General features: G+C 44.2%; 3 protein-coding genes and 1 pseudogene across 8 annotated transcripts; 1 reads left to right on the forward strand and 3 right to left on the reverse strand.

Annotated features, from left to right (window-relative positions):
• Positions 1 to 1,603: 1,603 nt before the first annotated feature.
• LOC149371830 (very long chain fatty acid elongase AAEL008004 pseudogene) lies at positions 1,604 to 41,239 on the forward strand (annotated as a pseudogene). 5 transcript variants are annotated; one of them, XR_016292053.1, is made up of 4 exons: positions 1,604 to 1,662; positions 22,534 to 22,635; positions 35,868 to 36,019; positions 39,079 to 41,239. The product of XR_016292053.1 is annotated as a very long chain fatty acid elongase AAEL008004 pseudogene, transcript variant X1 (transcript). The 5 variants fall into 5 exon arrangements; XR_016292059.1 differs by lacking the exon at positions 1,604 to 1,662 and adding an exon at positions 2,182 to 2,206; XR_016292057.1 differs by lacking the exon at positions 1,604 to 1,662 and adding an exon at positions 2,267 to 2,390.
• An 18,479-nt stretch (positions 41,240 to 59,718) lies between these two features.
• Positions 59,719 to 83,472, reverse strand: LOC149371831 (sialin-like). Its single transcript, XM_089566115.1, has 10 exons — positions 83,030 to 83,472; positions 79,634 to 79,836; positions 78,643 to 78,876; positions 76,658 to 76,841; positions 74,939 to 75,069; positions 74,420 to 74,569; positions 73,746 to 73,878; positions 71,428 to 71,583; positions 66,917 to 67,002; positions 59,719 to 65,108 (listed from the first exon to the last, which is right to left on the reverse strand). The coding sequence occupies exons 1-10, from the start codon at positions 83,106 to 83,108 to the stop codon at positions 64,845 to 64,847; spliced, it is 1,620 nt and encodes a 539-aa protein (XP_089422241.1). The 5' UTR covers positions 83,109 to 83,472; the 3' UTR covers positions 59,719 to 64,844.
• A 1,149-nt stretch (positions 83,473 to 84,621) lies between these two features.
• LOC149371832 (uncharacterized) lies at positions 84,622 to 105,046 on the reverse strand. The gene is made up of 3 exons (XM_089566116.1): positions 102,966 to 105,046; positions 97,344 to 97,476; positions 84,622 to 91,916 (listed from the first exon to the last, which is right to left on the reverse strand). The coding sequence occupies exons 1-3, from the start codon at positions 103,162 to 103,164 to the stop codon at positions 91,568 to 91,570; spliced, it is 681 nt and encodes a 226-aa protein (XP_089422242.1). The 5' UTR covers positions 103,165 to 105,046; the 3' UTR covers positions 84,622 to 91,567.
• Positions 105,047 to 105,200: 154 nt separating this feature from the next.
• Positions 105,201 to 114,656, reverse strand: LOC149371833 (zinc finger and BTB domain-containing protein 8A-like). The gene has a single exon (XM_089566117.1). The coding sequence runs from the start codon at positions 112,069 to 112,071 to the stop codon at positions 111,739 to 111,741; it is 333 nt and encodes a 110-aa protein (XP_089422243.1). The 5' UTR covers positions 112,072 to 114,656; the 3' UTR covers positions 105,201 to 111,738.
• Positions 114,657 to 117,768: the final 3,112 nt, after the last annotated feature.

A 117,768-nucleotide genomic window follows, 5' to 3' on the forward strand; every position in this document is an offset into this window, starting at 1 on the left:
CAGTACATGCCCATGAGATGAGACAAAAGGAAGAAGCTGCTGGCCTCAGATGCATTAAAACTCAACAAACTCTTTAGTTCAATTTTCACAGTAGTTGAAAGTTAATCAAGGCACATGGCAGTACAAAGAGAAATGAAAATTTAAGCATTAGCACTAGGACTTCTAACGCTAGGCACTAGGACGGCGAAATTTAAGCATTACTCTCCAAAAGAACATCTCTCATACAATTGCCGCGGCCGGCAACACTCTTTTGCTTCACTTTTTATTTTTTAAATAAACCACTACCACCACCACCTCTTCATGGGCCGATGCATTGTACCTCTACGCGACAGCTGTCCAAAACTCCGAGGTTATCCCACTGTCGCGCCACTCGTGTCATTCCCGTGAACTGTCCATGGCTGCGCAAATATTTTTGAGCTAGTTTATTTATGCCTCGACATTAAGATGAGCGATATCTTCAGCGAATTTTACCGTCCATGGTTTAAAAAAAAGAGGAGGCACCATAGTGAAGAGGCTGCGACCTTCACGAGTTATAAAGGACGCCACTGGAAATCCAGTATGGCTACCTGACAGATGACCCGGCACCCTCACTAGCCTTGTGTTGTGCTGCGCTGCCTGAGCTTCGTGCCAATGTGCTGTCTTGGGCGAAAACGCTCTCAATGCAAGCCACGTTGGGTGCTGTGGTGTTGAGATATAAGCAAGACTTAGTCTGTCACCGTAAAAGCCTTTTGTGTGGAGCGGTATAGGTACCACACTACGCAGGTGTGGCTGTGCTGGTATGCGAAGCATTTGGCTGCTGACGGCGCGGAGCGGCAGGTGCTACGCGCACCTAGGCAGCTCTATTCGCGCCAAAAAGGCGGCAGGAAAACGTTCCACACGTGCGCGCAGAGCAAACACAGATACCAAGTAAATGTTATTCGATTCACTGGCACATGCGGGCACCAGCATTTTTAGATGTCGTTAAAAACCGAATGGTGCCGAGAGAGATAAGCCGAACTCAGTCAGCAGACACTTCACTTTACCCGAAAGGAACGACAAGCTATCTACCTCTCCTGGGGTGAAGGAGTGACAACAAAAATTAATGAACCGAGACGGCACGGACCGTGTGGCAAACGTGCCACATCGTCATATCCGGGTCATATGGCCCAGGCTTAATTGCAGCAAGTAATCACAGATTCCGCGTCGTCAAAGAACGGGCCGCAGACTAGTGTCGGATTTGTTTGTCAGAGGTGAAGCCACTGAGGTTGGTGTTCCGGCAGCCAGATTAGGACAGTGAAATTTAAGCATTACTCTCCAAAAGAACATCTCTCCTACAGTTGTCGCTCTTTGATCATAACAGTCACGAAGCTCTTCATGGGCCGATGCATTGTACCTATACGCGACAGCTGTCCAAAGCTCAGAGGTTATCCCACTGTCGCGCCACTCGTGTCATTCCCGTGAACTGTCCATGGCTGCGCAAATATTTTTGAGCTAGTTTATTTATGCCTCGACATTAAGATGAGCGATATCTTCAGCGAATTTTACCGTCCATGGTTAAAAAAAAAGAGGAGGCACCATAGTGAAGAGGCTGCGACCTTCACGAGTTATAAAGGGCGCCACTGGAAATCCAGTATGGCTGCCTGACAGGAAAACGTTCCACACGTGCGCGCAGAGCAAACACAGGTACCAAGTAAATGTTTTTAGATTCACTCGCACATGCGCGCGGCACCGGCGTTTCTAGATGTTGTAATAAGTTATTGGTGGATTGGGAATCACGTTAGAGACGATAGGGTGGATGTACAATGCACACGGATGGTGTCGGCCCTTAAGAGCGGCCGTATATAGCGCTGAGCGGAGTGCAGCACTCGGCCCAACGCTCCATGCATTTAATGAGGGGTGTCGTACGGAAGTACGTTGCGGGAGCATCAGGTAGCGCGACCACTGGATGGCGTATGGGCGGGATCAGTATGTTTGTCAGGGTAGACGCCACATATATACCTCACAGAGAGTGGCCAGGGTGCTTACCTTAAACAAACATCACAAGACGCGCATATTGTGCCAAGGTTAAATCAGTGTCAGCCGAATCCCAGAGGAGCGAACAAAGACCTCGGATCGCTCTTGTCGCACACGAAACTTTCTGTTTTTCCCTTGTCCTTCCCTCGGTGTCGGCGCTCGGACAAGTGTGCTCGCGCCCAGATGCAGGAACCGCTGCCCGTCGCCGAACGAGGTCAGCGCGCCGTCGTCGCTCGCAGCTGCGCTTCTGTTGACCGTGTTTGCAGCGTGCGCGCTCTACACCGCAAACATGCGTTTGCCTCCTGCGGTCTCGGAAGCTCGCCTTCGAAGACGGCGGCCCACCTGCCGCCGACCATCAGGCCACGCGGGAGCAGCACATGCAGCATACGGTCTTGCCCGTAAGCTTCGCAGTCGACTTATACGTCGGTTTTGGAGAACCCCAGATTCAACACAGAATGTCAGACTATATATACCGTACGCGTCAGTTTAGGCCCCAGCTGCGCTTCCTCGATGCGCTCCGAAAATCACATTTTCGAACGCGAACCTGGCACTGACAGGTCTAAGTATCTGTAAACTCAGCGTGCGTCGTGCCTACAACAACGACTGGAGGCAGAGTGCTGTGACATCTTAAGCTTGAAAATACCGCGCAGCTCATAACACAGCTAGGAGACAGGATGTGTACACAGGAACACGACGAGACGCTAGCTTCTTTGTGCGATAACAAATGCAATCGTTCAACGATGGACAATGATTACTTCTTTACAGGTGTGTGAGATATTTGTCTATCTCTATCGCTAGACTTCTCGCCTAATTAAGTGCCGTCCTGTGCCCTCTGTGTTGAGAGTCTCGCGAAGTTTTCAGGCTTCACATATAATGCCGTTAGACCATGATCTTATCCAGAAATGCTAGCCATTGCAGCATGTGTTCCTTTTCAGCAGCCTCTATACACTGCGTCACCATGATCTTATCCAGAAACGCTATAGCCATTGCAGCATGTGTTCCTTTTCAGCAGTCTCGATACACTGCGTCAATGAAAGCAGGTTTACCTCTAACGTCCTTTGTTTCCAGACCCCATTTTGTAGCTCCCGCAGCAACCCCTCGCTCTCCACCCATGCCTGCAGTCTGTCCTTTATAATCTGCATCACCCTCCTGTTCGCCACTGACGTATGGGAAAGTAATTGCTTATGTCAGCTTTGTCACCCTTTCCCTTACATATAATGCTCATCCTGCTTAGTCGCCATCCATCGGGGGCTTTCCCATCCAATATCATTTTGCTCACCACTTGTCTTAATGTTTGATTAGGTTTTGGTCTCAATTTTTTCATGAACACAATTGGAATACCATCCGTTACTGTCGGCGTGCTACTAGGAATCTCTGCCCTTTCCCACTCCCTTTGTCCGAGCCAAACAATTGCAGTAACCGGTCTATCCTCCTTCGATGAATTATGCGCAGCATTTATTTGCATTTTAAATGTTTCTGTCCTCATTGTTCCTATATGTTTCATTGCCTCATCCTCTTCTAGCCGTATAGCTTGATCTGCAACTATAAACATCTGCTATAGCCTAGGGGCCCCACCCAAACGCCGCAGAAGCCGCCGTGATGGCTGAGTGGTTATGCTGCTCGGCTGCCGACCCGAAATACGGGGGTTCGATCCCGACCGCGCCTTTAGAATTTCGATGGAGGCGAAATTCTACAGGCCCGTGTACTGTGCGATGTCAGTGCACGGTAAAGAACCCCAGGTGGTCGAAATTTCTGGAGCCCTTATTCACTAAGGCGTCCCCCTAGCCTGAGTCACTTTGGGGCCCCTAAAAACCACAAACCAAACCGAATGAGCTAAATTATGTAGTTGCCGAAAAAACAGTCCTAATAAGAAGGCTTCGCAGTAAATGCTTTTCATTCAATCAATCGCCACCACTCAACGTACCCAAGTGCCACGGCGTAGCCACTGTGGTTGACCTCGGTGTATGTTTTGTAATGGCAAAGCGCATTGCTCTTTTTTTTAGCTTCTTTCTAGCTTTTTTTTTTAGCTAACAGTTCCCACTTCGAGTTATTGATCAATTCGCTCTCGCCCTACCATAAGCTTGCCGTCCTGGTTAGCTCAATTGGTAGAGCGACTGCTCCGGTGAAGCGGTGGTCCTGGGTTCGAACCCCGGACCAGGACGAATTTTTCTTTAACTACGAAGTTTCTGAGAAAGCTGTATAGCTTTCCTATGTAGCAGTATGGCTGCGCTCGGGTGGATGCCAATGAGTAATTACTCCCTTATTAAAAAAATTTAGTGCACGATGGGATTCGAACCACCATTGCTGCGTTCCGCAGCTCAGCATGCTAATGGATACGCTACTTCCTTCCAATACCTATGTAGTTCTCCGTGTCTAGGACGCTAGAGAGTGTTTGCAGAAAGGCGTCGAATCAGACGGATGGCTCCCAAACGCCCTCCAGTGTCTCCAGCATTTGAGATTCAAAAACAATTCTGTGCTTAATTAACATTAATTAACATTAATTAATTAACATTAATTAACGGGGTGCTTTTTTCCGTTACCGCAACCTATCATCAATCGCCCATTCTGATTTTCGGTGACTTTAACTTTCCTTCCATCAACTGGTCAAACCCCGCCTCAACCCTATCCAAAAACAATGCTGAAAGCGACTTCGTAAACACATGCCTTAACTTTGGACTAACACAAGTAGTTTCGCAGCCGACACGGTCTGGCATAAATTCATCCAATACGTTAGACCTGATACTTACAACTCAATCTGACAAGCTTTCCCCAATCACATACTTGCCTGGTCTTAGCGATCATTCTGTTGTTCATGGTTCCTTATACTGTAACTTACTGCATCCATCGAAAATAACAAAAACAATAAAACTTTATGAGAAAGGCAATTATTTTGCAATTAACACAGCACTCGAAGAATTTTCCATCTGGCTCCTTCGTGACTTTTCGATACGCTCCGTAGAAACTAACTGGTTGTTGTTCAAGAATAAAATACGTGACCTGGTACTAACATACATACCCACTATCACTGTAACAGAAAAACAGTCATCACCATGGTTCAATCATGCGCCCAAACGCCTCAATAATAAAAAGAAAAGACTTTTTCGCTCTGCTAAACGAACTAACACGCAGTGCACCTGGCAAAAGTATTACGCTGCAGAAAAGGAATTCGAATCACAAGCTAACAAAACAAAGCGCCATTTTTATTCTGAAATTCTTCCGAACATGATAAAAACTAATCCTAAAAAATTCTGGAATACGATTAACCCAAAGCGCTCTCAGCCATTAAAACTGTACGACAGCCAGAATTGTCCGGTTCCAGACAGTCAAGCAGCCGAAGAACTTAACATCGCATTTTGCTCTGTTTTCACAAGAGAACCCGATCATCATTTACCAGATTTTCCCCAGTGCCACCATTCATTCATGTCCGACATCACTTTTAATGCCTCCGGTATAGCCAAAATAATTGAATCACTAAAGCTAACATCCTCATCCGGAGTTGATGGTATCAACACTAAAGTACTAAAAAGCACAAAAACTGTTGTAAGTGTGATCCTATGCAATATTTTTCAGCAGTCATTGTCATCAGGAGTGGTGCCGGAAGACTGGAAAGTGGGCAAAATAGTTCCAGTCCCGAAAAAAGGTCCTTCACATTTATGTTCCAGTTATCGTCCCATTTCACTAACAAGTGGTTGTTCCAAGGTAATGGAACACGTCCTCTACTCTCACATAGTAAAATTTTTAACATCTGTTAATTTTTTCAATCCTAGACAACATGGCTTTCGCAAGGGCCTCTCATGTGATACACAGTTAGCTTCATTCATAAATGACATAAGCTCTAACCTAGACCTGAACATACCTGTAGACGCGCTGTTCTTAGATTTCGAAAAGGCCTTCGATAAAGTTCCCCATCAGAGACTACTACTTAAACTCTCAAGATTGTGCATTAACCCCCTTGTATTAGATTGGATTTCTAATTTCCTTACGAACCGAAAGCAATTTGTGTACGCTAACAACCGCTCCTCGTCTTTTTCTCCAGTCCTCTCCGGAGTCCCCCAAGGTACAGTACTCGGACCATTGCTGTTTCTAATTTATATTAATGACCTGCCTAGTAACATATCCTCTAACATCCGCCTTTTCGCAGACGACTGCGTACTTTACCGCCCCATCCACACCACCTATGACTCTAGAATTTTACAGGATGACCTTAAACGAATTGAAACTTGGTGCGACAAATGGTTAATGTGCCTAAACACTAAGAAAACGTCTTTGCTTTCCTTCCACCGTCGGAAAAACTATCAGGCATCAAGTTACACCATTTATGGCTCGGTAATCTCATCTGTCCACTCTTACAAATACCTTGGCGTCACCCTTTCAGATACACTAACCTGGTCAGAGCATATAATGAACATTACTAACGAAGCCAATCGCACTCTTGGTTGCCTCCGTCGAAACTTGCGCCTAGCCTCTGGATCCGTGAAAACACTTACTTATCTTACATTTATCAGACCTAAAATAGAATACGCATGCGCAGTCTGGGATCCCCATCAAGCTAATCTTTCTAACACCCTCGAAGCTCTACAAAATCGCGCTGCAAGGTTTATTTTCTCAGACTACTCCTATCATTCCAGTGTCACTGCACTCAAATCACGGGCTAATCTTACTAATCTTGAAAAGCGACGCTGCATCTTCAGGCTGTGCCTTTTTCACAAGTTCTATAATACGCCACTCAATGTTTCAGCAATCTTACCACTTCATCGACAGTCAAGCCGCACCAGCCATCCTAAAGCCGTCTATCCGCCCCCAGCACAGACCACAGCCCATCTTCGTTCGTTTTTTGTTCAGACCGCTCGGGACTGGAACAAACTGCCTGTCGACGCTGTGCACCACTCCGACCCACATTCCTTCAAGACTGCCATCGAACCACTCTTCACTTGAACATTATGCCCATCCCTCATGTAATACCCCACACCAAGGGGCATTTGAGGTACTAATAATAAATAAATAAATAAATAAATAAATAAATAAATAAATAAATAAATAAATAAATAAATAAATAAATAAATAAATAAATAATAAACATCTTAAGCACACATCAGTCACACAAGCAGCAGCACCACGCTAAAGGCTTTCGCCTCACCGCACTTTAGGACAACAAAGTGCCCCCCTGAATTTGTTTCAAAGCGTTCACAAGTGCCAACCTCGTTCATAGCGGCGGACATAGGTCATGTGCTACAGAAAGTGCCCCATTTAAAGTGAAACTTACCTTAGAGTCATAAATTAATTGCCCCATTAATTTCCCGTTTACCAACACCACAAACCAAAAAAAAAAAAAGACAGAAACGTTCCCACATGCTTTCTTTAGTGTCGGTGACTGTTGTTTTCCTTCATACGTATATCATAATCACACCTTTATTCTCTGCTCAATGCATGCGCTTCGGCTCTGACAGTCTTTTCCAAAGGTAGCATAAGAGGGTTCTCAGACAGCTTCCGCATGAACCGCGCTTGGCACGCAGCGAGAGCCAGCAGCGGAGGAGAGCGCGCTTTGTCAGCGTTCTGCAGTTATGTGCCTCTAGGCGCCCTTGAATGCCACGCGCTAAACGCCCGACACCGCGTTCCGCATCGACGCCCCCCCCCCCCCCCCCCCCCCCCCCCTCTACTTCGGCGACCGCCGCTCCTCAGTCTGTTCCGCGCTCATAAGACGCCGTCCGGAAATCGCGGCGTCATCTGGCGCCATCCATTGTCTTCTTTATTTTATTTTTTTCTTTCGAGAAGCATCGTAAGTGTCGCTTTTCGAGCGTCGACGACCGACAAGGCTTTGCCGAGGAAAGTCTGTGCCAAGATGATACGCGCGCCGTTGCATACATATCGCAGTTGGTTCTTGCTATGGGAGTCGCATGTCACTTATGAGCTGTGAAAGCGCTAAAGTATTCACTCTTTTTATACTTCTGTAAATATTGTGAATAGTGTATCAAGTGCTCCCCTCTCCTTTTTCGCTAACGCTTCCCTCTGCACTTCTTGCTATCCTCTCCCTGTCCCTTCATTTCCGCCGGCCGCAGCTCGGGTGCTTAAGATACTTCAATCCCTACCCATCGACTTTACCTAGATTACTTAGTTCAAGCACACTATCCCCTACCATATTCATCAGCACCTACACATCCCCCTTTACCCAAGAGCATGCACTCTGTTCACCATCCGGAACAACGTCAAAAATGTCCGGAAGCCCTTCAAAAACGCCTTTCCAATGCCAAGGAGGTGCTCTATGTCGATGCGGCTGAATATCCCTCCGGCCTCCCCTATGCCCTTTCAGCCGCTGAGTCCAGCAGCCACCCTAAAACGGCTGCCACCGTACACATCTCCTCTTCGGAGGAGGCGGCCCTCGCTCTTGCTCTGACCACTCCCGATATTACCACCATTGTCAGTGATCCTGGATCAGCCATCCACAATTTCGGCGCGGGTCTGACTTTTCCTATTTTGCATGATTTTTCCTGATTCTGCATAGGCCTCTACCCTGCCTCAGTGCCCCGTCCCCTTTTAGGATAAATAAATTTGTCACTCACTCAGCTGAGGTATTCTTTCGCCCGCAGCGGTGGCTCAGTGGTTATGGCGCTGGGCTGCTGCCCCGAAAGACGCAGGTTCGATCTCGGCCGCGGCGGTCGAATTTCGATGGAGGCGAAATTCTAAAGGCCCGTGCACAGTGCGATGTCAGTGCACGTTGAAGAACCCCAGGTGGTCGAAATTTCTAGAGCCCTTCACTACGGCGTCCGGCGTCTCTCATAGCCTGAGTCGCTTTGGGACGTTAAACCCCAATAAACCAAGCCAACACATGAGGTATTAGATAGCCGCTGCTGGCAACATCTTTACCTTCATTTTTGTATTTTCTGCAGCAGTGGACCACTATACTGCTACAGGAAACAGGGAGAAACATGAGCTCTACGTGCCACAGATTAGAATAGCACTCCAAAAACAACAGATTGTTCGGCAAGTTGGAACCGGTCCTCGTCCCGCCTGGTAAGAAGGGCTAAAAAAAAGAAGAAAAAACAAAAAGGACGAGGCGAGGCTACTATTTATTTATTTATTTATTTTTATTTATCAATACTGCAATCCCCTCTGGGGATTTTAGCAGGGTGGGATACAATAAATACATAATGAAAACAATGACACAGACAAAGCATATAATACAAATTAGATTCATGGAGCGTATAAACAGTTAAAGACAACACGTTTCTAAACAATACCTAAAAAACAAATGCCGACAGTGATGATTTTGAAATTTGATCATTGGTTAGTAGATTCCATTCACATACTGTTCGGGGAAAGAAATAATACTTAAAACAGTTATTATGGGTGCTAAAGGCGGTTATTGTGCGACTGTGTCTCTGCCTTGTAGAATACCCAGATGAAAAACTAATTATTCCCGTGAGGTCGGTTTTATAATGACCGTTAATAAGTTGAAAGAGGAATTTTAGTCGTGATACACGGTTTCTTTGCGTTAATGGTGGCAGGTTTGCTTTCATTGGAACCACCTGCCCACCTTGGTTGCCGATATTTCTGACACCTGTTTATTTAAAAATGCCGCGGAAAACTATGTGTTTGACTAGGCTGTTTTGTTACCTAATCTGATATGTATTTTGTTCAAGCTTACGTTTTTTCTTGCTTTGCTGTATTACATTACATTTTGCATTTACTTTTTGTTTTCATTTTGCTGCATTGTCTATACTTTTTTTAACCACTCCCTTCTGTAACGCCCCACTGGGGCCCTGAAGGTATTGTAATAAATAAATAAATAAATAAATAAATAAATTAGTAGTTCGGTTACTGATGTACGTCCAAAGCTATTATATATGAAGCGAACTGCTTTTCTTTGCACCATTTCCATCTTGGTGATGCTAGTCTTGGTGAAAGGGTCCCAAATTACACATGCATAGTCTAGTATCGGCAGAATTAAACTTTTGTATGCGAGCAGACGGACAGAAGGGGTGGAAAGTCTCAAAGCCCTCCTCAAGAAGAATAATTTGCGGTTAGCATTAGCTACTACATATTCAAGGTGCTTAGTCCAAGTGAGATCATTAGTGATCCAGAGTCCTAGATACTTGTAGTGTGTTACTTCGGAGAGAAATATGTCGTTAGTAGCATATGGATATTTAAGCTTGTGCTTCTTGCGTGTAATGGTCATAAAAACAGTTTTTTGAAAATTAATTGACATTTGCCAAGCTTTGCACCAGGCAACAACTTGTCCTAAGGCATTGTTCAGCAGTTCCTGATCAGCGGCGTTCTCTATTTCCGAGTACAATACACAGTCGTCAGCATAAAGTTTAACCTTAATGGGAATACCATGCAGTACATCATTAATAAACAAAAGAAACAAAAGAGGCCCAAGCACCGAGCCCTGCGGGACGCCAGAGCCAACTGAAAGTCGTTCTGAATGGTGGTCATTAAAAACAACAAATTGTTCTCTGTTCTCAAGATAAGCCGCAAGCCAGTTAATTAGTTGAGAATTTTTCAGTATTGCGCCTAATTTGTGAAGTAACTTTTTATGAGACACCTTGTCGAAAGCCTTTGAAAAATCCATAAAAACAGCGTCTATTTGTTTCTCATTGTTAATTGCTTTAGCAAAGTCATGCACTGTTAGAACCAATTGGGTATTTGTAGAGTAGCCTTTTCGGAAACTATGTTGATGCTTCGTAAGTATATTATATTTCTCCAAGAATTCTGAGATATGATTATGAATTATGTGTTCCAAAAGTTTACATACCGTAGATGTTAAAGAAATTGGGCGGTAATTTTGAATGCACTGCTTTTTTCCTGCCTTATGTAGTGGCTTCACTCTGGCACTAAGCATGTTTCCCGCGTTCTCAGTTTCTGACTTTCAGCATTACTCACGAAAGTTAGGAGGGTAGACGGGGAGCGAGTGAAAGGGGGACTATCGTCCTCTGGATATGAAATCATCAGCAAATTAAACCATGCGCCACGGCGCAAAGCAGACGAGGCCCACACACGGGAAAGGGCCTGACACTTTCTGTCTACATCTCGGCTACTTTGCGCTATGACACGTGACACAACGAATCCTTTCACAGCAACCCTCCCACGTCTCATCTATGCAATGACTGCGCTTAACAATTATGTAAAGCCCCTCAAACTTCGTAAAGTAGCGACATCTTCCCTCCCCTCCTCCGCTTCCTCCTCTCGTTTTGATGCAGAAACGTCTAATCATGCATAAAAAAATGGCGCCCAACGCGTGACTGGGGAGGCGCAGTATGCGGCCGCGCCCAGCGTGGGGGACAATAAAAGACGAAAGGAAGACTGGGGGGGGGGGGGGGGGGGGCATTCAGGTAGGAGGAGTTTAGATTTGAATTTTCGACAAAAATGCCATTGTCGATGTGAAAAGGGCTAAAGGTGACACATGTCACCAGACTAGGCCATAAACACCCTGCATTCATATAGCCATAGTTAGGACATATTACAAATTCAATACGAAGAAATGATTCGAAGTATTACAGGAAGACAGCAAAATTTCACATGCAGCAAAGATAGGTATATAAAATACACATTTGCTACAATCAATCTAACTAAAAAATGAGAATAGCCAAAAATATTTTCGCTTGACAAAGCGAAAAGAAAGTACCCATATGAGGTGGATCTCATATGGATACAGCAAATATACGGACACTGCATTGCCTAAAAACACGAGTTGGTTTAAACTTGTTTCGAGAAGAAAACCTTAGCCTGTTTTCGGAAAGCAGGCAAAGAGGAACAGGCTTCCATGACATCAATCAGATTGGGATAGAGTTTCAACAGGTTAGGATTTTGCCAGCTGAATAACTGCGTTTCATAGTTCGTCTACATTTATTTTGAATAAAACTGGTTTTCTAAGTTCGTAATGTGGCTCATGCTTCGTATATTTCGAAACGAATAGTTGGTGATCACTTTTACAACCTGAAAAAGCAATTTCTGATAAACGTAGTTTACACAATGTCCAAGATTCGATTCTGCCTAAAATGTAATGTCCTTAAGTCCCGTCCTAATAAGTTTTCAATAAGGCGCACACTTTTTTTTCTGTAATGAATATAGGCTCTCCATATTTGACCTAGTAGTGGTGCCCTATACAAGCAAGCAGTAATGTAGCCCCGGGTACAGGTGTGAAACCTAGAACTCCTGTTATTTTGTGTGTGCAGCCTGCGAAGTTCGCATGGCCAGTGTAGCATTCAAGCAAGAAGGGGGAGGTGTTTGCTCGTCGTTTTGAAACTGCCGAGGTTGGGAGCAACAGCCTTGTGCCCACACGTGGTTCCTCCCAACCGCTTCATCGCTTTGCTCATCTTTTTCAGCATATGGCTTTTACGTCGCCTAAACAGCTTTCCGTCACGTCACGTAAATAGTGTTCCGTCTAAGCTTTCGGCCGAAATCACCGCTGAAATCTGCTCCAAAGTGTCTGCTAGCCAAACTAGGGCGTGTGCAGAAAAAAAAAAGCCTTTCTTTTTCCCCCGATTGCTGAGATTTTAGGTGTTGCTTGAAGAGATGCTGGCTGAAATGAAACATGAACACAGCTTCGAATATCGGGCCCCATCTAGTCCTCGCCCCAAACGATGTGCCTATCCCCCACAGGCGGAGTCAGAGCCCCTGCTTGTATCTATGATTAAAAAAAGTTTAACGACGCTCGGCGCTGTAGCCGGCAAAGACACGAAGACAGCGACGACGTTGTCATGCGAATATTAATCGTTTTTTCCTGCTCTCCGTTGTCGATCCACAAATCACTGAACCGTGGCGTCTCCGTTCTGCTCACCTCGGCAGGCGAGGCGACAGATCAGCGGGGAAGGACAGGGAAACTGCTCTGACGGCGCTTTCCGAAGACGCGGACCTTCACGGGTCGACAACATCCTTGTTGTCGAACTGAAGAGGGGTATCCTCCGCACCATCTTATCACCCCACAAAAGCCCGCTCCAACGACAGCTGCTAGAGCTCCTCGAAACCAGTAACGAACTGCTAGAGTGGAGGAATAGAATTTTAAAAAGAGACTGTCCTTCGTTCTGCCAGAAATGCTTGAGCTTGTATACAAGCAAAGACGAGGAAATTCCCGATTTGAAAATGCATTGTGGGCCGGATCTGAAACTTTTCATTCTCATTGCGTTCTCTATCTATAGTTTACGATCAGGTTATAAATTCGCTGATCAGTTAATACTGTTATGTGAAACGCTGCCATTTTGCAGTGTTGACACGTATATCCTGTCGCAGGGCTGCTATTATTAGCGCCCTGTTATTGCTCTGAACATTTCTAAGGCTCTGCTCTCTGTGAGTTTGGCTGTGCTTTCGTGTAATGATGGTAAGTTTACACAAGTGGTAATCGCTGCTAGAATCGCTGCCGCTGTGGTACGCATCTAATGTACTTGGAGGGTCATTCGATGCCAAACTCACCAGTGTTTGCGCGCGACCCTCTCTTATTTCTTCCAAAAAATTTGTGGCTTTTTATACTGAAGTATCCAAAGCAGTTTCTCTTAATATCGCTCTGGAAAAAAAATTCCGCTCATGCGACAGCCCTTTGAATTTTCCAGTCTAGTGCAAAACTATAGGCCTGTATAAATGTTTTTGTTTTGTTTCTTTTTTGCGCTTTAAATTTTTATGAGCAATGCATATCAGTTGTACTTTGTTATCATGCTTCGAAAAATTGCCAGTACAGTGTTTTTCGCGTTTTTTTTTTATTTCGACTTTTAAGCTCAAGACTAGGTTTTTGCGAATATTCGATAATTTCGATATATCGGCATTCGATTCGATCCGAATGTTTGGTATTCTAAATCTCAAAGTATTCGTCACGAGTGAATGCTGTTTCTGTGCATAGAGAGTGAATACTGTTTTTGTGCATGTGCATAGAGAGATGTAGCATAGCGTGATTCGCTTCCACGCACCGCCAGTGTGCACACGCTGATTGGTCCCGAGGGGGTGGTCGGCGCCCGGCGCCCGGCGCCTTGCGCATGCGCAGTTGCTCCCCGCAGATGCGGACGGCGACAGCGGATCGTGCTGTGTTAAATCTCTCTACCGGAGGGCGCACGGCTCCTTTGACTTCCGCGGAACGAGTCTGAGCTGACTGCAAGTGCCGCAGCCGCTCTTCGTGAAGAGCAAAACCGCAAAACAGGACGGTACTAAGTGCCGCCCTGTGTTGTCACCTGCCTCTGTACCGTCCTGTTTGGCGGTTCTCACGATGTCCTACCGACTTGTCTACAACCACAAATATAGGTCTCACTCTCCACAATTGCAAGTCGACTCCCCATTTCCGATGGCCATCTTTGCAGGATGTCGACACAGCTTCATTGAGTGCGACAAAACTTCAGTTCATTCTCTTTTCTTTTTTTCATGAAACGGCCTCGAGTGTTCGAAAGATATGTGAGTTTGAAAATCCCTACAGTGGCGTTCAACCTTTTTTTTTGTGTTTTGATGTGCCAAAAGCATCCGAAATATTAGATTTTAAATTATTCGAAGAAAATTATACTCGCTTGGACTTCGCTGGGAACCAAAAAATCTCTATTCGCTCATGCCTACTCAAGACACATCATTTTTAACTAAAAAAAAGGCTATAGGCGACATTCATGAACAATATAAGACTTTTAACCGGCGTGCCATAAAACGTACTACTTGGAAAAAATGTTTAACTAAAGTTGAACAGGATAATGTTTCGAAAATAAATTGCCAAATTTAAAAGATTGTTGTGCAGCGTATTCGCGCGATAATTTAATACTCTGGTGCACGTTGCAAAAATGCAAACAATTCAGTTGATAGCCCTTTCCATTGTGATTTCGCGCAGCAAATTTATTCGACGTCTTTTTGTTATAGTCGAGAATTTATTTTTTTTTTTTGAAGTTCAGCGCTGCAGCACCGGTCGTAGCTGGCCGTACTGTAAATTCACTGCGGAACACAGCCTCAGCGCGGCCCAAACTTCTCTCCTTCCGTGCACTCGCGTGTTCAGGCGTTGCTCATCCGCTTTGAGCGAAGCCGGCATCATCGTTTCTTGCTGTGTTTACAAGCGAAGTGATATGCGTGAATGGAATCATGTGACTCAAGGGGGCATCCACTACGTGCAGCGGGGAATACCATAGTGCGCGCCGTAGGTTTACACCTGTGTGCGGACGGCTCGCGCTTGATCGATCCCTGCCCACGGGGGTCGCTGAGGGCAGCACAAGCCCTTTTCCACATGTCAATAGCCAACTTCAGTGCAAAGTGGAAACTCCCACGGCGACGCGTCCCATCCTCGGAAGAAACCGGGCGGAGCTCTCGAGCCTTATTGCAAGCCTTATACCTGAACGCACCTAATGAGCAGCACCTTGGCACAGCTGCCGTTCTTCCTTAAGCCGCGACTGCACCGCGCGGTTTGATTCCGTCATTCCTCTACTGCGACTGCGTACAAGACACGGCAGGAATGTGCAGGAAAAACACGAAGCATTATTTCGGCTCCAGGAGGTTTCAGCGCTGCAGCCGTGATTTTTCACCTCCAAAACCGGCAGGGCCGCCTTGGTGAAGGAATTTTCGCTGCACACGAAAATCGGAACACAAATTTCGGAGCAATAGCGCAAACAGGACAAGGGACCAAGAACGAGTAGACGCACATAGCTCTGTGTGTGTCTACTCGTTCTTGGTCCCTTGTCCTGTTTGCGCTATTGCTCCGAAGTATGAACCAACAAGCCCGAATTTCAACATCGGAACACAAAGCAGCAGACGGTTTAGCATGGCTATGGCACGAAATATCGTAAATTAGCACTAATTACAGTGGGAAGTTCAGCTTCTTAGGGGCTAAGGCATTTTTCTTTAATGTCGTCTACCCACAGGCCTTTACCAGGAAGGCGTTTATCATGAAGGCCTTCGCATTAAACGCCTTTGACATGAATCCTCTACCATAAAGGCCTCTGATCTAAAGTCATTCGTCCTGAAGGCCTTCACATGCCTGGTGCACACACCTGGCAGATTGCCCACAATCCGGTGGGCCGCCTGGCACCGGAAACAGGCGTCAGGGGAGTATACGTATGCCCGAAATCGGTAAAATCGCCTGTAGTGATATTACAGCTCTAAAAATGGGAGGGGAAACCTAAGCTCCGCCTTAGGTGCATGACGCAATCGAGTTAATGGGTTAATGCCCAATAAGGCGGATTTCGTCATTCTCGACTTTACATTCATACACCCCTGGGAGTACTCGTACCACTCCTGGTGCATTGGTGCAGCGGTTTCCACAAGGTCACGTGACATAGGTGACACACACATACGTTGCCTGCCCCGCCGCGGTGGCTCAGTGGTAACGGCGTTCGGCTGCTGACCCGAAAGACGTGGAGGCGAAATTCCAGAGACCCGTTTGCTGTGCGATGTCAGTGCACGTTAAAGAACCCCAGGTGGTCGAAATTTTCGGAGCCCTTCACTACGGCGTCCCTCATAGCCTGAGTCGCTTCGGGACATTAAAAAACCAAACCTGCGTTGCCTCTCTATAGAGTTTTCGCTCGCAACGCAACGCCAACAAATTTTCTGCTGGACGGAAACCTTAGCGCTAGTGCGTTAAAATTAAAAGCAGCTTGGGCTTCATTTCGAGTACCGGAGCTCTGGAAACGACAACAGTAATGGTGCGACTTGAGAAACAAGCCAAATTTGCATCTCCGGAGGAGTCACGACGGTTTCCTCGTATTATAATGAGATGCGAGGATTTTTTTCTTGTGAACGTCGGATAAATTGGTCTGTTTTTGTATCTCCGGAGGAGTCACGACGGTTTCCTTGTATTATAATGAGATGCGAGGATTTTTTTCTTGTGAACGTCGGATAAATTGGTCTGTTTTTGTATCTCCGGAGGAGTCACGACGGTTTCCTTGTATTATAATGAGATGCGAGGATTTTTTTCTTGTGAACGTCGGATAAATTGGTCTGTTTTTGTATCTCCGGAGGAGTCACGACGGTTTCCTTGTATTATAATGAGATGCGAGGATTTTTTTCTTGTGAACGTCGGATAAATTGGTCTGTTTTTGTATCTCCGGAGGAGTCACGACGGTTTCCTTGTATTATAATGAGATGCGAGGATTTTTTTCTTGTGAGCGTCGGATAAATTGGTCTGTGCTCCATCACAGAAGTTCTTGCAGCGGAGTGAAAGCCATGCAACACAAGAGGTAAACACGAATAGGTACAAAGTGCTTAAATCGTCAGCTTGTGCCAGCTTGTAGAACTTTCGCTGTACAGTAAGAACATTCATTCATTCATTCATTCATTCATTCATTCATTCATTCATTCATTCATTCATTCATTCATTCAGTCTTTTTCCAAAAAAAATTGAATGTTCGCCTGGGCTAAGCACTGGATAAGCGGCTTGACGAGGCCCAGGAGACCGTTACTTGACAATGTTTGGAAGGGGAGCAAATAACTATGCAGATATATTATTACAACAATGTACACCATATACCCAAAGAATAAGTTGCAGTAACACAACCACAAGCAATATTTGAATGTAGGAAAAATAAAGAACCGGATACGCCATCTTCATCACAGTGTGATATGAAACGTACAGATCAGTGGACAAAGTAATAAAATGTCACATTTTTAGCGCTTGTGCGGCAAAAAAGGAAGGAAAATCTAAATAAAAACAGGAGCAATAAAATGCAGTATGCATGGTTCACAATGTTACAAAATACTAGGCGCAAATACTTTGTGTCTAAACCATCTGTGTTCGGGTACGAATGGTTAATGTTCGTAATATGTGCGGAAATTGTTGCATTTCTGGGAGACATGGACTTGTTGTGTCTACATTAGTACTGTGTGGTGTTACATATGCAAGATATGGCAGAGTTTTTTACCTCAGTAGAAGATAAGTAGAAAGCTTGCAATAATCGATATTTGTATCATTTCTCTCCCCTCATGGTATTAAGTAATGCAACTCATCCTTTGTAGTGGACCTTGGTTCGATATTTCCAATGTAGCGGATAATTTTTCTATAATAAAAAGGAATGTTCTTAAATTAGTCTTTGTTGTTGTGCATCCTACTAACTAGCCGTATACTTTAAAGTTGAATTGAACAAAGCATGGCGCACCTGAAAGTTAGTTTTTACTAGAAGCAATCCGCGATAACGCGATACTACACCTATGTTTTGGAATTCGAAATTGATAGCGTGGTTTGTATACCAACAGGTTTGTTTCGGGCATGGAATATCATTGCATTTGTTTTATTAGGATTTATCCCAATGACGCTTAGTTTGGCCAATATGGATTGCTCTTTCAGGACTTGGCTGCTAAATCGTCAGCAATATTTTTTTATGCGTGAAATGAGCTATTCATTTTTTTCTAGTGCATCTACATTTATTACAAATTGAAATGATGCAACTCAAGATGTGTGTCAGCACTTCTGCTTCGCTAATTTGTTTTTGTTCTTCATTTACTTGCCATTTTGGTTGCTTTTACACTGGTATGCTACCGGAATCAATGGCGTACGCGCTATTTTATGCGAAGAGAATTTAAACAAGCTAAACTGTCAGTGGCTGTGGGCATATTTGAAAGTTTCAAATATCGAATCGACCAATTCGCTATACTCGACTCTGGCTTCAGTAAGGCTATTCCGAAACTTTGAGTAAATTTCGAGAATCCTTGAAGTTTTGAAGTGGAAAGAATCAAACCTTATTTCGAAACGAAAGCAACGAAGCTCCCTAACTTAAAGCAAAACGCATCATAATCATCATCGTCAGCCTGCCTACGCCCACTGCAGGGCAAAGGCCTATGCCATGTCTCTCCAATCAACCCTGTAATTCGCTAGTTGCGGCCACCGTATTTCCGCAAATTTCTTAATCTCATCTGCCCACCTAACTTTCTGCCGCCCCCTGCTACGCTTGCCTACTCTTGGAATCCACACCGTTACCCTTAAGGACCAGCGGTTACATTGCCTTCGCATTACATGACCTGCCCAAGCCCAAGCTCATTCCTTCCTCTTCATTTCAACTCGGATGTCATTAACCAGCGTCTGTTCTCTCACCCACTCGGCCCGCTTCCGATCTCTTAATGTTGCACCTATCATTCTTCTTTCCATAGCTCGCTGCGTTGTCCTTAAGTTAAGCTGAACCCTCTTTGTTAGCCTCCACGTTTCTGCCCACAGATGAGTACCGGTAGATACAGCTGTTGTATACTTTTCTCTTGAGGGATATTGGTAAACTGCCATTCATGATCTGAGAGAACCTGCCATATGCGCTCCACCCCATTCTTACTTATTCTTCTATAGTTATTTCCCTCTCATGATCCGGATCAGCTGTCACTGCATGTCCTAAATAGATATATTCTCTTACTACTTCCAGCACCGCGTCATCAATTGCGAACTGCTTTTGTCTTGTTAGACTGTTGAATATTACTTTGGTTTTCTGCATGTTAATTTTTAGCCCCACCGTTCTGCTCTGTTTGTCGAATTCATTGATCATGCTTTGGAGTTCATGTCCTGAGTGGCTTAGCAAGGCAATGTCATCAGCGAATCGCAAATTACTTAGGTATTCTCCATTAACTCTTATCCCCAACTCTTCCTAATTCAGGCCCCGGAATACCTCCTGTAAGCAGGCGGTGAATAGCATAGGCGAGATCGTGTCTTCCTGCCTGACACCTTTCCTTATTGGAATTTTATTGCTGTCTTTATGGAGAACTATGGCAGCTGTGCAATCGTTACAAATGTCTTCCAATATTTCAATATTCCAAGCAAAACGCGCGCATCTGAAAACAAGAACGAAAACGTACGCTATGCCTGAACAGTGTGTGCGTTTTTCTCGTTTTCTCGCCTGTAAGCAGACGCTGACACACTGATTTTTCCCGTCTGGCGCATCCGCTGAGTTCGCCGTTCTTGGCCTCGAAAACAAGTAGAGTACTGTAAATATGAAAGTGAATCATGTACATCTCGCGCCCGTAACTATCGTTCTCAATGAGAAAGTTGATTATCGCTATTCCAAGAACCGCAATGTATTTGCCATATTTGCATTAAAGGTGTTTATTAAATGTCCCATTAGCACAAAAGCCTCCGTCTGCCGCCGTCCATGGCACGAAATTCGAATGATGTCAGAACGCCGGTGTATGATGTCACGACACAAGTAAGCGAACATGTATAGTCATGAATGATGAAACGTAACGTACTGTGACCTATGGAAGTCATGACTCGTAGTTATAGTCGTGATTCATAGTCATAATCATGACTCAGTCACTCTGCAACGTATCATGACAGCACTTTACAAGTGGCGCAGTGTACGATGTATAGAGTTTGCACAAAGTGTGCGTAGTCGTGACGAGTAGTCATAGTCGTGACTCATTATACATAATCATCCTGCAACGTAGCACGACTCAGCCCTTTACCTTTGCGACTTAGCATGACTCAGCACTTTATTGTTTTCTGCATTCTCACACGTAAACATTCTTAAGTGCCTCTGCCGAATTTTTTTCTTCCAAATAACTGGACGAGATGACAAAAGCCTGTCCAAGCGCCTTCAGCAGCACCTTGTGCAACGCATTCAACTGGCCATAACACGCCACATAAAAAAAAAAAATCGCAGAAACACTTGGACAAGACCGTAATTCCCATACGTATCAACTGGCCGAACAAGGAAATACTTTTATTTAGAGCCCTCCATTTTCGGGCAAAACCCGATTTTGTCCGGTTCTTGCACCCCGAGTGCACTTCTTCCCGGAAATTCCCCTTCTAGAGTACGTACGAGGGAGAGGGAATGAGGGCCTCGTTAATATATACGTTTACATGAAAGGACAAAGAGAACGTTCATTTGCCTGAATAAAGGTGAAGACACCGTACCAAACAGAACAGAGTGAACAGAGGAACAGAGTGATGTGCATAATTCCAACGATATCTGGATAACCACCTGCTTGAAAGTGCCATTTGATGCTTGACTGAATGATGTACCGTTTCATGCTGATGTATTCAATGCTTGTGAATAGTGCTGTTTTTCTATGAAATTTTTATACCCTCTCTGTAAGGACCCTCGCACGAGGGTTGACAGTATTGTTAAATAAATAAATAAAATTAGCAGATATTGTGCGCTTATTCCAGAGGAGTGTTCGTTCAACTGGTTATATTAAAGTTTGTTATTCATGCTAACATGTTATTCATATTATTCATATCTCAACGCTTGTTATTCATTGTGTGAGTTTTCGAGGACATGTATTTGAGGATATAATAAGGATAGTTGAGGACATGCTCGGAAAGTACATTTTAGAAGCGAGGTGCCAAAACACTCACCAGGCATTTATTCAGCATCATGTATCGAGGGCTTCCCATGCTCACGACACCCTGCTCTATGTCTGTTGGCCGCTTAGAATAGCCTATGTGATGTTCAATGACTGTTTTCGCTGTGCGCAAGGCAGTCAGGCCTTGTACACACGCGAAGTGCTGCGTAGGAGATTTGTAGTTTGCGTGACAAAATAATTGAGATAGTTAGTAATAACTTTATTTAGTGTCCGGCAGGGTTTAGGGCGACCGGGGCTAGGTCTCCCGCGTGGGGACGTCGAGACCTTGTCTCGCCGTCGCCTCGCGGGCCTGCTGGACGGCCCAGAGTTGGTCCCCGAGGCTGGGGCTGCGTAGAGCGGAGGACCATCTCGAGGAGAGGGTTTACCGGGTGTTTGAGCGAACACTTCCAAAAATTCTCAAAAATAGGCATTTGAGGGTAAAAATATGGCTTTTGAGGCATAGTATATTAGCAGTGTTGGCGGACACCAGAAAATCGGTGAATCGTATTAAGTAGTAAGCTGGTTAACAAATTTTGATAATTAACTATCTAACTTTTAGAGTTAGGTGCCTAGTTGCAATTAGATATTTGTAGCTGGTCGTTATTAATAGCCATATAATTTTTAGAATTTCGAAAACACTATTATCATTGGCGCTGTGGCTCGACAAAATTTGGCTGCATCGTGCGAAAAATACGTGCACTATCGAAAGCAGGCAGGCAAAGCAAACCCTCTAGTGCACGCAACTAGTCGAAAAATCCAAATTTTATCGAGCCACAGCGCCAAGGGTAATCGCGTTTTCGAAATTCTAATAACGGATATATGGCTATTGCCAACGACCGACTACAAGTATCTAATTGCAACTAGGCGCCTAACTTTACTAGTTAAAAAGCTAATTATTAAAAATTAGTTAACCAGCTTGCGACCCAAGGCGTGTAACCACTTTTCTGTGTCCGCTAGCACTGGTAATACCCTGCTGAAAACCAGTTTTGAAACACAGCGCGGGCGGACAAAGGACGAAAGCGCTGGGTTCCAAAAGAATGCTCTACCAACTCGCCCAGCATCATACCTTGCTTGTGTTGAAAGAGGCATATTTTTACCCCAAAGAGCCTATTGATGAAAATTTTTGAAAGTGTTCGCTGAAACACCCGGTATAGTTCGAGGTAGATCCTGTTGTACTGCACCGGGTATGGGTACATGTTTATTTGCAACTGCCTCCAGGCGACTGCCTGGACTCTGCATAGCGTGTTAGGTGGAGGGAAGTTCCGGCGGGCGAGGTAGAAGGCTTTGGTTAAGTCACTGAAGTTCGTCATCCTGTCTCTCCTCCCGTGTTGCTCTTTCCTGCAGGGTTTGCGAGACCTCGTGCGGTGGAGTGAGTGCGGTTGGTGATCTGCGGAGAGATGTCCCCCGTGTGTGTGGGGTACCAAACTGCCTCGGCCTTGTTGTCCGGTGAGCGTTTCAGGTTCTTGATTATTCGGCAGGCTTCGATCCACGGATATTCTCCCCTTGGCGTAATTCTTTATGGCGGTGCGCAAGTCGCTGACAACGACCCCGCAGTCGTGATCTGATATGGCGAGTGCGATGGCTTCGGCGTGTCGGCACATTACGCTGGCGAAATGGACGAGCGCTCCGGCAGTGTCGGCAGGTGTACGTACACCTGCTCCGGCAGGTGTACGTTTCGCGAGACTAGGGCGATTTGGATGCCGTTCCTGACGTTCGGCGGGATTATTTCCTTTCCGCCGTGTTGGCGGTGATAGTAGATGCCGAGCCGCTCGAGTATGTGTCGTCCATATTCGGTGGTCGTCAGTCTTTCTAACTGCGATATGTGCTGCGTCTCTGCAAGTTCGTCCAGCGTGTTATGGATTACCAGTTGTAGCAGGAGCTCTGTGCTGGTAGAGTCTGGCAGTTCAAGCGCCGCCTTGAAGGCCCTGCGTATAATCACGTCTATTTTGGCCTTCTCCGCCTTGTGCCAGTTGTGAAAGGCGGCCACGCAGATTATGTCACATATGACGAAGGAGCGCACGAGTCGTATCAGGCTCTCCTCCCTCATGCCACTTCTCCTGTTGGTGACTCTCTTTAGTAACCTCACTGCACTGGCAGTCTTGATGAGAAAAAAAATTAATCTGGTGGGCAGTTTTTTTCTTTTCGCAGCCTATCATTTCTATGTTTGCGATATATTAAAATATTAGTGCCCTCTACAATTAGCGCATATTTTCCAAACGAAAACCCTCGTTCACTGACGGCATTCTCGCCTTCTTGTTCGGAAAGGAACGGGAGAGATGCCCCTTTATCTCTATGAGAGAGAGAGAAAATTTGTTCAAAGGACTCAACAGAGAAGCCGAGAACGCTTTCCAGTGACCAGCATGCACATACCAGCACTGGCCATTAGCTTACCCACAATAAATACTCGCTATTTACCCTTTTGTGTTCAGAGCAGGGGTGCGAACGCGAGGAGCCGGTCGAGACAGGTACTCTTCAGGAGAACACGTCATTGTTTCCGTTTCGACAATTGCTCTTTACACTCAATCTCGAAAGCAGATGGTAGCAGTGTAACCATCAGGGCTCCAGGTTCTTAAAGGCCGAATCACACAAGGGACGAAATCACCGATTCCGACCACAGACAGAGCACAACATCATTCACCTGTATATATATATATATATATATATATATTGAAAGGGGGTTCGCGTACTAGTGACCTCAGCTATACAGTTCGCCAAACAGCTGAGCGGACGGCAGCAAAATCACAGTCAGTCTACACAGCCAGAGAGCTGGAGCCGCGCGCCGGCACACTTCGTCGTCAACTTCTTCGTCTGCCATCGAGGCAACCTGAGGCGCATTCATAATAGTTCAGGCGCGTTACTTGTAATTCACTACAATGGCCCCGGGATGGAAGAGGAGCCATCCTGGCGACCTATGGTGCTGGCAAGAGGAGCGGGTCGTAATAAGTCTTGAGGCGACTGACATGGACAAGCTCACGGCCGCGACGACGCAAGTCCGAAGAGGGTGTAAGCGGCTCTACAATATAATTAACAGGGGATGTTGATTCGACGACGCGGTAAGGGCCATGATGTTCTCTGCGAAATTTCGAAGACTGTCCTGGTGTAGTGGAGGGGACCCAAAGCCAAACTAATGAACCTGGAGAGAAAGCGTGCGCGGTTTGATGGGCATCGTGTTCATGCTTTCGGCGACCTTGGGAGTCCGAGGTGAAAGAACGGGCCAGTTGGCGACATTCCTCGGCGTGCTTGGCGAGTTCGGAAAGGGGCGTGCATTCGGAGGCGTCCGGAGTGTACGGCAAAACCGTGTCCATTGTGGAGGACGGCTCACGGCCATACAACAGGTAAAAAGGGGAAAATCCGGTGGTTGACTGGGTGGCGGTATTGTATGCGTACGTCACAAAAGGCAGCACAGAGTCCCAGTTAGACTGATCTGACGAGACGTACATGGTGAGCATATCGCCGAGAGTGCGATTAAAGCGCTCAGTCAGCCCGTTAGTTTGAGGGTGGTAGGCAGTGGTGGTCCGATGAATGATGCGACACTCTCTGAGGAGGGCTTCCACCACGTCCGAAAGAAAGACACGGCCTCGATCACTGAGCAACTCGCGCGCCGGCACACTTCGTCGTCAACTTCTTCGTCTGCCATCGAGGCAACCTGAGGCGCATTCATAATAGTTCAGGCGCGTTACTTGTAATTCACTACAATATATATATATTAATATATCAATATGTAAATAAATTTGTTATATAGCGTACCTCTCCCCCTATCCTTTCAACTGTCCCCTCACCTGTTTCATTTCATTTCTACGCCCTGCCTGCTACCATTGTATTTCCGCTGCCCCGGCTCAGGTGCTTACCGTAGCTATGGCAGAAGCCGGGGGTAGCAAATTTTTTTCTTCCTTTCATAATTATGTTTATTAAAACCACTACACTACTACGTCATTCTACGTCACTGGCTCCGCCTCGTGCGCGGGCGGCAGCGGCTCGCATGCACATGAGGGACGGCGACACCGGACGACGGCGCGGACGGAAGGGAAGACCAGTTGTAGCGTGTTGTGATAAGGCACTTTATAGGGTGCCGCGATGGCCATGCGCGCGGACATCAAAGCACTCTAAAGGCCGATTCACACGACGGTCCGTTCGACCGCGGCCCGCGCACTACGTGTTCATGCGTCACCACATTGAGAGGCGCGCTGTCGGCACGCGGACTGGTCAAGCGAGGAAGCTCAGATGCCTCTCCCCTCACGGGAACTAGCGGCGGCCCGCGAAGATGCGCGCACTAGCTCTGGCAACTGGGCTAGCAAGACGGCTCAGGCCATTGAGGAATTGGACAAAGGGCCGCACCCACTCTGCAGGACTTCCTCTGCAATTCAATCAGTTTTTCTTTCGTTCAATCGCACAGTCATGGGTCGGGAGGAAAAACCGGTGCGACCAGGCTTTCCAAATACTTAAAATAATCTGGCAACTGTGGTACACCCAGCGCGTCGTCTGCTTTTTTGGTCCGTCGCGTCCGCTTGACGCCATCGGATCGCAAGGGGCTGCCGACGGAACCTCGCCAGCCACACCGATTGAATTACAAAAAAGCGACCCCATCTTAGCAAAGGAGGAAATAAGCAAAAATTCCGGTAATTGAGGTTATTCTGGAAGCTCGCTCGGGGACGAGGGCGCACTCTCAAGAGTTGCCCTTCTGCAAACTCAGAAGACTGCAGCGCAGGTGGCAGTGTGCAACCCGCGCGCCCGTTTTTGGCTTGCGAAGCCGCTGACGTTGGGTTACGTGGTGCCGTGTTCGCGCCCGGACGGAACCGATTTGGTCCGTCGTGTGCAGTGAAGAGGAATCTGAACTCGTCTTTCTGCCGCGGGAACTCGATCTACACGTTCCGAGCATTCTTAGAAACTTCGACTTATTGCTCTGTGTGACCGATTTCCCCAATTAAATCGGATTACCGTCCGGCTCCCGCTTTTTTTTTTTTTTTTTGAATTCTCCTCTAACGTGGGGCGGAGTCGACCAACGCGTGGAGTGCCTTTCAGCCAGCTCCGAGGAGGCTTGCCGCTCTGTCATCGGCGGAGTAACACGTAGTAATATGCGAAAGCAAATAGTCCGCGGGTATTTTTATTTCTGCGGGCTTGTTTCGCGGCTATGTTATCTGCGAATGAAACTATTCATTCACGGAAACCTAAAAAACAAAATAAAGCGAAAGCAAAGCCTTCATGGAGCTGGCTGAAAGGCACTCCACGCGTTGATCGACTCCGCCCACCGTACGGGAAGGATTAAAAAAAGAAAGGGCGGGAGCCGGACGTTAATTCGATTTAATTAGGGAAATCGGCCACACAGGGCAATAAGTCGAAGGTTCTAAGAATGCTCGGAACGTGTAGATCGAGTTCCCGCGGCAAAAAGACGAGTTCAGATTCCTCTTCACAATTGAACACAATGGAAGGCGACTGACTCATCGCCCCTCGCGCTAACCCCTTCTGTCGGAGTACAGAGCAGGTAGTGAAAACTCATGGTCTGTAACCGAAGTGTTATGGGGCAAGCCAGCTTTCCTGAATATTTGCACGTTGTCCACTGTCTTTTGCTGCAAAAAAAATATCCCAAAAAATTCATATTATAAAAGTTTTATATGAATAATCCAATTTGTATCCGAATTTGAACTAAAAAATATCGCCTCATATTTACTTCTGAATTCTGGAAAAAAAAAATAAACCCCTGAATGAAGGGCCATACTCGCATTCTCTTCAGACCCAAGAAAAAGTTTGGTTTGTCAGCGTTAATAAAAATATATTTCTCAAGTGGGAGTGTTCGTAGGCAAAAAAAAGCAGCCGTAGATGCAATGTTTTTTTTTTTTTCACGACTTTTCTTCAAGCTCTGTGCAACGGGTCTCCAGGCGTCCAAGAACATGCAACAGTGTCTCAACGCGCATATTTAGATAAATATATAGGGAACAGAACACAAGTTTATGCCAGAATTACAAATACTTTCACGGTGAAGTACGAGAAGCTGGGAGTTATTTGGCCAATGAGAACAAGACGTTGATTTAGGCAAAAAATCCGAGCGCCCACATAGGCAGGTAAGCCGACAGCTGGGGCTAGATGGTTTAACATTTTTAGCAGTGGGTAGCGCTAACTTTGACGAACAACTTGGGGCTGGAATAGAGAGACGTTCTGTTCGTCGTCTCTGTCCCTGTCCCAAGTCGTTCGTCAAAGTTAGCACTACCCACCGTTAAAAATAGGCAGATAAGACTTCGGCCACATATTTCTGGCTTATCACTGCTGATGCCAGCCGAGGCGCAGGACCGTAGGTTATGGTGCTGAAGCTACCTCCCGAAAATTTTCTGCGCACTAGAAACAAAAGGAATATACTCACTTTTACTGCAAGTCTCCTTAAAAGTGGCAGCAAACAGGGTACTTACAACAAGAAACAAAACTGTCGGATGATTGATTGGTATACTTAATAGGCTCATTTCCAGGAATACATTTTTGGTTTATTAGGGTTTAACGTCCCGAAGCAACTCAGGCTATGAGGGAGGCCGTAGTGAAGGGCTCCGGAAATTTCGACCACCTGGGATTATTTAACGTGCACTGACATCGCACAGTACACGGGCCTGGTGAATTTCGCCTCCACAGAAATTCAACCGCCGCGGCCGGGCTCGAACTCGTTTCTTTCGGCTCAGCAGCCGAGCACCATAACCACTGAGCCACCATGGCGGGTGTATTAGTTAAATAGTTAATTATTAATAATTAGTTGTCGAGCTTACTACTTAAGACGATTCACCGGTTTTCTGGTTTCCGCCAACATGGGTAATACTTGCCACAAAAGGCATATTTTTACCCTAAAAAGGCTATTCTTGAAAATTTTTGACAGTGTTCGCTGAAACATCCGGCACGCACGCGCGCAGGCACGCACGCAGACAGGTGCATGATAGTCAATGCTCTGGGCAGGCTGCCCGTACTGGTGTCAAGCAGGCTTCTGACAAATGGCGAAATCGGTGAGTGGAGGCCTCAGCGCTAGCGCACTGGAACAAATCTGATGGCCTGGAACAAATCTGATGGTACTGGTTTCGTGTTAAGCGAAAAAAATGGATGCGTCTGGAATGATTTCTAAAGCCCCACCTCGATGGACCCTTCCGAGGCGTACACGCGAAGCGCCTACGCGCACGGGCGTACGCTGGAGCCTGTCTGCGCATGCGCAAGGCGCGAAGCGCGCAGGCGCGAGCGGGGCGCAGATATCTGTGCATGTCAGATATCGGCGCCTGGGCGCGTCGGAAGCGGGGTCCAGTTTACAACAATGGGAGGACCGCGGGGCTCTCGGGGAGTCTTTTCTTCACGGCTTGAGCCTCTTTCGGGTTCCCCGAACTTTTCTTCGCGGTTTAATTGGTCCTTTCAGCGCCCCCAACCCCTTTTCTTCACGGCTTGACATTTTTTCTGTCGGCTCTGGAGGGGGAGCGAGCCAGCACCAGGGATATGGAGGGACATGCCACTTTCCGACGTCCGTCGCGGCGCGTGCTGGGCGCGTAGGCGCTCTGCCCGTACGCCTCGGAAGTGTCCATCGAGGTGGGGCTTAAGTCGTGAATGCGCGAGGAAAAAAAGAAAAGAGCAGGTGATGTACGCGCACGGCGCTTCAGTCCTGCCCACCTGGCCGCCTACCACATTCCTGCGCGTCCTTTTTTTTTTTTTTTTGTCTAGCCACGCCCTGCCAATACATCAGTCGTTCGCGTGGCAAAAAGAACATTTTTGAATCGTTTATTGGACTGAAAACAGTAGAAACCAAACCAAATCGCTTGAGTCTCAACGATGCCGAGGCTTTAAAAAATAGCTACGGTAAATCTGCAGTGATGTCGAGCCCAAGTTAATCCCGTAGTTAAGTCAGTGCGTTTAATTCGCTATAAGCTTCTCTAGTCTTGCACACTGTTCCTCAACGGTTCGTTCTGACAATTAATGTTTGTTTTTTTTCTCTGCACAGCTAGGAGTTTCATGACATTTCTTTATCACTGCCTCTGTTCTATGCTTTGTGTTTTTACCATTTATTGTTATAATATCTTTTATAGTTACTAATGGTTTAAAATTAGTTGTCACATGCTGCACGCTTTGCCTTGTATTGGTTTCCTGGACTTCGTCAAGCTGCGTTAGCAGCTTTTATCCAGGAAGCCATCCAGAAATGTCTGGTGAATAAAGTGAATTGAATGGAAATAACAAACCAGCTCAATGGCTACGCAAAACACAAAGCATTTGCGATGGGCATTCACTGAAACATCGCTGTGCCAAAGCTCGTGCAGCCTTAGTGTTCCTCCGAGAAACAAGAGTCTCGTGCACGTAGAGACTAATGCATCCCTGCGTGTCTTCGCCTTATGGAAAGCGCTGGAAGACTCCCAAGACGGGGAAAGAGATACATTCGTCTGACGACTCTAACATATGCGCAAGTTCGGGCAGAACCCCGACTCTGTTGTCAAGAAAAAGATACAAAAATAAACAACCATGGAAAGGGGGGGGGGGGGGGGGAGATTGAGAGGCCGTGTATCTGGGTATCTCGCTTGATACAATCTTGTACTCTTTTTGTTCTTACTTCAGCTGGCAGCCAAGCTTTCACTGACAGATGTCCTGCCGACTCTCCCGAGCCGCGGTGGCGTGGAGAGCCACTTACTCTCACCAAAACTCCACACAAGCATGCCGTCCCTCTCGGAATCAATGCATCCTTGGCCGAGAAGTCGGAACTTCCACACCGACAACCGCGCGAAGTTTTTACACTCGGCTGCAACATCCTGCGTGCGACACCATCTTTCTGTAGCGAACTAGAATATGCCCCGCTTGCTTTGGCTCTCGCTGAAAGTTTTTTTTTTTTTTGCCACGCGAACGACTCATGTATTGGCAGGGCGCGGCTAGACAAAAAAAAAAAAAAAAAAGGAGCCGCAGGAATGTGGTAGGCGGCCAGGTGGGCAGAACTGAAGCGCCGTGCGCGTACATCACCTGCTCTTTTCTTTTTTTCCTCGCGCATTCACGACTTAGAAATCATTCCAGACGCATCCATTTTTTACGCATACCTTTACGCATGCCTTTTACGAATGCCTTTTGCGGCATAGTATTACCCATGTTGGCGGAAACCAGAAAACCGCTGAATTGTCTTAAGTAGTAAGCTCGCCAACTAAGACACGATGATGCTTCGCATTCTCCAGGCTTAACCAAGTTAAGCTTCAGCCATTTTATAACTAATACACCCGCCGTGGTGGCTCAGTGGTTATGGTGCTCGGCTGCTGACCCGAAAGACGCGGGTTCAATTCCGGCCGTGGCGGTTGAATTTCTGTGGACGCGAAATTGACCAGGTCCGTGTGCTGTGCGATGGCAGTGCGCGTTGAAGAGCCCCAGGTGGTCGAAATTTCCGGAGTTCTTCAGTACGGCGTCCCTCATAGCCTGAGTTGCTTTGGGACGTTAAACCCCAATAAACCAAACCAAACCTAACTAATAGAGTTAGGCGACTAGTCGCAATTAGAGATTTGTAGCCGGTCGTTAGTAATAGCCATATTAGTTTTTAGATCTTCAAAAATGCCATTACCATCGCCCCTGTAGCTCGCCAAAATCTGGCTTTTTCGGTCGAAAATACATGCGCTTTCGAAAGCATGCAGGCAAAGCAACCCCTCCAGTGCACGTAACTAGTCGAAAAAGCCAAATTTTGTCCAGCCAGAGCGCCACGGGTAATCGCGTTATCCAAATTATAAAAACTGGTATGACTATTACAAGCCACTGGCTACTACAAATCTTTAATTGCAACTAGGCGCCTAACTCTACTAGTTAGAAAGTTGATTATTAAAAATCAGTTAACCAGCTTACTACCTAAGACGATTCACCGGTTTTCTGGTGTCCGCCAAAACTGGTAATACTATGCTGCAAAAGCCATATTTTTACCCAAAAAAGCCTATGTTTGAATATTTTTGAAAGTGTTCGCTGAAACACTCGGTAATACCTGTTGTTGCCACTGCGCTTTACTCATTCTGGCATCAGCTTTGCGCTCCTTCATCTTTCCTTGAAATACTTTGTTGCCCCAACCTACAAAGCCACATACTGGGAACCGGGTTTTTTGTACTGAGCGCCTTTGGCCTTTTCTAGGATGATGCTCTTTCGGGCGAGCCAGGAGGCGTCCGGTGGTGGTAATTGGCTGGAATATTGTTCGCACCCCCAGCTTTCCGAGAATCAAATCCGAGAATACGAGCCAGAAACTGTAGTATCCGTTTCTTTGGAGGTCAGCGAAAAAAAAGGGGCCATATTCGCTTTTACAACACCGCGGAAAGCTGCGATCTGCACAAAACGCAGCGCCGGATCCATATCGGCAGCTTCTCCGGTCCTGAATGTGTCGTCACGACCTCTTGACCAATCAACGGCGACGGCGCGCCCCACGGTGTGCCCCGCGGCACAGACCGGATATTTCTGCTAAAAAAGGCAATTCGCGCATGTTTTTGCCTTATTCGGGTTCGATATTCGAATATACAGCATGAAAAACTATAACGCCGCTGTCAGCCCAATTTTCAAAAAAAGTGTTTCAGTCTCCCTTTAACTTAAGCTTAACCCTCTTCGCTAGCCTCCACGCTTCTGCCCCATAGGTGAGTACGGGTAAGGTACAGCTGCTGTGTATTTTTCTCTTGAGGGATATTGGTAAACTGCCATTCATTATCTGAGAGAACCTGTCATATGCGCTCCACCCATTCGTATCCTTCTAGTTACTTCCCTCTCATGATCCGGATCAGGGGTGACTACCTGCCCTAAGTAGACATATTCCTTTACTACTTTCAGCCCCTCGCTATACACTGCGAGCTGCTGTTTCCTTGTTAGACTCTTAAACATTACTTTGGTTTTCTGCATGTTAATTTTTAGACTCACCGTTTTGCTCTGCCTGTCTAACTCATTGATCATGCTTTGCAGTTCATGTCCCGAGTGATTTAACAACGGAATGTCATCAGCGAATCACAGATTACTTGGGTATTATTCATTAACTCTTATCCGTAACTGTTCCCAAATCAGGCCTCGGAACACCCCTTAAACAGACGTTGAATAGAACTGGCGAGATCGTGTCTCCCTGCCTGACAGCCTTACTTATTGTAATTTTATTGTTGACTTTATGAAGGACTATGGTACCTGTGCAGTCGTTATAGATATCTTCCAATATTTTCATATAACACTCTTCTACACCCAGATTCCGCAAGGACTGCATGACAGCTGAGGTTTCCACTGAGTCAAATGCTTTCTCGTAATCAATGAAGGCTATATATAGGGGTTGGTTATATTCTGCGAATTTCTCTATCGCGTGATTGATAGCGTGAATATGGTCTACTGCCGAGTATCCTTTACGAAAGCCTGCCTGATCATTTGGTTGACTGAAGTCGAAGGTTGTCCTGAGTAATTACCTTCGTAAATACCCTTAGGCAATGAACAGTAAGCTAATCGGTCTGTAATTTTTCAAGTCCTTGACGTCTCCTTTGTTATGAATTAAGATATTGCTACCGTTCTTCCAAGATTCCGGTAGGCTCGAGGTCACAAGGGAGGCTAGTTTCTCTAGCACAATCTCCCCTCCGCCGTTCAATAAATCTGCGTTTACCTGATCCTCACCAGCTGCTTTCCCCCTTTCCATTTCTCCTACGGCTTTCTTTACTTCCTCTTTCATTACTGGTTTGATGCCCCATTGCTGTGCGCTTTTGTCTTTTGTCTCTCTCATTAACGTTCTAATTGCAATGGCTACTGTATTTATTTGCGTAGAACTTTCTGCTATTCGAACTATCTTATTCATATTGCTAATTAATGACATTGCCCCCTTTGTCTCATAACGCATACATCTGGTTTTTGCCTATGCCTAATTTCCTCTTCATCGTTTCAAGGCTACCTCCGTTCTTAAGAGCATGCTCCATTGTCTCCCTATACAACTTCTTTATGTCGGCTACCTTGCGCTTGCTTATTAACTTTGATAGCTCTGCTAGTTCTATTCTGTCTGTAGAGTTAGACACCCTCATGCTTTGGCGTTTCTTTATCAGATCTTTAGACTGCCGAGATAGCTTGCTGGTATCCTGTCGAACCATCCTACCACCTACTTCTAGGGCGCACTCCGTAACGATGGCTGTGAGACTATTGTTCATTGTTTCAACAAAGCGGAATATCTGTTCTGCAGCGCAATCGTGAACCTTTACTTTCTCTCTTTCCGCTAACTCGTTAATTGTCTTCTGCTTCACTAGCTTCCTCCGTTCCCTCTTCAAATCTAAGCTAATACGAGACCTTACCATTCTGTGGTCGCTACAACGGACCTTTTCAAGCCCCTCCACATCCTCTACGATGCCAGCGTGTGCGCATAGTGTGAAGTCTATTTCATTTTAGTCTCACCATTGGGGCTCTTCCGCGTCCACTTCCTCTTTTCTCGTTTGCGGAAAATCATCTCGTTGCCATCAGTCATCTCGACTCAATCTTCGGCTGGCCGCCACGTAACAATATGCCACAGCACTCTATGATGACACGGCCAAATTTTTTGTGTTGCACTGAATTGCACAATTAGTCAAAATTGACGAACTTTGCAAGCAACGAAGATAGGTGAAAAATTCCAATTAGAAAGCTGTAGAACTGTCCGCAAAACTCCCGATGCTTCAAAATGATGCTTCAGCCGCTTTGCCGGGGCACGGTTTTCTGGTTCAAAGTTCACTGTTATCTCATCACATTTTTTTTTTTTAGGGGTGTACCACACGAAAAAAACAATGAGCACACCCTTTACCTGCGTGCAGTGTTAGAGAGACACCAACGAAGTCCATCAGCGTGTATGCGTTCTTCTCGGAGTCCATGTATGTGTTGCTTACTCGATTAAGGCCTGCCAGAGCATCACGGCAGTTTCAGGTGCAAGGTGTAACTTGTGATCAACGAGAATAGAGACGTACGGCATACTTTTTCCGCAAACATTGTATCAACGACGCCTGCCTTTTTTGGCTAAGAGGTCGCTATAGCATGGCTAGTGGATGGCGGCCGTACGAGAGCAAGCGAAAAGGAAAAACCAAGGTACACCCGTTCGCATGCACTTCAACAATTATAATGCGAAAATTTAGCATAGCCTACGTTGCGACTACCATCCGCCAATGGGCACACGCAGATGGCTCCTTAGAGCTATCTGCGCGTGCATGCTGGCGGACGCGGAAAGGAGGTGAGCATTCTGTGGCAGGACGCCTGCCACAGTCTAATGGGCACGCGGCGGCCAGCTGGTTGGCACACAGGGAATGGTCGACTCATTGGTATCCCGTCGGCACAAAACAAAAAGAAAAAAGTGATAGAAGTGCGATCGCGAAACTAACGCAGCGTGATGTACCAGCGTTGTTCCCAATGGGGCGAATATTTCATCATGTTTTCGGGGTAAATAATCAGATGATACCATTCCATAGCACTCTAATTCGAGCACATTGTACAATTTTCGAGCTCCAAAGCTATAAAAAAGATCCCTCGAATATAGCCTCGCCAGGCAGCTGATAACGTGGCCGGTGAGACTAGCTGTTACCACCAAAGTCTTTCGGGCGTTTTTTGATAACTTGGCCGAGAATTTAACGATATATTTTATAATGCTGTATGTACGATAAGCACATGTAATGCTGCACTGTCCTGTAATGCCGTGTATGCGTGTGTGTGCGAGTGGAAGCAGGGAAAGAAAGGGGGGGGGGGGGGGGGGAAGAGGGGAGCGACAGAAAGCAAGAACCGTGTATGGAGATAATTTTGTGTCCAGTCAGACTACAACAAATTAAAATTATCGTACGTCGACAAGACTTCTTGTTCCGGACAGATCTCTCACCAGCACGCAACTACGCATTCTTCGACGCATACTCTTGCCCGTTATTACCTCTACGGTTCCTGACACTTCCACACTTGCACGAAATTGCCCCGAACCCTATGCTAATTTGGAAGATTGCCTTTTCTATTGCCCCGTTGCCATTCAGTCCCCTCATTTTCCATACCCTTCCACAACGTGGTGGGCTTGGCCAAAGCCACCGCTTGGCTAGCCTCAGGCCACCTGCCGGAGGAGTTAGATTTGTTGAACCTGGACCAAGACATCCTCGAAAAAAAGTTCTCTCTCTCTCGCGCCCAATAGATGAAAGGTAACAAATTCCGTCGCGTTTCGACAGTGCAGCAACAGGCATGTGTTCCCTCGAACTCCACAAGACTCTTCATTGCTGTGGCCTGGCAGCTTGAATGCCCCGCTGACGTCCCGCTGCATACGCTGCTTCCATGGGAGGCTCAACGCTTTCTTCCAGGTGCGGAGTGCTTCTGGGGACGGCCTTTTGTCCTGCAGGTAGAGTTGGGGGAGAACGTCCAGGGCTCGGGTGGCAGGGCAAGGCGCCTGACGCAGGAGGCCGTGACACCTCAGGAAGGCGAAGAAAGCGCGAGGAAGGGACATTCCTTCTTCGCAGTCCGTCTCGGTCAACCTGTGACGTGCGCGCTTTTCGCGCAAAGCTCTTTTCGGGCGCGACGCCGTCTTTGGGCTCAGGAGATTTCCCCCGCAAAGTTGAATGCCTGGTCTCCTCTTTCTTTTTTTCTTTTTCACCAGCTGTGTGGTGCGTCCCAACAACAACAAACGAAAGTTCCTCAAACAAACTTGAGGCAGTGAAAAAAGAGAGTGCTAGAAGCGGGGGAAAGGGTGCGAGAAGGCTGCCGAACTTGTCTTTTCCTGTTTTCGCTTTTTTTTTTTTTAACAGCAGCGAACCAGTCTGCAGTCCACAGGGCGTCTCAGAAGGAGCCTGTCCGTCAAGAAGCCAACAGAAGTCGAGTGTCTGCCCACCTGAGGGTCCACTGGAGGCTACCAGCGCTCATCGCCGTATGCAACCAAGTCACGAGAGGGATTCCGCAGGTGGGTATGCACGCGTGCCTCACGAAGCCTTACATCCGTACTTTTCTTCGCCGGCCGTCATAAATGTAGTAGTATTCAAGCTGAAGTATTCGTTGGGCGACGTGTGTTTGGGTAAATTAGTGACCTCATTACACCGAAAAGCTGCTCACAGCTATTTGAGATCTATCTCATAGGAGATGAGCTGTAATTCTTGCATACGCTGGCTTCGGTTGCAGCTTCAGCGGAATAATTCAGTCATGAGCCCGATTATGTCGATGGAATCTATCCGTACATCATTCAGAGCCCATTACGGTATTTCAATAACGCAGTGCGGTGCCTCACTGCGATTTTTTGCAGTATTTTGAACTTTCTCTTTCTGTAGAGTAGTTTTTTATCCCCTTCGCCTGAGGCCAAGCTAGCTGCAGATGTGCAACAATGATAAGCCCCCCCCCTTTCCTCTTACTTTTCTTCAGCGTTGGGACCACTAGTGACGAAATACTGAAAGTTCATGACTTTTATCTGATGTTTCAATTGCTCAGGCATTACAGAGCTCTAGGTTATCGAAGACTACCGGGTGCAAAATCATCAAATTAAAGAAAACCTCGCCGTATCCCGCAGTACTCGTGGGAAGCCCACCTCAGACTTGTTTGATTCCCTCTCCCGCTCGCAGACCTTGAGCACCTTTGCGCGACTGTTTGCAGTGCGTTCCATTTCCTCCAACCGTCGTTTGTTTCCTCCTCTTCTTTCTCCGGCGCCTTAATCCACTGAAGCCACATACACGTGTTGAGAAGGAAGGTTCAAACAGGCCTCGGTGACTGCAAAACGCGCGTAGAAGGCGGACAGCTAGCAAGCAGCGCAGAAGCTTGCTTCCTATATGCTTCAGGAACGGTCGCGCGTTTGGCATCTGCGCTTCTTCTCTCGAGCCGAGTCAATAGACTAATAAGCTCGATCATCGCCGCGCGATGCCTGATGTGTGCGTACGCTGCCCGTGCGTTGCCTGCACCTGCGGGTCGCCCAATCTCGGGAGTGTCGCCGCCGGCGGTCTTCCGTCAGAAGCTCTTCTTCCCGCGGCCGTAGCCATCAGCGGAGTCGAGAGCCGTATAGCACGTGACTGCACCTTGAACTCGTTTCGCTCGTACCGCCGTCTCGCCTGCTCCGAGCGGCGGCGATTATTTACGGGCTGCCAGCGTAGCTAGCACGTAGCGATATTCATCTCAGGCAACGAAGACCCCAGCACCACTTTCGCCGTTCCGCGTCTGGCCCCCGCGCACTGACGAGGTGAGGCATGGGGTAACTTTTGCGGTCGAGGGCGTTGCTGTTTTGTTTCTTGCTTTTTTTCGTGACAGTTTTGTTTGTTGTTTTTTTCTGCAAGGCACGCGTGTTCCGCTAGCTAGGCCCTTGTGTCTCCCGCGCCCGATTAAGTCAGCCAGCATGTATGATAATCCGACCATGGCGCGCATTATGTAACGGACGTCTTACCCTCGCTGCGCTGAGTGTGAACCGTACACTTGAGTGTTCTTCTATTTTCCCTTTTTGAAGACGTAATCGCAATGGCTGCTAGCAGATGGTGAGCAGTAACGTGCAGGTCATCCCCACTGGCGCGCGTAATTTATGACGACGTCGTGGAGAGTCATAACGCGAAGGCGCAACAGCTCTAGCCGTGCCCTGTCCTCCCTCAAATCACCGCGCGCAAGGACTCGCCACGTTCGCCCCCAAGTCCTTGGCGTGTTTCTTGGAACTCGTTGTAGTGTGTACGTGCCGCGTGTTTTTCCAAAGCGAAGTTAGACTTACAAACACACGGATGCGTTATGCCGGGGATGAATCGCTCTCGACGACTTAACCCTTTTAGGCTTTTTTCGCCTGAATAGAATAGGCAGGCATCAAGGAAGCTACTTAGTGACTTTTCGAACGCGAAAACTATTGTCAAACTTCTACAAGAATGTACTAAATTTGCAACAAGCCGTCACTACGGTCGGATTTTTCAGTGCTCCTCTAACCAGGATTTGTCAAAAGAGCAGTTGAGGGACCGTGGATTACGCTTTCTTTTTCCTCTTTCCAAGATGGGCTTCACGCTGTAAATTAATTTACGAGTGATCAAACCTGTCCACGTGACTGCGGCAAAGGGCGCGCTAACAACCTCTGTGTTTCACGAAGTATTATTATTATTTACTGCGTTTGCTATTAACAGGAAAAAAAAAAAACATGCCAATAGTGATATGAAAAGTTGTAATGCGTCTCAAAACAAAGAACTTACAGCTATCTGTAGCAAGCTCGCGGAAACGCAACGTACGGAGTCGCAATTTATTGAGTTGTGTACAGCTCCTGGAAAGGTTAAGCATCTCCTATAACTCGGAGAGTTAGGGTGCAAACACAGGGTTATGCTTTTCGTCGGAACAGCGCAAACGCACATGCACCCAGTAACGCTTTGACTGGAGCATCCAGCTTGACGCTCCATCGTGTACTTGTTTGCCCAACAGCGCGTCGTTCTTCTGTTCTTTGCTCTTATCTCTCATTGTGCTCCAGTGAACATTCCTAGATATATCCTTTTCTTATGCAATATTTCTTAGTATGCTTAAGGTAAGATCGATCATCGAACACATTCAGAAACGTGAGCAGATCCGTTCGTGTTTGCAATTTCGTGAGTTCTGGAATACCTACTGAACGAAAACAGCGAGAAGCCGTATCTGAAAGACTTCTAATAATAAAAGATCTCAGGCTGGCAAGAAAACAAAAACAAAGCAGCTGACAACGACAGGATCTGGTGGCGTGGTCACTGCTTCCTTGCCAAGTATTCGCCTAACAGCGGCTGGAAGCGGTGTGATATCGTCCTCGAAGCAGCGTTATGCAGATTGTTATCCGCCACGAGCCACATCTTCCTGCGACCACTCGGAAGTAATCATTGCGCGGACGTTAGATAACTGCTATCCGCACTATGTATATGTAGCCGCATGCAGTGCAGTGTAACACAACTCCCTGGCCAGGCGACCCTCACGCGTCAGTGCTTTCGTTCAGAGCAACGCGCCAAGGTGTGCGTGATGTAAACATAACAGACCTTCGCCTCGTGTCTCTTCCACTTATAGGGGAACGCACGCGTGAAGAAGCGACGGAAACGACGGCACGGTTCAACCTTGCGGGGCATGAAACTTGGCGCCACTGACGTGAATGCATAACAAAGCGAACTACGTCCCAGCGTGCGACGATTGAAGCAGCGGCAGAAGAAGCCCTCCTTGTAACGACCACCGTGCAAGACAACTGCGCCGACATTGGATTCCGGCAACAGGACACGCGACGGCCGAAACGAGCGGAAGGATTCGAGGACGTAATCGTTCCCCTTCGATTGAAAGTGAGTGCTGCAAAGAACAGAACTGTGCTCGCCCGACCGCCTCTTTAGTGCCGCCCAATCGACGACTTGTAGGTCACACCCTCGCTTCCTGGCTTTGTGTGCGGCTGCATACAGGCAGCGTACGAACGTTGATCCTGCGAAGAGGAGAAGGAAAAAAAAACGGCGTTTCCAAGGGTGGAGCACAGCGTGACGACGTCCACGTTCACCCCCTTTGTGCCATCGAAGAATAAAGAGCCGGCCTTTTGGTTCCCCGCTGCTGTATTCGTCACCGTCAGCGCCTCCGAGGAGAAGGACAGGCGACCTTGCGTCGACACTCAGCGCCACCACTTCCGCCAGGGAGGGAAAAAGCGGCGTTTTAAAAACGACGACCACACGCGCTTCATTCGGCGGCTGGCAGTCGCGCAAACGCTCATTGCCTGCTGACTTCACGCAACTGCGACACACCCTAGCAACCCGTGGTGAACGTCGCCGCAAGAACGAACGGCGTTCGAACGGCGTTCCTGCCAGTTACGTGTGACTTCGAAGCACGCTACGTGGACCTGGAGGCAGCCATGGGCTACATGGGTCTGGAGCACACGCCACTTATCGGACTCGTCCGGTCCCTCGAGCAAGTCCGGGACCCACGGACCGTGGGCTGGCTCTACTCCGGTAACCCCATCCCCATCCACCTCATCCTCGCCCTCTACGTGTACATCGTCAAGTTCCGAGGGCCCGAGTGGATGAAGGACCGCAAGCCTTTTACCCTGGTCGGAGTAATGAGGCTGCACAACATCAGCATGGTGGTGCTCAACTTCGGCTTCATGTTATTCTTCTTCAAGAATACTTACCTCCGGGGCAACTATAGCTGGCTGTGTACGGGCATTGACTACAGGCCCACCGAGCAGTCCATGACGGTGCTGAACGCCTGCTGGTGGTACCTGCACGTGCGCATGGCCGAGTTTCTCGACACGGTGTTTTTCGTGCTGCGCAAGAAGAACTCTCAGGTGTCCAAGCTCCATGTCATCCACCACTGCATCGTCGTCTGGAATGGATGGGTGGGTCTGACGTTCGGCGCCGAAGGACAAATCATGATCTGCATCTGCATAAACTGCCTGGTGCATGTCATCATGTACTCTTATTACTTCCTCTCCTCCTTCGGTCCAGCTGTGCAGCCGTACCTCTGGTGGAAGCGGTACCTCACCCAGATCCAGATCGCCCAGCTGGCCTTCTTCGCGGTCTACGCCATCGTACCCATGGTGTACGACTGCAACTACCCCCGGGTCATGCTCTGGATCGGCTTTGTCCAGGCTGTACTGCTGCTCGCACTATTCTGCAACTTCTACTTCCACGCGTACCGCGGAGCGAAGAGGATGCACCAAGCCGCAGCCAAGCGACGAGTTGAGTGACCACTCCGGTTTGTTTGTAACTTGTCGCGAGCAGCGGTACGCTGGAAGAGAGTTTATATCAAGTCCGCCCATCTGCGCGCCGTGACGGTCGCGAGGGATTCACGTCGGTCCCCTTCTCGCCTGTTCTGTGAGAAACAACGGACCTCCTTCACCGGCTTGTGCAAGTACTTTGCCCTTGCCATGTCGCCGTCGTCGTCGTCGTCGAACTGTGGCTTTCCTTCACGGCGCGACCGGTTCGAGGCGCTACGCCCGTTCGCGCGGATGAAGGTGGCCTTTGTTTTGACGCGACTCTGTGGCTCTCAGTATTACGTGCGGACATGTGTGCGCGTTGCTTGTCTTCGGGACTACTACGCAAGGAATGTGCGGCACCGTCACCCACAGCGCGAGCGCACAGGGCCAGTGGAGTGCGACAGTTTTTCTACGACGCCTTCAGTGTGAAGGACGAATAAAGTAGGTTCGCCTTGTCGACTACTGTCAAATTCGCGCTGTTTCTCCACGCGATAGCGCCCATTGCCTTTGGTATTTACACAAGTACTTATAAAAAATGTGCCCCCCCCCCCCCCCCCCCCCCCATCCCCCCCGCAAGGAAAAAGCATACCGTGGCTTTCTCTCAGCATTGCATGCGCAGTAAAATGCATTGAAAACATCAGTGCCCACAAACGATTTCCTTATGTTCATTTTGTTGCCCACAGCTGATTTCGCTAGCAGCTTGCTTTACACTCTAAAAGCACAAATATTACGCCCCAGCTGCGCAGACAAGTTTTCCGGTGTCGCGCTAAAACAATTTGATCGCACGCAGAACAAAAAAAAAAGCAGCCTTACAAAGTAAATGAAGCCAAAAGACAAGTCTCCCGTATTTGATAACAGCCCTTACAAAAAAAAAAGGTATTTCGTCGCCAGAGCGTATCGTGTTTCCAAGCACTGATTCTTATTGCAATCACGGCAGCGATTATAGCGCCAGCCGAAAGCTACTGACATGCGCTCGAAGCTTTCGTATAGCGCGTGTCGTCTCAGGGTGGTGACAAGCGTTTTTCTAGTCGTGTACCTCTCAGTAGTTGGTTCAGGATTTGTTCGCTGTTTTCTTATTCAATCGAGAAAAAACTCGCCGCGAAGGGAGGCACGGAGACGACAAAACGGAGAACGACAAAAATAAACAGCGTTTCCATCACAGCGCTCGCTTTTAGAGCTGAATAGTTTCCTCTGGAGTGGCACACCAGTGATCTAGGCCAGAATATATAATGGCGGTGAACCTGGGTTGAACTTGGACTGTGCACTAGCGAACGAAATGTGCAGTCACCGCGCGTGCCGATCAACGGCAGATCAGATGACGAACGACGTCCTCATGCGTCCCGTAAAAAACCCTTATGTGAACAGCGTCGAAACTTGGCGGCAACACGCGTCCGTGCCGTGTACACCACAAACAACGGCAGCTCGGCTTCTCTTGCGCTAAAAGTGTAAAGTGATCCGCGCGTGAAACCTTGGCAGCGACGGTGACACGCCCGAGTGCATTGCTTTATCGGCCGCATCTTTGCCCACAGAAGAGGCACTCCTCTCCTTCCTCGACTTCACTTTCGCATTGTTCAACCCTCGCGTGGACAACCGGTCCTCGTATGGTATACATACGCCACCATGTATGCAGTGTTCGCTTTCAAAGAGATGGGGGCTCCTTACTTCTTCCAGGTAAGCTCCGCGGTGGCCAAAAACGCAGTACAAGCTCCGCAATGTATTCCTGCGTTTAAAAAATGTTTAATTAATCGCGAATTGGACGGAACTGTCAAAGCACAGTGATCTGGGCTAGCTTACAGAGCTATTACAAACTATTTTTTCAACAGAACGGCTCTCACATTTCAATCAACTAATTAATTAATCAACCGATAAATCAATGTTTTTTTCATCGAATAAAAATGGCAGAAGATGCCAGAAGAGAAAAGTCTGGTGAGCTTGACTTGCTTCTGGGCTCTATGTGAAAAGGCACAAAAGCAGCCGTGCGAATAATACAAAGAAGAAAAAAAATTACAGGCTGTGAGACAATTAAGAGACAGACTCGAATAAGCGCAGGGAGCTTATGGTAACCAACATTAATGGCCCTACGTTTAAGAATATCACAAAACAGTCGCAAAACCTAGAAAGCTTGGGCGGCGTTTAAATGAGCGTTACGGCACAGAAGTTCCGCACATGGCGTCAATGTTGTCACTTTAATGCAGGTTCTAAACTTTTCGTGGCATATTGGTAGTGACGAGCGGCTGCAATAAAGAGTAAAGACCCGGATTCGCGTCGGTTCTCGGTCCCTCCAGCATGGCTTAACTGCAGGCCATCTTCTACCTGCGAGCACTAAACAGTTCTTGCATGCTATACATACTGCCAATCAGCGCTCTTTCTTGACGTTATGCAGGGTGTCGATTCAATTTTAAAATAACGGGAAGTCCCATATTGTTAGGAGAAAAATGAAAATAAGCTCTCGTAGAACTTCTTCATTTAAAAAGGAAAACTTCATTAAAAAAAACACGACAGACGAACTGTCAGTCTTTCACTTTATCTTGCACTGAATTTGTCGGGTCACACGGCTACACAATAGTCCTTTGAATGAGCATTCCAAACAAAAGCAGCTCCGTGCGGGCTTTATTAGGCTCTGGCTGTCTGAACTCAGTGAAAAAGGAAAAAAAAAACAGTAAGTAGCATTTCATGAATTTCCACTTAGTGGCACAAACAGAAAATGCAACACTATAGCAGTGTTTTTGGGCGAAAAAAATAATGCAGAGCTCGTGAACTAGGCTTTTGGACAAATGCCTGTGTTTTTGAAACATGGCATGGTGTTTTTGCATGGTATCTGGCAAAGTAAGGGTGCGAAAAATTGCACTGCATATGGCGGAATTTTATTCAGTTGAAATTTTCGGTCTTCTCAGTTGTCGCTGCGTCCCCACGAAACCGTTATAGTTTTTCTCGAGCCGCTTTCGACGCAGTCTCTTCTCTCCCGTCACCTTGACACGAAAGACTTGGGTGGGGACGTAATGTGCTGGGAGGCGGCCTCTTTGCACGCCACGGTGCAGTTGATGGATTCCAGTGAAGACGGCGTGATTGCGAATGCTCACCGTGAATGTGGCACACGCAGAAGTACGCGCGCGAAACAGGCTAATAGTTCAGCAATACAAATGATGGTTTTCGCAGTGGCACACAGGTGGTTTGCACACAGGTGGCAGTTTGTACAGTGGCGCACACCGGGGTTATATGCAGGGTGCTTCACCTATAACTTTACATAATTTTAAAAAATAGGCTTTTTATTCAGGAGAGCGTTTTTTTCGGCATGGCATTCTCAGCGGTATAGCACGTCAGAATACACCCACGACGAGCAAACTGGCAGACTGATTGACTAATATTGAATAGTTAACTTTTTAACCATATTGTTTTGCTCCTTAATTATTGAGAGGCGTGTAGCCCCCGGTGTTTAATATACATATCAGGTTTTAGAATTTCAAAAATGAGATTACCAGCGACGCTGTGGCCTAACCAATTTCGGCTATTTCGACGAGTTGCGTGCACTGAAGAGGTTGCTTTGCCTGCTAGTTTCTCGAAAGCGCATGTATTTTGGCGCGATGTAGCAAAAATTTGTTGGGCCACAGCGCAGAGGATAACCGCTTTTTCGAAAGTCTAAAAACTGATATGGATATTAATTTCGGTGCTCTACACGCCTCCTAGTAATTAAGGGGCCTAACGGTAATAGTTAAAAAGTTAACTGTTAATCCTTTAGCTTTTATTATTAGTTAATCAGCCTGATAGTTAGCACGTCTTAGTCCCATTCTGATGTACTACGCCGCTGACAATGCGGTGCCGAAAAAACACTCTGTATATTGATAACTTTTGGATGTGGCTGTTGGCTGGGGTGGTCGACAAAACACAACGCATTTTCTGGTCCTCATTCACAGAAGAGAAGCGGTGGGAAGTCACTGGGGTTCCTTAGCAGAGAATTTCTCCCCAAGTGGCGGTTGCCTCCTTCACCCCATTTGAATACGCACATGACAAATGCTTGAAATACCAGCAACAGAAATGCCATTAATTTATGATTGTTGCAGCTCTTGTGTGAAAATACAAGAGGATACTTGGGACCTCTTGCTCTATTAGATTATATATGTATTTTTATAGTTTTGGGTATTTTATTGAAATACATTTCTAACTGCTGTAGGCGTCTGTAGTTTATAGGTTGTTTCTAGTTTATATAAATGACGTAATAGCTACTAAAACTATTTGCGAATGATTGCTTCATTTATGCACCTATCACATGTGCAGGAGATGAGATTAACATTAACCAACACCCGCAGGCTTTTGCACTGTGGTGTGAGGAATGGGAAATGATAATTAACTTCAATAAGACCACATTTACCCATATAACTAACAAACGAAATGTAATTTCTTTTCAGTACAATATCGCAGGTCACAATTTGGTAAATGTTGATTAGTACGTTCAAGTATCTGGGGGTGTCAATTTCTCACAACCTAAGTTGGCACACTCATGTCGAAAATGTGTGTGCGATGGCACATAGAATACTATGCTTTCTAAGAGGAAAGTTGGCGAGAGCAACGAAAGATGTCAAACTTTTAGCATACAAATCTCTCATACGGTCTTCTCTAGAATATGTATCTGTAGTATGGTCTCCTGACCAGAAGGTTCTTTCAACGGAAATAGAAAAGTTTCCAAGACGTGCGGCGAGATTTATTTGTTCAAAATATAGGAAAACAGATTCGGTAACGGAGATGTTAAACTCATGCAGTCTAGAGACATTAGAAAGAAGACGTAAAAAGCAGAAATTAAAAATACTGTACCAAATCCTTCACGGTGAAATTAATATCAAAGAAAAATATCTGCAGCCTCCAGGTAGACTGAGCTCCCGCCTTAATCACCACAAAGCGATTCGGCCATACTTGACCCGAACTAAGGTCTTTCGCTGCTCTTTCTTTCCGGATACTATTGAGCACTAGAATAAACTGCCCGCTCATGTTGCTGAGTCTGCAGGTGTAGCGGCCTTCCTGAATGCACTTGGAGATTCTGTCTAGGCATGGGATTCCTGTAGATGTGCGCGTAACTGACTGTCAAATATTCCTTTTCATACAGCAGGTGGCTCTACAGTGATGTGAATTGTGTTGCGTTTTTATGCTCTCTTGTATATTATGCTCGAAGAGGCTTGTTCATTCTTGTGTATATATGCATTTTTTCTTCATTCTCCCTCCCTGCAATGACCCCATAATGAGGGTTGACAGTATTCATATATAGATAAATAAATAAATAAATAAATAAATAAATAAATAAATAAATAAATAAATAAATAAATAAACTGTAAGCCCGAGTACAGTGTACATGACAACCGGGCCAAATGGTTCAGGCGTAGCGTGCTTACGCCGTGGGCTTCGAAAGATTCCGTATTTATAATTAAGGAGAACGGAAAACCGGTCTATTTGGCACGGATTCATATTTAGCAGCGCGAAAAAAATGAATACCACAACGTAGATGAAACGCAGCTCATGCGCAGGTCGCCCCTTTGCGCGCTGCGCGAAGGGCGTCCTGCTGCTGACGTGCTTGAAAGGTGTGGCACGACTAAACACCCAATCTGAGGGTAGCGATAACGAAAAAGGACAACGGAGACCTTAGTAACGTGCAATGATATAACGGGTCTCGAAATTGACGCTCCGTTATCGTTATTAGCGAGTTTTAGAATATGGGGGCCCTCTAGGTTAGAGGGATAGGGGGACAGCGGGCGTCGTTAGAGACTTTTAGAATATGAGTACGTGCGGAATATATGCATATATGCGGAATTGATCATTCTCAACTTTATATTCACATATCCCTGGGAGTCTTAAATCTACTCATACCCCTTCCTGGCGGAGTGGTGCAGTGGTTAAGCGATGCGCCACTGCCCTGCGATGGCAGGTGCCAATCATTAATCTAACTGCCACCTGCCACGGTGGGCAGTTTGCTCACTATCCGATGACCAGGTTGTGATTATGCAGCAAGGTAACGCGACCAAGGCGGCCCACCTGCCTCCTAGGTTGCTCTCTTGGGAACCACCTGCCAGAGCCATGCCCGTCATTTTTGTAGCGAAAGCTACATTGGCCACGAACTTGCGATTTCGCTGGGGCGTAGAGGCCAACCTTGAGCCGTTGCCTAGCAACCGCCGCAGCTGGCGGACGCCGCGCGCTCACCGCGCCATCTGGCATGACATCACACCGCGCGCCTCGCCGCGGAGCCGCTGCCACCGTTTGGTATGACGTCACACCGCTTGCCTCGTCGTTGCGATCGCTTTCGCTTCGTATATCCTGGCATAGCCTAGCTAAACCACTGGCAATTTTTCGCTCACAACGCAGACGTCGACAACGTAGACGCCGGATTTTCTGGGCAATGGAGCCTTCAACGTTACAGCGTTAGTATCCTGAGAGACACAGGCCACCACATGCATTTCAGCAAGATGTGGATAAAGTTACTAAATCGCGGTTGCAAACGCAGGATGGGTAAACTGTCACTGTTGAGCGCGGTGATTCACTGTTCAGAGACGCTTGCGTGCAGGCTCTGCGCCCACGTCTTTGGATGTATAGGATGAAAAACTAGAGGGGGAGACATGTTTAGTTTCTCTCTTTCTTCTTTCACTCCAACCTTCATCCCTTCTCTTACGGCGCGGTTCAGCTGTCCACCGAGATATGTGAGAAAGATACTGCGCCATTTCCTTTCCTCAAAAACCAATTTACCAATTTTTACATGTTCACGCCGTCCCACGCATGAGTGAGCGTTCTGCTACATCTCAATTACATTCGAGCTCAGCGCTGCCCGCTCCAAACAACACAAGTAGCGTTTACATGAATATTATAGGAGTCGACCCCAGTCCACTTTTTGAGGGAAACTGAAAATAAACGTCGAGCTAAAGAGTAGAGGACGAATCATGCCTTCCCTTCTGGAAACCTCTTTCCCTCAAAAAAATGGCAGTGGTTTAGCTCTGGTTAAACTTGGTTGTGTTGCGAAAACAACGGCTGCCTGGCTACGCTTAGGATTCGCTAGTGGTTAGGCATTTGGGCGTTTTGGCTAAGCTCTATTGTTTATACACGAAGAAGAGACATAGTAAAGCATTGGTTACAACTTTATTCACACCTATGAATACGCTTCGATAGTCGGTAAAGTACTGTGTCTTGGTTTCTACTGTACTGATGGCGTAGTTTGTTTCTGCAAATGCTCTCTGCATTACCAAGTCCAAACTGCTTCCCCAATGTGTAGTGGTGGTTGGTTGTAGCTTTAGCTCTAGTTAAAAACGGTCTTCGACAGCTTTGATGAAGGCAGTCTCTCTATCTAGATCCTTGTTGTAGTCACCTGCCATGACTACCAATTCTCGTTCAATGCGGCTAGGCACTCCGGTAGCACTCCTCCTCCGGTAGCCATAACGTCCAGCGCAGCTTCGATGCCGGCCTGGGGAGATATACATATATTCCGCTTACAACGACCCCTGTTTCACATAGTCTGGCGAAGCGAGCGCCGTCGGCGGCGGCGCCATGTGGCGAAGCGCGGCGGCGGCAGTTGCTGCGGTTGCTAGGCGACGGCTCAAGGTCATTCGTGGAGGAGGAGGAGGAGGAGGAGGAGGAGAAGGAAAACTTTTATTTCGATTTACAGTGAGAGGTCGATGGGACAAACACTAGGAGGGATCCCTAGCCCGGGATCCCTGTAGCTTCCGCAGCGGCCCGGGCTCTAGCTACCAATGCCTGTTGGGCTTGGAGTTCGGAGCAGGCGCGCAGGGCAGCTTCCCAGTCCTCTCGAGTGGGGTGGAGGTGGGGTGGGTAGGCAGGATTGGAAGGGCATGCCCACACCATGTGGTAGGTGTCCGAAAACTCCTCCTCACAGTGCGGGCACGCGCTCGAGAAAGAAGAATTGAAATGCTTAAGTACTGCCGGGCACAGTACAGTATTGGTATAGAGGCGGAGAAGCCAGCGCTCCTCCCCTCTGGTGAGGCCTTTACAGGGAGGGGGATAGAGGCCATGAAAGTTTTCATAAACAGAAGTAACCTCCCTAAAGGTCGTGGCCGGATTGAAATTGAATTCCGGATCTGGCTGCGGATGAGGCGATGCCCGGTGAGTAAGCGCGCGGGCGGGAGCGTCGGCTGCCTCGTTCCCCTCAAAACCCGCATGAGCCGGAGCCCACACGATGGTACGATGGGTCGGAAACCCTGTGTACTCGCATGCGTGGAGGATTTTGAAAGCACGGTCTGGAATATACATTATCACAGACTCCAGGGGCGCCTGCCGCAATATTCGTGGAGTCGCCGCCACGGCGAAAGTACGGCCAAGCTGAAGAGGCGAAACGGTGGCCGTAGTATTGCTTTCGCAACAAAAATTGAGCGGAGTCGACTAACGTCGAATTCATGTAACCGATGCTATGGACTTGGATGCATTTTATGGCTATGGCTTATCGGGGTTTCACGTCCCAAAGGGACGCCGTAGTGAAGGGCTGCGGAAATTTCGACCACCTGGAGTTCTTTAACATGCACTGACGTCGCACAGTACATGGGCCTCTAGAATTTCGCCTTCATCGAAATTTGACCACCGCGGCCGGGATCGAAATGAATTGGTAAATTGGCTTTTGAGGGACGGAAATGGCGCATTATCTGTCTCTCATATCTCGGTGGACACCTGAACCGCGCCGAACGGGAAGGGAGGAAGGTGGGAGTGAAAGAGGTGCCGTAGTGGAGCCCCCCCCCCCCCCCCCCCCCCCCCCCCGGAATAATTTAGAAAGGGACAGGAGGTATGTTTGGATCAGCCCGTAAGGGGCCGATCCTTTACAAGCGCTAGGTGGAGGCCAGATTGTCTGATTGGAAGTAGGCTTCCAAGGACAGGGAGATGCCCGGGGAGAGAGTGCGCGGGCGGCCTGATCGGCCTGTTCGTTTCCCTGGAGTCCCTGGTGGCGGTGGTAGTGGTGAAGACATTTATTTGGAAGGGATAGGAGATATGTTTGGATTAGCCCTTAAGGGACCGATCATTACAAGCATTAGGTGGAGGGCCCTAGTATGGGACCCCAGTGGCGGTGGCAGGCCTACACCATGTGATAGGTGTCAGAAGACACCGCACTACAGTGCGGGCAGCTGCCGTTAAAGGAGGGGTCAAAATGTTTTAGTGCTGCCGGGCACAGAAATGTATTGGTGAGAAGGCGGAGAAGGAGCCGCTTATCCGCCTTCTTGAGGCCTTTACATGGGCGAGGGTAAAGGCGATGACTATCTTGATAGTAGGTGACTGGTGGCCCAAATCAGGTTACCTGGAGTTGGAGCTTCGTATCGGCAGCTACATTGCAGTATGCGCCGGGCAAGTGGGGGAGCCCATCACACAGCTCATAGTTCCGACAGGCCCCTCGTGAGTCGGTGATGATGTGTTTCGACTTAGGATTAGTGAGAGCCAGAGCAATGGCAATCTCCTCCGCGTGTGCTACGCTGTAGGCTTTGAAAGTGAGCCCGTTAACTGTGTTTGTGTACGACTGTGACCATGTACACCCCCCCCCCCTCTCCCCGTGGTGTGGGCGGGCAACGCGTAATACACGTGTTGTTTGGTGACCACAGTATCGCGCCAACGCTTCCACGCGCGCCTGGTGACGACTGCTATGTTCCTCTCTGGACATATTGCGGGGAAGGGGTCGGACCCGGAGGCCACGTCTCCAGGGTTTTGGCACTCTGTCCCCTTCCTCAATGTGGTAATCGTGTTTGATGTGTAGCCGGTTCAAGAGGCGGCGACCGGACGTGGTCTGTGCAAGGCGCGTGTATTGGTTGACTAAATGGGCTTCTCGAAGCTCCCGGAAGGTGTTCACCACGCCCAAGGCAAAAAGTCTCTGGTTGGACGTGGCGACCAGAAACATCGGGTTTGTGCTGTAGTATTAAGTTCTCAAGGTGATCAGTTTTGCTGAGGATGCGCAAAATGTTGCTTCAAAGACTTACAAAAATAACTGTCTCCCGTTTATTCTGAGTGTCCGTTCACGTTATCTCCGAAGTTCGCTGTGCGAACTATGCGGAAGTTTAATTTGTCACTTGTAGTAACGACGTTGTGAGGACGGATACGCAGGGCATACGGATGCGATTGCAGTGCTGAGAACGTCAGTCAGGGCCAGCCATGAAGCTTCCAAACCCTGTGGCGGTGAGAGGAGGTTCGCGGGACTCTAAGCGATCGCGGCGGCTCCTAGCGAATGCCCGTTGCCTATAATCCACTCGCCTTAAACAAAGTACCTTGATTCCACACCACAACCCAGAAATCGAAGCACAGCTAGGCACAGCACCAAATGGCGAAACTGCTGTCACGGAACCAGATAGGACGGCCATCTTTGTTTATGTTGTGCCAGTGTTCAGAAACGAAAGTTTTTCCGGAGTTGCAATCCGCAGCGCATGTGTGGCCCGGTGTAGTGCGTTTATGAAGCACATAATAATGAACGGGACCTTGGGCAGCGAGTAACGACAGCCTTTTAATGCAGCAGTCAAACAATGTGCGCACGAGTACTTACACAAGGGAGCACGGCCAAGGGCAAGCTGCGATCGCGAACATCGCTGGCAAGGCTTGGCTGACAAGGATACAGGCAAAACAGAGTTCAGCTTCTGAGCAAAGCAATGCGATCGGACAGCTGGGTCCCGAAGAATATATATATATATATATATATATATATATATATATATATATATATATATATATATATATATATATATATATATATATATATATATTTCAAGCAAGGAAAGAAATGTTCCCGTTTTCATGTAGCCGGAGGATATCCGTTAACAGCGTGGAAAAACGCATCTGTCTCGAATACTTGCGCAAGCCCACTCTAAACAGGTAATAATTCTAGCAAATACACAACCATAGCCAATGTTTCCGACTATAAACAGGCACTGGCATTACAAAGCAGATAACTATAATTGAAGGAGGACGCTATGAAGCCAGGCATATGCAAACACACAGCGAATAAACGGGAAGGAAAAAAAAAAGTTAGAAACAGACCCGTCAGATAAGAAAAACGGGCCCTTGCAACACTATACGTTATACGACCACTAACAGGCGGGCGGGAACGGTAGATTAACACTTGCAAGTTCTCATTGCAGCACACAACTTTCGCGACATATTTACACAGCACAAACTGTACAGCGGTATAACATTTATCCATCTTCGCCGCTGTAAACAACTGCCCAATACGTGTACTTGTTGTTTATCTATAAGCATACACATAAGCAGTGTGCATATATATTAAGTGAGCATCGCGATGTGCGTATTTCCAGTGGTGGATTAATAAGACTCGTACGTTTGCCCTATGTCTATCCCCGCTTTACTTTCGTACCGGTAGGCGGAGCATGGAGCCGTCGATTCCGTCACATAAACGACGTGTCTGTGTGCACTTTGTAGATTGTGTAGTGTACGCTTACTTGGTGCTGCGACAAGCATTCCCTCTCCCATTTCTCACTGTGCCCTAAGGCACACTTCTTGAACAAAAAAAAAAAAGCAAAATGCTCAGCTTCAGTTCTCAGGAAGAATCAGTTTTTAGCTCGAAGAAGAAATGAACTGAATTCACTAAAGGACACTTGCTCTTAGTTGATTACCGATTAATTAGTGAAGTGTACAATCAGAATGTTGCCTGAGGTGAAAGAGAATCATTTGGGAAGATTAATTTACGTTAGGAAATCTGGGCGAGGCTGGCATAGGACAGGGCAGGACAGGGGCAGTCGGTAACCACGGTTGGTTAACGACGGCAGTCTGACCTCATTTAGTAATACTTGAGAAAAAGAGAAAGAAACCGCTTCGATGTGGAAACAGCTGTTCTTGTGAAAGCTGTATATACAACATTCACAAAAACAGCTGCTTCCACATCGAAACCATTTATGTAATTAAAAAATTAAAAACCATGCAAGTATTAGCGAGTAAAATATTCCTTGCCCTTCCTCAGCCAGTTCTGCGCCATCGCGTCAACTGCACTTTACGCGTCACTTCCCACGTCGTGTCGGCTCTGAGTCTGTGCAGAGTGGTGGCAAAAAATAAAAAATGCGTAGAGCTGCTAGTGCCTCGTTATATTTATGTGAGGGCTATTTTTTATAGTTCTTTTATGTATTTCCCACTTGTTCGTTATTTATAAAGTCATTTATAAAAATTTGGCTGCCCTGACTAGTCCGCGCTCGTGACCATAGCTGAGTCAAAGGAAATAGCTCGGTTCAGTGTCATGCGCGACGGAACCGGGTAATCCTTTCCACAGGCGCCGTGGAAAGGTCATTTCCGCAGTCACCATGCAGAAGAAGCACGTGCAGTTCAGAAAAGCCGACCAATTAAGTAGTTTAGTTAGAGCAGCAGTTGAATGTCATGTGCTGTAGCTGTGTCTACAATACTTTTGTCATAGTCAAGAAGATCCGTAATTGTGTTCGATATATCGAGAAATTCGATGTATTAAATGCAACTTGTCAACGGTGGAGCAAAAAGGATCGGGCGTAAATTAAAATTTTCAGTTCGATTAGAATAATTGCCGGCCTTTAACGCATTAACTATGTACCACTTGCATTGAACACTTGTTTTTACTATCAGGTCCGCGGTACTGCGGAATCGAAATCATAATAGACAACATAAGGCGAGCTGCGAAGGTGAACAGTTCTGTTCATATTTTCTTGCAGCAGAAAGTTCCAGTCACTCCAAGGCGACGTCTACGGCTACGCATTCCCAATTAACAACCTCCTCCTCTGTTTTTGTTGCAAGCTGAGCGGGCTTTCAGTTGTCATCGTTACTCTGACTGTGCCAAGCGCGCTGGAAATTAAAGAACGAGGACTAACATGCGCTCGTTTTATCCTGTTCCAATAGACAAATCTTGCATGAGCACACGAACTATCCTCTGATAAGTGCATGTCGAAGCTCGAATCATTTGACTCGCATGAATTCTGCCGATTAGTAGACAAAAGAAAAAAAAATGCAATCAAAAGCAGTGGTCGATTAAATCATAAAGTTAATCGAATACGAGCCGAACCTTACTCGAAATGTGTTCTTGTGCTGAAAAGGGATCAATGATAGTGTTAGTAGCGGAAAGGGATTATGATTTCGTGAATGACAATGTCACTATAGTAACTATTTCCTCGAACATTCATCAATGATAATACCTAGGATGGGATTATCAGCCTGTTTTAACAACAAAGCGCACACGTGTTTCCTCTACAGCTGACGGGCGATTAAAAAAAACAAAGAAACTTCCAGAACGCATCATTAGCCGTTCTATCCAGCGTACATCAAATTTTCAAATGATAGATTTTATGCGTCTTTATTGGTCAAAAATGTTTTGTATTAATGGGTAATCATAGGGCCATATCATAATAATGCTAAATTGTCCAAGAACAAAAAATAAGTGATTGGTTTGGTTTATTGGGTTTAACGTCCCAAAGAGACTCAGGCTATGAGAGACGCCGTAGTGGAGGGCTCCGGAAATTTCGACCACCAGGGGTTCTTTAACGTGCACTGACATCGCGCAGTACACGGGCTTCTAGAATTTCTCCTCCAAAGAAATTCAACCGCCGCGGCCGGGATCGAACCCGCGTCTTTCGGGTCAGCAGCCGAGCACCATAACCACTGAGCCACCGCGGCGGCAGATATAAAAAAAAAATAAGTGATTCGGAACAAACGAGATTTCGATTTACGCGTGCACGACATGCTGGACACCTAATCCGACGGAATTTTGACTGAAATATTCAAGCAAAGTTGTTTCATGAGAGCATGGGATTCGTGCAAAGAACGATTTCGAGGATGTTGACATGACTTTAATTTTTTTTTTCCCCTTTTGCAGTATAGAGACGGAATACAAACACAAAAAAAAAATCGCCCCTCATTTTGATGACCTGTCTGTTTTCTAAAGCGGCTTCTTTCACTGTTGTGGGGCAAACAGGTCCCACTTTTTCACATGCTTTTACAGGGCAATGAGACGAATATACGAGGTCTGTTAGAAAAGTATCCGACTTTATTTTTTTTTTGCGAACACCTGATGGATATGAGACAAGCGCGCTTGCATCAGGCGACCTTGAACCTTCATGCGCATGCATGAATTTTTTCCCGCCTGCCGATAGCGTCAGTCGCTGGGAAGCAGCGTTTGAGTGAGGCAGTGCTCTCGTCGGTTTTTTATTGCAAGGAAAATGGCGGAGTGAAAGGAGCAGCGCTACTGCAACAAATTTTGCCATAAACTTGGCGACAGCCGAGTGGAAACCATCCGAAATATTCAGACGGCTTTCGGTGAAGATGCTGAGAGCAGCACACAGGTTAAGCAGTGTTACAATTGTTTTAAAGATGGCCGCACATCGGTGGAGAACGAGCCACGCTCCAATCGACCATCAACATGCCAAAATGACCAGGTCATTGCCGAACTGAACGCTATGGTGATGCGGGACTGTCGCGTGACTATCCGAGAAATTGAGGAAGAGGTGGACATGAGCAATTTCTCCGCACATTCCATTATCACCGAAGATTTGGCCATGGAGAAAGTTGCGGCGAAATTCGTGCCGAAGCTGCTCACAGTGGAGCAAAAGCAGCTTCGTGTTGAAGTCTCACAGGACATGCTGGATTCCGCAAACAGTGACCCCGACTTCATCAACATCATAATCACTAGTGACGAGTCTTGGGTGTACAGGTACGACCCGGAAACCAGATCCCAGTCGTCAGAGTGGAAGCATTCCACGTCACCAAGACTTAAGAAGGCCAGCAATGTGAAAGTGATGCTGACTGCTTTCTTTGACACCCTCTGTGTGGCAGACCACGAGTACGCACTCTACAGGGTCAAACAATGACCAAAGAGTACTACAGGGATGTCCTCCGTTGCCTACGTGATGCTGTGCGGCGCAAGAACCCGGAGCTGAGGTCAACAGGAAATTGGCGCACCCATCGCGCCAATGCTCCTGCACATTCCTCGCACTCGAATCAGATTTTTTGGTGAAAAACCAGACTCCTGTAGTTCAACAGACTCCTTACTGTCCTGATATGGCCCCTGCGATTTCTGGCTGGTTCCCAAAATCAAAAGGCCATTGAACGGAGCGCGATTTCAGACAAGGAAGAACATTATGGCTGCAACGACAGCTGAGCTAAACTCCATTCCGAAAAGGGCCTTTTCGGAATACTTCCCACAATGGCAGCACCGCTGGGAGAAGTGTGTGGAGTCCCAAGTAGACTACTTTAAAGATGACTAGGTTTGCAACGCTCCAGTTATGCAAGTTTTTTTTCAACGGCCAAAGGTCGGATACTTTTCTAACAGACCTCGTATGTCCCACTTTTTTCTCGAAAACCGTTAATACTAGAGAGCTGAAATTTTGTATATTTCATTAGAAACTGACAGACCGAAACTGACAACGCTCATTGCTCCCAGCATTTTATCTTGCAAATTGGTTAAAAAAAAAAAGGTGACTTGAACGATGGAGATTCCACGAAAGTTGCCCATTCTGAACGGAGCATGCGAACGCCGATGACTGCGGCTTCTTATTTACGCGTCCCTCCGCGACAGCATTTTGAATTTCGTGCAATTTGTTCACATTGATGAAGAAAAACGTCCACGACCGAAACAATTTTACGTTGACAGTTTCTTTTTAGGCCCAAAAGCCACCCCCGCTAAATAAAAATACCTTCGCTCACTCGTGCTGTACCATTGCACGTTAACCTTTGCACGGAATAACAAACAGAAATCCTGACTGAGGTGGACCTTTAAACTACACCAGGCAATGTCACAAGCACTTCTCTTTCAGCTTCATTCTCACAGCACATAGCAAATTATTAAATCTTGGGGCCATACTTAGGTGGAACGTTTTTCATACTCCGCACATTTTTGGAATAATTTTGTGCGTTGGTTTCGCAAACATACGTGAGGGACGCCGTAGTGAAGGGCTCCGGAAATTTCAACCTCCCGGGGCTCTTTACCGTGCACTGACATCGCACTCATCACCGAGGAGGTGGGTGGTTTGGTATTGACCTGACTGCAGCTCATGACCAGAATATGCATATGTTGCAGATGTGGGAGTGTGCTGTGCCCCAAAGGTGCTCACGGAGGGTGCATTTAAATTAGCTGCAGGAACTGCGGCCGTACATTGCTGGCAGCATACCGTTTCAGCATGTTGCAAACTGCCCTTGCAGATGCTTGCAGATTTGCTTGCAGATGGAATAAACCTGCAGGCTTGCTTCAGCTACAGGGTGGTCTACAGCTCACTTGCACGAGTGCTCAAGTGCCGAGAATCGGGTACATTATTGCATATGCAATAAAGCCTCGATTATACGAGCTCGTTTAATTCCAATTCCTAGATAATTCGAATGATTTCTGCGGTCCCGTAATTTATAATTCAAAGCGGTGGCCTGCACCAGCCCGGTTAATTCGAAGAGTGCTATGCGGGAATGCCCAATCCCGATTTCGCCGCAAACCGGTAAAGCCACGCCCCCTCGGAGCCACGAAGCAGCGCCACGGAGCGATGCCAATGCTTGATGTGCAAAGCGCCCCAACCCCGTTACTCCCAGCACAGAAAGCGGTCCAACGTTTGGTCTAACGTACGGTGTGATGACCGCGGAAACGCGCGCCTGCGTTTGTCCCGCGACGGTTGACCGTGGCAACGCCGGCCAGCGCTAGCGCATGACGTGCCGTGGTTAGAGATTTAGGTTACCGTCATCTCTCCACTTGCGGGGTCTAGGGTAGTTATGGACGATCGGCAGATAGTACGCGCCCCGTGTCGGTGATCATTCCCGGCAGTACGCATGGAGCACCAGGAGTCATAAAAACTTAATTCGTATGCAATTCGGTTCCGCTCAAGAAAATTCAAATTGCGAGCCGTTTATCCGTCTCTTCCGCGCTGGCGATCACTTCTTCGGACGAGCGGTAGGTAGCGCGTGAGCAAACTTCCAATAATTTCCGAGGTTTGCGTCGCGCCGGAATCCGAAACTACAGGCCGTTTGCAGTTCGGTTTGCCGCTAGTCATTCAGGCCGAACGCGAGTGCGGAAGGCAGGGAGCAGCGCCCCCTTTTTTCGATTTTGATCTCAATTGGCTTAATTCAAATTGCTGTACTTGTGAGCGCATCGTTAAGCTTTTATTGATTTGAGTTGCGCGCGCGCGCCGCGGTGTCATCCCGCGGGAGGGAAACTACAAAACAAAGAGCGGGGCGGGATGAAGCGGGGTGTATGCGTCGACTTATATTTGGAGTCAACCTTGTTCTTTTGCTAAGAAGGGCTGCGAGTTGGGCGGTCGACTTTTACGCGGCAGTATACGGTAACCGCAAAGTTCGTCGAAATATTTTGTGTGGGTCCCATTCTTTTGCTCCGCTCAGTTAATCCGAAAACCCGGTTAATTATTTTTCGCGGTCCCATCGACTTCGAATTAACCAGATTTTACTGTGCATGCATATGGGAGCCTCCTCTTCACTGGAGAGCCACAGTAACGGTGGAGAGAAACAGTAACAGCACGAAAACACCTGCACAAACCTACACAACTCTAAGCACAACTTGTAAGATGCAACGCAATATACATACACATTAGGGCATGTGCATGATCAGACTACTTTTACATCCAGTCGCTAAAGCTAGTATACAGGGCCAAGAAGTCCCTTGCGGATATCCATCATGCATATGCCGGTAGACAGTGGCATGGTTGTGTGCGAAGTAAAATGCTGTGAAAACAGGTTCTATAACTCTGGGGTGCTTTCAGACATGTCTTTACACAAAGTAGACAGCATCAACTTTTTTTTTTTCATGCATACTGGTAGTATGAAGCAAGTCCATATCTTCACATGAAAAACGCATTTCTTACTATGTCGAATTACTAATCAGTTAAAAAGCCAGTGTAGCACAGGGCACAACTGTTCTAGTTCTAATATTTTATTTGCATGAGCTGTTCACATGCAATTAGTGAACAGCTCAATTATTGGTGCTCATGTAATATCTGCTGACTAGATAAAGCTGTGTAATGAATTTTCAGAGGCTTCTGCATCAAAGGGCACAAAACAGGGTGCCCATTGAACTGTAACCTGCAATGCAGTTTTTTTCACGTGTGATGCAAGTTTGGTCCACTAAGAACACTACCAGTTGCTTGACCATTAACAAGCTTAGCCAACAACATCAGTGTCTGAATGGCTGGCATCGTCAGGTCAGATATAACAATATATGTGGTTACAGCAATCAACACTTGGTGCAGCAATATATTGAGTTATAATCTGACTTTGTAGACTTTTATCATCATAACAAACTCTGCTAGCGTTGTCAAGGGCACAGACATTGCATGACAGCAAAACGACCACAAGAATGCACACCACTCAGAGCTGAGAGTTAAAATAAGCAGAGTTTTTTACATCTTGCTGCCATAAAATTTTGCATTTTTTTTCCCTTTAAGCATCAAAGTCTTGAAAGTGGCAGTTCTGTGCACAAAAGATAAATATTTGTCCACACAAAAATGCACTCTTTTGTTTCACCTCCATGCTATGGAAGACCTTCACTCAGAAGGTATATGGCCAACTGTCTGATGGCTTCATAATGACATTCATCTAGACATTATGTAAAATGGCATAGGCTACCCTTGATCATACTTTACCTCTTGTGTAGCGAATTTTTTTTTTTTTCTGCAACAAGCAGATTTGATTCCATCTTGCTCAGGCAAGTTTGAAGGTAAAAAAAAGTAACCATATTTACAATGCATACTGCCCATAGTGACATTAGAAACATTTATCTGTCAAAATTGTGCATGCACTCCATTAAATCTTGGAAATAAAAAGCCATACCTTTAACTAATAGAAATATCTCCCGCAACAATCTATAGAACAGCAATGCCAGAGCATACTGTGTTTCTAGTGCATATGTGGCCAGTCTTCATGCAATTCATGCATTACCAGACATCATGCAGAAAACAGTAGGATACACTCTGAGGTATACATGCAACCTTTGCAGCATACATCAGTGTGCTTTTCCAAATGCATTTCTTGCAAGACACCATCGTACCAAAGTCTGGTGTTACCAAATTAAATAAACAAGCACACAGAAGTAGTGTTTGTACAGCTTTATCACAGGAAACAAAACAAAGGCATAAAAATAACAAGAAATAAATGTAAGTAACTTATAAAAATGTCCAGTCAGGCAGTTCAAAACCATTGTGAGAAAATAAATGAAATGTGCATGCAGCAGCGTCACTCGAGGAACAAAGAATATAACCCAAGGTATGAGTATAAAGAAAATGGCACTGAGCAGACGCTAATTATGGTGCATTAAAAATGGAACTCTACTACTATGATTGCCATAGCAAGATTGGTCATTGTGTGGCTGTACTCTGTGTATAGGATTTCAACCAGCCGAAAACATGTACGAAAATATGCTCCAACTTTTGAAGGAAGCTGTAGATAACACACTGTCATTCCATACTAATATATTAGAGCCATACATGCACCTAATAAAATGCTACAGATGCAAAACAGCTAGTCTGTATGATACGTGGCAATGTAACACACACCAATGTGAATTTCCCAGCAAAGTAGTGTGCACGATATGAGCTAAATTCACCCACTTCAGCAGCAACAGAGTTTCACAAGGCTTCGTCAAATAGAGTCAGGGTCTGCAGCATCATAAAAATTAAGGAGCTACCTAACACAAACATACACAAACAAAGTAGAAGTAAAGGACAACACAGAATGCTATTCAGCCACTGTACGCAGCACAAATGGTGTTCAGTATAAGTCCACAGCATCACAACATGCATAGCACAGGTGTTACTGTGTGCCAATATAGAATAGTACTTTTGTCACAGTAAATGCCAGTTGAGTTAGCGTTCTGTTTTGTCCTTTAACTTTTCTTTGTCTACATATGTCTGCATTATAGTCAAATACTGCTCAAGAATGAAGCGGCAATAAATGACCTGCAAAGCGGGCCCTCCAACGAGTGACATTAGCTATTGTCACTTGCTCTGACCACTAGTAGGTGCATGCTAGCAGTTGCAAGACAGCTGACATGATGTCATAACAATAGGTCAACGCCTTTCAATGCAGGATCTCCTTTGACGGACATCTGCTATCTCATTCTTGAGTAGTACCCATCTACAGTACTATGCTGTCTCTTTGCGAAAACCAGCTAGTAACCAAGACCGTCATTCTTAGTTTCGACTGCAAGCGAAAATACATCAGCTTAACCTGCTCACAGAATTTAGGCAGGAATGTAGTGACTTAAGTAAAACGATCAGAACTAGTAATATTTCTTGGCCTAACCTGAGAAAAACATTACAGAGGTAAAATCTAATGCTTCATGACTAGGTTTTATATGACCATCAACAACCAGAGTGCTCTGCTGTGCACCGGATGACATCCATAAAACAAAGTGCTACAAACAACAAATAACACAATATAAAAAAGAAAAACAAGTCCCAGGAATACAGGATAAATTGCACTACCAGCCTTGAAAGCTTATGGACCATGGGATTGACGAAAAAAATTAATTTTCTTGCAGTATATGCTTTAAAGGTGCAATCTGCAGTTGTGCACTGTTTGTACAGGCAGTGCAAAGCACCTCCAAATTTCAAGATGTGGCCCCAAACCAACAATTTTTTTTTTATCAACTTTTTTTTTTGTAAGGTTGCTAGGCCTTCGACTACTGAAGGTTATGGTACATGTTTTGGGGAAATATAAATCTTTTGAACAAATGTTTGAAAAACAAAAACTGCATCAGCATTGTTGTGAGCTAGCCACACTCAAAAAAAGAAATGTTGATGATGGGCTCAAGCAAAAAGAAAGTATACATAGGACTGCAATGAGCTTGCCCGCTTCCATTCACGGATTGTAAATGCTTCATAAGTATTGCAGCCCTAGGTGTCCAAAGCCTTTGAAATATCGCAGCTGCTTCACTTGGTATACCTCCCATGACTGTTTAACATTGCTTCTTCTACAGAAGTGCAATCTGTACTTGGCCAAAGAGCTATGACACAGACACAGAGGACTCAGTGAGTAACTCAGTGCCTTGGGATCTGAAAGCTTACAAGAAACATCAGTGCCAATGTTAAAAAAGTAAACACCAACAGTGAACCAGCTGCAAGAAAATTAACTGTGGCCTTTTTAAGTTTTTTGTGACCTGACAGCCTAAAGAAACATCAATGCCAATGTTAACAAAATAGACACCAACATTGAATCTGCAGCAAGAAAATAAACTCTGGCCTTTTGTTCTGCATTTCATAAGCAGAAAAATTCCTACAGGAGATCCAAGCACTCCGCAGTCATACTTTTCATATTGTGAAGCAAATTACTTAGTTATGGTACCAGAAAATCTATCCTTTATATGCATTGCATATAATGTGGAAGAATACAAGAAAAAAAAACATGCAAAACAAAAATAGAAAGTAGTATGTGATTCCCATACTGTCCGGCACAGCAACACTGATGCAACACATTAGACAGAAGATGCTCTTTGGACTTCAATATCATATTATGCCACCTGCCAAAGTGCTTGCAACATTCCAATACATAGTCATGAAAAGCACTGCTCGTGGTGGTGTCATTGAGCCACTAAAAGAAATGTGAAAAAGGAATGGTGCAAGTGTGCTAACAACACATTTTTCAGTGTTGATAAGCGTGTTAATACTAAATCCATTTAGAACCATTTAGAACAATTCCAAATGACCTAGAACTACACAATAATCAGCACTGCTTGTCACAAAAGTACACAACAAACGGTAGCACAGAACAAATAACAGCAGTTAAACCAAATGTGCTAACTGTTCAAATACATGTGTGTGCACAATAACAGCTTCATCCTGTGCCATAATGAAGCACTAAAAACAAAAATTAATTTCTTCATGCCATCTACTGCACACAGAGGCAGATACATAGTGTGATCCACTAGCAGTGTTAAAGCTTGAAACACTGCTGGACCTTTCCCACTCATTGTAACAAGTCCACATTCAAACTGTTCTCTACTTGCGTAGCAGCAGTAAAATGTACAATTTGGCAATTGGAACACCCACTTGCTCTCCAAAGGTGGGTGCGAGTATAATACACAAAAAGTATTAAGTTTACGAGAAAAGTAAATTTTTAAACTGGACTAGATAGCGCATGGAGTTACAACCCCATAAGAGAAGTAGATAACAAACACTATAAATTAAGATGATAGGCTCTGCATAAGCAGACAAAAGGAGAATGGCTAAGGTCATATTGAAGATTCAAGCTGAATACGTCTCTGGACTTTCATCATTAATCTCAATTTCAAGTCTTGATAAAACTGGCTGGAGCTACAACACTTAAGTTGTAAGTCAGGCGCCTGTGTTGTATGTTCCTGTGTCCTGTGTTTGCGCTGTTCCCTCTTAACACTGCAGCTGAATCTTGATGGTCAAAGCATTTCCTTCAAGACAACATTAAACATTTTGTGCAGATTGCAACACGTCCGCTGAACTCTAATTTGTTTTCACTGTACTTACTCTTTTGCTTCTGTTTAAGTTGGCCACCGCATTAAGTAAAACTGGCTAAGAGGAAGTCTATTAGTAGCATGCAAAGGCATAAGGTCAGGCATTGCCCTGTTACTCACAGGTTATCTTAATCCCACATGCAAATAATCCACTTTTAACTACAAAAGTTAAAGTCGCCAACAGTAAAGCTGCATTTTTCTGAAATATCAGAAAAAGATTGCAATAATGAACTAAAATTATTAACATGAATAAAGATATATGCCTAAGAAAATGAAATATGGGCATGATTAAAGAAGGAAACAGAGTTAAATGAAAACAGCGGATAAAAACACAGAATATTACAGACAAGTTTAACCTGCATTTCCCTTTTTTTTTTGGTCTGGAGTCTACTTTGAACTCTAAAAATGAGCTGTCAACCTGCCCAATACTTAGCAATGTTATGCACAAAACAAAAATAAAAAAATGATTGAACTGTTTGTGGAAGCAAATGCTACTTGTGTGCTTAAAAAACGCCAATGGTGCAACAAAGAGTCTCTACCATATCAAAACACTGAACATCAATTACGCATTGGGCATACGAGCCTGTAAGCAGTGCAAGGAAAGATACAACACTTTCGTCAACTGTAATTTTCTTAACTTGTCTACTCATTTTCGATACGCTGCATGCCACCAGGTCTATTCTTTAATTCAATTTAAGCCAATTTGTAAGGGTCTGTAGGCTTGTCCCACATCCAATAAGCAAGTCTCACTGGGATTTCTACATACAGGTATGACTACGAAACTGATACTGAGAATGTGCATTTTGTTTGTCTGTGGAATGGAATGGAGTGTGGTAATGCTGTCCGCATCAGCCCTAACATCAATATTCAGGCATTTGGCATGCTATTCACATGGGAATCTAACATTGCTGCCCTAATGGCGTCACCACTCAGTACTGGTTTTCAGCGGCAGACACATAACATGCCTTCTGTCAGCATGCAGGCATCAGATCATCCGATGAATGCTAGCTGCACCGTCAATATTGTAAACATGCTAAATTATGCTAGTTTTTTACACTGGATCGACAGAATGAGCTGTGCACCAAAGAGGAGCACTGTGAAATAAGCAATGAGAAAAACACCAGTAGAGTTCTTATGTTCCTGCAGAAAAGAAAGTCAGCTTTGTATCTGATGTGCTAAAATAGCAGCTGCCGACAGCAGTGCCCTCTGAAATGTTGCAGCTTATAGGCCCCACCACAGACCTTATACATGTAGCAAAACTCAGACGGAATGGGTTTAGCACACCGCAGTTTATGGAAAACATGCTTCACAATCATTACTGTGTGGTGCTTGAAATAGCAATCTAGGAACTAATGCTTTCTATTCAGGCTGGCAAATGAATGCTTAAGATTACTCGAGCACTGTCCTGACAGAGTTGCAGACTAAGCCGCATTTCTCCATCCAATTTGCGAGCCCTCGTATTGGATTTCACTTGCAACGCACCTTACCACATGCCTCTACCCTCTAATAGCAGCCTTTTGCATCACTTTGCCAGCGCCACTTCTGCACTGAGCTGTAAAAATAAAGTACTGGGCTTCGAGCACAAAAGTAAATTGTGTAGAGGGAAAGGCAGCACAGGGGGAACTCTGGGCTGATTCATACTATGGATGGGGGCAGCCACAATCTAGGCATGGGAATATTTTAAATCTCACCACCCACCTAAACGGCTCTACGGCACCTGCAATAAATATCGAATCAGTACGCCTCGGTGGGGAAGGCATCATCCGACTTTGGGCTCTCGGGTGTGCCGTCATCGTGCGTGGCCTGGTAAGGGGTGCTGGCTGAAAGGTTCCCTGTTCCGAGTGTGCCTAGGGGCCCTGCAAAGTTGCCGCCGCACGTCTGTGCGTACAGCCCCCATGGCTGCAGCTCAGCTGATCCACCGAAAATGAAGGTGAGGCCCGTCAACACATACACGCCGGCAGCGATGTAGAACACGATGCTCCACTGGGCGATTGTCTCCTGCAAGAAAGCCAGAGTATGCAGAGGAAGAGAGTAAGCTCTACAGTGATGAAAAATTAACACATGCCATGACGGTCTCAAAAGCTGTTTCTTTTAATTCAGCACACAAACTGAAATATTCTAAACATATGTTGCTACTTTTGGCTAATGTTGCTTTGTGCAGTGGCACAATGCATTATACACATCACTGGAAATCTTGCAACCTTCTATGTCTTAATCCTGAATCTGTCTGCACAGACTCTGGAAGAATGTGAATAGCTGAAACAGATTTTTCTTGAGCTTATCTTTCACTATTTTTTTCCTATTCATCTCTTGCACGTTGTGCCAGTCATAAACACTTGAAGAGGAAGCGAGGATGCCAGGAAGATGGTTCCTGAACAGCATTTTGCCTCTTTTTTTGTGCACTCTTCCAAAATATAAATGTGGTAATAAAGGAAAAAAAAAAATGAAAGTGTATGATGTACTTCAATTAAATTTTTCTAAACTAAGGGAATACGGGAGTGGCTGAGGGCAGACATTCTGAAAAATGAAGGGGTCAACATCAAGTACACGTATACTACATCCGTGAAATGCACACAGGCATTACAGGCAATTGTTATTCAGATAATGAGTGAGTAAGGCTACATTCGTACTTACAGTGCCATGTATATTTATCAGATTGGTAACTGTAGGCATATATTTGTTTTATCACTCAACTATTCAATCTATGCTTTCTGATGCTGAAAGCTTTTTATTAGTAAAGAAAAATAATAACTTAATACTTGTTATATCCTAAAGCCACACTTATTTCACTGGGCTTTCTCACTTTAATTAGTGACAAATGAGCATCATAAAATGATGTAATTAAAAAGTAAGGCAACTTTATGTGCTGCAGTTTATGATTTGTTTAATATCCCAAAGCAACTCAGGCTATGAGAGATGCCATAGTGAAGGACTCCGGAAATTTCGACCGCCTCGGGCTCTTGAACGTGCATTGACATCACATAGTACAAGGGCCTCTAGAACTTCGCCGCCATCGAAATTTGACCGCCACAGCCGGGATCGAACCCACCTCTTTCGGGTCAGCAGCCGAGCATCATAACCACTGAGCCACCACGGCGGCCTCTTTATGTGCTGCATAAAGCTAGCTATATATACTGCTTTCCCTGGTGCCCAATCTAGTCTTGCAGATATGATCTGACAATGCCATGAAGAGTGCAGAGTTCTTTATATAAAGCATTCCATCAAACTGAAGGCATTAAATCAAAGGCCACAGGTGCAAGGCTAAGATTTTTTAGCAGTGCAACTTTTATGAGCACTGGGCAAGTACTATATATGATATGCCAAGTATACGATACTGCCAAGGCAAGTATCATATATGATATGATGTTTCACCCTGAGTACGGTTTCATGCAACAACCCTATTTTATGTCCAGTCCCTGTATGTCAAAAAATTGTTTTGATGCTCACGTGGTATGTGTTCGATAGTACATTTCTGAATTTCAGACTCTGTCCGAATGTCGAGAAACAAGAAAATGCGGAAGAAAATGACTCCAATGAAAAGTTAACTAGCTCCATCTGATGACACCATGTAACAGTGACTAATAGAGCACAATGAAACTGTGCCGAAATAACACTTCCACTCAGAATGTCAACACTGTAAGCAAGCATTTTTCAAGAAATTGTTCTTTAAAGGCAGTGCAACCAACAACAAGGTGGAGGCAATAGTCTTCAAACTGAAATTGGTGATGAACTACTGGGATTAGTGGGATTACCACAGGGTAGGAATGGTAAGCAGCGAGTCCATATAAGACCATGAATAAACTCACATTGTTGTTTGTCAAGCTTCCAACAGCAAGAGGTGCCAGGAAGCCAGCCAGGTTGGCAAAAGCATTGGTCATCCCCATCAGCGTGCCTGGGATTAGAAACGACCATTCTTAATGTGTGGGGAAAAAAATGCTGGCATAGAAGTAGGGAAAAGTGCTGTCCGCATCAGGTTCAAGCTATGAAGGGCCCTCAACAACTTAACTGGAGCCTTTCATGTGAACTTATCTGTCACTGATAACAGACAATCAAGCGACTTCAAAGGCCTCCAATATCATGACATCACATCGACAGGTTGTTTTTTTTTTTAACAGTACAGATTTTTCTTTAAAAAGCCGTAGGAGATACAACAATGTGGTTAGTGCACGTGGCTTCTACAGCGTGGCAGATATTTTGTACAAGATAAAGCTCAATAAGTACAAGATTAATTAACTAAATTTAAGTAATCAAGTATTTTTTTTACTTCTCCTTTTAGGGCACAAGATTATACTGTGAAATTGAAAACCGTCAAAATGAAAGGTGATCCCAGTTTTCAAATTTTCTTTATCGGCAACGTGGTTTGAAGTATTGAATGTCAAAATACACATTTCAAAGCTCGTTGAGTTAGCTTTCCCACATTGCACATTTATAAAAGGGCGTCTCTCGCATTTCTAATGCAGCAAATATGGGTGCTGTTAGTGTATTTTGAGACATAGAAGCGGCTAACATGATTTCTGTGCCAATACTACGTGCAGGGGCACCATTTCATAAATGTGCAATGTGAAAAAGCAAACTCAACAATCTTTCAAGTTAGTATTTTTGTAATTAAATTCAATAATAAATTCAATTCAATAATTCAAACAACATTGCCGATTAAAAAAATTTTTTAAATGGGATTACCTTTGTTGTTGACGGCCTTCAATTCCACAATATAACCTTGCCCCCTAGAATCAAAAATAAAAATGTTGATTACTTATATTTAGTTAATTTGAAGGATGGTTTATTGGGATGTGGGAAGCGTCGGCGACAAAGAATCTTGCGTAAGTAATCGAAGAAGCAGCGGGGCGAGAGGCAGGGCGACAAGAAGCACTTCTCCAACACAAACGTCAGGTGGCCGCCTCAAGAGCTTCATCGTCGTTGGCGCTGGTGCATGATCATCTTCTTCATTCTAACTGCCCTGGCTGAAGAAGGAAGCCATCCTGGTGACTAAATGTGAGAATACGTCGAGGGAGTTGCAACATGGTTTCAGGCGGCTGACGTGAACAGCGTCGCAGCCATGGCGGCGATTGTCCGAAGACGGTGTCACCTGTTCGATGATGTAGTTGACAGGTGATGTATGCTACAAGATATAGTAAGGGACGAGGTGCTTGGCCGCAAATCTGGACGCAGCCAAAACAGAGAGCCAGACCAATGAGCCAGGGGATTTGTGAACAGCGGGCTTGGCTTGATCGGACTGATGTTTGCAGAGGCCTTGATGTTCGGAGGTGAAGGAGCAAACCATCTCAGACCGGAGATGTCATGGAACCACCAAAAGCCACTTCCGGCTGTCTGGGTGATAGTTGCAGTGGTACAGGAGAGCGCCCCGGATCGTAAAATTGGAAGCTTGGTGACAAAGGGCCCGAGGGAAGGAAGCTGCAGAGGGCACACGGAGCACTGAGGAGGGATGAAATTTATGGATCCTGGCATTGCTCAAAGAGCATGTCCATGGTTGTGAATGCTGTGAGTAGGCAGTCAAATCTTGGCGAAGAGGGTGCAAGAGAGGGCAGTGACAAGCATGACAAGGCATCAGCGTCGGAGTGCCTCCAGCCGACCCGGTAAACGACGTTAACGTCGAATTCTTGAAGACGAAGGGCTCATCGGCCAAGGCATCATGAGGGATCATTGAATGAGGCCAACCAGCACAGGGTACGATAATCAGTAATTAGGTTGAAGAAGCGGTCATATAAGTATAGGCGGAGTTTCATTAAAGACCACACTACGGCAAGAAACTCCTTTTTCGTCATGGTATAGTTAGACTCAGCTTTAGTGAGAGCAATACACAACTATACATTCAGAAAATCCGGGCTTGCGCTGTGCAAGAACAGCACCAAGGCCGATTCCGTTTGCATCGGTGTGCACCTCAGTAGGGGCACTGGGGTCACAAGGATAAAGGATGGGCAGTAAAGTTAGAAGACGACGGAGAGAAGTAAAAGCACCATTGCAGGCCAAGTCCCACGTAGACAAGTCGGCAGGACCATTCAGAAGTTTAGTAAGTGCCGCGACGACAGAGGCAGGCGACATGGCCTAGGAGACTACAGGGTAGCAAATCGGCTCATTGTCAGCTGTGTGCCAAGGGTGGTATGAAGCTGGCGTGGAGCAGAACTGGGGATCTTCTTCATTCCAAATTGTTTATTCATTGAGCTCTATCAAGCACATAATATCTGCCATACTGTAGAATCCACCTGCACCAATTGCATTGCTTTATCTCTTATGGCTTTTTCAAAAAAAATCTGTACAGATTAAAAAAAAAAAATCACCTGGTTTATGTGCTACACAGTGCTAGGCTTTTTGTTTCCTTCTCTTCATCCCTCTTTGCTGTATGATGTGAACACTCAAAAATGTCACATTATTTTGCAGACTTCCATGCAATGTCACAATTGTCAACTGCTTTTAAAGGTGGCCCAGAAGCATATACTTCCTGGTGAGGTAGCTGGTCCATTCTAAGGCTTGAAATACTCACAGCACAAAACTGTTACCACTGCTATGAGACAAGCATAAATGCTTTATGTGGTGCTTTTCAATCAAAGGAAGGAACGAAACTTTCATTGACAGACTGACAAGCTTGCTGGTGTGCAAGGTCAAACCTAGACAGAGTGTTCTCCCACTTCTCGATTGTTGGTTTTTCTATAGATTCGAGATCTGGGTTTTCTAGACATTCCCATATACCATGCAAAATAAACTGGCGTTGGCAATGGCTCCACAGAATCTTTATTCTGGTGAGTACGTTTCTGGGTAGAATTATTCAGTAAGCATGGGCTTGGGTAGGCATTTGTTTGTAGGTGCTAAAGCATTATCTCTTCCTCCTTACTTAATACTGTGTGTGGAGGGGGGTATTTCTGCTTACTCAGTTTTTGAGGATTTCTCGAAATATGTAGGGGGGGGTCGCTATTTTAGCCAGGCATCCACACAAGGTCCCGGACGGAAATTCCGCGAGCTGTGGTGAGTGCACCGTTGTTCCCCCCCCCTATGGACTGATGCACAGCCGTCCAGATTATTAATCCCTGCTCAAGTTGTTCTCTGTTACATTTTAGGAACCGTTTTAGGTTACCTTTCTGCCTACCATCCCTCTAGTGAAATTCTGGCTGCCATTAGGAAGTTTGTGATAATATTTTAATGTTATCTCGTGACCATGACTAAGGCTATGGCAGCTTCCTCTGCCTCATCTAGATCGGTTGTTAGTCAGTGCTTGTGCAGCACTTGCATGTTCCCTCTCTTGTCTTAGTTCATTTTTACTGTAAGTATTTCAAGCTATTAAAATTTGCCCTGCTGCACAATCTATAATTTGAAATGAAATTTAGATATTTATTACACACTAACAACTAGTAGAACAAAAAGAAAGGATAAAATTAGAATGACAGCACTCTGTTTCTGTTTAGCAGACAATAAGACATGCATGATTGCAATGAAAACTTAACTCAAAACTATACTCCACAACTTTTTCTGGCAACGGAGCAGAAGCTATGGAGCCAAAACACACCCTCTGCTCCTATGCAACGGAATATAGCCCCCCTTACAATTATTAAATTTATCTTAAAAACATGGCACATTGTCAATATTCGTAATTTAAGGCATATTTCTAGCATAAATGCCAATGTTCAATGTTAAAAAAAACAAGAAAAATCTTTTTTTTGGTTTACAACGAATTAGCTATACACTAACAGTCAACTTCTTGTAGCATTGCAGCTAAAGCTATGCAGGAAATGAAAGAAGACGGGCACTTATCATGGTGCCGTGTCACTATGCCACATCGTCTGGCTAGTAAACGAGGGTTGTTTCCTACCACCCACCTCCCAGAAACCAAAGATCACAGCCTCTGTCATCGATACAATTCTCCCCTGCCACCTGATCCTATAACTGCGAGAGGTGGCTCGCAAGCTCCTCCTGTTGTTTCGTGCAAACATGTTGGCCTCATAACCGTCATCTTCAGGACTGTATTCTGATGTGGAATGAAATTGTGCTTCGGTCCTCCAGCCTTGCTTGCAGTGCGACAGAAAGCCGTCCGTGAGTATAGGCACGTCTTGTTAAATACAGCTTCCATTGATGATGCGCATACGCTACTGACACAGAAGTGCTGGAATGAAGCTACTGTGGAGACAGCAATGCGCCAGGCAGCCAGGCTTAAACCGTCTTGCGGCTGAACTACTTACAGAATGAGACGTCAGTTATGGAAGCTCCGCCCCTATAGCTTTCCCTTTATTGCTAAGAAAAGCTGTCACCGAGTGTTGCTAACAATGTTATCTTCTTCAAAAAAACGACAGATGAATTTTGTCATACACACCTGCAAAGTCTGGAGACATGTCAACATGCGTCACCATGTAGCCTGAGAAGGCAAACGCATTGAGGCCCATGGCCACAGTCAGGAGGACGACATTTAGGACTCCACTGCAGCCAGCGAAAGTCACAGCGAAGAGGCAGATGGCAGTTCCAAAGAATGCTGCATGTGTCAAAGAAAAAAAGAAAGCAAAGAAGGCAAAATAAAGAAACACAAAAGCTAAGACTATGTTAGAATAATAATATCAGTGGCAGTGGTGAGGAGGGCGGGGGACAGCAGTACGGTTATCCCTGCCACTTTGTCCCTCAAGGCAATGGTAAGAAGTGTTCTGTACAATTTGCCACATGACATACAAAAGAACCTATGCATAAATGAGGCATTTAACATTTATAACAGTGTGCGGATAATCTAGAGTGCACCAGGCAGACTATTTTCATTGCTGCAGTCATAAACAAGTTCAGCACAGGAAGCATGCTGTCCTCCACATTTGGCAGGACTAAAATATGACGCCACCACCAGTATCACTTTCTCATGGCATGTTATCTGGTCTACCATCGGTGTCAATGATAATGTTCGATAATGTTGCATACCCCAGCCAGTGAGTTCTGTCAATGTTAGACAGCTGAGCTTATCTGTGCAGGTTGAGACATGTCTGGACACGCAACATACACAGTAGCAGTTCAGACTGATGAAAGCACCGAAAGTGACAAGAAGCCAAATGTGGGTCTGGAAAAAAATAGATTTGAAACTTCGTTCAATCAGATCTCCCGCAATGGAAGAAGAGAACTACAAAGAAGTCCAAGAAAAGATAATTGCTGTATACGGTGTTAAGGCAACTTCCTTCGTAGTTTTCGGCCAAGCAGTTCAAATGCAGCAAGGAATCCACTAAAGATGACCCCCATTCAGGGCAACCTGTCAAAGCATCTTCAGAGGAAATTTACCAAAAAGTGAAGGCTACGATTTTGGAAGACTCAAGCTCATGAATTAGGCATTTCAAATAGCATGATTTCCAGTGTCATTCATCATATTTCGATGATGCCAAAGGTCAGTTTCCAGTGGGTGAACGAATGTTGACATCTACGCAAAATACAAGTTGCCAGCAATTTAGCCAAGAGAATTTAGACATGCTTAGAAAAAATCTGGGAGACTTCTGTTCTTGAACTGTTATAGGCAGTGAAACATAGGTCCACCACTATGACCCTGAGATCAAACAAGAGTACATGCAATAGAAGCGCAGCGGATCACTAACTACAAAGAAATTTCATGTGCAGCAGTAAGTTTAAAAGTCCGTGGCAACAGTATTTTTGGGATACAGAAGGCGTTTTATAACTAGAATGCATGCCACACAAGACAACAATTACTGGAGACATCCATGTTTCAACAATGAAGGAATTACACGAGGCAGTCAAACAGAATGAGAAGTTGTCAGCTGATGTGCTGCTCCTTCATGACAATGCGCCAGCTCACAAGTCTCGCAAATCACAAGCTGCTATCAAAGAATGTCATCTCATGGAGCTTAAAAATCCCCCTTAAGTCCAGACCTGTATCCCAGTGATTACTTTCTCTTTCGCTGAAGAATATCTGCATGGGCAGTGATTTCCTGATGATAATGCAGTCAAAAAGGCAGCAATAGGGTTTCTGCAGCAACAAAAAGTCCCCTCCTATTCTGAGGGCATCTGATCACTGGAGGCAAAGAGAAATAAATGTTTTGAACTAGAGAGATCGCACTGAAAAGTAGTAAGTACAATTTTCTCAGACAATTTTGCTTCGTATCCAGGTAGACAACTTATTTATTTTAATTCTTTGTTACCTGCATCACTCGTAGGATATTACAGCAGGGGTGTCAGAGAATAACTACACATGAACAGATTGTTTCAATTAATCTAAAAAAGCATTACTTGATACAATACATACAATGCTGGATGGCAGACTGTACCAGTCTCGAATAGGTTCCAGTCTAGAATAGTTCTAACAAAAAGGAATAACGCAAGATGTCACCCTTACCAAGAAAATTCCCTGACCTTCAAGTAGTGGTCCAGGCACTTCAATATAGAGTGTGGTGCCTGGATATATTTTTCACGGTTTGCGCCCGTTTTGGAATAATATATATATTGTGGAAAAATTTTATCTCATTCTCTTTTCTCTTCAGATATCCTTAATAAATGCCCATAATACTTTCGAACAATGAATGGTTTCTCCTGTTGACAATTCCAGTTTCATGAAATGGGTAAGCGCAAATGCTATGAATGCACTGTTAACTGCAGTCCGAGTTGCATAGGCAAACTGCATAAACAGTCCTTTTTTTCCAAAGATAAGCCACTCACAGACAGAGTTGAAGAACTTCCTAATGATGCTGGTAGAGAAGAGGTCCTTCCGCCGGATGTGGTCAGCCAAATATCCAGCTCCCCAGCTGGAGAATGTTCCCAGCAGGTATGGCAGAGCTGAGAGGAACCCATTCTGCAACAAGGCATGTCACTGTCTTCAGTGGCTTCAAGTAGGAACAAAACAATGTCACTTTGCTTCCTAACAAACTAATTATAAGTATCAAATGAATTCGTTGGCATTGTATACCTTCTTTCATGCACGCATTGCGTGAAAAACGCTATATAAACAGCTGCAAATGCTACTGCAGAAAATGCACGCTGTAATGTCAATGTCTGTCAAAACCATAGTTCCTACAATCTCTTTTGTACCTTCCACAACACGAACTTGCTGTAAGAAAACAGCAAGCTCTAGTGGTGACCTCAATCCCAGTGCAATTTACCAACTATGTGACCACAACTGGATGTGACAAATCAGTTTTCTAATAAAATTACACTAAGAATGGAGACTAAAGTTAACATTACAAGTACACACTTTTTACTCAAAGGTGCATGAATGCAGCGAAAGAGAAGCAGACTGCCAACAGACGTGCTCCCATGCCAACATCTCCCAAGAGAGGTTTTGGCTGCCACTTCCACAGAGGGCACAAACGAAGTTCTTTAATGCGTATACAAACCTTCTTGATGTCAAAGTGCAGGATATTCTTGAGATAGCTGGGCAGCTCGGTCAGAAGCGTGTAAAAGCCCCAGTTCTGGCCAAAGTGGGTCACCATCAGCGCCCAGAAGGGCACCGAGGTCAGCACCGCGCGCCATGGTATGGGCAGTTTCTGCGCATGTTAACACCACGAAGACTCAAGCTGTGCAAAAAAGAAAATCTGTGTTCGAAAACTTATACACTTGATTGCTTTAAAAACATGTGAAAAGGCTCACATATTTTTCATGCCTACACTTGGGTCTGAGAGGTGCCTTTGTTCAGCCACAGGAAATGATATTACATAGGCAGCTCATTTCAAACTCTGTACTTTCACATTTGCTAGTCACCCCTCTTCAACTGCATGTCTCCCAGTGAATAAAACCTAATAAAAGATAATTTGATGTGCAAGAACTCCACACATATGAATTCCTGAATTCTCACAGTGCACAGTTAGAGCAGTAGTGGCATAACAGGAAATATAAAATGCTTCCAAGAAACTTACTTCTCGAGTCTGTTCTTCACCCTGGTTTGTTTCAATGTAGATACGTTCCTCGTCACTGATGCGTGGGTGTTCCTGAGGACTGTTGTAGACCAACAGTGCCCATAGCACAAACCACACCACACCAATCAGGCCTGAAACATAAGAATGAACAAGATGCTCGCATACAAAGGGACGAAGATGCAGTATAATGCAGTATAATGAAATGCAGCAAAGCCTGTTTTTCCGACTCCGATTTAAACACTATCGTGCATGTACTGCTTCAATTCATATTTTTTCTCCCTTCCGCTGGGAATGAGTATGTGTGTACTGAAAACTTGATTTGTTCAAGTGCGGACAGGGGTATTTGGGTGTGAAAAATTGCGGAAAAAATCAATTTTTTGAAAATAGCATTTTCGAAATCTGCAGCCTATATTATACCTACCTATGATATTTTTCATTCGCTGGATAAGGTATTAGATGTAGCTCCAATTTATAATTCCAATTTACTCCTCATTTCTGTTCGTGTTTCTTCATTTTCTCAAACACAAATTTATAACTGTTTACAAGTTTACAAGAAGGATATCTCAGCATCTAGAGCACATGCAGCAATAATTTTTGTTGTAAAATGCTGCAAAATAATTAAAGCATGCAATGTCAAGAGCAGATTCCTCAATTCATGCTCGTAAATTTTTTGCGCACTCTAATTTAGACTGCTCATTAACCAGTCCTGTTGTCATTGAACTTCAATGCAATGTAAAATAACTAATATTGGGTCAATCTGAAAAGTACTCCCAATACTGCATTCCCAGTGGTTTATACTATCAATGAGTGGATTTTTTTTCAACTGTCTTTACAAACAAAGGACTGTAAATGTGCAATATCTTGAGAAATAATTGGCACTATAAAAAAGTCATTATATTTTCAGAAATAGCACTAGAAACTAAATACAACTGTACTGTTTCATTACATCTAGCCCCAAACATAAAGAAAAATAGCTATAAGACCCCCGTTCTCCCTTAAAAATAAACCTCTCTTTATTCAAAAGTGCATAAAATATGAATGTAATCCCAAATCATAGTGCGTTATTTTGGGTTTTTTTGGGTTTGTGTTTTCGAAATACTTGCAATCACCACACACTTATACTCGTTCCAATCACAAACCATCAGCTCTGCAGCAATAATGCAAGTCATACAGTGATGCCACACAAATCACACAAAGTGCATAATGCAGCAACTTCCATTTGCAAGAAATTAAATAACAGTCCCAGTCTGACTCCTCAGTCCGTCTCTTTGCTCCACATTGCCATTTACAGACACAACCAGCAATCTAAATGCAGACTACGGGGATGGACAGCACTCTTCATTTCACATCTCGGGTCATCTACTTCATCACTCTGCTGCCAATGAGAGAAGGTGCTGCCGATTGAGCAGTTGTGAAAGAATCTGTTTTGATCTGGAATTAACCAATACAATGCGAATTAAAAATTTACTTTCCCTAAATCGATCCATTACTCCTCCAAAACACAGTATGAAACAAAACCGACTGCCAAATTCCACCTCAGGGAGGAATGTGAACAAAAACAAGCCAATGGTTCAGCTGAGAGAAACTTCCTTTGGTTCTCTGCGAGTAATGCAACAGTCTGTAGAATACCAGGCAAAAAGCGATTGTTAGTTTACAAGGTTTCACTGAGAAGACAGTGAGAGAGAGCTAAGGTGGGCCTTCTGCAGGCTGGACACTCACCAAAGACATAGAAAGCAGCTGGCCATCCACCAAGGAAAGTGGAATCGCACAGCAGCCCAGATACAGGCATGGCCACGACGGTGCCAATCTGACCGCCCGAGTAGATGATGGTGCCGAGCAGGCTGCGTTCGTCCTTCGGCAGCCACCGAGCTATCATGGCATGCATCGCAGGGAAGGTCACTCCCTGCACAGAGCCAACACGCAACACCTACATATCAGGCGAGCCCAGCCACTACATAATACATAGGCCTAAGAGCCATGACAGCACGGTGTATGCAACACGAAACAATCTGTGAATGATGCATTGGTGCAAAAGACATGCTGTCTGAATGATTTACTTGCAATGTGCTTTTGCACATACATGCTCAAAAGGACGAGAGATCTTACAAAAGGGAACTTCTGAGAAGTTTGTCAATGAAAGTGTTGCCAGCCGTTACACATTTAGGGAAGGGAGACATAAAAAGCTTACATTACCCATATATAAGCATAAATGTCTTTGAAGTTTTAATTTCAGACTGATGCTGTGAAAAAAATTGGCAATAGCTTTGACTGCATGGATAGAAGGTCATGGGCCCGGACATAAGAACAAGACAATTGCTTCTGATGCTAGCAGTTGACAACAGATTAGTCGTGCAACTGAACACTCCCTGCTCCATACTAGCAGTCACCTCAGAGTGCACCATACTAGTGTGCAGAGCATGGCTAACAATGCAAGACATAGCACTGTTGTCTAAAAAACATAAAGTCAATGTTACAAAAGCCGCGCATAACTAGTTTAGTGCTTCTTGGAAGTGAATGCTGAAGGGTAGCAGTTGACACTACAATTCCATTTTGATGTGCCCTGCAGTCTACTATTGTCATGCATTGTTATGCATTCATGCATTAGTCTCACAAATCTCGGGTCATTTGCTGAAAGTGAATATCATTCAAGATTTAGAGCAACAAAACAGTGAACATTATTGGTGGCACAGTTTCCAGTCTGGCTTTGATTGGAAAGCTTGTGTGCAAATCTACCTCTTTCAATGACAAATTCACTGCAGCGTCACGCTTGCGCTAACTGCCATTGCCTGCCTTATATGTTTGTTCTGTGGTACCATGAGTACAGTTAATATATAGCTGTCACACTGCACAGGTGAACTACATACTATATCCGGATACAACTAAAAAACGTAGCGGCAAGGAGGCCTTCCAGCCACTGAGTGCCATAAAGTCACAGTTAATCCCACATCCACGGACGCACTTGCCAGTCACCTGTGATGTCAAGCTAGGAGATCAGCCATGACGTCATGAAAACCGGCTGATGCTGTTGGCTGGAGGGCCTCCTTTGTGGGGTTTTCACCGCAGCATTCTTGAGCTGCACCTGAGCACAGTAGTGCCAAGCCAATGAAAAGTATCCCTAAGGCACATTAGACCCCAATTAGGAATTGATTCAAGTAATGCTGCTTTATTTCTTTCTCTTAATGCATTGTTTTCCTTCCCATTGCTTTCTGCACTGTCCCTAGCCCAATTTAAAGCCTTTCTGTTAGTCTCCCAGTATCAGCAGCAGAGTATGCACACAATACATAAGTTATTTATACTTTACTTTTTAGGAACATGTGCCATTTGCTGTCCACAAATCGAGAGCAATGGCCAAATGTATTCTGGCCAATTCTGATTCACTTGCTAATTTCTCTCTCATAATATGAATCCATTATGATCGCTTATCCTAGACAGATATAACCTCTAACAACTTCCAGTGCCTTATTACTTACTGCAAAACCATTGCTCCTTTGAATTTGTTCACTGCAGACAACCACAAGAACATGGAATGCCACCTCCACATGAAGCTTCAGTGCAAATGAGGCACAGGATTAGATAGCCAAAGAATTTGCCCCTGATTCCAATAGATGCCATTCTCAGTACAACATAGTCATTTGGTGCCTGCAGAGGCTCTCTACTTCTTGCCAAGGCCAACATGCCAGACAGACAGGGCAGGTGACACCCACCTCCCCAAGCCCCATCATGACTCGGAGGGTGATGAAGGCATAGATGCTCCAGGAGGCAGCAGCTGGCGTTAGAAGGGTGAGCAAAGCAGTGACAAGCACACCAATGCCATAGAGCCACTTGGCTCCAATTCGCTCTGCCAGCCGACCTCCAGGAATCTGGGTGACGACATAGCCGTAGAAGAATGCGCCCAGTATGATACCCTGCTCATACTCGTTCCACACGAATGTCCCATCCTAGTAAAAAAAAGAGAGAGATGAAAAATCAGAAAAAGCTACATATGCAAGTTGGCAATGAAGATGTCATTAAAGTTTTCTTATCAATCTAATGACTAATGCTGAACTCATCTATACTATAGCGACTTTGCAACATTTCAAATTTTTCCACATCATGCTTCCTCCTAAACTGACCATGCATACAAAGTATCTCATGCTATTTACCAAATAAAAATGAAAAAAGAAGTTCAGCTCCCCATTCTTGTTATCCTAAATAAGTGGACTGTGTCCCTTCAGGGCACAGTTATCATAACTGATACTCCTTCTTTCAAACAGCATTGTTCACACTTACTGACTCTGCATCTGTCCTGGAGCTAGGTTTGCATTTATTCTTTCAAACTCACCACTTCTTTCAAGTTGTGCTGTTCTCTGATTTTTAGGCTCTTCAGTAAATAACGAACTAAAATGATTATTATGAGTGTACCTGTTTACATACTGCAAATGTTTCCACATGCTTTACAACCAGTGGCTTTGCTTCTTGATGCTTCCATTTACTCCTTCTTGGTTATCTTTTTGGACCTATGATAAGTAATACATTCCTCTCATGACTCATCGGTTATTCCAAGATAAACAAGCTGATAAACAAGCAAATCCCCAGCTGCTAGCAATAAATGTCTTATTCTAACTAGAGGGCAGCATGAAAATGTACAAAAGAAAAATAGGCAAAGGAATAGGATGATTTCATAAATGCAACTAAAGCTGCACTGCAGCCACTGACCTGCACCTTCTCCTTCGTACTGTTGGCAAAGTCTGCTTTACATTCCTCTCCCGATGAAGGCGTGCTGTTGGCAAGTATAGCTGTGTGATTCACCATGGCAACTAGGGCAACACTCAAGTTCACCCTCAGTGCGTAGACGTTGACAAAGCCCAAGAACCCCATAAGCGCAAGCACATGACGAGTCTGCACAGCATCGTAGATACCTGCAAGTTTGGGAGTTGTCAGGCTGCTAATTAATTCTCAAAACACACTTTCCTACATCGCTTTCACGGCCTCAGGACAAACTTACTTTGAATTGATAATAAAAGTAACAGCACATACAGTTAAACCTGGATGTAACAAACCTCCATGTAGCGAATTCCTCGATATTACAAAGTTTCTCAATTTCTAAAAAGCAGTTTTCGAATAAGTTTCTCAAAAACAACCGCCGTAAGTTTTACTGCCTGATAGCACGAATTTAAATATCTTCATGATTAACATGGTAACCAACCGTCACCCCCCCCCCCTTTGCCTATTGAACCTGCATTCAATATCTACTTTCAATCAGTGTTTTCAACAGGCAACCTCAAAGCTCCTTCCTTAATTGTAATTCACATTCTTCAATTGACAATGTTCATGTTTCTAATGAAAGTGTTCTTAATTTGAGTCGAGGTTTGGACTAGCAGATATCTCACTGCTATTTTTCAACGCAGTTCCTTCGTCAAGGAAGCTAGCAAAAATTATCTCCCTGCACAAATTTGGTAACATGTAGACATTGTCAAACTAAAGACGTATTTTTCTAACAGCCCATTCATGTAAATTGCAAAGCATATATTTTCCAAGCATATTACAGTTTTCCTTTAGTCTAACAATGTCCTCAGCAACCTCCAGCATGCCTTTCGTCGTGAATTCAGCAACACCACACAATTAGCTGAATTCTCTCATCACATCTTTCGCTCTCTTGATATCAATGAACAGGTTGACTGCATATTAATGGACTTATTGAAGGTGTCTGACACTGTCCCTCATTGCAAACTCTTGCAAAAGCTTAACTCTATAGTTAAGAAATCCTGAGCTTATGCTCCTCAGCCATGTATTTGACTGAAAAATAAACCATGAACATCTAACACCTTGAACAATACACAACTCGATTCCACAAATCATCATCACTATTCCATATGGCATTCCGTAAGGTTCTATTCTGTGGCCACTTCTTTTCTTGTTAAACATCAGCGATCTGTCACTTAACATAGTAACAAGCCTGTACATTTGATGACTGTGTGCTTTATTATACAATTCAATCGCCCTTGCATCACGACCTTCTTAATAAGTCTTTCTCAAATTTCTGGAAGCGATGTGCTACATGGTAAAGGACCTTCACCAAATCTGTCTTAATGTCATCCTCGAGGCACACATCTAATTCCTTGTTCACATATTCATTCAAAGACAATTACCTAAAGAATTTTGGAACACAGATGCACCAACCTTACGTTCACGAAGGATATGTCATAGTCTAAATGCATTGATCTAATTTCTAACAAATCTCTCCAAAGGCTTGGATACTTGCACCACACTTTGTGTTGCTTGTCCAGATATATAAGTTACTTACATAGAAAACCCTGATCTGCACAATCCTAGAATAAGGATGCATCGTTTTGAATATCAGTAAGCTTGCCAACATAAACAAAATGGAATTGGTTCGAAAAAAGGCTGCCCATTTCTATTTCACTGACATGACAGAGGTTTTTCGTCTTCTTCTCATCTGTCTTATGTGGAGCTCACCCCACTTTCCTCACGTCTTGCACATGTCCGTTAACTTTCTATGATTTGAGTCACTTGGCAGCTATAAAAGATTTTCTAAACCATCATCATAAAGAAGCTATATGAAACTAAACACTTCACCTTAAGTGCTCGAACTGACTTGTTCGAATACTGTTTTTTTGTTTGTTTTTTTCTGAGAACTACAGAAATTTGGAGCTCCCTTCATGGTCCTACTCATGCTCTCCCTTTGAAAGAATTTTTAGATCCTGTGGTTTGTAGCTGATTAGTCTTTGTTTCCTTAGTCTTTCATAGTGCCTCATATGCTTCTGATTTTTACACATGTAAGGCTGCAGTATGTTAAAATAAATAATAAATAAAATAAACATATATACAGCATAACTAAGGGACTATAGCAACACTACTTAAAAGGATTTGCATTCCTTTAGTGCAGTCAAATTTATAGTTGGATTCCTCATCATTATGTCCCCATTTCTGCAGCCCAGAAAGCTGTTTTTGTTTTGCCAAAGACACGGTTGAAGGAATCTGTACTTTGCACAGCTGCATATTGGTTGAACTTATGAAGTCGATTAATATGACTCAAATTAATGCATAATGATGACCATGACTGGGCCATGAACAAATGGCGACACCCCGGGGTACAGTGAACTACCCAGGGGTTTCTTTTTAATCATTTTTATGCTTTTTGTGCTGTCTGTACAAATTATTACATAACATGCATAAAAAACAAACCTGCCGAAACCACAGTGTATATTTGAATTGTTTTACCACTGCTGTTATTTCTTGCAAACAGTTTATGAGGCTGAGCTAGCCAATCTACTTGATGGTAGCATAGTCGTCATCACTTGTAGTACAGAAAAGTGCATGGTGAGGAGCCACAGGTACTAAACGTTTAAAATATTTTACCTCTTAAGAAACCTCACCCACTGGTGAATTCTGCGCATTTTAGATTACTGAAAAGTAATATATCAATCTAGACTCACTTTATGTTGCAATTAGAGTGTCTTAACAGCACCATGCGCAAATTGCTCTGTGTGCATGGTTTCAATATGTTTCAAAACCGCAGCGACTAGACTGACATTTTTTTTTTTTTTTTTACACTCGGAACATTAATTTAGCAGAAGCCGCTAAGCGCACTCAGCCGAAATAATGAACGCTAGCGACCGCTTGATTATTATAAATCGGCATTCAAGAGCCGTTCGATAACAATATGCCAGTTCTAACAGGTGCACCTTGATCACAACATAAATTTTTATTGCGCATCGCTTATAAAGGCCACAGCTGCTCGCATAAAGGCCACAGAATGAATTAACATGCATACACTTCGACCGGCCCTTAATTTCATGACATATACAGATGTGATAAACTAAAAACAGGACAACAGAAACTGATCGAACACCAGCAGTCACCACCAACCGGACAAACATATGACCCAATAGCAACGCATTCGATCGTAAAAATAGAGCCGCGGTTCGCAACAATATGGACTGGCCTGCTCAATCTGACGGCAGAGCCATGACACAAGCACGCGAGCTCGCGCTCGCTGCATCGCGCGTCAGCTGATCGCTACCCGTGTCGAAACCCGCTCTTCCAGAGTTGACCGTAAAGACGGACACACGTTTGCCAACCCGATCTTACCTCTGAGCGTTCGGCGTTTCTTCGAAAGTAGAGATTCACTTGTAGTGTCCTCATCTTTGGTGAGCAGCGACATGGTCATTGATTCTCAGTTCTCCGCTTATCCCAACCTGTCCCAGCCACGATCCTTTCCGGAGAGGGATTCTCACTCAGACTGCTGAGTGATCCCCTCGGAACAAGTAACGGACGGGCGAAGAGCTCAGATCGTTGCTTTAGAACGCAGCCATATGCTCGGAAGAGGCGCCTGCAGTACTCGCTCCCTCCGTGTGCGATCAACTAGTGAATGGGTCGAGGCGGTTGAAACATTCACAACGCCGGCGGTAAAAGCATCATCACGTCATGGGCGCAGGAACACAAACTTTGGGGTGCGCAACACAGCGCCTGTCGCGTTTCGCGGCACTGGCCTAGGTGGATCGAAGCGCGTGATTCAAAGATAACAGTGCACACGCTGCTCTCTGGCATATCTGATATGAGTATTGTCAGTACGGAGTACGGATCTTCTTCCAGATTATCTCTACAGCAACCCACCATAAACAAGCCGCGGAATGCGCTGCGGCTAGTTTCGGTTTCGGATCGACACGCAGGTGATGCACTGCTGTCGTCCGCTTTAGAAAGTAGGGAACTGAACAACCGGTGTAGTGCATTTAATGCGTCGAACAGCCTACTTCATATGCTGCGTTTTGTTCAATGACACTTTAGCGAAGAGTAACGGTGTCTACCGTTTGTCGAAGCATGACAGCGCTCTGTGGTGCTTGATAACACACGCTGCGCTTCATGCCCGCTGTGCACAGCTGTTCCGGTGCCAGAGAGGTCCATATTATTCTGTCAAAAACATTGCAAAGCGTGTGGCTAACCTTACGTTTTATTGTACCATTCTATTGCCAACCTTGTGCGGTTTAACGTTAACAGCGTTAACAGTGGGTCTATATATGCGGCGTAAAGCTTTTCTAGTGAAGCCAATCGATAATTAGTTGCAATGCGCTCTTCCATTTTATTACTTCGCATCTTACCTGAGCCAGCGAAAGTAGAGCTGAGGCCTCCCAATAAGTAACACCTGTTTTTGTATTTGAAGCTGCACATTTAAATAACATGAGCCCCTTAAATTCCTAGATTATGGCCATCATTTGTATAATTTCATTTTGCAAAACAGACATTTCACACAAGGCAGGACACTGCGGGTCAAGAGCACATTCTGTTTTGCATGGTATGTAGAAAACCAGCGAAAAAGACGCATTCACAAGGAGGAGAAGTACACAGGACAACGCTGGAGCGTTGTCCTGTGTACTTCCAGCGTTTCCAGCGTTGTCCTGTGTACTTCTCCTCCTTGTGAATGCGTCTTTTTCGCTGGTTTTCTACATACCATGCACCAAATGGCCCAACAAGCTACGCTTCTGTTTTGCAGCACTTCTTGATGCATGGCAGCTCCAGAGTTTATCCATTTTTTGGAACGTAAGATATATAGGAATTGGGCAATGTTACAGCATGCAAGAGCCTTGACTTCTGGTCATGTGAATTGTTTTTTCGTGTTTTACTGTAAAAAAGGCAAGGTTAGTCGTATTCCTGTGAATGAATATGAAAGCTGCAGTAATACGCGATTCATGCGCGATTCTGATTGTTTATTGCAATAAATACAAAAGAAAAATATGTGTATCAATTCACACTTTTATATATATATATATATATTAACACACAACACTCAGAGTGGCTCTCAAAGAAAAAAAGATTTCATGAGAACTTAATACAGACCATATACCTTGATTCTACTTTTGTTTTGAGCACAATGAATTTCCCTCAGTAGCAACAGCTGATATCATGGATCAGACCTACAATTAGATACCCATTCAGAAAAACTGACCAGGCTCTTTAAAAATACGTGATTAATGCAGCAGTGGAAGATCTTACCCTGAAAACGTTTTGATTTCCGAACTTGATCAGTTCACAGAAAACAACAAATATGTATCTATTTAATAAAGCTTACAACCTCATTCAAAGCACATACATGATTTATATGACAAGCACACAATTCCGGATGATGCACATACGCTGAAAAGAATGTCACATTTAGAAGTGACACAGATTAACGTTAACATTCAATCCTTCATGATCCACTCTTCGAAAAGAATACTGCATATCAAGCAGTAAGTACTGACTGTATGTGAATACATAAATGGCCACTGAACACCAGCCACTGTCTCCCTAGTGTGTACCACAGAGCAGCATGAAAACTTGAATAAGATACAACAAAAACAGCACACAACATCAGGTGAGATTGCCAGACACACTGTCACACCTTGCTGCTTAAAATATAAAGGCAGGCTCAAAATAAACCTCTGTGAACAATATTTAAGAAAGCACATTCCTCCTCCATGCCTCAGAGCCTATATGCACATGTGCGTGTGGTGTAGAACTATGCATCTTAAATGCAAAATTAAGAATCAAAATCAGACACACTACAAAAGCTTGTACAGATACGTCGAACTAACCTTTGGCAAGCAAATCAGGTCGCATGCACATGGCATCAAAAGAAGATGCATGTACAGATTGCACATTATTGTGATCTCCTACAGGAGACGAAGGAAACAAGCATCAAGTACAATCACAGCTGTGAAAAAAGGAAACCTGACTAGCACGCTTGTGCAGGTCAGCAAAAAATTTCTGCATAAACTACACTAACAAAAGATGCTGCGGGTTCCAGCAGCAAATGTACATGAGTCATGGCACTAAAAAGAACAAAGAAAAAAATACAAGACCATAGATAAGCAGACATTGATGCTGACCCCACTGACTAAATTTATACCTCATATTTCACAGAAGCTACTAAGTCCTCAAATTGGGAAAAAATAATTTAATACTTTCTGTACCCATACCATGTGCCTATACTTCTTTTCTATCTCACTATATGGCTTCCTGAAGTTTCTTTAATTAAATAAGCAAGTTACCACACGAGTGAAATTGACACCCTAATGATGCTGCCTGTTTTAGTTGGATTAATTCTTAAAACAGAATGTGCACAAGTTCAATAAAACAGCTGCAATGGACTAGTCAAGCAAAAAAAAAGAATAAGCTGTGCTGTATTCTCTTCGGCAATTTCTGGGCACACAATGCACTGCAACAACCGTCCTCACACAAGCACACACAGCGAAACACGGGGAGGTAAAATACCACAACACTATGGGATATAATACTCCCTCTAATATGGCACACAATAAGATTAGCATGTAAGGCAAGGAAACACACATTGAGCAAACTTTCACTCTTAATTCTACATCAGCTCGGTGCAAGCGGACATACCTCAAATGGTCAGTACATTTGAAACGGCATGGATCAATCAGTGAGCAGAAAAGACATGTGCAAGCACATCACATCTGTCTTCACTTGTGTCTGCTAGCCTGGCCATGAATTAAGATAAAAGGCATGTTAAGATTTGACTGACCGAGTTTTTTAAAGTCTTGCATTCACCACATCTGCAGCTGTTATCAAAGAAGAGTGGCACAGTGATCCCGACAGGCTTAGCATGTTTGGACTTCTCAACGATGCAATTCATATGCACCACAGTACGCCTTCAGGCAACTCATTTTTTCAGCGGCCAATCAAGCAAAAGAAACTGATGCTATGACTACAGGAAACATGTCTAATGGACGCATGAGCACTGCGTGATAGTTTTTTTTCCTCCAACTGCTTACATACAAAATCTACACAATTATCTATGTCACACACATTTGCACATTCAGTAACTCAGCACACCTTAGCACAGCCTTGCTACATCTTATCGTGCAAGAAATATGTTATGTTATATATTAAATGTATCTCTTGAATAAATAGCCTTTGCACTGTGTAGATATCCATCTTGGCTTTGGTATGTGTTGGGACAAGAGTGCTTTCCACGAACAAACAGAAACAACACACCACAACAAAGCTACACCAGCTCGGTCCATTAGCTTAATTTACATCAAGCCACACTATAGAAAGTAAAAGACAGCAAACTGTACCTTTAGATACTGCACGCGTATGTACACAAGTTTAAGGAAAAAAGTATGTCACTGAACGCTCATTGGCAGACTTGGTTTGCACACACTGCAGTCTAGCTTAATTGTAACTAATTGATTTGAAGTAGATTGGATCAACAGTAAATGAATTTTGACTACCTATCTTCAGTCAACCTCTTCAATTATCCAGTACAGTGAGAACAAAAAGTGAGCAAAGCAAAGCAATTTTCAATTCCTGCTGGTTTTGTTAATAACAAGCTAGACTGCACATTCTCATTTAAGTGAAGCAAACGCGCGCGTCATCAGTGATCATGGTACATGCCACTGTAGTATAGGTGATTTCCTTGTTGAGAGGAACGGGATGAATTCTCACGATCACATATTACACAAAACGTGTGCAACATGTGCTATACCATGGCGGCTGTTCTCAGACAGTCAGAAAGGGGGAGCCTATAATAAGTGACGGAAATGTGCGTTGACAAGAAATAGGCCTGGTAAGATAAAAACACACAGAATTTATCTAACCTAAGAAATAATGATAAATTCATAACAGGCAGTACAAACACTAGTGGGCCGCATAACATCCTAGCAGCAGTGATTGCATGATTAAGTGCGATTTCAAAAGCTGAAACTAGACTATGCCGACAGTTTACACCAATGAAACAACACTGGCCATAAACCGTGGTAGGCCTGTTTCACACAAGGGACAAGAAATGAAGAAAAGCAATGTAAATATTAGCACCAGTTTATGTTGTAAGGGTAGTACTGTCCTTTTTTGCCAGGAGGCTCCATGCCTGAGTTGAGCAGAAACCATGCGGTTGAAGTTAACCTGACGAAGTGGATTGTCTTATTTACAACTACTAAAGCAAGGCAGAAGCTCTCTCACTATGAAACTAATGTGGTGTGATTTCAAATATTTTTCGGAACTATGACACGGACCTTAGGAAAGGCAGCATGCCTTTTTGTCTCACCGCTACTCAGCAAACTTAAGATGCTGAAAACAGACACCTGAGACAACAAATACATTTTACATAACACATGACTTAAACAATGCTTGATAATGCAGTTATACATGTCTCTGTAGCCAAAACAAAAAAATGAGCTATCGCTGTTCAAATGTTTTAACACACAAGAAAGCAGGCAGTATGAAATGACACTTGGAAGCATGGATAAAGCAGGCCTGTGCTGTATACCTTCTTGCTACAACATAACAATAAATTAAATAAATATGGCACAACAGACAATGCTAGACCTACTGCAATTTCATCATAGTGGAAAAAAATAAAGGCATGCAAAGAAGCTTCAGCGCTTCAGTATAACATCTAAAGCACAAATTGACTGCAGCACCACGCTTCTCTCAGGTGAAGTGTAAGAAGAGTGATAAACAGCGAAACAATATTTACGGTGATTGTGCAAGAACTGTGCACAACGTGAAATTGCAAATAATTACATAAAAACTCAGCAAGTCCTTGAGAGATCACATTGCCCTTTCCCTCTCCTGAGGTTCAAATAAAAATGGACAAACTTTAAACACTAGAAAAAATTAAAGGTCCACTGCAAATAAGAAAGCCTTCACATATTTCGATAACAAAATATGCTTGTCATTTCTGCAGTGAAAAACCATATATAAAAGGAATGAACATGACCAAAACTGACGATGGTCCAATATAATGGATCACTGGCAATTAGTACTAGGCATGTCTCACAAAGTTTACTCAGCAAAGATATCAACTAAAATTTTAGTAGAACAGGCTCATTATACTATAGTGTCATGAATGCTTGGATTGTTAACCGTTAGCCATAGTAAACAAGATTGTCATGTCAGTGAAAGACTGCACCATCTTATTGAGATCGATCCTTTCAACAGCATTAAAACTTGAATTGGCCAATCATGAGCTAAAAAACAACAGTTATGAAGACCAATGAATCGCAAACCGCCGTAAAGGACAGGTGAGCATATACCTCCAACTCTCTATGATTCCTTGAGGCAACATTTTCATCTACAATATCTCACTCCTCACAGTTAATGCCAACCCTTAAATAAGTGCCCACTGTAAAATGTGGGATGGGTGTCAGTCCCCTTAATTATTTGTACTAGTTTAAGCTTTGACCACTGGAAATACAAGTGCCCATTACTGTCAACAGATTGTCAGTACACTTCGTATGATTTTTTTCATCTGCAGAAAAATTGGTATTAATATCACTGTCATGAAAACAATACTCTTTTAAATATGATGACAACACTCAGCATCACTCACAAAATTACCCTAGACGATTTAGCCAGGTCAAATGTAATACTAATCCAAGAAGCTACTAAGTAGTTTTCTAAAAAATCTCCCCTTCCCAAGATGTACAAAGTTGTTGCGTACTTGTACATAATAGGCTACTGCAGCAGACTGAACGAGGGTAGCCATGAACAGTTAATTACGACTGAAATGCTCCTGTCAATAATGTTTCTCAAAAAAAAAAAAAAATGTTGGAAAGACTCTTGCTTTTGAGACTAGGTCGGACCTGGCAGCTTTATGAAGTATGCAACATGGTCACTCAGCGGTAGCAGCATGAATATTTAGCAAAGCTTAATCAATCTTCTTTCAAGTCAATTTTCCTTTGTCTAGTCTTCCCATAAGCCATTGGCCTGTGACACTGTGCAAAATCCTCAGACACCTAATGCGATGTGCTCATCAAATGCCAAGGCCGGTGGAACTGTACAATAACAAAAACGTAAGAGTGCACTGTGCTCTGAATGAAGCTTTTTTTTCAACCTGACTAGTAGCACTTAACAACGATTGAGTGCAATGACATAGCATGTTGATGAATCTGCTGGTATTTCCCAACAAAAGAAGACTACACTTCCACACAACAAAAAGAGAGCCCCAGTTCCTGGATATTAGGCCACTTAGCAGTTTGGCTCAAAAACGTCATTCCAATCAAGCAACACCTGCAATGTTAGCTTGATTCACAGGAACAGCAGCAAAACCAGGGGCCATATTCTGCAGCAACTCTTGCTGATGCTTCCACCTTTTGTGTTACAAGATGCTTAGCATGGTTTCTTGCTAAATGAAAAACTGTTTGTTGATGTCTCCATGCTGCTGGCAGATTTCACTGAATGCAATGTGCCTGGCACACTCAACTGAATATAACCAAGTTCTGAGTGTGGCGATGTCATGTTTCTTGGGGCTTACAGAATGAACCGATATAGTGATAGAAACACTGTTACCACTGATGATGTCAAGGCGGGAACAAGTGTGGTTTCAAAAGGTGGTTAAGTGAAGATCTGATACACCTGACAGCTAATACTACGCTCAGTGACAACAAGGCATCCAATTGGCATGGAAGCAAGCATGCTCATTCGTGAAAATCTTCTGCCACACCCTGTTTTGCTTCTCACTGAAATCAGCACGCAGTGATTATTACGTCATCCATGAAAATGGCCACTGCAGAATACAGCCTCAGAATAGAACATCGTGAAATCTGCTGGCAGGTGAGCGTTCAGAGGAGCACCGGCTTGTTAGGTCTTTCCCCTGTGTGGGACACATACGCACACACACCACTTCAGGGGTTAAAACGATGCCACAGCAATGTTCACAAAACCGCACTTCTTCCTGGCTCTCCCACAAAGGTGAAAGGAGCTCCGACCAGATGATGCCCAAGGAGGCTCCTAAATGCTAGCCGAGAAAAACTAGACCCAAGCTAATTATCAAACAGCTTAGAAATGAAAACAAATACCTCTAAGAATGAGACCTGGCAGTCACAGAGTTTCTGAGGTAAGCAATGATGACATACTACTTAACATACTCTCTATGCCAGCCAAAGTGAGACAGGCAAAATTCAGCATGTGCAAAAAGAAATGAAATGAGCAATTTAGACCATGCAATAGTTGCAGCTTATATCAAACTGTGACGTTTATAATAATAAGCATACTGTTAATAAATGTGCCAGGTGACTGCTTTTGTACTGCCACTGCCCAATCAGTAAGCTACAGCTTGAAGCCCCCTTCAGAGCTATTTTGTCTTAGCCACTTCCAAAGCCATCACCTTCAATACAAGCCGTTTAGGCCCATACCCACAAAAAAAACAAACGGACAGACCTGAAATGGGCAGTACTACACCAGCTGCATAGAAAGTAGTGTAATGAATAGCCTTAATACAACCAAGGAACACAAGGTTACAGCAGTAAGTTCAGTAGAGTTCCCCATGCTATAAGTAAGTTTTTTTCCTTTTCCGGAGAATCAAAAAACGACTACCATAAGAATGCAGCCAAATAGCTACAAAAGAAAGCTGAACACTGAAATAATATTGCTTACACTTTGGGTTGTTGAGTAACTTGGCCTCATCCCAAGAGTTTCCAGCTAACTGGCTAGCTCAGCTGATACAGACGATGTGTTCTGGCAATGGTTCAACGTGCTCCCTCTAAAGGAAAAAGCTTTTCCAGCAAAATATAGGGAAAAAAAAATGCACACATAGCTTTCTTTTGCGACCATATGGCTACACTCAGGCAGGTTTCAACCACAACCATTTCCTCATCCGAACAAAAGTCCAAAGGGGTGGTCACAGCTCTAGTAGTCAACAAAGTGGTCGTCATGGGTTTTGGCATGCCGCTCATAGTGGTGCTTCTGGATGAAGCCACGGCCGCACAGCTTGCACCGATACGGGTGCTGGGAGCTGGTGCTGAGCAGGCTTCCCAGGAAGCTGGTGGCGGCAGAGCTGGTGCTGCTGGTGCTGTTGCTACCCACATGGTGGTGGTGGCGCTCACTCCCCGTTCCGAGGATATCCTTGAGCAGGCGACTATCGTGGGTTGGCAGGTGCTTCTGCAGGTGGTCCTTGCGCGTGAATGCCCGCCCGCACACCTCGCACTGGTAGGGCCGTTCACCCGTGTGAAGCCGCATGTGCCGGTTCAGCTTGGCTCTGCATAAGTGGCAAACAAACAAAACAAACCAACAGTCACTGACATGCACATATGCACAAGCGAACAGTGGTTGTGTAAAACAAATGTGAAAGCAATGTGTACTTGTCTGGAATGGTATGGCATGTGGCATTTAACACCCCAAAGCAACACATGGGCTACGAGAGACCCCATAGCAGAGGGCTCACGATTAACTTCGACCACCTGGAGTTTGCTAACATGCTCAGCCATGGCATTCTTGCTGCCTCCATCAAAATGTGGCTGCCATGGCCGGGATTCTATCCTGCCAGTCACACTTCGATGGAGACGCAATGCAAAAATGACCCTGTGCCGACGTACCACTTGTAGTATGCAAGGACTCACCCTCTAATTTGTCGCTATTTTCAATCAGTACTTAAAGGTGCACTGAAGAGGAATCTGAACTCGTCTTTTTGCTATGGGAACTCGATCTACACGGTCCAAGCATTCTTAGATACTTCGACTTATTGCCCTGTGTGGCCGATTTCCCCAATTATTCATTTATTTATTTATTTCATAAATACTGCCGACTGCACTTTGGCGGTCAAGGCAGGAGTGCACAAAGTTAAAAAGATTACAAAGTAGTAACAACAAAATAACAGCAACAAAGGGCGATTACAGTACGAGGACATAAATTCAATAAGACCAAGGGGAAGCAAAAACAGTACAGGCAAATCATCCGATGTCAAACAGACTAAGTGAACAGAATAAAAACAAGGAAACCGAAATACACTGTGTACTAGATGCGCTACTGTGATACATGAGATGAAACAGCAGACAAGAAAGATTCTGAGGATACCAGGTTGGTGATATCGCTAGGCAGGCGGTTCCATTTGGAAATGGTGCGTGGAAAGAAGGAACAAGAATGTGCTTTTGTTCGGCATCGTGGCATCAAGATAGTCCTTTCGTGTTTGTTATGGGTGGGACGTGTTGTGTTGTATTGCATGTAACTCTAAAAATTCAGTTTTGTTTTATTATGTATGATATTGAACAATATTTTTAGTCGGTGCTACTTGTGACGGGATTCAAGCGTGGGAAGCCGAGATCTGTTGAGCAAATCAGATACCGAGACCTGCCGACCATAAGCGTGATAAATAAACCGGAGTGCTTTCCTCTGGACGCCTTCAAGAATTTTTACATCCGTTTTTGTGTGCGGATCCCATAAAGCATCGGCATATTCGAGCACTGGATGCACAAGTGATGTGTATGCTCTCAGTTTAGTTTTGCTCGTGCAGTGCTTTAGGCGGTGCAGAAACTAATAATATGCTTCATCCAAACTAGCATGGCTTCCATAATGGGTTATCCACATTTACTCAACTAATAGAAACTATTCATGACATTGCACAAGCACTCAATGAAAAGTTTGGTGGTGATTATGGTGCTCGGCTGCTGACCCGAAAGACCCGAGTTCAATCCCAGCCGCGGCAGTTGAATTTCGATGGAGGCAAAATTTTAGAGGCCCATGTACTGTGCGATGTCACTGAACGTTAAAGAACCCCAGGTGGCCGAAATTTCTGGAGCCCTTCACTACGGCGTCTCTCATAGCCTGAGTTGCTTTAGGACGTTAAACCCCATAAACCAAACCAAACCATCAATGACCAGTTTCAAATTGGTATGCCTTTCTGAATTTATTGATCGGGCCCCTCATACTAAACAAACATTCAAGTTTTTCAACATACGCCGAGATGGGCCAGGAACTTGCTGGATAAGTAATTTCTGTCTAACAAGAGATAGTTTGTGCAGCTTGGTGACTATTCTTCTGATCCTATTCCAGCCGTTTCAGGTGTGCATTAGGGCACTCTTCTAGCTCCACTCTTTCTCTTACACTTTATAAATGATATCCTGAAAGAAGTTGATCTTAAAATCTAACTACTTACACATGACTATGTGCTTTATTAAGAGGTCAAGGATACTATCAAATTAAACTTAACAATGCATTAAAAAAGGTTAGGCATTGGTGTAATGATTGGCACACATCAATCAATTTAGAAAAAAATGATGCCAATGAGTATTATAAAGAAAAAAAAAAGAAAACTGCTTTACTCTTATTCCCTTAACAATAGCCCCAATCTAAGTGTTACTGAGCATCGTTATCTGGGAGTCATCACTTCTTCCAACTTGACCTGGGCAGCACATGTGCATAAAGTAACCAGCAAAGCAATGCAGAAGCTGTTTTTTTCATAAGAAAGACTTGCAGCACTCAACCTTTGAAACTAAATGCTTTCCTTACAGGGCACTTATTCGGCTGATTCGAGATTATGCGAATGTAGTTTGGTTTCCACACATGAAAAGTAGCACCTACATGCTCGAAATGATTTTTTTTTAAAAGTGCCTTTTCTTTATACCATTACAAGAACAACTTCCCCAACTTGCAGGTTTTCATTCTATCGACAGTTGAGCGAAGCTGCAGCGTCCAGTTTCTGTATTTATTACTCAACTCCTTTAAGTTTAATTACTTGGATTTTACAAATTTTAAATGCATTCACCGTACTTGACAGATACGTCAAAATAGATCAGAAGAATTTTCCTGCCCCAATAATACCTTTCTGTTCTCCTACTTTGAGCAGCCTGTACGCGAATGGAATGAAATGCATCTAAACACTACTGAGCAGACAAAATCTGATAAATTTGCTGAGCTTGCCGAGAAGGCAGTCTTTGGTTTTTACTAATTGTTGATAACATTTGCGTCTCTGCATATGTTCCAAACTACTCTGTTTTTTGTTTTTGGCTCAAAAGAGTGGCAAAGAATTAGAATTGTAAATAAGTATCAATTTCTATTCACCCACTCATGTAATAACCCTTCCGAGGTTGGCAGTACGTTTAAAAATAAATAAATAAAATAAATATGTGTAGAGCAATAACCTGAGAGAAAAGAGAAAAATATCCACCTCCAGTGCTAACCAAATCCACAACCTCCATAAGATACATGTGCTACACCAATACCGACTACGGCATTGACTTTCCACACCTTCATTTTTGTGAGCATTTTTTTTACTACAGTCGAACCCACCTTTAACGAGCCTGACAATCATGTGGATTGCATTCGTTGCATCCGAGGTTCGTAGTAAATAGACTTCCCATTAAAGCCAAAAAAGTAAACAACAATGTAAATCCTTCATGCAAGTCTGCTTATGCAAACTTCACTCTATTATGGCACTTTTCTAGCTCTCCAGTGCAGTTACATGCATCTCGCCGATACCCTTGCCACCAACAAGCTGGTTTAGGGACACAATATGACATAACTAATCGTGGTGAAACCGCTCACGGCCGCAGGTGCTAGGTCAGCCTCCTCGTCATCCTTATCAGATTCCTTATCAGAGTCTTTATCAGATTCCTGGCAGTGCAGGAGTTCTCGTACTTTGCATGCTATTATTTCCGTCAGTGTATGCTTTCCAATGTCGGTGTCATCATCTGCACCAACGAAGTCCCCAGGCGACATCAGGTCGGGTGGGTGAGCTCTGCATCCACAACGCATTGCCACACATCTACACGCGTCCGATAACTTTTGTCCAATAATGTGTTTGACAGCGTCCTCCACTGTTCCTGGGATCATAAGCTTCTGCCTTCAGAAAGAAATTGTTGATGCACTCCGCATTCAGTTCTATCCACAGGACCTTATAGGGCAATTCTACAGCGGGGAGCAGAGAAATTTGAACTGGGACGTCGTGGCACCTGTTCTGTCACCTACTGTCAGTCTTTGCTGGTGATGCATTGGCGGCAGGACACCCTGAGCATGTGAATCATGCCCATGTCAAGTTGCTGGTCTTGCTCGTCGCGTTTGGTGGCAGAAGAGTACGGCCACCACAGCTAGGGAAGGCAACACAGCATGTGCCATGCATAGTTGTTGAGCACGAGAAGGACCTTATTTTTTTTTTTGCCTTGTCATAGTCAAACTCAACAAGCCACTCAGCAAACAAGTCGCCTGCAATCGCCACGTTCCCTCAAAACTTGTGCCTAGTGGCACACTCGTCTAATAAAAAAAAAAAAAGGTCACACATCATTCAGGCCTTAGTGCAGTGCGTGCAGATTATGAGAACATAGCTTCCGAAGCACTGTGCCTTGCAATCCTTCTCGATGACAAACAGTGACGACCTGTGGCTGCTATTTTTTGCTCATGCACTTATAGCTGCTAACGCAAAGCTTACTGCACTTTCCACCCCCGCTAGGCGTCGCCCTTCAGCTGTCAACTGGCACTCAATCAAGCCAAGTGACAGACAAGATGTGTTAATGACGTCAGTGCAAAGTTGAACGAACACTGCGACAACTACATCCAATTATTGCTCTCAGTAAACACTGATTCCCTGGCTCTTTCTAGCTTTGTTGACGTTTGTCTGGCAGCAAACGACGCATTTATTGCCAAGATCATCGATTCAAACTCATGACGTCCTCACTGAAAAGGATGGGCTGCCACTGTTTTCAAGCGGTGCCACCGCACGCATTGTGAGAAATCGGTTGTTATGGCAACACCAGTATGCCGTTCCTTAGCACTTTTTATCTTATCAAGGCGTCGTTTTTGGTGAGAATGGTCTCCGTGATTAGAATCTGGCACCCTGTTGACATAGGCCAACTGCTACTTGTTCTCAGTGTCCCTTTAAGATAGAATTCCTGCAAAAAAAATCTCTTCCTCTCCGGTAACCAAGAGTAGAGTAAGCATGAAATGTTTACGGGCCTAATGTCATCTCGGTGGACACCCGAACCGTACAGGAAGGGAGGAACATCACCACCCGTTCAGCGGATGCCTTGCCATTTGAACGCAAGGTTTTTTTGAGGAAAGGAAATGGCGCAGTAATTCTCTGCCATCTCGGTGGACACCCGAACCGCACCATAATGGAAGGGAGGAACGCCACCACCCATGCCTTGCCCTTTGAACGCAGTGCTTATCCCCCGGGCCCCTGTGCAACCTGCCCGGCTTTGCTTCGATGCGCGAAGCCCCTAAGAGATCACGTATGACAACGAAGTGTATCGTGGCATTTATGTGCTTTTTGCACGCGTTATTAGAAATCGTAAATTATAATTCCGTGCATTATCAAACGCACAGCGACTGATATCTTGATAAAACATTGAGAAGGCACTGGCAGCAGTTATTTTTTGTGACTCCTTTGGAGACCAACCGGCGCTTGCATGCCAGTCGCGTAGGAGGGCTTACAGAGTCTCGTTAAATCTCGTTAAGTCTCGTACGGTGCCCGGATGTTCTCGTTTCAGAGCCCGGATGACTGGAATTCAGTGCCCGGATTAGTGGATTTCAATGCCCGGATGAGTGGATTTCAATGCCCGGATGAGTGGATTTCAATGCCCGGATGAGTGGATTTCAGCGCCCGGATGATGGCTCTCGGTCTCGGCGTGACGTCACCACACTGCCGACAACGGGGGCTAAAAGCATTTCATGCTTGAAACATTCTTCCAGGACTCACCGATAGTCACTCGTGTAGGGGCAGTACTCGCAAGGGAACTTGCGCTGCTTGCCACTGCTTCCACTCCGATGATGGCCCCCGCACGACGGCTGCAGCTGCCTTAAGGTCAGGTCCTTTGGAAGCTGGACGGGCGCTGTGTTTTTTGTTTTTTTTTAATAAATGCAACATACAATATATTATTACAACACCATGTTTTGCTCAACCCCTCTCCCCCACAAAAAGCAAGAACAGAGCACTAGCATAACACCACCCTTTTTTCTTTACTGTGCCCTAAAAAGCTTCCATATGTAGCAACAACTTTAACCACACTAATGAAGTGCACTTCAAAGGCAGAGTGAAGCTGGTGAAAGAAAACTGCTATTAAATGAGAACGTAACGTGGCAAAAGGTTTCCTTGTTACTAAGATCACCAGGAAAGATCAATGCCCAAATGCTTTGCCGGCACTGGGCCCATCATTACAGTTTTGGTAAAAAATTCCGTGCACCAAACAAGGCTGCTTTGTTTTTCTTGGAGTCTGAGCTCCACCACACAACACGAAGTGCTGGACTTACTTTGTAAAAAGGCATGTTCTTTCATAATCACCGAGCCACTTTGGCCTCTCTGTGAACACCCCTGCTCCATATGTGACTAAAAAAAATGGCACTGCGCATTTGTAAGCTGCAGTTACTACATTCTGGATAACAGAGCAGCCCATTTCATGACCGAGATATTTTAAAACAACTTCCTTCTAAATGCTTTCAAAACACCTCAAAAACTTAATATTTTTATGATCTGAAATAATGAAGAAGCAAGGCTGGTACAGGAATAGTCATATATCAAAGCACACAAAAGGTTTCACCAGCTTTCTCACTTAGCATTAGATGCAAAATGAATGCATTTCCCAGCCGTTCCATGCATGACACATTTCAGCACATTCTCCCGTTTCAGAAAGCTCACATTACATTAGATTTGTGTGACCAGCACAAATGTGTCATGTTTTACGGCACCAGACATAACTGCACCACAGTGAGAAGCAACAACAACAAAAAAGAGTCATACTCCATCTGCAAATGAAAAACAATCAATGTCAATTTTCTCCGCTAAATATGAAGAAATAGATATCGAAGAGTGCTGGGGAGTAAAAAAAAAATGAGGCATTTGTAGCATCATAAAACACATTAACATTCACCAACAGCAACTAAAAGCAACAATACATGCCACTGAGTGCATGTACAGTAGACCACATTCAGTTGGCGAATGGATGCTGTGAGAGAAAATTCCTATTTCCATTTTCATTCAGCTTCCTAATGGTTCCATTTTCACAAAATCAACCATTTCGTTGTCTGCTTTTTTAATGCTCTGCACTAATGACACAGACAGGTTTTGGTTTCTTTTTGAAAGGTTTTTGAGCAGCTAAAAAAAAAAAAACACGCAAAGGAGGGGAGGTGCCATAAATATTTTCAGAGAGTTTCCCGATCCCGAACAGCCTTCATCACTATGCCTCTTCTGCACTGCACTTACATCTTTTATGACGTGTTATGCATTAACCACAACACCGCAAAAGAAATGGCTGATGTTTCAAAAACACCAATATTGTTTACCAGTAATTCTTTACAGAATTTTCTTCTTTTGGATGAAATAAAATGAAGCACTGGTGAGTGCGCCACCGTGGGTATACATGATTCATTGCATTTAATCTCATTTGCAGATTACTGCTCAAACAGAGCTAACAGTGCTTACGTTTGCCAGATGTTAGTAGGTACAAAAAAGCTCAACACTTTTTGGAGGAATGGTAGAGGACAACTGTAGCCTTTCATTAACATGACAGCTTCTAATTAGACCCTCTGAGGATCATATACTACAACACTATAAACACACGGCCTCGCAAGACTCTCAGTCATCAGCAAAACTTTCTTTTTCTGCAGAAGTGTAATTACAGCATTTAAAAAGAAAGCCTCACGCTATTGTAGAGGAGGCATGGCTCATATATAAAATAATGTATCTGACTTCAACATAAACTAAAAAGGAGCAGCACTAGGTCATTTAATATGGATAACATTATAAAAGACACACACGAATGACATTCACCTCAAGAAGATGCCAAAATAACACAGCTCACTTTGAACAGTTCATAAGAGCAGGATCCTTATCACATTCTCTATGCTATGCCTATGATCTGAAGGCTATGTCAGTTACAAACTGCACTTAGTTTCAGAAGAAAATGTCACTAGATATCACAGCGAGAAGTATTCTGGAATATAAGGCTCCAGGCATGACATCTATACTCTTACAATTCACACAGTTTAAAATGCAACAGATTTCTCTTCAGAAAAATTACTATATACCTTAATGTGAATAAAGCACAAAAAGTTGTATTCTGGCTAGCATGTGGGAACCTAGAAGAGTGTAGTGAGGGGCTAGTTGGTACGACATTGTAAAAAACAAGAACTGTGCAAAAAAGGTTAGGACAAGAGAGAAGCACATGGGGAAAAAGCACACGGGTTCTCTCTCGTCCTGTCCTTTTTTATGCAGTTCTTGTTTTTTTATATGAGAAAGCTGGCAACCTGTCATTATTGTCTTGAGCACTGCTGACGCAAACAAAATCAGCAACAGACAAAAACCACAACCTATGCAGTAAAGGGCAAACAAATGGCTGGTGGTTATTGAAAAAAAAAAAATGTCGTGAAGTGGGCAAAGAGGGCAAAGAGGTCGCTACAGGCCAAACAGTTCAGTCACCCACTTTATGTTTTTGCCCACGTCTAATGATTTAACCTATCTCTTTTCCTTTGACTGTTTTGTCTTGGTGCCGAGTCTGTAATGTGTTTGCGCTTCACAGTATCTGTCCCATTCTTTTGTATTTATATGTGTGGTTGGTAGTACTATTCTCTCTGCAGTAGCTTCAAAAGCAACGGAAGGCGCTAATTGTAGTTGCTTCTAATTTTGCAGTTTTTCAGCATCGAGGAAGCATGGAAACTGCAAGTGAATGACCTAAAGATCATGCGCAAAGCTATCAGATGAAGGTTTCAATAAATGAAGCCTTTGATGATAGGGCAGATATCCAAAAATAATAATCTAATCTTCATGTTCACATGCACAGCACCACCATGCTTATCAAAATGCACACTTTCTAGAAGAAAGCTGGACAAGATTATATAAAGTGGTCCATTTTACTACATGTAAGATGTTAAAGCAGTGATAAGAGCAGTAAGAAAATAAAATATTGTTTCACTCAATCAACTTCATAAAAAATACATTAATTTTGAAAACAATAGCCTGTTTGAAAAGGCAGTATAATATACATTAACACACAAACAATGCCCCGTCCCAATCATACAATCACGCGATGTCACAGCAGACTAAAACTAACAACTACGATATAGCCGACGACTCTTCAAAAAGCACTTAAATGATATGCAGTGTGAAACTAACGTTAGAGCTCAATGTCTCTCAATCATGTTGCCAGCTAACAGCAAACATTCCTGACATGAACACACATTTCACTACAATACGTAAAAGAAGTTCTCCAGAAGGAACATATCTTACTCTTAACATATATCGTATCATTTTACACTAAAGGTTAAAACATAAAAACAAAAATTGTTAATAGGCAAAACTGCATACAACATATCCCTGTACCATGTCTTAAGACTAAAGTGTGCATCATGTATCACTAGGTAGCTTGCAAATCGAGACTTGCTCCTGTCTTCAAGACAGATGACAAAAGCATGTCATACATATTTCCATATAAGAAGACCTCATGACTGCAAGTCTGCACTGCATTTTATACAAGTCACTGCAGTAATAGTTATGACCCAAAACATCTAACAGATCTAAACTATGGCTGAAACCCCACAAACCCTTCAGGTCATTAGTCGGGTCCCAATCGACAGTGGAGACAGGCTGATCTGGTCACAAGTCAGGCAGCGCCCCGAGTTTCTTCCATGCCCAGTGAACCACCAAGCTGCTGGACTTAGCTCGTTTTTTTTCTTCTTTTTTTTTTTTTGCTGGAAATGAGGCTTAATGGTGCTCATCTTATAAATTTCTTAGTTTTGTATTTCTTCTCCCAGAAGGGAATACAAAGCTGACAAATAAATTTTGACACTGAGGTCAATCAAGGTGAAGTTCCTCACACTCGTGTTTTACTCATGCAAGTTGAGAAACGGTGAAGATTTTTGCAAGAACATTTACACTTCTCCACTTGGAAGACATAGGGAATTCACCTGATGACTCCAGTTAAGTATAAGAGGCAGAAGCGAGATGATGTTCCAATGTACGGAACATAGCGAAGACCCTAGCCTTTATCCAGGATAATGGTTCGGATTGGTTTATGGGGTTTAACGTCTCAAAGCGACTCAGGCTATGAGGGATGGTGTAATGGAGGGCACCGGAAAATTTCGACCACCTGGGGTCCTTTAACCTAAACAGACATGGAACAGTATATGGGCCTCTAGCATTTCACCTCCATCAAAATGCGACCACTACGGCCGGGATCGAACCCGTGTCTTTCGGGTAAGCAGCTAAGCACCATAACTGCTGAGCCACCACGCAGGCTCCAGAATAATACTTCAAGTGCTTCCATACTCAGTAAAATTACCATTCAGGCACCAGCTAAAACAGGGTGTGGCACAAGCAAATGTTTCACTAAACATTCGTAAACACCAGAAAATTTCTTTGCAATGCTTGAAATTCATTTCAAGCAACTGCAACATCAATGGAACTTCATCACTACAAAGGATTAAAAAAAAACTGAACAATCACCTTACAGTGACAATTTCAGAAGTTTATGGTTCAAATGTAAAAATTAACATACACTTCTATAAGCCCTTGTTCTAAGAAAAAGCACATGATACTGAAAAAGACAAGAGCAAAGCTTTTCTTGTGAAATTTAAAACAGCTTTATGAGCATCCTTCTGCACAGTACATGAGGACAAAGCGAGAGGGGAAAGATTTAACTAAACACATGGATTTCATTAAACAAGTTACAATTCAATATCTATGACTCAAAGTAAGTTTTGTTGCCTCTTCAAAGTGTTGAAAACTGATCCCTTGCGCCTGAACTCCTTTGAGAAATTTGGTTATGTCCAGGAGGCGTTCCCAATCCGAAGGCATTGTTAACCCCCAAAACAGCGAGAGTAGACAATGCATGAAATGCCTTCTTTATGCAACACCTACCCCTACTGCAGAAGCTGCAGCATCAGTGGAAGACCATGATAGGTGCCTCCTTTGAGGCACTCCACGTTGCTACCGCCGCAAGCAACATGCCTAAAAAATATAACTTGCACATAGTTTTGCCACATCACTTGCCACTAGGAACACGCGTAGACCTCTTTGCATACTTAGCTATATGTCGATGTGGCAGCTGATGTGCATCAAGCGGCTATTTTTTCAGGTGGCAAATAAAAAAAAACTCTTACTGTGTTAACCTGGAGTCTGCTCAATGCAAGTGGGTGGCTGTAAACAGACTTTACAAGGCAAGTTTCAAGACAAGCTGTGACAAACTTTGATGCACAGGTTGGAGGACGGCACCCATAATGAGTGCACACCATGCTAGAAGGAGGAGTTATATGCTTCACTGATAAGTCCTGGGCTTTCTGCAGAGGTGTGCACCTCTGAAATGAATGTAGGTGTCAATCGTGACATTACAGGCAATGGCCCTCTCTGTGGCGCTTGAGGTGGTCTTTGCGACTGAACGCTTTGGAACACTTCGAGCATCGAAACGGCTTGTCGCCAGTGTGACGGCGCTCATGGTGAAGTCTATTCGTAGAGTACTCGGTGCTGTAGCTGCAGAACCGGCATTGGTACCGCTTGGGCCCTGACGTTGCACCACTGGGCTGAGATGCATACTTCCACAGGTGTGAAGTAAAAACCTGCATGCCTAGGGACAGAAGCAGAGGAAGAGACTGTCACTAAATGATGCGAAACAGGAAGCAGTACTGGGGCAGGCTTCTGCAGAGAGTCCCAGAGTGACATGCACGCTGCAGACTGTCCATGTGAGACGAGTTTCTTATTGTTTTTTCTTGAACCAATGAGCTCGTATCCTTATTGGGTCGTGAAACATTCCTACTGACTGAAGACAGAAATCTGGGCTAGCTGGTAAATGTACATACTGAGGCTTACAGCATGACACAACAAAAGACAACAAATGAAACACAGCGCTGTGTTCCTGCTCTATCTTAGTCTTTCAATGTGTCACACTTTAAGCCATAATCCTTACTGGGTCACTTCTCAAATTGTTTCAATCTTAACTATCCCTTGTGCCCCCAACTGTGCCAAGACGTCTCTTGTGATGTCAGTGAAAATGAAATGCTGCAATTAGTTGGTGCTGTGAGTAACAAAGAAGAGGAGAGCACATTCAAGACTGTACTGTAAAAAAAAAATAACAATAAACAAATGATGACAAAGAGACAGCCTGAAGACATACAGTTAAAAGGTTCAAAAGGTGCTTTCGCACTAATGTCTTTTTTTTATTCCAGAATATAAAGCTGCTAGTCTCTAGACTGCGCTCACTGCTTTAAGTGTGCATTTAGATGCATTTTAAAACAGAAAAGATCAGGATTGCCTCTTGAATTTCTCATGCTCTATTGAGGTTTGCGACATCATCTCCATTTTTATAAAAACCCCGAAAGGTACGTTTTGGGGGACAGAAGCGCTAACTGCATGAACTGATAATTCACACCAACATGCTGCACAATGAACTGGTAACCACCGAAATGCCGTTGCTTAGGTTCTGGGTGAGCACAAAATTTCATGCATCACCTGGAAGCAGCTAATGAGATTAGCCAATAGCAGAAGGCTTTGTGGGTACGCAACTTCTGATGTGGCTATTTTGTGAGCGAGGTTTACTTTTTTAGCTTGATTTCAGCGAGGAAGCTGCCGATGTTTGCATCAACACAAGCCATGCATCAAGCAGTTCAGAGAAAGTCTGATAGGAGTAGAGGAACAAGAATGGGTGTTGTGGTATACCTCTCACAAATCTCAGTGGCACAAAACGTAGTTTGGCACCACTGCACTGTGTCCTTTACAAAAAAAAAAGTGTTTTAACAACCATACTATGAGATGTTTAGTCTTTAAAGGAGCCCCCCCCCCCCCTAAAGTGTGTCATTTACAAAGAAAAGTATATAAAAAAGTTTCAATAAGTTCTGTATTTGCTAGTCATCCTTTTTTACTATAAGCCATTCTTCAGCACTGGCCAAGAGTATGAAGCTATGATGGCACAAATGCCAATGTTATTGTTTTACGGTTAGTTCAGCTCACAGAAAGCGATGAAAAATGCGTGACCATGCAATGCAAATAGGTACCTTTGTATTTCATTTACCTCACAACGATCTGGTAGCCTCTACACGTTTCATTAAGCATGAAACCTCACGCAGGACTTCGAACTGTCATAAAAACATAATGCAATGCAATATGCTATGCGCCAAGAAGTAATTGTTAAAATGCTGTTCTTACTAGAAGGGTGATTAAGTTTTCCAACAATACTATGCAAAAACAAAACTAGCAAAAGCTTTTATGACCACAGCTGCTTTCTTTGTTAGTGTATTATAGACAGATATCTTTCGTTGATCTGAAGACCTAAATACATGATATACAAATTGAAATGCAAGCACTCAGCAAAGCACATCCCATTTCAGCTTGCTGCATGAGATGCCATGTGAAAGCACGTGCCATGGCTCTTCTGCTCTATTACATAAATTTCAACTACAGGCAAGTTTACTAATGATAGCTCTGTCAACAGAGATGGCAGATGTTGTCTGCAACACATGGAAAAGCATCTTCACTGAGTGTTCTCATTACTCCTGTAATCGCCAACATCTCAAATGATGCCTAACTTGCAAGATGTTAGGCACTTGAATAAAACTTACCACTGGTCACAAACCATCAATGCCATTCATACCAACTTTAATGAATAAACTTTGATGTCATAAGAATAGCCCAAAGCAAGAGAACAAATTATAATTATGCTGAATTTATGAATAGCAATACAGCATAAGGCAAACTACCTGAAGAATTATAAAGTTTATGCCACTTCGATTTCAAAACCGCAAGGATTTAGATTAGTCAGCCTTTCTTTGCAAATAGGCAACATATGTACGCAGGCCTCATTGAAAGCTGAAAACACTGCACTTTTAAGAATTCCTGTATGCTCAAGCATATGCAGTGACATTTGCCTTTGCGCGGCAAAATAAATATCTCTGTCCTATCTGTAGCAGCAACTCAATACACAACAGTAAAGTAATGGTAGAATGCAAGAAAAACATTCATTCTTTTAAAAAAAATAAACAAGCCTGTGAGCTGTGGCCTGTCCTCAGAGCTGCATTACACTTTCTAGGCCAATATATAAAACTCTTGCAGGCGCAGCGGGATTGTGAAGACTCCCCCTAAATAAATGACAGCGTCAGCCAGGAAACCTGACTGCATGAAAATGGAAGGGTTAATATGTGCAATTTTCTGCGGCTCCAAGTGCTTCACTTTACTCAGGCAAAATCTCCTAAATGTAGTTATAAGCAGGGTATGTTTTTTACGCCCTTAAGGCAATGTAATTTCATAACTTGAGAGAGGAATTCAGGCTAATCCGAACGATATAAGCCACAAGATGCCAAGTACTCATGTGTGTCTTGAGCCGAGGCTTCAAGACAACAACAGCATACTTCTGGGCCAATCAGCAACCAAACTGCTGCAGAATACAGTGTTGGAAACTCCAGAGGCAAAAAGTTTTTTGTGAGCATTTTGTTTATCAAAATGTGAAAAAAAAAAAAAGGCAAACAATATATATATATAATATATATGTATATCACTTTGATCTAGATATGTCCATTACCCTTTAGCCCAACAACTAGAGTCCAAGAGTCCAACAACAGTGCACAGCTGATCCTTGCTTGCTTGATCCAAGTCACATTTTTAATACGCTATGCCATGCAAAGGCAAGGATGTCTAGCAGAGTTGCACCACTTTAGAATATGTTAAAGCACCAAACCCAACCAACAAGTCAGCACCTTTCTTTCTCATCGAAAGTACAGAGGAAGTGCTACGACAGACAAGAAGCAGGTCACCCTTTCGAACCAACCACAGAAGGCAGCACGTTAACCACCTGTACACAGGGCAGCACTCAAATCAAAGTTGACATCCGTAATACCATTCGGACAATCGCACCACACTATCACAAACCATTCATGCAAAAAACACAGCTCCAACAAACAACACTGCAGCTGAGCTTACGAATATGGTGGCCCTTTGTATGTCCGGAACAGGTTATTAAGCCATCTTCCCTCATGTCATTATGGAATGCCATTTTAACTATCAGCAGCGGCAGTCTTCCCCTTCTCACAAATTTCACCAGAATGCTCTAAAAAACCACAAGAAAGCATAAAAAGCTTTAATGGCAGCAAAACAGCTTTCTTTTCTTTCCATGGCCTATTCTCAAGCTTTGCTGAAACTGACATATGAAAGACATAAACTGTAACTGTACACGAAGCAGACATTTCCAGTTAAAAAAAAAGAAAAAGGCACCATAAGTGGGTTCTAGCAGTCTATCTGTTGCACACACAAAAGAAAATACCGTTGCTATTCTTCTAGATCAGCTGCAAAAAGCAGCGTCAAGAATTTGGCCCAATAGTCTGGTCGTCACATTGTGAGTTGTCAGAAATGTGAGCCTTGAAACATTCTGAGCTACCACAAAAGCATTCACCACAGTGCACAGCAATGCAACCTACACCACTGAGGACTGACATCTTTATCTGCACACGACACTGTGATATCAGACCATTATCAAAAGCTCGAAGTACCGTGCAGTGTCAAAGAGCAAGTAAATGAGGAACTTCACCGCCTCAACATCTGCAACATGACCTCACAAGTATTATCACAATGTGTCTTGAGTACCTGACAGAAACTTTTAACAATGAGCCCCTCACAATTCGAACTCTTTGAGAGTTGTTGAATGAGAAATAACTTGAAACGCACAGCAGGATGACAACAGTGTATGAGGGAGACGATTCTGTCATTGTAATAATAAAAACACATGAACAACAGAGCCTATGCAAGCTTCTTGCATGCTCTTATTACTGTGCCCCACCAAACAGACACTCTTGCTCTAACTGATGCTCTGGTTATTTTCTGAGTTGTAATATTCAGAAACAGCAGCAGTGTGAAGCTTTTAAAAAACAGATATAAGCCATAAGAAACTCGTAAACTTTACTTTTGTTTTTCATTATTCTTAACTGCTAACCTCTCACGTCTCTCTCCACATGCCCTGAAATGAGCAAAGAAATTAATTAAGCTCAAAAGAAAATGCCAGAGCTGACTAAATGAGAGAAAAGGAACAAGCACCCAATTTTTCACCTCGGTGCTCTCTGGCTTGTGCACATCAACTCTTGACTAATCAATCATATTAACAAATTGTATTAAAATAAAAAATAAACATTCCTGCCAATCACAGCACATCACTAGCAGCTGCTTCATTACGTGAACTGATGTCTTGCTTTAAACGAAACAACTGCAAAGTAACACACTATTTGCTCTCACTTTTCTCGCTGTACCAGTTGCGTTGGATAATAATGAGTAAAACTGACACCTATGAGCACCAGTCAACACCGCTTCTTTATGGATGACAAACTGCTGCTGACATTATAAACACACTGCTCTGAAACTGACTGCACCATTTTACTGTATTCACTTGCACAATGGACATTCTCCCATAATAAATGCATCCATTATTCCTTTTGTCAAAATATATTCTTTTGTTGGCATACTACCTCCCGAACTGAATGTGCTCCACAAGTCACGTCAGATTTTAAAAACTGCTTTGGGAAAAAAAGACTGCACTCATTATGGAAGTAAAGATGAAAGACTGGACTTCCATGTTGCAAAAAATATCCTCAAGAAGGCACTTCTACTGCAAGCCTAGGTTTGCAGCAGCTATTTTGTGACACAAGCAATACGCAACTAGCTCTGCAGCAAAATGCACAGTCTTCAGGAGTCGGATAAAATGAGTAAAAAAGAATTCGTCTAGCCGCACAGAGAAGTCATGCATTGCAATGTGGTGCTATAATGATGGACAAAAACAACACTCAAAGCATCTAAAAGTAAGGCTGTCACTTTCAAACTTAAGGGCTGTGGACCAGCACAAATAATAAAAGAGAGAAAGCAAGTGAAAAATGATAATGTGGTTGCAGCTTTACCTCTAGCTCTGGTATGAAGTTAACTAAGGGACATTTCACATGAAGGAAATGCACATCTTGTAAATCTGACACCGTAGAGTGTATGTGTTGTTTTCATATGAAATGAAAATTTCATTATCACGATTAGACTTAAATAGTAGATATTGGCGCATCAGAGCGCTCTAACTTTTCTCCCAAGAGAAAGCAGCACAGTAACACTTTAACTCTATTTCTGTTTCAATCATCATCTTAATCATAAACCTATGTCCTGCATTTCAAGCATCAAGATTCAAACTGTTGTTCCTCAATGCAGTAATAAACATTAATAATTGTAACCATTATTTCATAATAGCTCTTGTGAGTCAGCAATAAAATTCCAATACGGAAAGGTGTCAGGCAGGGAGACATGATCTCGCCAATGCTCTTCACTGCCTGCTTACAGGAGGTATTCCGGGGACTGGAATGGGAACAGTTGGGGATAAGAGTTAATGGAGAATACCCGAGTAATTTGCGATTCGCTGATGACATTGCCTTGCTAAGCCACTCAGGACAAGAACTGCAAAGCATGATCAATCAGTAAAGACAGGCAGAGCAGAACGGTGGGGCTAAGAATTAACATGCAGAAAACCAAAGTAATGTTCAGCAGCCTAGCAAGGGAACAGCAGTTCGCAATTGGTAGCGAGGTGCTGGAAGTAGTAAGAGAATGTGTATACTTAGGGCAGGTAGTGACCGCAGATCCAGATCATGAGAGGGAAATAACTAGAAGAATAAGAATGGGGTGGAGCGCATATGGCAGGTTCTCTCAGATCATGAATGGTAGCTTACCAACATCCCTGAAGAGAAAAGTATACAACAGCTGTATCCTACCGGTACTCACCTATGGGGCAGAAACTTGGAGGCTAACAAAGAGGGTTCAGCTTAAGTTAAGAACAACGCAGCGAGCTATGGAAAGGAAAATGATAGGTGTAACGCTAAGAGAACGGAAGAGGGCGGAGTGGGTAAGGGAACAAACGCAGGCTAATGATATCTTAGTTGAAATCAAGAGGAAGAAATGGGCTTGGGCAGGGCATGTAATGCGAAGGCAAGATAACCGCTGGTCCTTAAGGGTAACGGACTGGATTCCAAGAGAAAGCAAATGTAGCAGGGGACGGCAGAAAGTTAGGTGGGCGGATGAGATTAAGAAGTTTGCGGGGATACAGTGGCGGCAACTGACAAAGGACAGGGTTAATTGGAGAGACATGGGAGAGGCCTTTGCCCTGCAGTGGGTGTACTCAGGCTGATGATGATGATGATGATGATGAGTGTATGTGTTTGTGCTTGTCGTCTGTGGAAAGTGGTGCTCCCGTATATTTTGCTACACCCTCAGAAAAATGCTAAGCGTGGTAGCAAGGTACACAGAATAGACAACTGCACCAGGCCAAAAGTCATTAGCTGCTCGTTACCACAGGTCTCATTTTTCAGCCGCACGCTTAGCAAAAACCAAGCTGAAGACAAAGTTACGCCCAGCATTTGTTCAGTGACATAAGGGCGAAAGGAGTGCAACTTAGGCATGAACAACCACACTGACAAACCAGAGGCGAGGAAGGAGACGCAGGATGAAGAACGACTCAGAGAAAATGAAACTGACTGAGAAGAAAATGACTCAGAAAACGGCAGGCCTACGAGCCGAACAGACAGCCTCTCAAAAAACTATCTGTGCAAAAATGAGGCTTGCGGGAGCTATTCCTTCTCGCAATGCTTGGGAAGAGCAGCCTGGGTCTCACAGGCCCCCCCCGCAGCTGCATTTGAAACAGCCAGCTGCAAGTGCAATGGCACATCGCTTAACTGCTGCGCCGATAGTCGCTGCGATCTATCAATGTGACACATTTTGCGTAGCCGGAATTGGAATTAATCAGGTATAGAAAGGCAATAGTCTCAGAAGTGGAATAGGTATAGAATCAGAATTCAGAATGAACACATCCGTCCTGTCTCCCACACCCTCCCTCAGAATTTTTCCCACTCAACAACTCTGATAAGGAACATGAGAGAAAATCACCACTCTGATTGTAATAAGGCAGAGAGAAGGAATCCGCAGTCAAAAAGCAGTGCCATTAGGAGGCAAGGAAGAGTGTACTATGCTATATAACTTTCTAAAGATCCAAACACATCTTAACATTTTCTATTCAGCATGGCATGCAGAATATGAGTAGCCTAAGTATGACAAGCTCTTTGATAAATCTCTGCAGTAGCATTTTCCACTGGGATATGACTCCATACTTAGTTTTCTGACAACAAATACCTAAAAAGCATTAGAAATAACAAAATGAAGAGGCAAAATGAAAACACCACTTAAAATAGTGTTCTTGAAGCAAAAAAAAATAATAATGCGCATGCTTCTACGCTGGCTTGTTAACACCCAGTAAAGGGTATATGGAATGTTTTCAGCAAGAACTGAGTACAAAACAAAAGACTAAAAGCAAAATGTGCATACTTCCACTGCACAATTAACTTTTATCAGCAGAGTATGATGGAGGGGAGGCTTGTAGGTATGACATTCCATAAGCTTAAAAACTGTGCAAAGGACAAGATGCAAAAAGAGAGGCACACAGGACGCTTCGCCTGTGTGCTTCTTTTTTCGTGTCCAGTCCTTTGCGCAGTCTTTATGTTTATAGAATAACTTTATCAAGCTCCCATTTTCCTTTAGGACTCTCTGAATTAGCATGAAGAGCCAGTGTGAGCAGGCTCGCTGTGCCATGTTATTCTTTTTACTTCCCTTAGCTGTGACACTTTTCATCTTCTAGGTGCCTTCCAGACTTTGGTGAAGGTTCTCCTCAATTGGAACCATAAAGTATTCAAGGGTCCTCTGCCTGTGGTTCAATAAGACACTGTGTGTTCACAGCATTGCTAGCATTAGCCAAAGACTCTCCGACTGCTCTTCAATCCCTTCTATAGCTCCCTACTCCGCGCACTATCTACTTTTCAGGTAATATGATGGTCCTTCGTTTTTTTACACAGCACTGGTCCCAACTCCCGGCTGTGGTCAGGCACATCATTCATGTCTTTGTGGATATCTGCACATATCATTTGTCTTCATCTTCACCGACCGTAACACTCTCCTTCCCCTCCCACCCTAGTGCGAAGTAGCAGGCCAGAGAACCATAACTCTCAGGCCTAACTCTCAGTCTTTCTTTGTAAATAGAGCACTCGCTCAACAGCCTAAGGGCTTGAATCAGCCAGCCAGTCACATAGAAGCCACACAAAACGGACAGGGCACGTCACAGTTGTCACGTGTCAAAGCTGCTGCCAGCTTCCGCTGCACGGCACCGGTGCTTTTTGAGGTGCTCGTTCCGGCTGAAGGTGCGACTGCAGTGGGGGCAGACAAACGGCCGCTCCCCTGTGTGGACACGGAGGTGGTTGTTGAGGTTGGTCTGGTAGTTGGTCGAGTAGGCGCAGTAGCTGCACCGGAAGCGGTGCAGGGGCACAGGCTGTGGCTGCCGGCTGTTCGCTCCCAGCCGCTGGTGTGGGATCGTCATTCGTGGAACCAGCGGCATGTGACGGATGGCCCTCGCCAGCAGAGACCGCCCTGCAGTGGAGGAAGAGGAGAAGAAGAGAGACATGGGGGAGAGAGAGAGATTGATGAGCTGCTGCCAGACTCATCAGCAACTCATCAAAACTCAGCTGCCTCAACTCATCAAAACTCGTAAAGCTCAACTGCCTCAACTCGTCAGCATTCAATCTGTTCCACACATGTACAGTAAAATTGTGATTTAAAAAAGCCTCAAGAGGACACCAATTCTTTGGTTTAAAAAATTTCCATTAAGTAAAGAAACAATACGGCATCATGATTACCAGCGAGGAAATGCATTTCTGAAATCTAGAAAACCATATTTTGTTAAAACAGAGTCTGACAGAACACCATAATCAAGGTAAGGCAACTGATGCTTGACTGCCTCCCAAATGGTAGCAATGCTTAAGCTGGGTCTTCAATGTCTATGTTAATACTACCCACAGAAATGCATCCTAGCAGACAACTCATATGAGAAACACAAAGGCTAGAGAGAGCTGGTAAGAAAGACCAGGGGCTGTATTGCAATACCACTCTACAAATGAGGCCATACTAAAAGCCCTGCTTTTACTGGTCGCCGTTGGCTGGCGACCAATAGGAAGAGGATGGCACAGATGGCAACTGGGGCTTTTGAAGTGGTTTTGTAATACAGCCCCAATTCTCTGTCACTACTCTGCCTTCCCCTCAGTCCTTGAAGCTTGCGGTTAAAGTACGTAATGCAAGATATATCATGAAAATTGCTTTCAACTAAAAAAAACCAACTAAACTGATGCAGTTACAGTAAAAACAACCCCGACCAGCACTTTCTCAAAAACTGTGCTACTGCAGTAAAGCTCAGGAATATGGCAGATAAGACTGCAAGCCTTCACGATATGGAAATATCAAACATTTTAGCTAAGTGTCACTACATAGTTTTCTGCCATAATGGTTAGCACACATCTGGTTACAACCCGAGCTTAGAACATACCAGCTGCTTCAAAACTTGACTAGTCCCAGTGGTCACTTAGTGGAGGTTTACAAACAGCAGCATCATTTTGAGGCAGCAAATAAGAATTGCCGCCATTTGTTGTCATTATCCTCTGAGAGCAAAAATTTTTTTGTCTTGTTTTAGCTTTTAATTTACCAATCAGAATGCTATATCAATGCATTTTTGTTACTACATCTGTTTCACCAATTTTGTTGCCAGGCGCAGGTGCATTTATCAAGGATCTTGTAGTTTTGACTTAAATGCAGTTTACGTTATTGACCACAACAACGATGATGACAAACTCCCAAATTTTGGCTCAATCAAACCGCTGAATTTAAATACAGGGGTCCAATGAGAAATTCTGCAACTGGTAAGATATAAGAGCTCTGGTTATAACTTCCTCATTATGCTAGGTAGTGGACATGTCACAATTAGTTCCAAAGAACAGGCTATTTCAACAAAAAAAAATGTTAGAAAAAACGGAGGTTTGAAGCTTAAGGCAAACATACAAAATTTGTTTAAGAAGGTTGAACTGCGCTAAGTGCCAATGGCCATCACAAAACGAGATAATTATACAAGGAGAATTAACACTCAACAAGTGTTGAGAAGATAAAGGCAGTAAAAAATATAAACAAACATTTTACACATTTTGACTTCGCAGGAGCAACTGATAATTTCAACAAGCAGCTTTCACAATGGTGTCACTGAAATAATGTGTGGCAAAAAGAAATTCACACTAGCGGCAAGGCTCAAGAGGTGCACAAATCCAAAAATCATAAGCATAGCCATCACAGAAAGAAAGTACACAAACTGCTTCCTCAAAGAACAGCGAGAAACAGCTTCAGCAAAGTTCACACACTCCCCACTGCTAACAGCTCCTAAAATATAATGAATGAAACTATGCATTTAATTCCATTTTTATAACTTCACACACACTTTTGTACATGCCTGTCATAGCCACAGATAAGAGATAACCTGCTACTCATAACTTGAGGAACTACACATGAAGCAAAATAACAACATAATAAAAAGATCAACCACATCAACTTTTTGTTTTTTTGCCACAAATGAAGAATCTCATCACAGCACAAATAATTATGTAAGGGATGTTTCTTACAGGACTAGAGGAGGCAAATTACCCCAAAAGCCAAGTGGGCATATTGAAACTGCTGTAATTTTTACGAGATGACTGAAACAACAGTTAAGTTCTGCAAGTCACTGATAGCCGCACACAAATAGCCCTGGCTGAGAGAGTTCAGTTTCAGTGGATGCAATCATCCCAAAGACATTTGCAAACCTCATCATAAACTGCTCTCCCTGCAGCCAACTTGAATACTCAAACAGATTATAATTATTGCGAGCCAGGCACAAAACGGAAGCTTGTGGTCTCTTAGTTTAAAATAAGCCCGCAGCATAGTATTGCATGGCAACTTACTTCATAATGTCAAGTCACTGACTCTCAAATATGCATATTTTAGATGCTTTCTTACAATGAAAATTGCAGCAGTACAAGAAACCTGCAGAACCTAAGTGAACAGTCAAGGGAACCTCGTCTCATAGAGGGTGGTAAGTGAGCAATGAGCAAGAGCAGGATTAATGTTGTTGCCACGCAACACCGCGACAAGCACTGGCCTGAAACATACTGCTTAAAAATTTTGTTTTCAACTCGTCATAATATGCTTAATGGCTGCACGGAATCAACAAACAATTTCAGATTGGCTGAGACAAAACTTTTATAACCACGCCAAAGAAGAAACAAGAAAGCAACAACAGTGAAAATGCACTGTGAACTGGTTGACATACAAGAGTGAGCAAGAAAGTTAGAAAAGCCAAAGGTATAGCTTTTATTAGCAGAATATGCAAGCCATACTACAGCAGTCTGCATAGTCTTCAAGGAAGTTTTAACTTTTCAGGGCACGACGAAACATAACACCTCAACTGCTTAACTCAACGATGCAATGAGTCCAGACCACGTTTCAAAGTGCAGCGGTACATCAGGAGCTACATACGCTCTTAAACCTGCAGTGCATTTGTGCTTTCCTTTTGTCCACTCAAATGAAATTATGCCTCACAGGAACAATGCACACATATGCACACAGAACCAAACTAACAAAACAGCACACAAGCTTGAAAAAAAAAAACGCCTCAACGAGCTGGTTAGGCACATATACAAAGTTTAAAAAAAGCCAAAACTCAGTTGAGCATATTAACTTGCATGCAACAAAGGGCAACACAAAACAAAGCAAAGGTGCAGTATTACAAACACCAAATTCTAACAAATGCATCATCATAAATAGATTCAAGCCGAGTATGACAGGTCTTCTGTCCTAGAAACACAAAGGGTACACACAGGAAGGAGGAAAAAAAAAAAAAGCTACCAAGCCAAAAGTGAACTAACGGCACCATAAGATGATGAAATGTATCAGGTTGAACAACTGTACAAATTCTCACTGGATGCTCTATCTGAAATGAGCCAAGCTGTTTGTACAAACAGTGAGTAGTTAAAAGGTTGCATGAGGCTGTGGACCTTAGTATAACTTTTCAGCAAACATTGCAGCGCCATGAGCACCACGAATGCAACAAAATGTTGTTTGATCGATAAATTTGTTAAACTGGCATGTACCGTAAATTTTGTGCATGTTTAAAAGTAACATTTTTGGTCTTTGTGGATTACCTATATGTGTAGCCTGTACAGAATTATCTTTTTCAAGGCGACCAATATAGCATGAAATGCCCAAATCTATGTGCTGGTTGCAGACTACACACTGATGCAGAAAATATAGTTTTTCTTTTTTCCAGTAGTAATTGAGCCCTGCTAACTGTATACCGGAAAGTACAGCATGTTAAACATGAACATGCATGCCTGTAAGAATATTGTAACAGTGGCATACAAGGAACATGAACTTAGTGCATGGAGCTTTTCAATTATGAACAGAAAATTCTTGTGACAGGTCAGCTCAGTCAGCAACAGCACTTTAGAAAAGTGTTAATTTTTTTACACGTTCCAAGGCTGGTGAAGCCATTATTTCCAAACCATGGCCTTATTCCCAGTGAAGGTACAGAATATGCATGCAAACTTTAAAGTAAATAGGATAATGACAAAAAATTTAACATCTGAAGTCATTGTTCACGCATACTAAAAAGCACTCCATGTTAGTAAATCATTCAAGTGAAAGAGCAGCTGTATATATGAAAGCACTGACTTCAATAGTGCAAAAATAGAAAAAAAAGAATGGATACATATCTACAGACATGCTGCAAGAGACCAAAAACAATCGCTGTTAAATTTGATTCTCCCCTGAAACCAGAACAGTTTAGCAAATTTAAAAAAACATAATCAGCTTTACCTGACTAACTGCATGTTTTTACCAATTCCATCTACTGTACTTGCAAAACGAATGCACTTATTTCCCACAAAAGTTTTAGAAATTTGGCGGCGCAGTCAATACAGGGGTTAAATACCATTAAAAATGCATTTTATATATAGCAAAACATATATTTTGATAACCGAAATTGCAAGTATACTCCTTATGTGAGGAAATATAGTAGTCACCAACATAACTAAGAAATTAGAATGAGTCGCAACAGAGATGAGACAGAAGACGAGATGATCACAAGTGCTTTGTGGCACTTCCGAACATCTTCTCATCTTCTACCTCGTCTCTGTTGCACCTTACCCTAATTAAAAGTGCAGAGCCAACTTGCACAGCAACATACCTTACCAACATATCGAGCTGAAACTTACAATAAAACACTGCATCTAGTGTAAGAGGGTTCAATCTTGGCTTTACTCACCATGAAATTACTTCATGTTTATTGCACACCTTGTTTCCATCCTGTTCTTCCCAAAACTGAATGCCTAGAGTCCTATATTACTACCAGGACATTATCGGTAGCGTAGAGTCAACAGAAATATTTCTCGGGCATTGCTGTCTAAGCGCCATGTGCCCAATATGCTTCAAATGCACAAGGGTTGATGTGGCTTTTCTAGCAAGGACTAAGCTAAGCTGTCAAAAATTTGCTTGCTGTCCCTGCAAAAGGCTGTCTTGAAATCATTCACCACTGCAATGCCCTGCTGCATTCTGCCTTCACTCAAAAAGGCCAGGCACTTTCATGCCACCTTGAGGCAGTGCGTACTAACTCTAGGAGAAGTGCTAAACACCACAAAATCACTGTACCTTATTTTCAGTGCTAACAGGCAACATTCCTTCACTAAAACAAGGGCTTGAAAACCTAAGAGGTCATTCAGCCCAAAGAGCACAACTCAGGATCTGGAATTCCCAAGTGCTAAATGCTAGCAATCTACTTGGAACCAACATAATGAAAGGAAAAGTTTGCCAATTACAGCATTGAGACAGCCACAAATTACGAGTACCGTTCCGACAGTAGGTAGTCTTTCATTTCTTAAGTAGAATGCGAGATGCAATGCACTGTGCCCCTAGCATGGCATACCCTTGATGTGTGTGAACCTATCACTACAGTAATGTGCCAAAATAATAAAGGCCCCAGAAAGCAAAGCTAATCAGTGGATTACCATGTCCCCCTAAACCATCCAGACATGTTTGGGTTGTACTCTTGCTCTAAGGTAAGCTTCCGAGATTGTGATCCATGAGTCTTTCTGAAACACAAGCTCAATCAGAAACTAAAGAGCAGTAAAATATTTTTGTCACATATTTTAGGTGAAGACAGACACACTCCTAATACATTTTCTTCAGAAGCTGCCACAGTGCTTGCTGCAAACAAAAATGAGAAAAGGTGTTCTTGCCTAGCTTCAAATTGCTG

This window comes from Amblyomma mixtum, chromosome 1, assembly GCF_055824585.1.
Source record: "Amblyomma mixtum isolate Tamu chromosome 1, ASM5582458v1, whole genome shotgun sequence".
Lineage (NCBI taxonomy): Eukaryota > Metazoa > Arthropoda > Arachnida > Ixodida > Ixodidae > Amblyomma > Amblyomma mixtum.

Bases quoted from the DNA above. Each gene is read 5' to 3' on its own strand.
- LOC149371831 (XM_089566115.1), bottom strand. From the start codon at position 83,108: ATGACCATGTCGCTGCTCACCAAAGATGAGGACACTACAAGTGAATCT. The intron at 73,879-74,419 runs GTTTGTATACGC...GCCTTGTTGCAG, and splicing joins TGCACTTTGACATCAAGAAG to AATGGGTTCCTCTCAGCTCT. The intron at 65,109-66,916 runs GTGAGTTTATTC...GCTTTCTTGCAG, and splicing joins GAAGCTTGACAAACAACAAT to GAGACAATCGCCCAGTGGAG.
- LOC149371832 (XM_089566116.1), bottom strand. From the start codon at position 103,164: ATGCATCTCAGCCCAGTGGTGCAACGTCAGGGCCCAAGCGGTACCAAT. The intron at 97,477-102,965 runs GTAATGTCACGA...CAAAAAACACAG, and splicing joins CACAGAGAGGGCCATTGCCT to CGCCCGTCCAGCTTCCAAAG. The intron at 91,917-97,343 runs GTGAGTCCTGGA...CCACTTATGCAG, and splicing joins CCCTACACGAGTGACTATCG to AGCCAAGCTGAACCGGCACA.
- LOC149371833 (XM_089566117.1), bottom strand. From the start codon at position 112,071: ATGTCTCTCTTCTTCTCCTCTTCCTCCACTGCAGGGCGGTCTCTGCTG.